General features: G+C 34.8%; 7 protein-coding genes, 1 long non-coding RNA gene, 8 other non-coding genes and 3 pseudogenes across 23 annotated transcripts in view; 3 read left to right on the top strand and 16 right to left on the bottom strand.

Moving 5' to 3' along the window:
• The window catches only part of LOC132621113 (ABC transporter B family member 9-like), a 7,177-nt gene extending 1,388 nt beyond the window's left edge, over positions 1-5,789 (bottom strand). For both annotated transcript variants that reach the window (XM_060335265.1, XM_060335266.1), the window contains exons 1-10: positions 5,270-5,789; positions 4,012-4,066; positions 3,020-3,195; positions 2,691-2,912; positions 2,373-2,611; positions 1,738-2,263; positions 1,365-1,638; positions 581-1,244; positions 248-476; positions 1-160 (exon numbers count right to left, since the gene is read on the bottom strand). The exon at positions 1-160 is cut by the window's left edge and continues 107 nt beyond it. In XM_060335265.1, the coding sequence (XP_060191248.1) occupies positions 1-160; positions 248-476; positions 581-1,244; positions 1,365-1,638; positions 1,738-2,263; positions 2,373-2,611; positions 2,691-2,912; positions 3,020-3,195; positions 4,012-4,066; positions 5,270-5,503 (2,779 nt within the window). In that variant the 5' untranslated portion in view covers positions 5,504-5,789. The remainder of the gene's footprint in view (positions 161-247; positions 477-580; positions 1,245-1,364; positions 1,639-1,737; positions 2,264-2,372; positions 2,612-2,690; positions 2,913-3,019; positions 3,196-4,011; positions 4,067-5,269) is intronic.
• A 2,211-nt stretch (positions 5,790-8,000) lies between these two features.
• On the bottom strand, positions 8,001-24,691 carry LOC132624985 (putative expansin-B2; annotated as a pseudogene).
• Positions 11,416-12,968, bottom strand: LOC132625219 (uncharacterized). Its single transcript, XR_009576699.1, has 3 exons — positions 12,620-12,968; positions 12,205-12,276; positions 11,416-11,524 (listed from the first exon to the last, which is right to left on the bottom strand). It is a non-coding gene; the product is annotated as an uncharacterized LOC132625219 (long non-coding RNA).
• A 6,665-nt stretch (positions 24,692-31,356) lies between the features above and the next one.
• LOC132622158 (ABC transporter B family member 9-like) lies at positions 31,357-37,260 on the bottom strand (annotated as a pseudogene).
• Positions 37,261-38,189: 929 nt separating this feature from the next.
• On the bottom strand, positions 38,190-44,894 carry LOC132622159 (SH3 domain-containing protein 3). The gene is made up of 10 exons (XM_060336700.1): positions 44,634-44,894; positions 43,580-43,702; positions 41,587-41,656; positions 41,209-41,354; positions 40,272-40,373; positions 39,968-40,165; positions 39,798-39,860; positions 39,606-39,710; positions 39,293-39,367; positions 38,190-38,673 (listed from the first exon to the last, which is right to left on the bottom strand). Exons 1-10 carry the CDS (start codon positions 44,691-44,693, stop codon positions 38,554-38,556), a joined length of 1,062 nt encoding a protein of 353 aa, XP_060192683.1. The 5' UTR covers positions 44,694-44,894; the 3' UTR covers positions 38,190-38,553.
• An 11,770-nt stretch (positions 44,895-56,664) lies between these two features.
• Positions 56,665-61,188, top strand: LOC132621468 (uncharacterized). The gene is made up of 4 exons (XM_060335745.1): positions 56,665-57,004; positions 57,483-58,483; positions 58,624-58,719; positions 60,789-61,188. The coding sequence occupies exons 1-3, from the start codon at positions 56,917-56,919 to the stop codon at positions 58,711-58,713; spliced, it is 1,179 nt and encodes a 392-aa protein (XP_060191728.1). The 5' UTR covers positions 56,665-56,916; the 3' UTR covers positions 58,714-58,719; positions 60,789-61,188.
• Positions 61,189-72,794: 11,606 nt separating this feature from the next.
• Positions 72,795-74,113, bottom strand: LOC132622179 (membrane protein PM19L-like). The gene is made up of 4 exons (XM_060336729.1): positions 73,880-74,113; positions 73,388-73,607; positions 73,214-73,259; positions 72,795-73,099 (listed from the first exon to the last, which is right to left on the bottom strand). The coding sequence occupies exons 1-4, from the start codon at positions 73,989-73,991 to the stop codon at positions 73,013-73,015; spliced, it is 465 nt and encodes a 154-aa protein (XP_060192712.1). The 5' UTR covers positions 73,992-74,113; the 3' UTR covers positions 72,795-73,012.
• Positions 74,114-75,494: 1,381 nt separating this feature from the next.
• LOC132623847 (pentatricopeptide repeat-containing protein At5g46460, mitochondrial) lies at positions 75,495-78,764 on the top strand. 2 transcript variants are annotated; one of them, XM_060338658.1, is made up of 3 exons: positions 75,495-78,160; positions 78,279-78,365; positions 78,491-78,764. In XM_060338658.1, the coding sequence occupies exon 1, from the start codon at positions 75,756-75,758 to the stop codon at positions 77,829-77,831; it is 2,076 nt and encodes a 691-aa protein (XP_060194641.1). In that variant the 5' UTR covers positions 75,495-75,755; the 3' UTR covers positions 77,832-78,160; positions 78,279-78,365; positions 78,491-78,764. The 2 variants fall into 2 exon arrangements, with proteins under 2 accessions (XP_060194641.1, XP_060194640.1); XM_060338657.1 differs by having other exon boundaries at positions 75,495-78,373.
• A 1,102-nt stretch (positions 78,765-79,866) lies between these two features.
• LOC132621556 (large ribosomal subunit protein eL32z-like) lies at positions 79,867-83,664 on the bottom strand (annotated as a pseudogene).
• On the bottom strand, positions 81,310-81,394 carry LOC132625362 (small nucleolar RNA Z196/R39/R59 family). The gene has a single exon (XR_009576798.1). It is a non-coding gene; the product is annotated as a small nucleolar RNA Z196/R39/R59 family (small nucleolar RNA).
• On the bottom strand, positions 81,497-81,577 carry LOC132625358 (small nucleolar RNA Z195/SNORD33/SNORD32 family). Its single transcript, XR_009576794.1, has one exon. It is a non-coding gene; the product is annotated as a small nucleolar RNA Z195/SNORD33/SNORD32 family (small nucleolar RNA).
• On the bottom strand, positions 81,664-81,754 carry LOC132625378 (small nucleolar RNA U31b). The gene has a single exon (XR_009576810.1). It is a non-coding gene; the product is annotated as a small nucleolar RNA U31b (small nucleolar RNA).
• LOC132625363 (small nucleolar RNA Z196/R39/R59 family) lies at positions 82,156-82,240 on the bottom strand. Its single transcript, XR_009576799.1, has one exon. It is a non-coding gene; the product is annotated as a small nucleolar RNA Z196/R39/R59 family (small nucleolar RNA).
• LOC132625359 (small nucleolar RNA Z195/SNORD33/SNORD32 family) lies at positions 82,341-82,421 on the bottom strand. The gene has a single exon (XR_009576795.1). It is a non-coding gene; the product is annotated as a small nucleolar RNA Z195/SNORD33/SNORD32 family (small nucleolar RNA).
• On the bottom strand, positions 82,509-82,599 carry LOC132625376 (small nucleolar RNA U31b). Its single transcript, XR_009576808.1, has one exon. It is a non-coding gene; the product is annotated as a small nucleolar RNA U31b (small nucleolar RNA).
• On the bottom strand, positions 82,868-82,946 carry LOC132625360 (small nucleolar RNA Z195/SNORD33/SNORD32 family). The gene has a single exon (XR_009576796.1). It is a non-coding gene; the product is annotated as a small nucleolar RNA Z195/SNORD33/SNORD32 family (small nucleolar RNA).
• Positions 83,043-83,134, bottom strand: LOC132625377 (small nucleolar RNA U31b). The gene has a single exon (XR_009576809.1). It is a non-coding gene; the product is annotated as a small nucleolar RNA U31b (small nucleolar RNA).
• A 7,388-nt stretch (positions 83,665-91,052) lies between the features above and the next one.
• LOC132621541 (uncharacterized) lies at positions 91,053-107,218 on the bottom strand. 3 transcript variants are annotated; one of them, XM_060335857.1, is made up of 11 exons: positions 107,097-107,218; positions 106,748-106,961; positions 104,299-104,435; positions 104,073-104,207; positions 103,521-103,631; positions 103,141-103,407; positions 100,088-100,287; positions 98,632-98,920; positions 93,982-94,092; positions 93,093-93,284; positions 91,053-91,598 (listed from the first exon to the last, which is right to left on the bottom strand). In XM_060335857.1, the coding sequence occupies exons 2-11, from the start codon at positions 106,944-106,946 to the stop codon at positions 91,254-91,256; spliced, it is 1,986 nt and encodes a 661-aa protein (XP_060191840.1). In that variant the 5' UTR covers positions 106,947-106,961; positions 107,097-107,218; the 3' UTR covers positions 91,053-91,253. The 3 variants fall into 3 exon arrangements, with proteins under 3 accessions (XP_060191840.1, XP_060191842.1, XP_060191841.1); XM_060335859.1 differs by lacking the exons at positions 104,073-104,207; positions 104,299-104,435; XM_060335858.1 differs by lacking the exons at positions 104,073-104,207; positions 104,299-104,435; positions 107,097-107,218 and having other exon boundaries at positions 106,748-106,993.
• A 32,521-nt stretch (positions 107,219-139,739) lies between these two features.
• LOC132625226 (protein MEI2-like 5) overlaps positions 139,740-144,179 on the top strand; it is a 7,910-nt gene continuing 3,470 nt past the window's right edge. For 2 of the 4 annotated variants that reach the window (XM_060340069.1, XM_060340067.1), the window contains exons 1-6: positions 139,741-139,895; positions 141,410-141,553; positions 141,648-142,117; positions 142,812-142,970; positions 143,106-143,222; positions 143,350-143,501. In XM_060340069.1, coding sequence (XP_060196052.1) covers positions 141,421-141,553; positions 141,648-142,117; positions 142,812-142,970; positions 143,106-143,222; positions 143,350-143,501 — 1,031 coding nt within the window. In that variant the 5' untranslated portion in view covers positions 139,741-139,895; positions 141,410-141,420. Of the gene's footprint in view, positions 139,896-139,923; positions 140,063-141,409; positions 141,554-141,647; positions 142,118-142,811; positions 142,971-143,105; positions 143,223-143,349; positions 143,502-144,179 lie in introns of those variants that run through there. The other 2 variants (XM_060340070.1, XM_060340068.1) reach the window with 2 other exon arrangements.

Below are 144,179 nucleotides of genomic sequence, written 5' to 3'. Positions count from 1 at the left end.
TAGCTCCACTAACAATTCCTATCTTTACTCCTTGCTTCATTGGACCTTCACATTTCTTTTGGTACATGTCCATCACTTTCTCCTCCGCACAGAATGATGCCACTGTTCTTATACTCCCAACAGCATCATTAGCTATTTGGCTAGCTTCTTCATACATTACCTGGAAAAATGACAATCAATTTTTAAATTAATTCAAGCGCCTTTAATAATGAAATTTATTTATAAGGATTAAGAAATAAGGGAAAACCTTGGCATCAGCACTAAAGCCTTTGTACATCTTGGTTTGGAGGAATCCTTGCACACCAATTAAAGGCAACACAAGAAGGATTATAATTGCTAAAATCCAATTAGCAGTGAAGGCTATCACAAGGCCGGCTACTACAGTTGCTATGTTTTGTACAATAAGTGCCAGTGCATCACCCATAAGAGTCCTGACTGTGGAAGCATCAGTTGATAATCTTGCACCCACTGCACCACTGCAGTGAAGAAAATATTTCAGTTTTTAGCCTATAACAACCTGTTAAGTACATAGTTAGAGGGGAGACGGCAGATTTCAGTACTTATTGATTTGTTAACAAACCTTGAATTTGCAGGGTCATCAAACCAGCTGATTTCTTGGTGGACTACTTTCGTAAATGTCAAAGAACGAATTCTCTCAATCAATTTCCCCCCTGCAACTCCGAATAAGTAATTCTGGAAAGGTACAACTAGCAAAGTCACCACACCGAGGCCAACATACATGGTTGCCCAGAATCTTGATTCCTTTCGCAGCTTATGTGGTGGGTAAAAGAATATTTTAATTGCTGTCGAGAGTAAGAGTCCGAATATGGGGAAAATCAGACCATGTACGATCGCAGCCAAAGATCCAAGTAGCAAATATGGAAGCTCAGGCTTGTTTAGTTCAGCAAGCCGCCTTATGGAAACTTTCTTTTTCTTCTCTAAGCTTCCGTTATCTTCTTTTTTCTTGTCCTCATCTCCTGTTTCCGCTTCGTGAATATCAATCAGCCCTGGAACAGGATAGTTCAGTGTGAAGGAATGTCTAGATGATCCATGGCTTGTTGATCGTTTCACTGCTGACAATCGCTGGCTTGATGACCTGCTCAGGTTATTATCCAAATCCGTGGTTAGATCCGCCTTATCAAAGTCCATATTTTTCATTTTCTCTTCTTCCTTATTCCCTCCCTGCATTCGCACAAGCTGAGAATATGCCCCATTTGGATCTTGTATCAACTCAGCATGCGTTCCTATTGTCGTGATGAGATACAAAAGAAATGCATATAGTTTAGTTATACCCAAAAAAAAAAAAAAAAAAAAAGAAAGATACACAAAAATATAGCCTGATAAATATTCTTTAGAATTATTACCTTGTTCTAGTAGTTTTCCAGCATTCACCACTGCTATAAGATCAGCATTCCTAATGGTTGTTAGACGATGAGCAACAACCACGGTTGTTCTATTCGCCATGACTTTCTCAAGTGCTTCTTGCACGATTCTCTCCGATTCAGCATCAAGTGCACTTGTAGCTTCATCAAGGAGAAGTATTTTTGGGTTCTTTAAAATAGCCCTTGCTATTGCCAATCTTTGTTTTTGTCCGCCGGATAGTTGTGTTCCGTGCTCACCTACCATAGTGTCAAGCCCCTATAGGACCCGCAATGAAAACGATGAATTTCCAATTCGTTTGCCTATTTAACAGCTAATTGTAAGTGTGAACATGGAATAAAGGGAAACATATATTACCTGTGGGAGTTTGTAAAGGAACTTGGCAGCATTAGCAAGTTCAATAGCTGTCCTAATCTCGTCTTCAGTAGCATTTTCTTTACCATAACTGATATTCTCTTTTATGGTTGTTGCAAACAGGATAGGTTCCTGACTTACTAATCCCATCTGCTGCCTCAGCCATTTGAGTTGAAATTTCTTCAAATTGACACCATCTATGAATACTTCTCCAGCTTCAGGATCATAAAATCTCTCCAGTAAACTGATGACCGTGGACTTCCCGCTACCACTTTGCCCAACCAAAGCAGCAGTTTTGCCATTAGGAACGACAAGTGAGAATCCGCTAAAGATTTGCACATCTGGCCTAGCTGGATACCTAAAGTACACATCTTTAAGCTCAATTTCACCTTTGATGTCTTCTAACACAACCCCGCTCGTGTCAGATGTGTCAATCAAAGGTTTCCTGTTGATTGTCTCAAACATTTTGTATGCTGCAGCCTGTCCTGCTGCAAATGCATTCAAAGATGGTGTTGTTTGGGCTAGAGACCTGCAAATTGATAACAGAACAAACAAAAGGATTGCACTCTTTAGCCTACACCAATTTTCCAACATAACAAATCTAATAAGATGCTTTAAATAGAGAATTATATCCTTACATTCCACCAGTCATAATAGCCATAATAACATTGATGACAACTCCACCGTTATAACCTTTCTCTATTATCAGTTTGGAACCATACCAAACGGCAAGTCCATAAGTAGAAAAAACAATGAGTAAGACCATGCCAAGTCCAACGCCTGAAACAAGCCCTTGTTGAACAGTAGAAGCACAGGCAATTTTTAGTTTGCTGTCATATTTATTTATCGCCAGCTTCTCACCGGTGAATGCTGCAACCTAAAGTTAACAATCATTAATATCAAATTTCCAAGTCTAGTACAAAATTATGTAGAAAGATTTATTTTTTAGGCCTTACTGTTCTGATTGCTCCTATTGTTTGCTCTACTACATTTCCAGCTTGCGCATAGGCAACTTGTCCCCGACTTGACATTTTAGACATGATCAATGCCATAGCTCCTCCAGCAATGACAAGAGCAGGTATGCAAGAAACCAAGACTATCGACAGAAGCCATCCCTTTATGAACGCGATTATGAAGCCTCCAACAAATGTTGAGAGGAACTGAATGAACTTCCCGACCTGGAATCATTCAACATAGGTTTGTTATGATTATTTTGCAAGAAAATATGAAAACTAAAACATTAGTCAGTTTGCAGTTGCATTTGTTATTAATTAAGGAAGTGCACCTTTTCACCTAAGGCATCTTGAATGAGAATAGTATCTCCAGACATTCTTCCAATGACCTCTCCAGTTGTTGTTTCAGTGTCAAAGAAGGCTATGTCTTGCCTCAATATTGTTTTTAAGTACAGTCCCCGAATTCGAGTCGCTTGTCTTTCTCCAGTAACCATCCAACATGACATTTCTGAAATGTCATAATAACGAGTTTATTCAATATTGAGTGCACAGGCTCTTTCCATTATTATAATAGTTCAAGAACTCAAATTTAGTTGTTTTCTGTTCTGGTTCATTTTACACATTCTTGATCCTTAGATTGAAGTCGGGTTTGAACCCTGGGAGTAGGCCTTTGCCACAGTGTGGGAGCCAAAGTTTTCATTTAAGGGATTTTAAATACTCCGTAAAGAAATAAACATGTCTAGAAACTAAGGAGATCCAACATCTACTCTATATATAAAATAATTTAAACCCTATATATACAGTCCGGCGAAAGGGGTTCATAACTCCGCCTGGGTACCAGACACCAGGCGGTGGGAAATCAAAACATCCTTTGATTGGTTGTACAATATTGGAAAATTATCTTTTCCTGGGAATTTTACGTACTGACCCAAATTCTCCCAAACATGGTGGGGTAATAACTGATTGAAAACTGTCCTTTTACTGCTTTTATGCCTTTATAAAACAAGCACGCAAAGGCACCGATATTCTTAGAGACATCCATTTAATAAACGTGAGTGGGGCATCTATATATGATGACTATGAGCTTTATTTGGATGAATATAATTTCCAGGTATAAAAATATTTATCTAAAAGTAACTTTTGGTATTTTAATATTCTAATTAGTTCAACATTTAGCATCTTCAGAAATATATAAATTTTACATCTCCTTCTTGATTCACCAATTATACTCATGTTACAACTGTATACATACTACTGTTTGTGGTGTATTAGTATATCCAAGGATTTTTTTACAAACACTGAAAAACAAGTTGTTTAAACTTACGTAAAAGGGATGCAATGCCAGCTCCAATAGCGAGGTAGACATAGTAAATGGAAACCTAGAAATAAAATTGAAAAAGAAAAAAGAAGTAGTTAATAAAAAGAGAAAAAGTAACACATTTTAGTCAAACGTTTTGGTTATTAGACCACTTAGGAATAGTGCTTCACAATGTTGATTGGACTGTGAGACAAGAAATCAGAGTGCATATAGGTATATGCTTTTGTTCTTTCCCAATTTTTCTAGTGGGATTTTAATTTGCAAAAGAAAAAAGAACAAAAACTAGAATTAAGCCAAGCAAATAAGCTAGGATTGCGATACATAGCAAAAACCAATTGAAAATCTACATGAGAAAATCATAATTATGTTTGCCACAAAGGAAAAGTTGAGTCTCAAATGCTATTTGGAGTAACTCAAAAATTGACACGTCTTATTATAAAAAGGCAAATTAGTAGATTTTAATTTGCAAAAGAAAAAAGAACAAAAACTAGAATTAAGCCAAGCAAATAAGCTAGGATTGCGATACATAGCAAAAACCAATTGAAAATCTACATGAGAAAATCATAATTATGTTTGCCACAAAGGAAAAGTTGAATCTCAAATGCTATTTGGAGTAACTCAAAAATTGACATGTCTTATTATAAAAAGGCAAATTTGTAGATGAGTGGCACCATTATGATTCTTATTATTCAGGTAAAGGTGAAATAAAAGAGTAAAAATATTTATCGTCACATATAATTTTTTTTTTTAAAATAACACTGGTGATATATATAAATTAGTGATTACAGCACAGGAACTATAAATTTCAAATTCATTTAAGATGTGCTGATTACAAGATAATCAATAGGATCAACTTTGTTAAATATGGTCATGATGTTAAATCGATTGCGCATTTGTGTAAACTCTCTTCAACGTGATTATAATATTGAAACTTATTTGTTCAATGAATCTACCCGTTCTCATTGTAATGTTGATACAATTGTTTAAGACAACAGACGAAAAGTTTTTACACCGTCTATATGCTTTCACATCAACCACCCCGCAAAATAAGAAAATAAAAGCTGTTTGTACTCTTTCTTGTTGTTGTAGAATGAGACCTTAGAAGGCAAGTTTTAGGTTTATGCTTGTAGTTGTAGTTAGAACGTCGCAACTTTTGATTGCATGAAACCAAGAAATTAATCAAACTCATGAATATCTCAAGAATAAATATATTCAACAGAAGAAACAATAATATATGATAATATTAAAAAGAAAATACGGGTACCTTTGAGATTTTGTGAACGACCTCTTCAGAATTAGAAGAACCAAAAGAATTAACAAGCTGGCCAAAAATAAGTGTCATCAATGGTTGAGTCAATCCATTGCCAATGGCTCCAATAGTTCCAATGATCATTAGGGCAACATCAAGCCTATCTGCAAAAGAAAATAATTTGTAGAATGGAACTTTCTGATCTTGATCACCTTTTTTCTCTAAATTTTCTCCACTATTATCGGCCATCTTCTTGAATCTTGAAGGGGATATAGAAAAGGATTAATATAATATTATCCTTTTCACTATCTCCCTTGTTCAATATATGAAAGTGTTGTGCACTTGTATTATATGTAGGGCTTTAATGGAGGGGTAAAAAATAAGTTTGAAGAATGAAATTCTTCAAAGGCAAGAAGAAAGAAGAAGAGGAGGAGATATTCATAAGAAAGTGGTTAAAAAAATAAAGTGATTAGTGGAAATCAAGATTTAAGAATATAATAATAAGTAGTTTCGTTAGGCAAAAACAATTGGATACTTTTTTATCTTAGGTTTCGATTTAGCGTATTTATAGCTGTAAACTTCTTCTTTTCGTTTTTTATTTTGCAAATATAACAAACAGCTATCTTTTTTCTTTTCCTTTTTTGGGTTGGCTGATCTGTTTATATTTTTCCCATTTGTAAAAAAGATATAATAATACTCTTCTAGAAACATTGACCGTATTATATAGTCAATAGGACAATTATCGCCACGAAAATTGAGTGGTAGCTTATTACTACTAGAATTCGAGTATTTCCTTGAAGTAGATGCATAATATTCTGCTTAGCTTAATTTACGAAAACTATAAACAATTAGGGTGCGTAACTACGTTATGTTTGGAGAAAATATAGGTATTATTGAATATTTTTTTTCATTTAGTGTTCATCTTTTATTTGTATTGCTAATTATATACTATCTTTTTTCCCTCTTTATACGAACATCTTCCAATTTTCATCTTCTAAAGGTGAAATCTGTTTAATCAAGGAAAACTCTGGAGATAAAAACTTATGGGGTGTTTACATCAAGTCAATGTATCTAGATCTATATGTCTTGTACATATATTTTTTAACAAGTGATGTGCATTTTTACATTAATTTAATGATTCATAAGTTTAATCATTTAGTTAGGTGTAAACACAAGGTGGAAATAAATATTTTTCAAGCTCTATAGATTCAATGTTTTAGTAAAATCTTTTTTGTTTTCCATTACTAGTATGCATGAAATTCTTGTCTCCGTTATCAATTTCACCAAAATAGAGTAGCTTACGCAATATTACAAGTATTTATTGAGGATTAAAGTAGTTGTGTCCTTACATAAGCGGCGAAAAAATTGACTAAAAGTTTCACACGATATGTCAATATAAAAAATTAAAAAAGGAAAAGATGGGAAATTAGGTATTAAAAATCAATAAAAAAAGTATTAAAATTGAATCAACTCAAAAAAAGGAAGAGGTTTATCGAAAAGAGAAAAGTGACAGAAGACAACGAAAAGAATGTGATGATGAGAAAGTCGAGACTCAAATAAGGAGAATGTGATCATTGTGGTTGTCCATCTACACAGAATTAATTGATTTTACGGAAAATGATTTTAAAAAAATGTCTAAAACGTATTTAAAATAGCTTATAAATATTCTTCGTTAATTTATTTTTTTTAGTTTAAAATTACTCCTGATACGTTTATGGGCACATCAAATATATCCCTGTAACTAATAGGCCGGGCATGGAAAAGCTTGGAGTCTTTAAAATAGTCACATGACATTTTCTCAGTTTGTCATGTGTGTTCCTTACAAATCACAAACAACAATAAAACTCACACGTGTATATCTTAAAAACCCCAACCCGCTTAAAGAGATGGGTGGGTTGTAATTTTGTTTTTAAGAAATACATGTGGCTAGCTAGAAAATGTTATGTGGCTATTTAAAGACCTAAATTTTGTCCATATTTGGTTAGTTTTGGGGGTATATTTTAACCTAAAAAGAATGTTAAAGGATATTTCTTAAGGATATTTTTAGACCAAAAAGTTAACAGATGTACTTGTTAGCCATTAATTATTATTTTTTCCCGCTCTCCGATAATTTTTTAATAGCTTTACTTAAATTTTCCAAAAGTGGCCTTTAGAATCAAAATAAAAGAGCCATTAATTACGTAAAACTTTATTTCCAAAATTTCATATGTGCATCACGTTTTCAAAGTTCATTTGTGTGCATTTATCAGAATTATATGGCTAATGCAAAATTCATCTTTTCACAGAATTAGTATGTTTTATTTCTTTTTTATTTTTTTCATTTTCCCCCTTTTTCTGTGATGAAATATCCTTATCTGGTTTCTCTCTTCTTCTTTTTTCAATGATTAATTATGTGACTCGTTGTTCGTTCTTTATTCATTCAATCCCTAAAAACATAGTCCGTTGTTATTTTATTAGTTCCGAAGCGTTCTTTATTAACTTTACATGTTTCAAAATTTTAAACTCGTTTGTCTGGCTCCCAAAGGTACTTTTGGAATGCCATTAAACTATCACTTGAACATGTTTCGTCACAAATAAATAAAAACAAGCTAAGGAAAGAAAAAGTAATATTTTAAACCCTGAGGAAAGTCTCTGAAGCTATCCATTTTATTAATAATCATACTTAACAGGAAAAAAAATGTGGTATTCAACTGTCTACGTTGAACCATCATGTTTTCTTTTTCCTTCATACTCTCACATAGTCACACTATAGTTTACTTGGGAAATTTACATTAGATCCGTAAACTTTTCTTGGTTGCCAACCAGCAGGAATAACATTTCGGGCAGTGACAGTCTTATTTGTTTGTGAAGTAAGTCTGAGTGTAAATGGAGCTGTATTTGGTTCTACGCCAACATTCCAAGTTGCCCCCAAACAATCGCGACATGGGTTTAAATGGAACTGTTCCTGTTTGGAGTTCAACTAAAGAAAGATCACCATCTCCATTTACTGCTTCAGTTGTAACTGCGAAGCAATTAGGGTTTGAGCCTTTGTCCACCTTGAACAAGATACTTGAGTTCAAATTGCATGCAATCCTGTAGGAAACCACATACAAAGAAATAAAAGATATTAAGACGTTAATTTTAGGTTTACACATTTTGGCAAGTCAGCGAAAAGTAATTACTTCCTTTGTCCCAATTTTTATATATATATATATATGATATAATTTGAATTTCGAAAGTCAAACTTCTTTATTTCAACTGTGCATTCAAACATACAATCTTTAGAGACCACATGAAAAGTACTATATGTCACAAGAATTAACAATTTAAAATATTAATTTTAAGGGCATACGAATAAATCATGCTCAATATTTTGTTTGACTTTCGAAAACTATCCATGTCAAATGAATTGGGACAGAGGGAGTACATTCTCTAGCCAAATATACACTATTATGTATCAAAAGTGTATATATATATATAGAGAGAACAACACATAAAGTAACAAATAAAAAATTGACCTCATTATTATAAATCAAGTTATTGAATATTTCGAATAAATCCCTAAATTTGAAACTCCCTGTTATCCAATAAAAACCTAAAATTCCTAATAATAAACCAAAATCTCCTACACGATTAGTTACAAATGCTTTTTGACAAGTATTTGCCGCAACAGGTCGTGTAAACCAAAATCCTATTAATAGATAGAAATATATGTATATATATATATATATATATATATATATATATATATATATATATATATATATATATATATATATATATATATATATATAACCAAATAAAATCACTATAACAATATCATATTATAAAAAGCAACTCAAATTATATTAATAAAACACATTTAAGATGAATATGGGGTCGTTGAACTTGACTTTGGACGATTGAAAGAGTCTTTGTGATAACTAATATTAGGCTATTATAAATTTAAATGAACCCGATATAATTTCATTGTAACAAGAAAGGAGAAAGAAATAAAATTATTGTCTTAAATAAATAGAAATAAAACTTCAAACACTTAATAAAAAGTTACAGTGAAGAAAGTACTAACCTGATGCGGGAATAGGGATGCTGATGAACATTAACGAGAAGAAACTTACAAAAAAGTAGGCAGGCAGCAATATTGTTATTGTACTTTTTTTTTTTTTTTTTTGTAGTTCTATTCTAATTGAAAAAAATAACTTAGGGTTTTAACTTCTAAATAACAGCCAGTTTTTTTAGGATTTTAAAGCTGCAAGGTTTAAGGCTTTTACTAAATAAACAATTGTTTACCGAATAATAACGCACTAGATAACCGGTGGTTCTTTAAGAATAAATGGAAGTGTTAAAAAAGATAGGGCTATGTGGGTTCGAACTCGCAACGTCTCACACGTTGGAGCAGCGCCTAACTACAAGCAGTGTCCCTTTAATATATTTTCGTTCTGTCTTCATTTTATTTATTATTTATATATGTATATCTAGTAAAAAAATTAGACGAAGCAGTGTCACGGGATTCGAGACACCCCTCGAGACAAGGTAAATCCGCCCCTAAATATATAATCAATTTCTCTTATTAATATTATGTACATCTGTGTTGCTGAGAAGAAAAATTAAAGAAAGTATAAAATCAATTTACTACTCCCTTTGTCCCATTTTATGTGAAGGAACAAAGGGAATAACTTTTTAGTGTTTGAGGAACAACACAACGTAACTCACCTTCGGTAAAAAAAGGGAACTCTTCCTGCATTATGCAATTGTGCAGCTTCACCAGACTTTGCCAATTTTCCAAAGGCAATTCCACTTAAATCGAAGTGAATTGGATCATTATTGCATGCTCTAGGGCACTCATCTGTAAGAGCTACAGTTATTGGTTTTCCTGAACAATGTGTATTTTGTTTTGGGGTGCACAACACCTAAAAAATTAAACAATACCGTTAATATGGAAATGTCATGCATTTATGCGTCAAAACTAACATATTCATGCACGTTCTTTCTATTTTGTTTAATAATTTCGTTTCCTTGTCATCTGATGTTAAATAGGGTATGTTCGAATTCAAGAAATTATAGATTCATAAGATCAGTGACTCGATCACAAATTATGTTAATGGGATTAGAACAGATCCTTATTTGAAATTTGAACCTATATTTTCTTTTATGTTAAGGAGATTCAAAATTTTATATATGTATAGAAAAGTTTTCCCTATTTCGTTATAGTATAACATTTTGAAAAAGGGGATTCAATTGAATCTCTTTCGTTCACCTGATAGCATGCACCACATCCAGCGCCTTGTTTAAAGAGAGCTTGATTTCCCGCCGTGATCATAGCATTATAGGGAGCTTTTGCCACGTCATCTTCTAGCCCACATGCTCAACCTAGAACAAAATAGTTAAGATAATATATGTTGTCAATCATTTATCTCTAGAATTAATAAAGAAATATGTAAAAATCAAGACTATATCAATCAAGCCATCTCAGTAAACATGTCTTCAAAATTATATTTTATTAAATTGTTTTTATATACAGGGAAAGGGGAAGAGAAAATGGGAAAGAGATTATAAAGTGGGGAATCAAACCTTCACCAATAAGACAAAAATTCAAGTAGTCAACCAACTAGACTACGAAGATTCCTCTACAAAATGGTATTTTAAATCCAAAGCAGAGTAGGTTACTTCAAAAATCTTTATGGGAAAAAATTAGAAAAAATGATATTTTCATGACGAGTCCGGAGCCTAAAGAGTATAAAAATACACGGTATAAACCAAAAAGGAGTAGTTAAAAATTTACTTACCAAAACGGGTATAACGTGGACTGGTCCACGTTATACCCCAATTTTTTTTTCAATTGTCAGATCTGATCACCAGAAATTTAAAAAAAAAAATTAAAAGGTATAACGTGGATCAGTCTGTCACGTCCCAAAATACCCCTTAGACGTGACTGGTACCCAGCACACACCACCAGCCAGGCGAACCAAATTTTCATATCTTAACCATAATTTCACAGCATTTAATAATTTAAATAAGTACACAAATAATATGATAATTAATTACGAATAACTAGTGTCTCGAAATATTAACCAAATACTTTTGTCCAAATCCCACACTAGACCATGGAGCATCTAAGAGAATTACAAAAGGCTTGGGTTTTTAAATTCAAAAAGAAGAAGAAAAAAAATTAATAAATAAATGGTAAAGACACTTTTGGTAGCCTCCACGAACAAAGCGGCGGCTCACTTCCACCAATAGATCAACTCTAGCAAACTCATGAGCTACTAGCTTCGTCGTCACCAATAGTATCTGCATGGACATGCAGGTAAGGAGTGAGCTATACGAAAATATAACCCAGTAAGATCCTCGACCCGCCACTTTAAATACCCCTGGAATAAGTGTTAGAAAATACAAACACACAACAAGCACAAAAATATTATGCGCATAAACATATCATTATATAATAGCAACCAAGATCCAAACCACTATTTATCAAATATATTATACATCTCAACACAATTTACACTACGAACCGTCATAAGTGGCAATTAAAGAATTAGTCAACACTATGAATCCACGGCAACATACACAATGTGCCAAATATGTCAGGAAGCATACACAATGCCCCAATATCATCAGAAAGCATACACAATGCTAAGGGAAGCATACACAATGCCCCAATATCATCAAGAAGCATACACAATGCTAAGGAAAGCATACACAATGCCCCAATATAATCAAGAAGCATACACAATGCTAACGGAAGCATACACAATGCCCCAATATCATGGCTCACAGCCGTATCACATTACGAAACAATTTATAAATAGAGTTTTAGAGTATTTGAAAATAAAATATATGCGGCTGGCCTTAAGAACCACCGATTCTGCCAAGCACACGCTTGCCCCAATACATGGACCAGGCAGACAAAACATATTTTTAAAACGGGTTTTGAAAAGCAAGTACCCAAAGCTTAAAGTCTCACTTACCTCAAATTCACAATTCAAGCACACTTCCCGATAAATCAAAACTGCGTTCTCGAGTCTCTGAATTGCCTCACACTACACAAAAACGGATTTAGAATGGTCAAAACCCATAGGGTAAACCACTTCTATATTTTTAGAGGCTTAAACGGTTAAAGTCAAATTTTAAAGGACGAAAATGCCCTCTGGTCAATGTGTTCAAAACCCAACAAGACATATGTTTTCAGGAAGGCCTTAACGAGAGGATTCCAATGATATTTAGAAATCTAAAATTCGACAATATTTGCCCTTTCAAATCAATGATTTGATTGAAAACCCCTAGAGCTAAACTTTCTCAATTCCTCAAAATATCTCATGTTTTCACCATAAAGATTCACCCATAATTATGTAACAAACTTAAATAAAAGATTAGAGTCATTACCTTGATGAGTTGGGTGGAAAATCTTTATTTTTCTCCTCTCCCTTCCTCTCTTTTTCTCCCTTTCTTCTACTGCGTTTTTTTTTTCCTCTTTTGCTTCTACGTTTTCTGCCTCTGCTACAGTGGCTTCTTTTTTTCTTTTTTAAGATCATTCTGCTCCTTTCTTTCAAATTGGGGCTTCAGCCCTTCCTTTAAATTTTTTTTCCTTTTCCTTTTTGGGCTTGGCCCACTAAATTCCTTCTATTTTATTTTCTTTTTAATTCCTTTTTAGCAAAAATTACCAAACAAACCCTTATTTAAAAAAATGATTTATTACATTCTCCACCACTTAAAATAACGTTCGTCCTCGAACGTGTTCAAGAACTTTTCGAAATTGTCAGGATATGAATACTCAGTACGCATGTCCCACTCATACTATCAAAGTGATCTTTCTTTGTAGATAGTCCTACTATAATACTTTGACCTCAAAATACTTCTTTGTCCATAGCTAACAAAGTCATATGTTCAAATATAGAATAACAACTTTATAAAAAACGCAATTCTCATTTACTGGCACTATTTCGATCTCAATAACATGGATCAGACCATTAATGTGCTCTCAGAACGTATTCGCATAATATAACGTGCACCTCTTGTAGCATAACAAGTCTCTTAGCTACGACCACAACCTGTTGCCCAAAATCTTATCAGCGATATGCTTGCACCCAACTTATCCTTCTTTCAGTATATCACATAATACCATTAGTGTCAAAAGAAACTTCCATGAACACACGATCACTAAATGAAAAAGCCTTTAACTGCTTTGAGTTGTATTTAAAGTGTTTTGCTTCAAATTGGCCTTATCCAAGGCATATCACACTAATTTTTTTTTTGTACATTAGCTTTACGTTCTCGAGTTCAAACTAATCAACTAGAGGACGACATCGATATTCTCATAAAGGCTCAAAAGACATGACTTGCACACTATACTTCCACTTAAGCAACCTTTCTCGAGCTCAATTGTCACACTTGTCTATTAGTAATAGATATTGAACCTTCCTTGAGAGTCAAATTTTCATCTGGCTCAACTTTTTTTTTTCCGGACTAAATCATGGCAATCATCGTGAACATATCATCTAAGTATGGACACGTGAAACACAAGATATGAACAACAGACAATCACAAAGCTAAAGCAAGTCCATATGCCACCAACCCGATTCGATCCAAAAGCCAACAAGAATCAACATTTACCTAGGACTTTGCTTACTCTGACTTATAGTGTTCAACCAACCTGATAGAGTAAGACTCCAACATCCACGTAAAATCTAAAATGACAAGATCTGATGCTGAATTAGTAAACTATTATCATACACGAGCTCGGTCAAAAGCAACTGATCATTAACCACTTATCGGGTAATATCCATCTGACTAGTGTTAAGACTGGGCACCCAAGGATGGCACAATCCAAGTGCCACAACCACGATCCTATGGCGAAACATATCCACCAATCTTACATACAGTAGAGCTGAAGCACCTCCAAGCACTCCTACATAGTGCTCTCACGTACAACAATGTTAGAAATACATCCTTATGCTTCTACATATCTCTCACATGTGCAGTGGTGTTGGAACACATCCATACACTCCTACATAACACTTTCACATATAGCGATGTTGGAACACATCCACATGCTCCTACATAAACGTTCCATGCACTGTTACTCTTGTCACACATGACAATATTGACATCTCATGCCATTGCACTATCTCTGACACATAACACCATATAAGCTAGTATGATATATAAAAAAAATATTTCAGCTTAAATCAGGTACACAATCTCGCTAAGTCAATCAATATCACCCAAACTACGATCACGATTTTCTGAATGAACATATAGACCAGCTACAAAGTCTACATTGATCTATTTTTACTTTCTATCGGAGACAACCATGCATCAGAAATTTCAAGTCTCTAACACTCGTATTTAATATATTAACGATTTAAACACAAGAACAATATTTATGTACCCCGAATAACTTTTGTCAACTTTCACTCTCTTCTTGCGGCCCCAATGCACATTTGTGATTCTAAAAAGTAATAAATATAATAAACGCTGTATCTTTTCGAGTACAAATCTCCTTAAGTCAACCACCATAGGTGTACACACATTCAACTCTTTAATTAGAATGTTCCCTTCTTTTTTTTCCACTATCAAGTAGCCTCGTCTTTAGAGACTATCAATAATCCCCAATAAGGTCAAGACTCTCGTATCGATCAACTGCGCATGTTCAAACAAAAACAACTGTAGCATAACACATGATAGAGCCTTAGTGTGTGTATTAAACTCAACCTTCCATCCTTTTACTAGACACCACAAGGCTCATAACGCCATGATGTAAAAATTAAACTTCACACTTTTAACCTCAGTTGTTTAATCAATATTATCCCGACATCTTTTTCAACCACAGCAGATGCTTCTATCGACTGAGAAGATATTCGCATATGTCATTAATGAACATAACAAATAGAGAGCTAAGGAACGTTTTTGAATACCCCAATCCTCTAGTGCATGACAATCACTAATGCATTCTCTATCCAAAAGATATCACCAGAAATTTACACTGACCAAAATAAGTCTTGGTACATGTCTTCAGATTATCCTACCCTTTCTCCTACTACTCAGCGTATCCTGATCACAAGTATATCTTAGAATAACATATAACACCCTGTAACTGAAGCCACATATCATGTAATTTAGGAAAAGACAAAAAGATACTTGCCTATCATATGATAAAAATTAAGTCATTTTTCTCTTAGTGATAAAAATCTGCATAGATTCAATGTTCTCCCCAACAAACAGAAATTAAGCACCTCCGGGCTCTATAATTGGTATAGTGACCTCTCAATCACGAAATCTTGTAACTTATAATTTACTTCCTTTGACTTTGCAGAGTCATTCTATAACTAAAAATAAAAAATATACCAGATTAATGACAGCATATCAATACCCAAGTTTTAGTCGACATCCCCATTATATGGTATAATTAGTAGGTTATCTGAAAGCATATTCAAAAACTTGTTAACCACTCACACTAACCCAATAGTTAGTTATTCAACTCTGATGCCCCGAGTTATAGTTAAATACGACCTATATCCTCCACTTATTATACAAAGAACTTTATCGACGAGGTTGCTTTATCTGCGGACATATCAAATGAATCCTTTAAACTCAATACAAACTCAATATTAGGCTCCACCGAAATGGAAAATGGAACGGTCTTTTTATGGCAATCAAAGCATAAGGCAAGACGAAGTCATTCAATCTGAATCAAAGATAACCTCAAGGTCAATAACGCCAAAAAAAATTTTTACAGCACAAAAACGTATCATGACTCTGAACTGTGCCCACACATGTTCGATAGACCGGTCAATAATATTAGACTCCCCCACTTAGATCGAATCACAAATGGTTCATAAATACTCAAGTTCTCTCAGTATCTTCCTTTACACTATCACGTCATTAACGTGTTTCTCATATTACTCAAGCTTGTGCTTTACCGAAAACAACGCATGTTAACAAAATTGTGTAAGCTGATTACTTTTCTCACGGATAGTCATGACGTTTTTCGTTACTCAAACTTCATTTATGGTTCATTTATTTTTTCTGATGCGTGATAGTCTTAACATTCCACGTCTTTCCCTTTGACAACTAATCAAGTCACTATACACTGAGTTTTATGCTAAATATCTTACTATGTTGTTTCATAAATTCTTATAAAGTCTTATTCTCACTCACAACTTGGAATTCATCCAGGGACTTACTCCACGAACAAGCTGTGCGTCTCGTAGTGCCATTATCATGCTCATACTTAATACACCACAATCACACTTATGACATCACCATTACGACATTACCAATACTAGAAAATCACTTTGAGAGACATTAATCTAGAACCATACAAACACTTTGCTCAAAATATCTTTCACCATAAAGGCCAACAACCTAGGCGTGGGTATGCCATTAAACTTCATACTTTCCCGCTACCCTCTTTCTCTTTACCGATAAGACTCATAATATAGAGTCATACCAACAACCCCAAATTTGAATAGTCGCTCTTACACAAAAAAAAGAAAAAAAAATTATATCATTTGACCACTTTTTTTTTTACTAGGGAACCCGCAATCGCTACCCTTCCATTCAACGATTTCTTAACGTTCAAAATTTTCACTAACTCCCGAACTTCTAAAAAATATTTGGCAAATTTTTCTTTGTAAACAAAACTATCTCAAAGTGTACACCCGGTCCAATCTCAACTACAATCAATGCACACAACATTCCACGTACTCAGTATCACTCTCAGTTGCACATATAACGTTAAAAAAACTTTCGAATTAATCGTGACATCTAGCAGAGGAGGATATGCATGTCCTAGCCGTCTGCGGAATAAGTGTTACAACAATTAGACTAGATTCAACTCAACGCACGAATAAGGAATGAAAGAAGGGAAACCATCCTAGATGTTCAGTAGCCTCAAGGTCATAAGTATGGGCGCCTACATACCCATGAACAAGACTCTACTAAACACTGCTCCATGGACCCGGCACTTAAAGCCTTCGCTCTGATACCAACTTTGTCATGTCCCAAAATACCCCTTAGACGTGACTGGCACCCAACACACACCACCAGCCAGGCAAACCAAATTTTCATATCTTAACCATAATTTCACAGCATTTAATAATTTAAATAAGTACCCAAATAATATGATAATTAATTACGAATAACTAGTGTCTCGAAATATTAACCAAATACTCTTGTCCAAATCCCACACTAGACCATGGAGCATCTAAGAGAATTACAAAAGGCTTGGGTTTTTAAATCCCAAAAGAAGAAGAAAAAAAATTAATAAATAAATGGTAAAGACACTTTTGGTAGCCTCCACGAACAAAGCGGCGGCTCACTTCCACCAATAGATCAACTCTAGCAAACTCATGAGCTACTAGCTTCGTCATCACCAATAGTATCTGCATGGACATGCAGGTAAGGAGTGAGCTATACGTAAATATAACCCAGTAAGATCCTCGACCCGCCACTTTAAATACCCCTGGAATAAGTGTTAGAAAATACAAACACACAACAAGCACAAAAATATTATGCGCATAAACATATCATTATATAATAGCAACCAAGGTCCAAACTACTGTTTATCAAATATATTATACATCTCAACACAATTTACACTACGAACCGTCATAAGTGGCAATTAAAGAATTAGTCAACACTATGAATCCACAGTAACATACACAATGTGCCAAATATGTCAGGAAGCATACACAATGCCCCAATATCATCAGAAAGCATACACAATGCTAAGGGAAGCATACACAATGCCCCAATATCATCAAGAAGCATACACAATGCTAAGGGAAGCATACACAATGCCCCAATATCATCAAGAAGCATACACAATGCTAAGGGAAGCATACACAATGCCCCAATATAATCAAGAAGCATACACAATGCTAACGGAAGCATACACAATGCCCCAATATCATGGCTCACAGCCGTATCACATTACGAAACAATTTATAAATAGAGTTTTAGAGTATTTGAAAATAAAATATATGCGGCTGGCCTTAAGAACCACCGATTCTGCCAAGCACACGCTTGCCCCAACACATGGACCAGGCAGATAAAACATATTTTTAAAACGGGTTTTGAAAAGCAAGTACCGCTTAAAGTCTCACTTACCTCAAATTCACAATTCAAGCACACTTCCCGATAAATCAAAACTGCGTTCTCGAGTCTCTGAATTGCCTCACACTACACAAAAACGGATTTAGAATGGTCAAAACCCATAGGGTAAACCACTTCTATATTTTTAGAGGCTTAAACGATTAAAGTCAATTTTTAAAGGACGAAAACGCCCTCTGGTCAATGTGTTCAAAACCCAACAAGACATATGTTTTCGGGAAGGCCTTAACGAGAGGATTCCAACGATATTTGGAAATCTAAAATCCGACAATATTTGCCCTTTCAAATCAATGATTTGATTGAAAAATCCTAGAGCTAAACATTCTCAATTCCTCAAAATATCCCCATGTTTTCACCATAAAGATTCACCCATAATTATGTAACAAACTTAAATAAAAGATTAGAGTCATTACCTTGATGAGTTGGGTGAAAAATATTTATTTTTCTCCTCTCCCTTCCTCTCTTTTTCTCCCTTTCTTCTACTGCGTTTTTTTTCCTCTTTTGCTTCTACGTTTTCTGCCTCTACTACAGTGGCTTCTTTTTTTCCTTTTTAAGATCATTCTGCTCCTTTCTTTCAAATTGGGGCTTCAGCCCTTCCTTTAAATTTTTTTTCCTTTTCCTTTTTGGGCTTGGCCCACTAAATTCCTTCTATTTTATTTTCTTTTTAATTCCTTTTTAGCAAAAATTACCAAACAAACCCTTATTTAAAAAATGATTTATTACACAGTCCACGTTTTACAATATATATTTGTAAAGCGTGGTACTGTCCACGACTCACTCACATTCGTTGCCCTAAAAGTTTCAGCTCTTTCTCCTCTGCCTCTGCCTCTTCCTCCATTTTTGAAGTCATAGAACCTCTCCATCTCATTCTCCTTTTCCTTCTCCTCCATTTATTTTCTTTTTAAACCTAGCATTATAGTCTAATTTTTGGAGCAACTTCTTCATCTTTATCTTTTGCTGCTATTTAAATTAAGGTGTTTTTTCTAACTCATATAATATTGTATATTTATAGTAGATGTAGATATCTGTTTGTATTATATATCTTAATTGTTATTTTTTATTTGTGTTATTTTAATACGTATAAGATATATGTTTGTGTTATTTGTGTTATTTGTGTTATTTTAATTTGAACTTAAGATATGATTGTTAGAAGCATTATTATATAAAAGGTCTGATTTGTTTAGTAGCACTTTCGAAGAAATTTGTTGTTATGTTACTGTTATTTTTGTGGATTGTTATATAAAAGATCTGAATAACTAATTGTTTTTCATTGTACCTTTAATGTGATATTTATATAGCCAGAAAAGTGAAACTTAATTGATGCCTCGGTAGCCCAAAAAAAATATACTTAAAATGTCATGATAATGCTTTATTATATGGGACCTAAGTCTAAGTAGGTGGACAATTATTTTGTCTATACCTTATAGGTATTAATGTGGTCCACTATCAGTGGTTTCTAAATAAGGCGTATGGAAGTTGGCTTAATCTAACCAGTGCATATTTGTTCTGCTAAAATTGGAATAATATATATTTTTTTAATAGTAAGTTACTCCAAATAGCTTGATCTGGACTTTATTTTTTTTTTAATCTAAGGTATGAAGTTTCCACGGGTATGCGTACATCCGGGGCCACAAGTGTACGATGTGTTAACACTCCAGGAGAAGCATCGATCACAGGCTGTGTGGAATGGTGCCTTGAGAGGACCGACCGGATGCCTGTTTCCTCGCCGCGCGGATACCGAATTTTGGAAGCACATGAGGCGTCATCCTTTTCATCCTCGCATCCTTGACTACTTTGGCCTGTGTGTATTTAGGGGAGTAGTAGAGGTAGGATGTGTATCATATGATTGGGCAGTCATCACTGCACTTATAGAGAGATGGCGTCCTGAGACGCACACCTTTCATCTGCGTACAGGTGCGGCGACCATCACATTACAAGATATTGAGCTCATGTTTGGCTTGGTTGTTGATGGTAATCCCTTGAATGATCTTAATGCTAGAAATATAGGTATTGTTGGGTGGCAACAATTGATCCATGAGCTTACTGGTTGGGCACTCGGTCTAGATTGTTTTAATGGTGTTAGTAGGTTAGAAGTAAATAAATTAATTGAATATATTAGAGGCTTAGATGACATTACAGATCAGACCCCAGAAATTGATTTGCAACAGCGGGTTAGGTTGTACTTGCTATGGCTTTGTGGCGGCACGATATTTCCGGATAAGTCCGGTTACTTACTTAATTTAGACTATTTGCTTGACATGCGTGACCTTAGAGAAATGAGTAGACAAGCTTGGGGAGCAGCTGCATTGTCATATTTGTATACTTGTTTATGCCGCCCTTCGTTGAAGAAAGCCAAGGATGTGTGTGGATTCATTTCCTTATTGCAGGTACGTGACCTTTAAAATTATATAATTTTATTTGGTTTCCCTATTTGATAGTTATAAGGTTTTTATATATTTATTTTAAATTTTTAATATAGGTTTGGGCTTGGGAGCGAATTATACCGATGCAGCCACCACTCAGGGCCCTTCAGCCACACACGACTCTTGCACGAAAGTGGACTCATCGTAAAGCTCGCGAAAATGAGGCACGTGTTGTGCTACCCATATGTAGGGATGTATTGGACAACCTAACAGATGGTCAGGTATTTTATCATAATTATGGTTGTTAATGGCGTTTTGATATGATAGTTACGCTTATGTGTAATTTATTTATTTTATTATCATTTAATTTTATGTTCTTTCTATCGTAGTTTGTGTGGCAGCCTTATTCAGAGGCCATCATTAATGGACTCCATGAGTGGTGTCGGTATGGCCAAGTTATTTGGATGGCGCAGGTTCCCCTTATTTGTGGGATCTACCGAGAGTGGCACATGGTAGACCGCGTTCTCAGACAGTTCGGTAGGAAGCAACATATTCCGGGACCATGTGCTGAGATTGATCCTTTTCATTACAAACGTGACAAGCGGTATGCTATAACAGTGAAGGATCAACAAAATTTTACACAAACGGACTTTTTGTGGGAAAATCGTCGACAAAGGGTAATTCTGGCCGAGTATAAAACTCAAGACCTAGGGTCATTATCAGAGTATTTTTGTTGGTATCGACGTCACTCGCGCACTTTCATAGGAAATCCTGCGCATAAAGTGGATAGAGGATACCAACACATGGCAGGCAGGCATGAGGCACTGGTACGTACATTACATTCCATTAGATGTTTGATGTCTTTATATGTGTCTTAGACCACTATCAAATCTTGCATTTTTTTTATTTTTTTTTTTAGGCTTTAGGACATCAAGAATCGTACAAGTTGGTTCAGCAAACTATCCAAGATCCAACCAAGTCTAATGAAGTGGAGGAAATAGCAGAGATGTTTAGCCACATTAATACAGAGTCCATGGTTGTTGCCTCTTTGGGGACGATGTTGAGTTTCGCTCCCAATTATACACCACCGGCAGAGTATGTTGAGCCGCCTACTATGCAAGTGCCTCGTCATCAATGTCCTGATGTACCAAGACCTACGGCGCGTGGTAGAGGACGCCAATCAGGTAACAGACGGGGTCGAGGTCCCATGGATCACCAGTTGGTTGATGAGGAAGAGGTTCGTTTTTATCAAGTTATGCCCAGCTCAACGATGCCTGCAGCTGATAATGCATATTACCCAATAATAGATTTTATGTCCAGCTCATCGACGTCTGCTCCCGAGGTTCAATCACCAGCGGTAATCAGAAGTGAGGGGCTTTTTCAGGCATGTGATCGGAAGTGGAGGCCTTTTCAGGCATTCGCATCGTCTGAGCCTATTAGCCTCGCAGTTATGGCCCAACAGTTTGGTGTTCAGACAAGCAGGAAATGAAAGGCGCAGTGAGACAATATTGTCTCAAAGAAAAGAAAGAGTTCATTTGTGATCAGTCCAAAGGTAAATTTTAGATGGTTATTTACAAGCGTCATATATTGGGATGTGAGTGGATGATCCGTTTTAAAGAAATTTCAAGTGGTATGTGGAAGGCAAGCAAAGCGGTTCTCCACCACAGTTGTCTCACGGATGATTACAGAAAGGATCATTCTAGTTTGAACAGTCACCTAATTGCTACTGCGTTGATACCATATATTATGGTCGATCTATACATCAGTATTAAGTCAGTTCAGCAAAAAATAAAAGGATTGCATACGTTTACTCCTAGTTATAGAAAAGCACAAAAGGGGCGTAAGAAAGCTATTGAAATGGTATTTAGTGATTTTGAAACCTCTTTCAAGACATTGCCCCGATACATGGTTGCCTTAAAATATTTCAATCCGGGGATCGTTGTTGAGTGGGAGCACCAATCAACTACAATGCAAGGTGAACACATCTTCAAGTTTCTGTTCTGGGCTTATAAACCAAGCATCGATGGATTCAAAAGTTGCAGGCCTGTCATCTCAATAGACGGTACACATCTGTACGGTAAGTATGAGATGAAACTGCTAATTGTTGTTGGAATTGATGCGAACAATAACATTTTTCCACTTGCATATGCTATTGTTGCACGTGAGGGCTTTGAGTCCTGGAAGTGGTTCCTTGTGTTGTTGTGGAGACATATTGTTCGTAAGAGACAAGGAATTGGATTTGTTTCTGACCGTCATCAGGGCATCTTGCAATGTGTCCAAACACATGATTGGTTACAACCACTATCCACACACCATAGGTTTTGCGTTCGGCATTTGAAAAGAAACTTCAATAAAAAGTTCCTCAGCAGTGACCTTGAGAAGCTAACGTGGTTGGCGGTTATAGAGCGCCAGAAGAAGAAGTATAAAATGAGGATGGAAAAAATTAAAATAATGTCACCTCCAGCGCATCTGTGGTTAAAAGCTCTTCCGGGGGAGAAATGGACATTGCATAAGGACAACGGTCATAGGTGGGGGGGCTATGACAACGAATGTCTCCGAGTCTTACAACGGTTTATTGAAGAAAGCTCGTGGATTGCCCGTTACTGCCATGATCCATTATACGTTTAAAAATCTTGTTGATCGATTTCTTGAGAGAAGCACCCTTGCTGATTTGTTGATTGCGGATAAAAAGTTTTGGTCGCGCGCTGTTGAAAAGAAGTTTGACGAATACTGGAAGAGGTCCCTAAAGCATACTGGCATGCAGCAATACAATACAACTGAAGGGGTTTTTGAGATTCTGACATTTGCACACGAAGGTAAGGGCGGAAATATCCATAAAGTCTCTGTTGAAGGGAAAAAGTGTTCGTGTGGGAAGTGGGGAAACTACCATATGCCATGTTCACATGCAATTAAATTTTGTGATATCCGCGGAATTCAACCAAAGACCTATGTTAGCAAGTACTACAGTTGCAGGTTTTACAAGCAAACGTACAGTGGAAATTTTTCACCGTTGGGTGATGAGGCATATTGGCCACCTTCTCCCTTCAGTTTAATTGCAAACACTGAATACGAGCGAACTTCAGGAGCGCGGACTACAACTAGAAGGAGGAATGAAATGGATATAGCTCCTGCTCGCATGGCTAGAAAGTGTAGTACGTGCAAGCAAACAGGTCATAACAAGAATCGCTGCCCCGACAGAAATCAGTAGTTGTTCTTGCTTGTTGGTTTTTATGTTTTTTCTTAAGTTGTACGATTGTTGTTTCCTCATGTAATCTTCCAAGAATATATAACATGTCTTGTGCCATTTAATAGTTAGTATGTAATTTAACATTTACTACTCAGTTAATGTGTGACGTTTATTTAACTTATATTTTATTTTTTATTTTTTATTTCTGTTCGCATATATAACACATATTTAATTATCGCATGTGTTAAAATATTTATTTGATTTAATACTGAAATTAACTATTTAAAAATTAAAAAAATCAATAATTTTTTTTTATTAAAAACACAACCGAATATGATTTAAATAGAGGCAACGTCTTATAAAGTATTTGTAAAACGTTGGGGGAAAATTAATGAAGGTATAACGTGGACTGATCCACGTTATAAAAATAATTTTGTATAACGTGGACTGATCCACGTTATACCTTTTAATTTATTTTTTTTAAATTTTCCGGTGATCAGATATGACAATTGAAAAAAAAATTGGGGTATAACGTGGACCAGTCCACGTTATACCCGTTTTGGTATGTAAATTTTTGGCTATCCCCTTTTAATTTATACCGTGTATTTTTATACCCTTTAGGCTCCGGACTCTTTTCAAGACATTACCATTTCCAGGACTAGTAGGATTTGTATAATAAGTTGCAACGGCTGGTGAATAAGCATCTAGTTGGCAAGAAGAAAATGTAACCAAATGTGAGCAAAAAGCTACAGTGATCCAAAGTAAAAGACACCGAGAAAGATTTGCAGCCATGACCTACTAATTATCTTTGATAAGTAATACTCTACTAATATTGCTTGCTAATTGCTTATGCATTGCCATGATAATAGGTAGTACTATTTATAGTAAAAGATGAATATTGGTTAGTTAAGGATATTAATTGGATTCTAATTTATGGTGATTGAAGATTTTCAATATTTCATGATTCTCCTCTCTTTAACTCTTTGACCCGTTTGCGTCTACAAGCACGTAATAACAATTTATACTGAATGCATAACAACTAACCATAAAAAGAATTGGACTTTGGAGTGAGGGTGCAGTGGATGCGTGGTATAACATAGAAACAAATATTTATGAATAAGAAAATTAATATATTAGCGATTTTGGCTCCTCTCCATTACACCTTCTGTCAATTTCCTCAAGTACATATTTAGATGAGTGACACTTGTTATATTTAAAATTTTAGAGTGTAGATCAAATTAATTTAACAAGCATCTTAACCATAGTTAAAGAATAAATTTTAGGAAACAATCTCTATCTTCCACAAATTTTGGCTCCTCATTTAATATCATTATTTTCACATGTTGGTAAAAACTTATTCACACCGGGTGTTTACACCAAACCACTGGATGCATACCATGTGTATGAATATACATAACATCATTTAACCATGGTTAGTTAATGTACATATTCACTCCACTAAATTACTTAACTACAGTAAGTTACATTGATTTGGTGTAAACACCTGGTCCAGGAAAGTATTTACCATATATGTTTTACATCTTCATCAATATCATTGCCCTAATCTAGAGTTAAGAATACTCTCCGTTTTTTTTTAAAAAAAAATTATCTGACCAAATATAACCAAAGATCAAAGGTATAATGAGATCACGCATGGATAAAGAAACAGCACAATAACTAAGGAAAAAAAAAAGGACTAACTTCATCTTTAAACAGAAAATATTCTAAACATTTTACAAATACTACTACTCTACAATATCTTCTTTTCTCTCGCTTTTTCTTTCATTTCTGGCGTAATCTTATCGCCAAATATTGATTGTTTTACTCAACATAAGTTAGATTTTTATATTTTTCTGTCAAAGGTAGTTTACACGATTTCAACGAAAAAATAAATAAAAAGGATAGCATTTCTGTCACGACCCAACCCCGTGGGCCGTGACTAGTTCCCGAATTGGGCACCCGAACACAATCACAAATCCGAGTGGCAAACAGATAACTTATACCGACAAAATATCAAACACTGCCTCAGATTATATCAAACCCATCCAGGCATATAACAGAAGCCGACAAGGCGGTGTTTCATATTTATGAGATTTTCAAAGAAAATTTCGGCAGAGTTTCCTTTGTTTTTCAGACTATCCAAAATAACCCTGTACACAGCAAATACCAACAAAGGCCACACAGGGCCAACAGAACAACATATACATGTGCGAGCCGACAAGGCTGCCATAACGAATAGAGTCATGCAAACACATCCGTACAGAAGTAGGCACACACACCCACAAATACGTCTACAGACCTCTAAACAGACAAACCGAATCATATGGCGGGACAGGGCCCCGCCGTGCCCCTGAACAAATACATATATACATAGCGAACGAATATATATACCAAAATGTGTGCTCTGAAATGAGAAGAGCACTCCAAACAGCAGAAGAGGGTGTCCTAAATGGGTAGATCACCAAACTGTGCGTCTGTACCTGCGGGCATGAAACGCAGCCCCCCGAAGAAAGGGGGTCAGTACGAAATATGTACTGAGTATGCAAAGCAGAAAATACAGAAACAAATCTGAGGCATAAACGAAATAGTAGTACAGAACATAAGTATAAATCCAACATATCAAAATTTGTTTACTTTCAAAAATATGTAAGTCATGCGTAGGGTACAGAAGAATATGGTCGCCCGCCCGTCGATGGCGCCATAACACAGCATAACACCAGAATGTTTCAAATCTCCGTATCCCCGTCACATATCACAACATAACGCCATACACAGCATAACACCAAATATAGGTGGAACCCGACCCTCTTTTGCGAGTAGCTCGGTGAACCATAAACACAGCATAACTCCGGAGTATATCAAAGTGCGCACGATAACAGAACCGGCCCGGGAACCGGCGAAAGATATAACAGAACGCACGAGCAGAGTCATGAGTAACCATATGCATAAAATCATTATCATAGACTCAAATATAAGTAAATGACCATACTTGAAATTCGAAATGATAATCATACCAAATTCTTTCAAAAGTCGTCTGAATTACATAAAGGAAAGTCGCGGGACCCACGGACGGGTATTAACCCGAGCCGGGCCCGCCTATGGAAAACATACTTATCATACGCCATACAAACTTCTACGAACATATCAAAGCAATCCGAGCCTTTCTGTGAAAGATATGGCGTTCAAAAAAATTTTGAAATTCCTTAAAGTGAAATCTTTTTATGCAAAGTTCGGAAAGCGATTATTTCAAAGACATAATGGTTCATATTTCATCAAATCATACATAAGAGTGCCAAGGGATACATAAGGGTCATAACATGCTCGGATTTCGAATCTTAGAATTTTCCTCAAGGCTTATAATCTAGCCTATTGAAAACTAAGGCATGCCAAAAGAAAGAAGGGTTGCGCTTTACATACCTCGTACGCACTCCAAGCTAGCCAATATAAAGCTAATCCCAATCTACGCCTCGGGCTCCCCAAGGTCTACAAATATGCCAACGAATATCCAATATTAACCATAGGCACTTAAGCAATTCATTTCAAACTAACACTAAATTCTACAGAAAATTCGGCAGCATTTCCCCTGTAAATAGGCCAACCCGAGAATTTAACTCGCTCAAAATCAACAACAACAACCACAATAACCAACCTAGCAACTCCAATAACCAATCCGAAAGACAATATTACATTAATACTCTCTTTTTCATCATTCGACAACTTTCCAAATATTCAATTCAACGGCTTACCTTCAAGCCAACATCAACGCCTATACATTCAAATACTAACCCAAACCCATACTAACAACATTCAAGAACATTCTAAGCAATTCACATAATATTTCCAACGATCCAACAATTTCTCCAAATTGGGCCGAAAACAGCCCCAAAAACCGAGAGCAGCCCCTTTACCACATTCCTCATTTTTAAGTCATGATTTGTATCAACAATCCACACTATAACGATATAATTTTCACAAATATACGAATTACATCAAACGCACAATAAGTCTCAAATCAGCCCACACAATTTCAACAAGAACAACAACATATCAAAACAGCCCCCAACTATAACATAACGATATTCTTACTAACTCGATTGACTTTCCTTGAACTTTCTTAACTCATTCTTTCTTGTCTTAATTAAAATAGCACAGACTCTTACGGGGTGTAACAATTTCATCTTAAAATAATTCAAAAAGTATAATTGAAGTGATGATATTAATAAGGAGCCAAAATTTGTGGAAGATGAGATTTTTTTCCCAAAACATAATCTTTAACTATGGTTAAGATGCTTGTTAAATTAATTTAATCTAGGCCTTTAAAATTCAAATATGATAAGTGTCACTCATCTAAATATGTACTTGAGGAAATGGAGAGAAGGTGTAATGGAGAGGAGCCAAATCCAAATTCTATATCGGGTGCATGCAATCTTGACATTTATGTATTGCATCAAACACTAACATACCTCAAGTATCACATTTTTTTGAGTTTTCTTAGAGTATATTTATTTAGCTGATTAACTAACTACTCTATTTTATATCCACAACGTTCTAATTTAAAAAAAAAAAAAAAAAAATCACAACCAAAAGGTCGAGAAAATGATTAGTCGCGTTTAGACATCCCTATGTTTTTCTCCTTTACCATTAAAAAATGATTAGTAGCGTTTAGACATCTCCTTTAGAAAATGATTAGTCGCGTTTAGACAACCAAAAGGTCGAGGAACTTTTAGCATGTCACCAAAGTCCAACCCCCTTGATGGTTAAGACAAACAATATGTAGACAACAAGAATTTTCAGTCTGCATTATATTACTCAGCGTATTTAACATATTAATCAAATGTAAAATATCTAACCATTCAGTAAATCAAAAAACAAGCCACCTATCTAAAAATAATTTGATTCAAACTTTATCATTAACCCTAAAAGGACCAATTAATGGTGGAAAATCTTAATAGGAGAAGGTCATTATAAATCAAAAGATTATACATATAGGACAAAAGAAATATCAGCAACGAATTTTATTTACAAACGTAAAATTGTTCATTCACAATATTTACTAGTAATACGGATCATATAACCCCAATAGACTATACACCTCGATTACATAAACAAATAACCGAAAAAGAAAAAAGGGAGAAATATTAGTACTTAATATAAGGGAGAATCTCTCCTTTTTGTCGTCCTCAGAAACTTTGATTGGGGCCCTCATAGGTGAAATTTCAAATTTATCCCAAAGTTTACCTTTAATTTTCTCGGATGCTTATTGATCTTATCTTAAAAGGACAACCTCATGTTGTGAAGACTTGTACAACAAGCTATGTAAATGGTACCCTCTACTTGGTCTTATCTCATATCATTACCATTAGCTTAATTATAAATAAACACGTGTATTAGAATTTTTTTCTTTATCCTATAAATGCATGTTAGTATATCATAGTTTTTTCCTCTCTGGTGAACGTGTAATGTGAGATCGAGAAAGCTGAGGATATGCCAGAGTTTATTATATTTTGTTTTGGTATATGTTGAGGGGGCTTTGCATTCCTCCCGCAGCCAGTGGCGGATCAAAGATTTTCACTCAAGGGGTTCGAAAAAAAATAACAAAAGTTAAATATATAAAATAATGTTGCTCCTTGGAATCAAACCTAGGACACTAGAGACAATTTTGAATACTCTGAACCACTTGAGCTAACCTTTTACATTTGTTCAGGGTATTCAAAAGTTAATATATGTACATAAACACAGAAAATCTACCATATATATGTTGTGTAATATTTTGCCCCATCCTCTAGATCAGCCCCTGTTTGTTGCAAAGGTTGATAATCCTCAAAATTAAAGATATTCTTAATGGAACAAACTCCTAAATCCTTCTAGCACATTTGCTAGAACACATTGGATATGCTGAAAGCAACCTTAAGACTGAATAAGCCTTCAAATGTTTAACTTGGGTTTAAGTTCCCAAGCATATCAAATTTCTTGCTGCTTGCTCCATTTGATTACTTATTGTTTTATATGGAACTCTTATCATATGTGCTCATCAGTTACAATGCAAGATGTTTGACCCTAGCTTGTTGATTTTCTTACTTCCTTTAAAGAAGTCATTTTTCTCATTTTTAAGGAACTTATTTTTCTACAGAAAATATTTTTCCAAAATTTTTGACCAGCCAAACATGAAAAAATTGAAAAACATTTTCTGAAAATGTAAATCCCCAAAGTTTTACTTCTTTAGTGAATGTCGAATATTGTATCCATTTATATTGCTAATTCTCCTTCCAAACTTCCTTCATCATAAATAATTTGTTCTTTAAGAATTATTCAATTATGTGACTAAGAAACGTCAATAGTTATAAAGACTTACTGACAAATGACGTGCCACTAGATTAAATAAATTATACAATAGAAAAATGTTCATAAGTTATATTTTTTTAATTAAGTTAACTAATTTATATCATGAATTTGGGCCCGGACTTAGCACGGGCCTGTTAAACTAGTTTATGAATAAGGGGGGGAAAAAGACAAAAAGAGACCTAATCTAAGTCTTGGTCACATGGTGAAGAAAGTAATCTTGATTTTCAGTAATCAGGCTGAAGTCATATGCAATGCTACTAAGGATGTATAAACTCCATCTTTTATATCCATAAGAACATCATGTCTTCCTTTCCCAATAATGACTGCATTCTTCATAACAGCAATGATACTGCATATTTGATGCTTAGATGACGTTGTTTGGTTTGAAGATTCGTTGGGTTGTAACGCTAGGGGAACAGAGGAAATGGTGACGAGAACAATAGAATTCGCCCCTAAAGGTGTAACTTTTTCTAACAGCAATGATATCAGCCCCTTTGATTGTGGTTAAGCGACTAGTTACAACCACGGGGCCCTATTTACCATTATTCTATCCAATGTTTCCTATACTATACGCTCTGATTCTTCATCTAATGCGCTTGTTGCCTCGTCTAGCAAAAGGATCTTTGGATCCTTCAAACTATTCCAAGAAACAACCGTTCCAAGTTTAAATTATGTCCAATTATTTTAAGTTTAAGCTGAAATAGCATTATCATTCATCCTTTTGAGGTTGCACTAAAATTCCTTTTACTTTAGATGCATATCTCACAAACATGTTTAACAACAATACATATGTGATTTTAAAATATTTTTACTAATTGACATGGGATGTACGTGCGGCGCATGTAGAAGCTAGTTTTATTGAATAAACTTTAGACCTCTTATTAAGATTTGGGTTTGGGCTACCAATTCCATTAAGTCACCCCTATATGCAATTACTTCAATTCCTTAGAGTATACTTATTCAGCTGATTAACTAACTATTGTGAATGAATAATTTTACATGTAGGACAAAAGAAATATCAGCAAAGAATTTTATTTACAAACGTAAAATTGTTCATTCACAATATTTGTATAGTAATACGGATCATATAACCCCAATGGACAATACACCTCGATTACATAAACAAATAACTGAAAAAGAAAAAAGGGAGAAGTCTGTATAAGGGGAGGAAAAGAGACCTTATCTAAGTCTTAGTCTCATGGTGAAGAAAGTAATCTTGATTTTCAGTAATCAGGCTGAAGTCATATGCAATGCTACTAAGGATGCATAAACTCCCATCTTTTATATCCGTAAGACCATCATGTCTTCCTTTCTCTACAATGACTCCATTCTTCATAACAGCAATGATATCAGCCCCCTTGATTGTGGTTAAGAGGTGAGCTACAACCATGGTGGTCCTATTTACCATTATTCGATCCAATGCTTCCTGTACTATACGCTCTGATTCTGCATCTAATGCGCTTGTTGCCTCGTCTAGTAAAAGGATCTTTGGATCGTTCAATATTGCTCTTGCAATAGCAATTCTTTGCTTTTGTCCACCTGATAATTGTATCCCTCTTTCCCCAACCGATGTATCATATCCTTGAGGCAATGAGGATATAAAGTTGTGTGCATTTGCTGATTTTGCTGCTTGAATGATCTCGTCTTCTGTTGCATTCCCTTGTCTGCTGTAGGCAATGTTTTCACGAATAGTTTCGTTAAACAATATTGGTTCTTGACTGACCAGGCCCATTTGTTGCCTTAGCCAACTTAGCTTGAATTGTCTGATTTCCACACCATCCAAATATATCTCTCCTGATTCAGGATTATAGAACCTCTCTATTAGGCTGATGACAGTTGATTTCCCGCTTCCACTCTCTCCCACTAGAGCAACAGTCTACAAAGAGGCGAACAATAAAAGTTTAAGCCAGTCTAACAAAAGATGAAGTACGTTAGAATGTAGAGGGAGTACTTGAAAGTACCTTTCCAGAAGGGATGGTTAGGCATAAATCCTTGAAGATTTGGGCATCTGGGCAAGTAGCATACCTGTAACTCACATGCTGAAATTCAATATCTCCATGAATAATAGCTAGAGTAGTGCCAACATCAGAACTAGAGTCAATCTTGGGTTTTCTATCAAGAATGTCAACTATAGAAATTATAGAATCTTTAGCTTTGTTAACATTTGGAGCCATCGCAATATTATGAGTAACTCCACCAGCCGATAATGTCAATGCAAAGAAAACCTGCAAAGTTAAAGTTCTCATTTCAAAAATTAAGACAGACAGGCAAGAGAGTGAGAGAGAGAGAGAGAATCATGTAAAAACTCGGTCGAATGCCGCTAATCTATGTTCAATAAGGACAGATCCTATGAAGAAACAGAAGCCACCAGTACAGTAAAGTGTAAAAGAACCAAAACCTAAGCTTGCTCCAATAACAATACCAATCTTTACTCCTTTCTTCATTGGGCCTTCACATTTCTTCTGGTACATGTCCATCACTTTTTTTTCTGCACAGAATGATGCAACTGTTGTAATACTGCCAACTGCATCATTTGCTATCTGACTAGCGTCTTCATACATCACCTGGAAAAATGAGCAAAACCTTTTTTTAATAAAGTTCAACCACCTTATGAAAGTGTAATTATGAAAAATAAAACTAACAAAAACCTTTGCATCAGCACTATAACCTTCATACAACTTCGTCTGGAAGAATCCTTGCACACCAGTTAAGGGTAACACAAGAAGGATTATAATTGCCAGAATCCAATTAGCAGTGAAGGCTATCACAAGGCCGCCTAATGCAGTTGCCATGTTTTGTACAATAAGTGCCAGTGCATCACCCACAAGGGTCCTGACTGTAGAGGCATCAGTTGATAACCTTGCACCCACTGCACCGCTGCATTCAATAAACTTCCACTTTTTAGCATATGTCATACTGTTGAGCTGGGGGGAAATGGGAGGGGGGGGGGGGGGGGGGGGTTGGGGATTGAATGACTGTTGACTTGTTGACAGACCTTGAATTTGCAGGGTCATCGAACCAGCAGATTTCTTGGTGGACAACTTTCTTAAATGTCAAAGAACGGATTCTCTTGATCAATTTCCCCCCTGCAACTCCAAATAAATAGTTCTGGAAAGGTATAACTAGCAAAGTTACCACACCGAGGCCAACAAACATGAGTCCCCATAATCTTGATTCATTTCGCAACTTCTGTGGAGGATTAAAGAAGGATTTAATGGCTGCTGAGAGCAAGAGCCCGGATAAGGGCAAAAATAGGCCATGAATATTGCAGCCAATAATCCAAGTAGTACATATGGAAGCTCAGGTTTGTTAAGTTCAGCCAGCCGCCTCAGAGGAACTTTCTTTCGATTCTCTAGGCTTTGCTCGTCATCTTTTTTCTTATCCGCGTCTCCTATTTCAGCTTCATGAAGGTCAATCATCCCCCGAAAAGGATAGCTGAGTGTGAAGGAATGTCTAGATGATCCATGGCTTGTTGATCGCTTCACTGCTGACAATTGCTGGCTTGATGACCTGCTCAAGTTATTGTCCAAATCCATGGTTATATTTACCTTGGCAGAATCCATATTTTTCATAATCAGGTTGTCTTCTTCATCGCCTCCCTTGCCTCCCTGCATTCTCATAAGCTGGGAATATGCCCCATTTGGATCTTGCATCAACTTATCGGGCTTTCCTATTTTCATTATGAGAGTAAAAGATGCTTATACTTATCCAGAAAAGTGACGCCTGATGAACCTCTTTCTCTTTTTTGAATTATTACCTTGCTCTAGTAGTTTGCCAGCGTGTAGTACAGCTATAAGATCAGCATTCCTGATGGTTGTTAGACGATGAGCAACAAGAATAGTTGTTCTTTCCGTCATGACTCTGACAAGTGCTTTTTGGACGATTCGCTCTGATTCATCATCAAGTGCACTTGTAGCTTCATCCAGGAGAAGTATTTTTGGGTTCTTCAGAATAGCCCTTGCTATTGCCAGTCTTTGCTTTTGTCCACCAGGTAGTTGTGTTACCTACCATAGTGTCTAGCCCCTATAGATCCCCGAAACAAGAAAAGGATGAATCATCCTACATAAAATAATTCAAGTTGGTCCTTTGCGTATTAGCAGCTTACAGAAAGCGCAGACATGGATATTAAGGAAAAAAATATTACCTGGGGTAGTTTGTCAATGAAATTAGCAGCATTAGCAAGCTCAATATCTGCACTAATCTCCTCTTCAGTAGCATTTTCTTTACCATAACTGATATTTTTCTTTATGGTAGTTGCAAACAGGATAGGCTCCTAGCTTACTAATCCCATCTGTTGCCTTAGCCATTTGAGTTGATATTTCTTCAAACTGGTACTTCTCCAGCTTCAGGATCATAGAATCTCTCCAGTAAACTGATAATAGTGGACTTCCCGCTTCCACTTTGCCCAACCAAAGCTACAGTTTTTCCACTAGGAATGACAAGTGAGAATCCACTAAAGATTTGCACATCTAGCCTGGCTGGGTACCTAAAATACACATCTTTAAGCTCGATTTCACCCTCAATCTCTTCCAACACAATCCCCCTCGAGTCAGATGTGTCAATCAAAGGTTTCCTGTTGATTGTCTCAAACATTTTGTATGCTGCCGCCTGTCCTGCTGCAAATGCATTCAATGATGGTGTTGTTTGGCCTGGTGACCTGCAAATAGATAAGAGAACAAGCGAAAGGTTTGCACTTCATAGCCTACACCAATTATTCAATAGACAAATCTAAGATGCTTTTAACGGACAGAATTTTACACTTACATTCCACCAATCATTATAGCCATGAGAACATTGATGACATCTCCACCATGATAACCTTTCTCTATTATCAGCTTAGAACCATACCAAATGGCAAGTCCATAAGTAGAGAAAAGAACGAGTAAGACTGTGCCAAGTCCAACCCCGGAAACAAGCCCTTGTCGGACAGTAAAAGCATAGGCAATTTTCAGTGTGTTGTCATACTTATTTATCGCCAGCTTCTCTCCATTGAATGCTGCAACCTAAAGTTATTTAGCTTTTAGATTAGAATTAACAAGTCAAATACAAAATTATTTAGAAACATATTGGATTGTCCTATGAGGCTTTACTGTTCTGATTGCTCCGACAGTTTGCTCAACTAGATTTCCAGCTTGTGCATAGGCAATTTGTCCGCGACTTGACATTTTGGACATTATTAATGCCATGGCTCCTCCAGAAATGACAAGGGCAGGTATGCAAGAAACCAAGACAAGTGAGAGAAGCCATCCCTTTGTGAAGGCGACTATGAAGCCTCCAACGAATGCCGAGAGAAATTGAATGAACTTCCCAACCTGCATTGGTTCAACAAAAGATTTTTACAGTTATTTTCTGTTGGGTTCCAAGAAAAAAAAATTGGGCACAGCTAAAACAGCAATGAACTACAGTAGTAGCAATGTGGCATTAGTTAGTACAGAACAGCACCTTATCTCCCAAGGCATCTTGACTGAGAATAGTATCTCCAGACATTCTTCCAATGACCTCTCCAGTTGTTGTTTCAGTGTCAAAGAAGGCAATGTCTTGCCTCAATATTATCTTCAAATATAATCCCCGAATGCGATTCGCTTGTCTCTCTCCAGTAACCATCCAACATGACATCTCTGCAATGTTACAGGGGCAAGATTTCAATATTGAGTGCACGGGTTCTTTCATCAATTAGAATACCCAAGAATTTAAATGATAACACCAAAACCAAGTAGCGTACACTTACGTAAAAAGGAAGCAATGCCTGAACCAATAGCGAGGTATACATAGTAAATTGCAACCTGGAGATAGAATCAAATTATCTAATTTAATATAAATATCGAGTGCAAATTGCTAGTATTTATCGAGAAAATGGTATGATGAAAAGCCAAAAGTCAAACTTCATGTCTTCAATCCCACCCCAACCTCCCATCAAAAGAGGAAAACAGGAACTTTATTTGCTGCTCTTTGTTTTGTCTATTGAAACATTGTGCATGTCAACTTTGATTGCAGGCATAAAATCGAGAGATGAATCAAACTGATGTAAAACCCCGAAGATGTAAAAACTCATGACTATTTCAACACTGGGAAACTCAACAAGAAAAGAGAATATTCTAAAATAGCTCATGAATATCTCAAGAGTAAAACAAAAAGATATCTCAACAAAAAGAAAAAGTCAGAAGAAAATAAGTTTTATGCATGTTTTATGGATTAATGATATATTGTGTAAAAAAAATTACTTGATGTATACAATAAGAGGTAACCACTTCATGTCAACCTTAATACGGTATAATCTTAGTAGAATTAAAGCAGTGTAAGAAAATTTTATACTGTAAATGCATATAACTTAAACTAAAGGAAAGTGAGTACCTTTGAGACATTACGAAGAACCTCATCAGAAGATGAAGCACCACCAAAAGAATTTACAATTTGGCCAAAAATGATTGACATCAAAGGTTGAGTTAATCCTTCGCCAATAGCTCCAAAGGTTCCAATGATCATTAGTGCAACATCGACCCTATCTGCAAAGAAAAATAATTTGTAGAATGGCACTTTCTGATCTTCATATCCTTTAATTCTCGATGCTTCTTCTAATTTTTCTCCATTATCATCCATTTCTTGAATCTATGCAATAGAGTTGTGCACTTCAAATGAGTTCTTTAAAGACAAAACGCAACGAAAGAAATTAAAGAACAAGCAAAGTGATAGTAATACATAGTAGAAGCTAAAAAACAAAAAGAGATGCACTTTAATTTCAACTTAATTTTCCGCTAGTAATGAAGGTATGATACGTGCATATGTATTTAATCGTAAGTTTTACACTCACATTTGACTAGGATATATAAATCACATACTTTTAGCTAGTAGCATGTGGCCTCCCATTTTTGCCGCCCACATATTCATATGGTTGCATGTTGATATAAAATTTAAAATTTTAAAATGATCTCTTCTACGAGTATATTATAGTACTGTCAAAAGCCTAAATTCAATAAAATATTAGTAATTTAATGACAGAAAGCAGCAAGGCCTCCTGTAGCCTCCGGTGCATATGATGAATAGCCAAGAAATTAAACAACAATGTCAATATGAGCTAATATTAAAAATTCTACATTTACATTCTGGAATTCCATTATGTAATTGGTATTGCAGTTGAATATTTTATCTATGATTACATTATGTTCTGGACTATATATATGATGATTATTATGGAAATATTATTGAAACATGTTCTATTGAATTAGTTTATAAGGGGTTATAGCACAAGTTTTGGTTGGAAACAATATGATCCCTTCAATTTTAATTAGAGGTTTCTAGTTTGAGCGAAAACATGTGGTATATATCAAATTTCACCCTATGGTTGGTACTTGTTACCAATTATTTTTCGCCCCTTTATCCAACTAACTTAACCAAAAATAGTTGGACACTGAAATCAGTATTATTTTCTTTCTAAAATGCAACCCTGAAGTTACAACTATGTGCATCTGAATAAATAAAACTAGGCATAATACATAAACAGACCCGTAAACTTGGCCTCAGCTGGTAAGTATGCCCTCCAATTTTAGGTGTGCACAAGTAGGCACCTCAACTTGTACAAAATTGAACATATAAACACAAATACTGACGTGGCACATAAATTTTGAAGGGCCACGTCAGTGCCAAGTCGATGGCACGTCAGCATTTGTGTTTACATGTTCAACTTTATACTAGTTGAGGTGCCTACTTGTACACACCTAAAATTGGAGGGCATACTTGTCAACTGAAGCCAAGTTAAAGAGCCTATTTATGTACCATGCCATAAAACTAGATCCGCTGAATGCTGTCTGTGGACCTCTTATTTCATGTTCGATGTCACTGAAAGCATTTGCTGCATTTGTTCTGTGCAATGCATATATATATATATATGTGTGTGTGTGTGTGTGCGTGTGTGATTTTTACCATTTGTTTAGTGTTCTGTTGACCTCAGTAATAAATAAAAAATGTTTCTTTCATAATTCACAATTTCACAACTATCTTCTTCAAAAACAAAATTACACAGCCCCTTTTTCGTTCCCAGGTAGAGGGGAAGGATACTAACTCGCTGTATTTCAGCTATCATCCAATCAGCTATGCCCGCGGAAAAAACAAAGGGGGGAAAGGAAAAGACCAAAAGAATAATCTTTTCTATCCAGTATATCCCTGAAGGAACTGATATGAATATATTACACACTTAACTCTATGCTCTTGCATGAACAAATGGATGAACTGGGAACAGATTAACAAATAGCAGCAGCCAAAAACACCATGTCTCAGTAAACTTCAGTCAAATACCAGCAGCAAGAAAAGACGAAGTCTCAGTAAACTTCAGTTGCTCCATTAGAAGTAGGTACTCTTTGTCGTTTCTCCACGTACTCAGATGGAAACCAACCTGCCTTGCCCTGACATTCTCCTTCTGACCACCCTGATTGAGTCACCTGAACGTAACATTAAATTGGAAAAGAGAGGCACTCTTCAATTCAACATCGATATAAAGGTTAGAAGAATTAACCACGGTTTCTTCTATTGGACTCTACAGTGTTTCATTGAACATATCGTGTACATCTATGAAAGATCATAGTTTTATTGCCTCTACAAGTTTTGAGAAGAACAATAAAAATGACACATGGAACATGAGAGTTACGGGTGTGTCATTTTCCTAGTTCATTTATAGAGTATTCTTTATTTTGTTCACTTTTTTCTAACTTTTACTTCCTTTCTATTTTCTTTTTGGTGGAGATGGCCAATTTAAAGTGGGAAGGACCGCAAGAGGGGGCAGGTTTAAAGTGGAAAGTTGGGCATATATTAAATTCATTTCTCAGATAAATTGGGAGATAGAACTTTATAAGGAAGACTAGTGAGTAGTGACAGCAGCCATCTTTACTGGTATATAAGAAAAGGCTTAGGACTTTAAAGGGGCTTTTAAGATATAGAAAAGGAATGATGCTCCAGTAGATATACATGTGAGTTTATGTCAAACTTCAAGCAATATGTTATTATCTTAAGAGAGAGGGTCCAAAAGAATAAGGGGCAGAATTTTAGAATAATATAAACAACCTTACGAACAACAACATAATCACCCACAGACAAGCTTAGCTCCTTTTCTGATTCAGCTTCAAAAGAATGAATAGCCTGTGTGACAGAGACACAAAATTATTACCATGCTTCATTAAATACTTAAAACTCACTAATAAAACGGTAAGAACTACACTGATAAGAGTGTCTCAGAGCCACACAGTTTAAAAGGGCTCAGACCAGCAATACATGCTCATTCTCAATCAGCTTTTCCTCATAGGTTTCTTTCAAATTGTATAATAAATAAATCATTCTGCGATTAAGATTATGACACCTGTTGTTAAGCAGAGGTTACCTCAGCCAAAAAGTATTTTGTTTTCTCAGGCACGTGGGTCGGAGGGTTTACAGGAAGTGTGGCTACAGGAGGAGCAGCCTCTTTTCGCTGTTTTTCAGAAACTATCTGTACAGATTGCAAATTGTCAAGTAAGAAAAAATTAGCTAGGTGTAAAGCATACCTCTGGAGAAATAAGAAAGGAAAAACACTCACCTCAGCTTCAATATTACCCAAAATAACAGCAACTCTCTCATGATAAAGCTTTTCTGCTTCAACCTGCAGATGATTATACTCACTTTCACCAGTTTGAAAATGGTTGACCATGCAAAACAATAAGTATCAACTCCATGAGAAGCAAACATGCACCAGCATACAATACATACCATTGCGACAAGCCTCTGAAATGTAAGCCTCTCCTGCTGTGATTCCACAGCAGCTAATGCTGCAGCTGCTTCTTTACCTAGTACTGCCATGTTGGCTTTCATTTCTTGCATTTTAGCTTCTGCTGCATGCAGCTTTGCCACATTCTCTGGGATGGGAGCTTCCCTCACCCGAGCTTGTCTTCTAGAAACTTCGGCTGCCTGCTTACTTTGTATTCAATAATAAGGATGTGATGACAGCGCAAAATAGTACGATAAGACATTTATCATTACAGTCTTTAGGAACAGGATGAATCGTTACAGTAACCTGTATCTCTGCCTCTTGCCTCATTTTACTGTAGCGCTGAGCAAGATGACGAGCATCCTCTAAGGGAGAACCAGCTACCATAGCTCTCAATGGTTCTAGTACCTGGAAATAGAAAAGCCCATTATAGTCTGCTACCGTAAAGCTCCACTATGAAGTATTGCACGCAGGTATACAGTACAAAGTTTCATGTCTCATCAACTAAATGTGCAGTATCTTAAAAAGGAATAAGCCAGTTACCCTAAATGTAGGTTCAGGACATAACACCAGTTAAAGCCTTGAAAGAGCTAACTTCATCACAAATAACAGAAACAAAAGTGAAAAGGAAGGTACTGAAATATTTGCCAAAATTATGTTTTATGTGACAAAAAAGGCCAGTACCATGATTCTTTAGATATGTTGTTTACCCTTCTTTTTGGTTGGGGAAGAGGATATTACTTTTTCCTTTTGCAACTGAAGCATGTGCTAACAGAAAATCATCCAGAAACCAGTAAAGCGAAAATCTCCAAGAACAAGAAGGGGACAGGGAAGTGACGTCTTTCTTGCCACGTGTGCCAAGGAGAAAACTGGAGAGGAAAATGATTATCATTTAGTTTTTCAAGGGAACTGTTTCAGCAATTTCTTTATGCATTTGTCACTTGCTACCAGCACCAGAATCTAAGACTGTCATCATTGGTTTCTTTGTCTTCACAGTTCCATGAGAAGTCTTTCCCACAAAATATAGCAATAAGCCTATTTGTGTGAGGACAGCATGATCTTAGGCTAAGCTGGGACTATGATCCAGCAATCCACCGACTTTTAGGCCTAGAGGAAAACCTTTTATCTAGCTCATGTAACTCTAACAAACAAATAAGACACTATATCTTGCTTCTAATTAGTTTTCTTTGACATACACCTGATAATCTTTCATACTTCATATTACATGCACGTTTTTACCGACCTGACTAAAGAACAGTTTGTTTAGATCTTCAACCTCCTTCTCTGCATGCTTACGAGCATCACCATAAATAGAAGCAGCCTTCGCTAACACCTCGTCATTGGGATTTTCGACTCCATATTTGCAGCAATCTTCTGATAATTTAGTTCCTGGCTACCATAAACTTCCACCAAATAAGCTGAAATATAAACACTAAAAAGCAAAAAGAAAAAAACATGTCTCGATCCCACAAAATGGGAGAGAGAAGGATAAGAATCTTTTAGAAGTAGCAGCAGACACACTCATTAGTTTATCCAACGCGGCCAGGGAACCATGACTACAACAAAGTTCCATTTGCAGGTAAATCTATATATAGAGAAAATAGGCCTTCAAAAGTTTTACCTGCTTCTACATGCTTGTATCCTATAGCTGTAAATGTTTCAGCTGCCTTAACAATCTCTTTCTGGAAATCCTGCAAAATGATATAAACAGAGATACTAACTTCAGACAGAAAAAGAAACGCAAAGTGAGTTCAGATCAGAATTAAGCAGTGAATTTCCAAGTCCTGGATCCACAACTACAAAAGACAAGATGTAGGAATGAAATGATCTCCGCTAGCATGACATTTATCTTGTTCATACATTCACATTGTCTTGTGCATTCAGCAAAGCACCTTGGAAGGTAAAACAACATATTGTCCACCACCAACAACAACAAAAGCAAGACACAAATGGCAAGCCAAGTGTGTATAGAAGTATCTTAAAATAGGTCATGCGCAAAAAGAATTAGAAAAATGAATGCATGTGGACAAGCCATGCTGAATAGCTCGAGTTGATACAACAAGCAAGCTCGGCATCATTATGCTCAACTAGCCTAAGAAGAAGATTAAGTGCATCTTAACAAGCCAAGAATAAATTATAGTAGTCGGAGAAGAAGAAGACGAAAATGACTAACCAAGTGTGCTAAGAATATCTTAAAATAGGTCAGAGTCAAGCTAATTCATAAAAGTGAATGCATATCAATGAGCCGAGCTAAACGACATTATGATCAGCTCAGCTAGGTCAAATCTCAGCCTTAGCCGGCAAAAATGTAAGCCAACTAAGAATCACAGCAGAGAGGACCATTTAGTTCAGAATCTTCAGACCATGTAGCACTGAAGCGGATATCAAACAAATAATTACTTGAACATAACACTTAGCACCTAGCTTTCACTCGTGGACCCCAACCACACCCTCAGTTATTTTTCTCGAGTGGCTTAGATTTTTATGTTTGGTTTTGTGCTGTATTTAGTCAATGCCGATCTTGTTCATCTTTTTATAGATCAAAGAATCTTAGTAACCACCCAAGACGGTGTCAAAATTATATACATATGGGAATGTTTCCCAACCGCAGTCATCTATCAAGTTAGCCCAACTAACTGTACTTTAGCGGTGTTTTGCCTTTAAAGACTATACGTGTGGACAAAGATAGTCCTATTCGAAGAATTAAGCTGAATTGTTCTTTGTCTATTCAACTCTGGTGTAAAGAGAACTATATAGATGATGCAGAATCAACGATAGATTTTTTTAATTCCTTGTAAGAAACAAGGTTGCCTGTAATCTTTATCCTACAACATGGTAAGTAGTTATTCTTATTTCTATAATTTGTAGGTAAATACACTACCATTAGATACGAAATATTTCACAGTGTACTACAGAACAATATGAAACATTATCAAATGACGTAACTAAATTTAATAGATCTAGACATGCTGTGAAGCTGAATATATTCTCTGAACTTTCAACATAACAAAACCATCTATATTCGGACTATAAGAAAAACATCTCCAAAACTATCTATATTCGGACTCAAGAATCTTCACGTCCCATTTGCATCCCTTCAAAATATATGGAAGCTTCCTCCCCTCAACTCCTTATTAATAATAGAAAATGAAGAAACAACTAAGTTTTTCTTGACTTCCCATTACATCGTTACATAGCAACAACTATTACCAAGCCAAATGCACAAAAATAGCGATCTCGCTTCAAATTTCGGCGTCTTCCTTTTGTAAGTCAGACCTTAACTAAAGCCCAAATAAGGCTCTACCTCCCAGTAAAAGAATTCTTTTTAGCTAAATCACTCACCTTTTTGGATTGTCAACTATTAGCAAGAAGCAGGAAGAGCAAAGCGAAGGCCTTTGATAACGACTAAATCTTTAAAGTAGCTAATACATGCTAAAAGAATATATGAGCAGTTGTTTTCTGCCAGTAATTAAATTGCAGTCAGGAATATAATGTAGTAAATTTCACAGTTAGAAAGTAAATGACTGAACATCAAATGTTCCAATATACCATATCGAGAAAAAACTGTAGTCACCAAACAGGCTTTTATTTACATTATGTGACAGAATCCTTACCCTTTTTTCACGGGTAGACTTATACAACTTGTCCAGTTGGTGATGTAATTGCATCTCTACCTCATCAATGACGATAACATCTGAACCTTCATAACCAGTTGCACTGAACTGCTTGATGACTGCCTGAAGTTTAAGAATCGATATAACTAGCAAGTAAGAATCAATATATGACACTATAAAAGTAACACTTACTGTGAAAAGAAACAATTTGTCCCATATCTCAAAAGTCAATTACTCAATTGAATTCTTGAGAAAGTGGGGGTTTTCTGTTTTCATCATTGTTGCTTTTATACTTTCTTTTTCTGTTTTACTAGTAACATTTCAGTCTTAGGATACAGGATAACTTTTCCTCCTTCATCTTTCAGACAAATGAAGATGCTATTACGACACAGGTTTGGCAGAACACAGTACCTTTGGCTCAAACCAGTAGTTGTCTTAAAAAATAATTTAATATATACAAAGTATAACTTTAGAGCCCAGTAACTTCCAGGGCTACAATACAGAACCCCATAAACTTCAAATCCTGGATCCGCATAAGCTGCTTTGCACCATTTTGTATTACCATACCAATTTCAAACCACAAAGTAAGCACATTTTAGTCAGTTAGAGACCAAAAGAAAACGGGAGAACAAAATCTGAAAATGCACCTTTTCACAACACACACATTCAATTCAAGATAAACTGAAAAGAAAAATCTAACAAGCATAGAAATTCATAAAGCTTAATATCTTCTCTCACTCTCTTCAAAACTTCACTTCTTTATCATTTCCTTAGAAGTGAATTACTGTTATACAATGATTCTCCAGAATTCAAGTATTCATTCGCACATTAAACTCATAAACTCAATTTGGTAATGAAGAAGAAAAGATGATGAATCCAAATTGACTTTACAATTACACAAATTAGCTTGTATCAACCCAAAATTGAAATTTTTCCCATTTTACAGTTCTAGTAGATGAATCACTATAAATTAAGATTACCCAAAAGAAGAAACACGTAAAGGATACATTTTTTTGGTGCCCCAAACAAGAAAATTGGATCAAGAAAGATGGACCTGCTGTTGTTTGGCGACTTGTTCTCTTAGCTTGCTAGCTTGTTTCCTTAAAGCATCCATGGTTTTGCAATTTTTGGATTAGATTTGTTGCTTCCTATATATGATCTGACAAAGGTCTTCTACTACTGCTCTTCAATGAAAGAGAGCTGTTTTTAGCTTTGATTCTTGAAAGTTGAAAGCAGCTTTAATTGAATTGCATTTCTTTTACTCTTTTCTTTTTAACAAGTCCATAAAAGATAGAGTTAGAATTTGATGCAATCAGGTCACATAAGAAAAATGATAAATTTTAATAGTATTAATAACAAGCAAAAAATAAACATGTTAAATTAAATGAAGGTATAAAAGTTAAACTATCAATATATGTATATAATTTAAATCTGTGAAAAAAATATGTATTCTCTATTTCAGTTTATGTGAAAATTTTCTTGGCATTCTCTTTTTTAAAAGAAATTCGCACCTACTATATTTAGAAACTATTAAACTCTAAATTTTTTATTTTTATAATAACACAAATAATATATTAAAAAAAATGAACAACAAAATACCCGCTGTAATTCTATAAATGGGGTCTATAAGGTTAGAATTTACACAAACCTATCCTTATTTCACCTCATGAAATTAGAGAAGTTGTTTTCAAAAGATCCTCATCTCAAATTATCATAAAATACCAAAAATTCAAAGATAATTCTTTCTTTCTTAAAAGGTTGAATTGGGTTTCAAAAAGGCTCTTATAAGGTATGTCATCCATTTATTTTTTTTGGCACGAATTGTCCTTCAAAGGCGCTGGTCTTTAATTTTTAACTTTTACTTAAAAAAATGATCGAAAATATCTCGAGATTCTGAATTCGAATTCCCGCTCAGTAAAAAGAATATAATTTCGCCAAGCAAAGGTTCGTGAAAATTATGCCTTAAAGCAGAAGTTTGCCTTGAGAAATTTTGCAAGACAAAATTTTATTTTATTTTTTATAACTCTGCTTGAATTCTACAAAAATTAGCCCGAATAGGCTTATTTTTGCTACGAAATTATGCGTTGCGAATTTTTTTATTTTTTTTACTGACCTGAGGTTCGAACTCAAAACTTTGAGATATTTTAGACAAAAGAAAAAAATTAAAGAGCAGCAATTTGAGGGCCAAAAGTTAAAGACCACCCCCGAACAAGGACAATCGTGTGAATTGCCCATGTTCAGGTCCAAAGCCACCAATGGACCAAAATTTTCCAAACCTTGTACATATAACATACGTTATGATTTGGTTCCCATAACCAGCTGATGGCCCAAGCCTAATTTTTTACGGGCAATTCGCAGAATTGCCTTTTTTTGGGGTGATATTTAAATTTTGCCCCTCATATTTGTGGTCTTTAAATTTTGCTCTTCGGCTAAAATCCATAGGTTCCGGGTTCGAACTTCCGCTCAGTCAAAAATTTTAAAAAAAAATGCAAAGTAGAGTTTAAATTTCGCTATGCCCCCTCCGGCAGACTTTTAGTCATGTTTAACTAAAAGTCTGCCGGAGGGGGCAGACTTTGCCTTGAAGCATATATATGTATTTTTTTTTAACTTTTCAAGGTAAACTTTTAGTAATGCCTTAACTAAAAGTGTGTCCCATAAAACATAACTAAAAGTATGTCCCATAAGGCGTAAGTTTTCCTTAAGGCATAACTAAAAGTTTGCCTTATAAGGCAAAGTTTAAATTTTGTTATGCCCCCTCCGGCAGACTTTTAGTTGTGTTTAACTAAAAGTCTGCTCCCTCCGGCAGACTTTGCCTTGAAGCATTTATATATATATATATATATATATATATATATATATATATATATATATATATTTTACTTTTCAAGGTAAACTTTTAGTTATGCCTTAACTAAAAAGTGTGCCCCAAAAACATAACTAAAAGTATGCTCATAAGGCGGAACTTTTCCTTAAGGCATAACTTAAACTTTGCCTTATAAGGCAAAGTCTATGCCTTAAGAAAAGTTCTTGCCTTATGGGGCATAATTTTGTTATGCCTTAACTAAAATTCTGCCCCATAAGGCATAACTAAACTATGTCTTAGGAAAAATTCTGCCTTATGAGACAGACTTTTAGTTATGCCGGATCCGGCATAACTTTAACTTTTCCTTAAAGATTGTATGCTGGATCCGGCATACACTCCCCAGTCCTGCCTGGCGAAATTATTTTTTTATTTTATGCCTGAGCGGGGATTCGAACCCAGAATTTCATGTATTCGCCCACCTTTCCAAGCAAAGGGCAAAACTTAAAGACCACAAATATGAGGGGCAAAATTTAAAGACCACAAATTTGAAGGGCAAAATTTAAAGACCACCCAAAAGAAGGGCAATCCGCGCAAAAAAATGATTTTTAAAGACCTCTTGCACGCCATATCATGGCCCAAGCCAGCTTATTGAGAAGAGATGCGAAAGATTCAAGAGATTCATATTTTAGCATGGTTAAAAAAATAAAAATTGCATAAATGGCCAAGGTATCATCTCATTTGCATACGTTAAATCCAATTATAATCTTCCCTCATGCTTTGCAGTACTCATCCAAATGCGTCCTATCGCAGACTACACGCATGATCAAACAACACTCGTGTTTCATCATTACTATTATAGAAGCTGTGCAAGAAATTACTCATCTAACTTGCACCTATATGTTTTGGCCTTTTGGTTCATATTGTTGATCAAGAACAGGTTGGGCTTGGAACAAAGGGAAAAGGGGAAAATGTAAGAAGATGCATCTGAATTCCATCAATTTTATGTCCGATTGAGGCAGTTAATAATTGAATCACTTACCAATGTCAATAGTTGATGATTACATAATTTGAAAAATGTCTGCTAATACGATGATTGATTTAATCAATGTGTTCGGAAAAAAGATACATGTAGGGGTCATGCTATATAAGTTCAAACAACAATTGGCATTCAAACAAATCCTACACGAAGCTAGTCTTTTTAGAAGGGTAAACATGTAATTTCATTGTGTTTTGCGTCAGACGCAATATTCGTACTTCATATGTTTTCTTTTACGTGACATTATTAAACATATACCCATTTTTTTAAAAAGAAAAGTTTATTTGTAACTTGAAGTTTTAAATATGTCATGACATTTTTGTGGCTAAAAAGCATGTCATCAATAGTAATATGAGAAATTTAAAGTCAAAGTATTTACTCGAAGTATTTCAACAACAATAACGTACCCAATATAGTCTCACAATTGCGGTCTGAAAAGAATGGGATGTGCGTAGACCAAACCTCTACCTTTGTGAGGTAGAGAGGTTGTTTCTGGCAGACTACCAGCTCAAGAAAATCATTTTTCATAAATGATTTGAAAGAAATGCAAGAGTAAATAGATATGATGGAAATATTGAAAAAAGCAAAGTGCCGACATTATAAATATTAAAGATAACCAAAGTAAAAGAAATAAAATCGAAGCATAAGATAATAATAGCATAATAGTAATAATAGTGGTAAGGGTTATATGCTCCAGGCTATAGAACCCTGCAAGGGCAAACGCTCTATTACTTACTAGCTGTCTACCCTAATCCTCGACCTCCATGCTCTGCTATACCTCGATGAGCTAAAGATATGTCTGGGGCATCACCTCTCCCCAGTTCTTCCTTGATCTACTTATACCTCTCCTCAAATATATCACCATCAACCTCTGGCATCTCATTACTGAGGTATCAGTGTTCCTAAAAAGATGAATTATTATTTTTAAGCAATTTTAAGAAAAGAAAAAAATCACATGGAATGTAACATAAGTTTTCTTTAGTTAATGGAAATTAAAAAAAAAAAAAACACTAAACACTGCAAAATAAAAATAAAGAAGCTAGGATTTCATTTCTCTTGGACAGATAAATTGGGGTTGTTGAATCGCTAGATTTGTCTTCTGGTCAAATATAGTAAAGAAAGTAATCAAAGTCATATGACAAAGAGTCCCAACTTGCTTATTTAATTCGAACTTCTCCTGCCACATATTTTTCCCACCTGTATCCTTAGCCATGAAGAATAATTTATATTTATAATTATCAATAAATGCCACCTTCTTCAATTTTTAGCATTTGTGTTTGATATACCTATGCACTCTGAAAGGGACTCCTCCCTTTGTTATCAATCAAGATCCACATTTCCATTAATTTGCCACATAACGTATTTATACTTTGTCCCTCCACCGAACCCCCCGACTCAGTGCCAGATTCACGTTGGTCCAAAGATGATCAATTGAATCATCTTCATCAGAAAATTATAGTAAATTTTTTCTCTCACACACACACATATATATAAGGTTTAATGCATATGCGGTCTTCTAAACTTACCCTTTTTTTTCATTTTGACACCTCAATTAAATGTTATTCCTATTAAACCTCTGAACTTGACTTCAAATGTGTCTATCAAACACAATCCGACTTACATAGCATCTCACATGATGTATCCTTGAAATTTAAGCTAATGTATGTATGGAATTTGACAATGTTGATAAAGATAATGCTATGTTGATGATGTATTCATATGTGAATTCTTGATTCTCTTTATAAAATATATTTTGATTTTCAGTTATTTTTAGTTTTAATTTCAAGTTATTGTGATTTGTAGGGTCTTGTGCCAACCATACTTGAATAAAAAAAATGAAACTTACCATATATGTTATGTAAGTCAGATTGTGTTTGATAGACATACTTGAGGCCAAGTTTAGGGGTTCAATAGGAACAACACTTAGTTAAAGTGTCAAAATGAAAAAGGAACAAGTTAGGGGGGTGCATATGCATTAAGCCTATATATAACTAAGGGGCTGGGGTTAGTGAACCTTCGGAGGCAGATGTAGTATTGCAGCACCGAGTTCATTTGAACCCGCTATTTTCAACGCATAACAAAAATTTATATTTAAGAAATTCACTAAAAATAAATAGTAAATGAAACCGTGCATTATTTTAAAATAACAATGGATTCAACTTTAAGAAACTTAAAAATTGAATTCATAAAATTTAAATTCCAAATATGCCTCACCGAAAGGTGGTATTTAATTTTGTCTTTTGGTCATTGTGATTTTATAGAAAGCAAGATTTGCCTAGCTAGTTCAGAAAAGAAAAGAAAAAAGAAGAAAATAAAGACTCGGGTGAATTTGAATCTAAATTTGATTCATTCTGAGATTTTTGATTCCGATTCGAGGAAATGTCTGTTACACTTAATTTTTATGTTTGAAATTTGCGGCCATTAGCCCATTAGATCTAACCACGTGACAAAACAGGGAGGAAAGTGGGGGAAAAGGACATCTTCCCGATTTGAAAATGGACACAGATGGTGTATGTGTCCCTTTGAAATTTTGTAAAGTTTGAGTTTTTTAACCTTTTAAAAAAGTCCCCCTTTTGTTTGAATTATTTTTACAATATATTACTATATTATATAAGAGCAAATGTGAGGACTTTTGTAGTCCTCACAATAATTTCTCAAATTTTTAAAAACTTTTTAATTAATTACTTTTAGATCCTAATCTTATTTATTTAAGTCATTTTTTTTGTTTTTTGTTTTTAAGGTCTACTTTTCAAAAGCTATCGAACCTGGGGACTTTTGTAGTCCTCATAATAATTTCCAATTTTTTTTAAAACTTTTTAATTAATTACTTTTAGGTCCTAATCTTATTTATTTAAGTCAATTTTTTTGTTTTTTGTTTTTAAGGTCTACTTTTCAAAAGTTATTGAACCTTCTACCTTATTTTTCATGTTCTTTGGTTTTCTGGTTGGTGCTCGATATCCGCATTTGAGCCCAATTAATCTAGATAATTTGCACTGTATCGCGCCTATTCGGGGGGAGCGCTTCCTCCAAAGATTTTTTTCATATCCATGTTCGAACCCCTAATCCCTAATTAAGAGAGGAGCAGTTTCATCCGCTTCACAAGTTAAATTATGTATTTGTCTTAAAAGTTCATTAACTATGTATAAATTATTTATTTAGAACTAAATAACTTCAGAAAATTAGGATACATAAGTTATAAATGTCAAATTCTGGCTCCACATTTGATTTGAAGTAAATAATTTCATCAAAATGGAAGTTAAAATATTAAAGGAGTGGAATGAAAATTTTGCTTTCATATAACTACCCACTGGTGGGACTACAATAGGTATATGGTGGTTGTTGTTGTTGTTGTTGTTGTACACTTGTACTAACACAAATTATATTTCTTTAGTTAAAATATCTACTTTTATATCTTGAGTTTAGGCTCGGGCTTAGCACGGGCCTCACATAACTAGTATATATATATATATATTACAGAAGCAATTCAAACAAACAGAGCACAAACACACAATTGACTATGCACTTTTTATAATCATTCAACATAGTTGTTAAAGTCACAAAACCTAACATTGCTAGTAATTCTATAGTAGTACTATATAGGGAAAAGGATCAAAAATATCTCTCTACTTTGAAAAAAGGCTAAAAAAAGTTACAAAACCTAACATTACTTATCCATTTTTCTAATCTAAAAAAAAGGTGGATTTCATATCTATCATTTCGATAAGATGAACTGAATAATTTGTCACCATTTATGGATAATGAAAATGTCATTCCACAAGAATTGATCCACTATACAATCAATGCCTTAAATAAGAAAATTATTTTTTCTATAATGTTCAGATTCTTATCGCTTAGAAAAACGAAGTGACATCTCTTTTTGAGAGACGATCTCTCTATTTTTTGTTTTATTATATAATCCCTAAATTTATGTAGTAAAAAACCCATAAAGTTAACATATCGTCAAGTCATTTCTATTAAATAATGATATCAGACCCTTAGCTTCAACATTGACAAGCTTATTATCTCATTTTTTATCCTAAAAAAGTAAAATTAAAAAACAATAATTTTATTTTGTCTCACTATTTGGATGGACAATCTCAACAGTAATAGACACAAAATCAATTATTCTGACTATTCATATTTTTTAATAAAATACTTAGCCATTACATGTTAAAAATCGAGCTCGAAGCACTCACCTAACCAACAAAGCAAGAGTCGATGTGGTTGCAGATCAAGATTAGGAGCCTGTTTGGATGGGCTTAAAATAAGCAACTTATAAGCTGGAAACAGCTTATAAGCCAAAAAAAAAAAAAAATTGGGTAGGCTAACTTATTTTTTTTTTACTTATAAGTTGTTTTCAGCTTATAAACTGCTTTAGATAAGCTAAACCAAACGGACCCAATTATTTTTTTGAGCTTATTTTATGCACAAAATGACTTTAAACTGGCCAGTCAAACACTCAAAAAAACTAAAAACAGCTTATAAGTAACTTATAAACCAATCCAAATGGGCTCTAGATCGCTATAAAAAGAGTCCTACAAAAATGAATATTTTACCTAGGGAAGCGTTCATATTTATGTTGGGTTTTTGGTCATACGACACAGTGGCTTATGTGCGACTTATGGTCCACGCAACTCTAGTACTAGAATGGTTCTATGATTTTGTTATTATAATCAAGATTCAGTTAGTAAATCTAAATATTTAAAAGAATGTAGCTGGTTAATCTATATGTTAACCATTGGCAGGTCGACTAAACATATAAGTACTAGCAAGGATCTCGTACAAATAAATACTATTCCTCGAGTTTACTCTTTGATCAATTTGTTGGAGTTTGATATGGTCAACTTTTAACATTTCATTGCGACATGCCGACATATCATAGAATACCAAAAAATGGAGGAATGATTTTTTAAGACAGATTATAATTTTAATTTAAAAATATAAGTTACAGAAATTTTATGTGTTTTATTATCAAATTGTTGTATTATAATTTTTCAATTTGTTGTGAATATTGGCATGTACTTTAAAAAAAAAAACTTGTAAAAATAATAAAATCAATCTTACCTCGAATATTTGGGCAATATTAACACAAATTTAACTCTTAATGATTCCATGACACGTGACACTTTTTAGTAGTACGTTAACTACTATACATATTAAATGAAAGCGAAAGTGTACTAAGAGTTAACCCAATGAGAACCCACAAAATGTATGGTTGTCAAATTGGCCACCATTATTTGTCCCAATCTATTGTCTCTTTTTGCCACACAAAAGTCTTCTTCATTTCTCTTGTTTTTACATCTAATTTTATTTCTAGCACTCTCTTCTTCTTGTTTTTTTTTTTTGGGAATCAATTTTCACTTAATTGTCACCATATATGCCTTTCGTTGTTTATCCAAATGTCATCTTAAATTTTTTTTAAGGGGCCACTCTATCCTTTGAGAAATGGAGAATGTTTTTTTTTTTCCTTCCAGTTACATATTTTTCGTTTTTTAGACTCGTAAAAGAAGAAGAAAAGTACATTTCTCTTGTTTTGAAATCAGAAAACTTACCACCACAATTCTCGAATTTTGTTTATCATCATACGGTAGCTTTGATATTGTATTAATAATAATATTTCATGCATTGATGAGTTAAATCAAATTCAGATTCATTAAAAAGAATATCAAAATCGTCTATGAAAGAAGCATTAGATACATTGAGTTTTGTCAACACTTATACCATCTATTTTGCACCCATAGTTTTTTCTTTCTTACCATTGCAGTTAGGGGTGGGCATGACACGGTATTTGAAATTTCGGTTCGGTAATTTCGAGCGGTATTTAAAAATACTATACCATTATCATACCAAATTAATTCGGTATGGTTCGGTATTTTTAAGTTCGATTTCGGTATTTTGGGTACGGTAATTCGGTAACCATAGTTTGTTCACTACGACTTTCATATATACATATAATAAAGAATTATGACTTCGGCTATTCAAGAAACGTCTCAATTATATTATACTAACGCCTTACACGCGTAAAAATATTCAAAAGAAAGAACAAGCAATGCCCTTCGTTAATCAATTACACAAAAAGGACATTTCAGTCAAGATATATATACTTCGGTACACAAAAAGAGCATTTCGATCAATTATATCATACTAACATCTTACACATGTAAAAATATTAGAAGGAAAGTACAAGCAATTCCAACGTCTAAACAATTAATTTGTAGTAATTCTAATTATATATTTTTAATATATATATATATATATATATATATATGAATTGTATATGTAGTTATATGGAATACTTCGATATGGTATTTTGGTATTTTCACTATCAATACCGAATACCGTATCAAATACCAAGCTTTTCAAAAATGCATACCAAATACCATATCAAATATCATAATATTGAAACCATGGTATCAAAAATTTCAATTTTGATATGATAATCGATATATACCGTACCGTGCCCACCCTTAATTGCAGTCATAGTTCACGTGGTGTCACATTATATACTACTATTAATAAGTGACAATGTAAATATTTTGTCATCCATAGTTCCCTTAGAACTGTTTGGTTGTGAGTTTTCCAACCAAAAAAGGTTGTACTTACTATTTATCTCTTTACATACCAAAGCATGATCAAGAAACTTCCTAAGTCATTTTGGGTAATACATGGCTGCTTGAGCCTATAAATATTCTACACGTGGTTTTGTCTTTTTCCCTTATTCTAATTTGCACTCATTCACTTTTTGAGACCATTTCGCTGGCCTTTATAATTTGGTCTCACGCGGACCCCGTGGCAGTTTCTATTGCATTTACCATCATTCTTTCACTTGGGCCTTGGTAATTAATTTTATTATAGTAGCTTTTTGTTATTTTTTTCCTTTATCTTAAAATATTTATCACATTTCATTTTTTGATAGTCAAATTATATAAGCTTTAACAAATATTTTAAGAATCTTTACATTGTGTTGATAGGAAAATTGCAATTTATAGTTTTTTTCTGTATAATTTTTTAATATCTAAATTTTAATTTTAAAAGATTGAATTAATCTAACTCAATTTAGCTCGAAACTAATCAAATTGCTTTATTTTGGGATGTAGAGAATATATTATTTATCCATATACGTGCTGGTAAAATCTTGACAGCTTTGGAGCCAAATTTTCGTTTACACTGAGTAATTAATTAGGTATTATAATATCTTTTATCCTTAAACTTCCTGTATCTTAGCTTCTTTTTAGTGAGCTCATATATGCTTATACAGATCTGTGCTAAAATCATTTGAAATATAATTTTAAAATCTTTTACTTTATTATTATTTACTAATTGTAGGATCACTAGGTTAATTTGCATAAATATTCTAAGCTAAGGTTATAAATATTGTAGTATAGATTTGAAGTTATTGGAATTTTTTTCTTGTGTTAGATGATTCTAGAAGATAAAAACATGAGTTTTGGTAATACAGGTAAAATAAAACACATTATCAAAATCTTAAATGAATTCAAAATAATCACCAAAATGAGTTTGAAGCTGGGTGGAGCTAGAGTGCCGGTGATGATTTCGATCGAATCCGGTAGCTTTGGTTCACAAACTTTGTATTTGTCTATAGGTTATTAGTACCAAATAAATTAAAAAATTTAAATTCAGCACCCATAAACTCCAAATCATGGCGTTGCATCTGAATTCAAGTATAAAATTTAACTAATAATTAACAATGAAAGTTAAAACAAGTAATTGCACGGTTTGCCCTTTAAATGGGATGATCTTTGATTTTTGCTCTTCAAATGGGCTGATCTTTAATTTTCGTCCTTCAAAATCAAACTTATATCTATAGGAGCATAAATTCTTTAAAGACGCTCACATAACTTATAGATATGACATAAGTTCAATTTTGAAAGGCAAAAATTAAAAATCACCTATTTGAAGAGCAAAAACTAAAGACAGTCCATTTAAAGGGGACCCAAGTTAAAATATTAAAAATTTGATCTCGGGCTTACCACGGGCCTCATAAAACTAGTTATGGTAAAAGGATGAGAAATTTTTGAAAATTAGAAAACTAATTTATTCCCCTAAAAAAAGGAAACAAAACGCAACAACTTTAGGTAAAGATCACATGAACGAGCATGTTCGATTTGAAAAGCGTACGATTGTTGATTGGAAACTATAGCTTTATCAAGTACTTCTGGATCCAAATTTTGTCATCTTTCATTTAAAAAGTACTACCACGTTAATAAATAATAAATAGGAAAAAAAAAAAACTTTGAATTTTTTTCATGTGTCATAGAATAATAAGTAAACTTTTTCTTCTTTAGTGTAACTCAATGACAATGTGTAATTAAGTCTCAAACTTAGAGCAAGTTATATTGATGATTTTAAACTTGCTTTGCATGTAATTATATGTGAATAAGGTTGTGATTGAAAATAAGTTGTTAGAGCAAATTGAGAATAAGAAAGAAAGAAAGGATCTAATGCAAACAATCCAATACAAATTGACGGAATTCGCATAGCGTACAAACTCAATCGATCTTCATAAAGAATAAAGATTTAACAAGACACAGTTACCTCGTGATACTGAAAACAAAATTATTGATAACCTTCATAAAAAATAAAAATTTAACAAGACACGATTACCTCGTAATACTAAAAACAAATTATTACACCGCGTCAAGTCTATATTCTCGTGACAAATCTCACCAAATTTTGAGAAACGAAAATAAGCAGTGACATTTAAGTTTCTTTTTATGTGTTTTATCTTGGTATAAACTAAACTTTAGCAATTTACCATCGGGTTTTGGAAATTATACTAAGAGTATACCAATTTAAAATAATTTGCAAAAATAAGACAATGATAGAATGAAACTCTTAAAATATTTAGTAATACACCACAAGAGAAAATTATGACATAACAATAACGTATTTAGTATAATTTTACAAGTAAGATTTGGGAAGGATAGTGTCTACGCAAACCTTACTCTTACCATATGCGGTAAAGAGGTTGTTTATATAATCTCTTAGTCAAAAATCATGACATAAGAATGGATAAATTGTCATAACAAGATTTGAAAACTGAAAAAGAAAAGATAATAACCCATATTACATTGAATCCAGACGAGAAAAGACAAAACAAATTCAGAAAGACGAATAAAAAAGAAAGAAAAAAACTAGAATATTTGTGTCATAAAATTTAAAAAGCTGATCTGTCTATAACCAAAAAAAATACAGTACACTAGAGGCTCACACAAAGTGACGCTTCATTTGATTTCCAAATTAACACAGGGGACCCAATCCCCATCCACAATCTGCTAGTCTTCTCTACTGTAGTGTTGGTACCTATTTCAAAATCCTCACTTTCCCTAATACCACCATAAAACGAAGCTAACCTACCACTACTACTACAGAGAAACACACACACACACACACACAAAAAGATTCCTCAATTCATTTTTCTCAAGGACAAACTAAAATCCCATTTTCTTTTTTTTTTTTTGCAAATCATAAACCAACATGCCATCAGGTGCCAAGAAACGAAAAGCTGCTAAGAAAAAGAAGCAGTTACAAGCAAAAGAACCCTCTCTTCTTTCTCATTCTCATGGTACTTACTTCAACCCTTTTTAACGACTTGTGCTAGTTTTTGCTGTTCTTGTTTTATATTTTTTATGCTTTGTTAATTAATCTTGGACATACCCATGTGGGTTTTTTTCCTTTTTCAATCTTCAAGAACTTTAAAGATTGTGATCTGTCATCCAATTGGGTTTTGTGGGTCTGCTTTACTTTATCCTGTTGTGTTTTTATTTTTTTTATCCATATCCGTATGTTTCTTGATTGAACTTTAGTTAGTTATTGGTTTTTTCTTCTTGTGTGTGTATATAGATGATTATATAGTGTGTTTGTTTCATAATTGTTTTTTGTGGGAGCATTCATGACCCACCAACCCCATGTTACTTTCATTATTGCTTACTTTTTAGTTGTTAATCTTGATTTATGAGTCATAAAAGCTGATGGGGTTTGCTAACTTGTGACATGTTTCTTCATTTGGTATTGAATTGAATGTTTGTGGATATCTATGGCAGGTGAGGAAGATTTGAAACATGATGATAAAGAGAGTGATAGTGAGGGTGGTGGTTCCCCTTCATCACAAGATAACCAGAATCATCAAAACCAGTTCACTGAAGGGGAGGTAGAAAAGGGGTATAAGCAATTGGATGGTTCACACGATCGGTCGATCCATGAGAATGAATTCAATGGGGTGAAAAATGAAGGCGCGGAAGTGGAGATCGTCGGAAATGAAGATGGAGGTCTTGTTCAGGTTGAAAGGGAATTGAAAGTTAAAGGTGAATCTGAGAGCCAGAAGATAAATGTCGAATATGTTGAACCCGCTGTTGAGTCTGAAACAGGAGGGTTGCGAAGGAGTTCCAGTAGCAGCAGCAGTAGTAGCAACAGCTCAGTAGAAAAACATGCTGTTGCTGATAAGAATGATAGTGTGGTTGATGGTGCTCCAGCTGTTGAATTAGTTAAAGATAATGAATCTTTGCCTGATAAGGTTGATATTGTGGTAGAGAGTGCTCCAGTTGTTGAATTAGTGAAAGAAAATGAATCTTTGCCTGATACACAAGTTGCTGATAGCCTTGTGGGAACAGCATCTACATCCAATTTGGATAAGGCTGCAATATCAGAAGACGTAGTTCAAGTGACAACAAGTGCTTCAAATGCTGATAATTTGACGGCATCTACCGTTGAACCTGTGGTGAAGGGAAAAGGGGAAGAAAATCTGTGTGTTGTGGATGAGAAAGGTACAGCTTCAGATACTGTTGTGGAAAATTGCGAGGAAAATTTGGGTGCTGTAGTTGACAAAGCCACAGTTCCAGAAGTTCTGGTGGAAACAGCATCAGAGAAAAGAGATGAAGCAGCTAGTGCAGTATCGAATGGTCATGCTTTAGCAAATACAGATGCAAAGGCTTCTGCCACCCCAGAAAATGAAGCCAAAATAGAGGCACCCCACAATGCTCCTAAAATTGATGCCGGTGTTTGTGCAGATAATGTGAAAGACTCTCCAGCTCTCCACGAGCATCAGGTTATTTATTTTTCTGCTTAGGTTATTTATTGTCCTCTTAAGTTGCATGATTCATTTAGTAGAGAATGCTCCCAATAACATCTGGCAGCTCCTGTTTACGCGGTAAATCTTGTAAATTTATTCTATTTTCATTTTTACAGTTAACTGCATTGCCTCCACGACCAGTGCAGACAACTTCCTGGAAGAGTTGCTGCGGCTTGTTTGAGTTGTTTGCTGGATCAAATAGATAAATTGAGGTTAGATATCAGCCTTCTTCTTCTTTTTTTTGTTTTTTTCAACCATATACTTTTTACCTGGCTTTCGTTTGCAAGAAGAACAAAAATGTATACAGCTATTTTCTATGAGCAAGTGTCTGAATGATCGTTGTGTTGCTAAAAAGAAATCAAGGTTGATCTGCTATGTTGTCATTTAGGATTGTTTTCTTCAAGTTCTGGTGTACCAAACAAATCTCTTTCTTCAAGAGTGTTGGTTGTTGTCCTTATATTGCAGTTTTCATCAATGTTTTTAAATTTTTTCTTATTTATGTCACCTATCACATATGTAAGACTTGAAGTAAATGCTGAACTAATGGGTTTGATTTGTTTTTTCATAATATATATTAGAATGCAAATGGTTTCACTTCATGTTCCTACAGAATAACTAGTCAACTAATAAGGTTCTCAAGATATCCTACAAACCTTTTTGATGTATTCTTTTAAGTGTGTCAAAGTTCTGGAATGGCCATGACATGAGAGATCATCATGTTCTCTTCACGTGTTGATCATTCTCTTTTCTTTTTCTAGAGGCTGGGGGATCATTTTAGATATATTTTTGTAGGGTCTGCTAAAGTCTTTTTGTCTGTTTCGACATGTATATGTTGGTAGAAATTGTAGAGAACTTCTACTGTTGGAAACCCCAAGTTTTTTTAATATTGGAATTGAATGATTATATGGAGCAAATGGATAGTGAGGAATCATCTAAGCCATCCCACCCAGTTTGGGATTGAGGGATTGTTGTTGTTGAGTATCGTAGTAGGCTTTGATTTTTATTACTCTCTATCCCATTTTATATGACGCTCTTTCCTTTCCGGTCTGTCCAAAAGAGAATGACCCCTTTTTATATTTATCAACAATTTAACTGTATACTTTCCATTTTTTCTTAATGAGATAGTTTATTGCCAGACAAATGTCTATAGCTTGTTTAGACTAAAGGTTCAATAGTCTTTTTCTCTCTGTTAAATTCCGTGGCCAGTCAAACAACATGACATATAATAGGACGGAGGGAGTAGAACTTGTGGGCTTAGCGGGATTGGCAAGAAAGTGTAGGCAAAAACCCATACGGTTCAGCAGAACAGTTCACTAAAGTCTCTCTCAGTGAAATCTTAGACGACGCACATCTTGCTTAGTTAGTGTTTGAACCTTGGGTACAAATGGGGTGAAATTCACTTTCGGTATGAAGTGAAATCTAAGAGATGGCTTGAAGGAGTACAATGGTGAATTATGTAGTCATAAAGTTTGCAAAATGGGATACCTTCTAGAAGCTGGTATAAAAATAGTTTACGGTTATAAAGGTCACGAGCAAGGGTAGATTTTTGGATTAAATGTGAGGAAACGTTCAATTTATTTGATCAAATAGCTATAAGGATCACCAGGTTAGAGTAATTTAAGATATCAGGCAGAATGCACCAACGACCTTTGTATAATTCACATATAGTGATTTCCGGTAGCAGTTTCAGGTGTTGGCTGGTTAATATTCCAGCAATCAGCATATTGAGGCCTTTATGAAGCAACAACCCACTTTGTCACAAAAGGTTATGAACTGCCACTATTAGCTGAGAGTCTGAGACAATGAAGTAATGTCAAGTATGATATCCTGTTTCTCTTTTTTGCATGACGAGACCAAAAACTAATAATCTGGAGAGTTGTGTGAAAAATTACTCGAATTTTAAGAATGTCATCAAGAAATATAGCAAACGATCTTTCAGCTACCCGTTACTCTGAGGAAAATGGTATGGGTAGCTAACTAGATAATGGCAACTGGTGAGGCTGAGCATCACGAGAATAAAAAAAGAATATACATGTACTTGTGACATCCTTCGTGAAGTTCTTTGTTCTAGACTCCTTGCATAAGGATATTGGGAGTTACTGTTCTGATGTTTTCTATTTTTGTGAATGTATTTTTCCACTCATACTGTAACACCTGATAAATGTCCGATTGAGTTTACTCTCTCAATTATATCTGGCAATTACAGATCTGTATCTCTTAATATAGCATCGATATTCGTGGTCTTATTATAATTCTGATTAAATGCCTTTTTATGATGCAGAATAAGAGCATGAAGCTGGTTGAATGGAGTAGCAACAGTTGGAGTTATAAAAGTTAATGACTGCCGTCATGTTCTTGAACAGCGTTTATGCAAGGGGCCTTGTTATAGAAATTTGAATGTTCAGTAATCCTAGTTTAGTTCGAAAAAGCAGCTCAGAACTTCTCGTCTCTTAGCTGCTTTCCTGGTATTTTGCAGTGCTTAGTTTCTTTTCTTGTATGTTCTATTGGTGTGATGTACCTGCTCCTCAGGGAGTTTGAAGAGCCTCTTTTATGTTTTTCCATTGCACAGGATACTTGGAATTGTTATTCATCAAAACTTCACCGGCATATACTTATATCCTTGGGGTTTGCTCATAGGCTTCGAAGTTTTGTTATTAATACACTCCTCCTACTTTTCTTCACTAAGTTTGACATCGGTGATGGTTATTTTTCTGTTTCCTAATCTAGTGATCCTAACCTTGCTGCCAAATAGTAGTGTAATATACAGCATTTTAAGAGGCAGTTTTAGGATTCGCCCTTGGACGAGGCACTGGCAAAACGCTCTGGGGCTCACGTGCGAGGGTTAGTTCCTGTGAGGTTTACGTCTTAAGCGCCCGACTGTACGCCCTAAACACGCGTAACGCCCAACGTTCGGGGCTCGCTTAACAGTTCTTATATAAATTATATGTTAAATTCCTTAATTTTTTTAACAAATCAATGATACTTAATAGTTTTTCATCTATATAAATAAAAAGATTGTGTGTAACTCAAATAATAAGTCGTAGTATTGCATATTTATTGTTTGAGAACTTTTAAAAATACATAGTCAATTTGTACATTTTCGCTTGTCATTGGCCTTTTGTCCTATGTATCAAAATTATCATATTTTATTATTTCGCTATTTGAAAGTAATTTTAATTTTATTCATGAAGAAGTTGCGTTTTAATTATAATACTGATAAAGTTTATTGATATAAAATGAACAGTATGATAGTAATATTGTTTTTAAAAATTGTGATTTTTTCATTGTTTGAAAGTTAAGATGTTAGAGTTGATTTGTATTCCATAATAACTTTTATTTCGTTGTATTGTTTATACTTGTAAAATTATGTTATATACAACAACAACAATAACAACATACCCAGTGAAATCCCACAATGTGGGGTCTGGGGAGGGTAAAGTGTACGCAGACCATACCCCTATCTCGGAAGATAGGGATAAGCTCCCGCTATGCGCAGGGTCCGGGAAAGAGCCGGGCCATAAGGGTCTATTGTACGCAGTCTTACCTTGCATTTCTGCAAGAGGCTGTTTCCACGGCTTGTAAAATTATGTTATATATAATTACAAATTGTAAGCAGAGGTGGCTAGAGGGTGAGCCTAGTAAAGCTTTTGCTTTAGGCCCCCAAACTTTTGAGGCCCCAAAAACTTTTATGGATGAATTTTATGATTTAAGTTTCTCTTAGATAATATTGAAGATTGTAAAAAGAATTACAAAATATATATAACAAAACATATTTTTCTTTGATTTTCAAAAGCCGTTTATTGGTTAAAAAAAAACTATGTTTTAAGAGCAATATTTTAAAACTTTGAACTAAACTACTCAAATCTTTATATTATTACATAAAAAATTTACAATAACATGTCTTTAAAGCACATGGCTAATATCTTATTGACTTGAATTGATCCTTACTAGTATAAATACTAATGTTACTGTATGAAGTAAAAGACAACAATTATGAAAAACAAAACAAAAAAAAAAGGCAACACTAAATTTTTTGTATATGTGCTTATACTTAAGGCCTCATATTTAAATTTAGCTTTATTGTGAGGATCAAGAGCATATATATCATTCATTTACAGTTTTTTTTTTGTGTGTGTAATTTTACTTATGTAAAAATATTTATTGTAATTACATTATTTTATGAAATATTAAAAATTAAATATCCATGGGCTTACGCCTCGCTGAGGCAAATGTAAAACGCCTTGTCTTACGCCCTCGCCTTTTAACACTAGTAATATATTTTGGTGTGGTCCTTCGGATTGTGAAAATCTGTGCTAGTTGATGCAGACAGTCCTTATATGCTACACAATCTTTTGCTTAGATTTGAATTACTCCATGGAGTTTAGGTGCCGCAATAACTATGCTTTGAATGGTACCGCTAGTTTAGATTTAAGGTTTGTTTTGACTATCTGTGGCTGAGGAGGATGGATCTGGGAGCTGATCTGAGGCGATTGTGTGATGTATACACCGACCCCATTTCCTTCCTTACTCTAGCCAACTCAAAATGAAAAAAAAAAAAAAAAAAAAAGCACAGTCACCTGTTCCAGCCTTTGAACAATGTCTTGTTAAATCCCAATGAAAACAACCAACGGTTGTAGAGGAGGGGAAAAGTGTAATTAAGAGAATTAAGAGGTGTAATTAAGAGAGTTAAGTTAACAGAGTGAGTTTTTTATTTTTTGTATATAGCACATTAATTTTAAAATGAGGAAAAACTTCTAAAAAAAAAAAGATAAATCAATCGGGTTGGTTAAACGGGTGGTTTTCTAAAAGAATCGGGTATTTAAAATTGCGTGTTGGTTATCTAATTCTGAGCTTGACACATATCTTTCCATTAAAATTGAGGTCACATTTGTGCCAAAGTATAATGAGAGGGGTATTTGGACCGAAAGTATAACAACAAGGATATATTTGGACCGAAAGTATAACAAGGGGTATATTTGACCTTTTTCCGATAGTACAGGGTTATATTTGACCCTTTTCTGTTTTATATTTTAATTCTAGAAAAGGAAAAAAAAAAGAAATTTATTCAAGAAAAAAAAATTCTTACCAGAAAGTATTACGTAAAGAGGTTATCGTTTCCATTCAATATGTGAAGGAGGTGTTGTTTCCCAACCCTTAAATGTTAGGCGGGTAAAGTGAAATGCACTTATTTTATTCGGTACAAGTGGTTTTACATATTAATTTATGGCTACATGCATTAGAGATTTATGTACTTGCCTTTTCAAAAGAATAATTTATCATAACTTTTTTACTAAATACATCGACTATTTATTATTAATTTTAATACCTCAAATATATAACTTTGCTTATTTTCAGCACTAAAAATTTTCAGCTATTTATCATCAATTAATCCAAAGGTCCCAAACGGGCTCTTGAAGGGATACTAAAAAAAACATTATACTGTTCCGCTGGCCATCAATTTTGATATTAAAGAAATATAAGAAAGATAATTATTGAGGTTGAGGAAAAGTATTATCGTCCCTTTAATTTAAGGGGAAATTTCATAAATATATAATTGGGAAAAGGATACTGTATGTCCAACGGCCCAAAGTAATGTCACATTTGGCCAACATTTGGACCTAATACCCCCAGGAGTCCGGTCGGCCCAAATTAATGCCAAAAATGGCCGGTCGGTCCAAAATAATGCTAAGGCTGGCCGGCCCAACAGCCCAGGTGCTTAAAAAAAAACAAAGACTTTTTGTGGCGACTAAGCCGCCACAAAAACGTCGCCACTAAAGGGTTGCTGCACCATATATACATATGTTGGAATTATATATACACTTTACATACAAGAATTATACAATTTATATACATATGCTAGAATTAATCATACATTTATTATACACAAATTATACGTTAATTATACATTTATTAAACACATATTATAAAATAATGATATGATATTTATTTTTAACATATACTATAGTGATACATATTATATACCACAATGATATGGTTTCTATAATACATTTTTTATACGTATGGTACACTTTTTATACAAGACTGATACACTTTATATACACATGCTGGAATTATATATACACTTTCTATAGAAAAAATGATACATATTATATACAAAAATGATACAATTTTCTATTCTATATGTGAGGACCCACACCCCTTGCGATGTGATGACCCCTGGCACATGGGCCCATGAACATGCTGCAGCTCAATTGGTAAGAGTCGATTCCCTCAGGGGAATGTAAAGGTGACTGCAAGGTCGCGGGTTCGATACCAGCCGCTGCAGCGTATATCGAACTGGCTAAGCCTCAATTGGTAAGAGTCGATTCCCTCAGGGGAATGTAAAGGTGACTGCAAGGTCGCGGGTTCGATACCAGCCGCTGCAGCGTATATCGAACTGGCTAAGCACCCTCTCACGCACAATACCTGAGTATGTCATGTCATGTACGCATGTTCATGGGGTCAGATACCCAGGGGTTTCACAGTATGGTTAGCGCCCAGCTGTGGGTCCTCACAAAAAAGGCGACTTTTTGTCGAGGATCCGACCCCCTTGCGAGTCGGGTTGCCCCCTCTGCTGACATGCATCTGCGCATGGACTACTGGGTCATTGTATGTGAAAGGGTGCTTAGCCAGTTCGCACACTCTGCAGAGCTTCGAACCCGCGACCTTGCAGTCACTTTTGTCCTCCCTAAGGAGACGCCTCTTACCAGTTGAGCTGCAGCTTAATTGGTGAAAGTCGTCTCCTTCGGGAGGACAAAAGGCTTGAGGTCACGGGTTCGAAGCGCTGCAGCGCGTAGCGAACTGGTGTGATTTCCTGTCCATACAATACCTGAGTATGTCATGACAAGTCATGGTGTCCAGTTGTAAGGGGCTGGCACAAGGGTTCACAGTATGGCCAAGGCCCAGCTGTGGGTCCTCACAAAAAAGGCGACTTTTTGTCGAGGATCCGACCCCCTTGCGAGTCGGGTTGCCCCCTCTGCTGACATGCATCTGCGCATGGACTACTGGGTCATTGTATGTGAAAGGGTGCTTAGCCAGTTCGCACACTCTGCAGAGCTTCGAACCCGTGACCTTGCAGTCACTTTTGTCCTCCCTAAGGAGACGCCTCTTACCAGTTGAGCTGCAGCTCAATTGGTAAGAGGCGTCTCCTTAGGGAGGACAAAAGTGACTACAAGGTCGCGGGTTCGAAGCGCTGCAGCGCGTAGCGAACTGGTGTGATTTCCTGTCCATACAATACCTGAGTACGTCATGACAAGTCATGGTGTCCAGTTGTAAGGGGCTGGCACAAGGGTTCACAGTATGGCCAAGGCCCAGCTGTGGGTCCTCACACTATACAAGGCAGTTGCACTGTGCTAATACACATTATATACACAAATGATACATATTATATATAAAAATGATACATGCCTGAGTGATTCATATTTTATACAGTTTCTATACATTACAGATAGGTACTGATACATATTTTATACATAAATGACACATATTATATATAAAAATCGCCTCAAATATTTTTATGTTTGGGATTTTATTTGAAAATTGTCTTATTTAAGTTTTGGCTAATGGATGAGATTAGTTTAGTGGGTATAATTTGGGTTTGAGAAAAATTGGGCTAGAGGGTGGGATTATTTATGGCCGACCTGCCATATATGTCCTTTCCCCTATATAATTTGCTCACTTACATTGCAAAAAAATAGCCCAAGACTACATTGCAAGGCTTTGGCCCAAAAACACCTTTATATAGTGTTATACACTTATATACAAAAGACAAGTATATTATGTATATAGTTGTTTGAAGGTGTATAATGTGTAGGTATATACACTAAAAAATTTAATTATACAGTATTATACAAGAAATATACGCACTTATACATATTTATACAGAATTATACAATATTGTATAAGTGGGTATAAACATAGATCTAGACTGGGTTTGAATAAGACTTAGACATATTTATACACCTATATACATAAGTATACAAGACAAATACATTTTGTATATAGGTGTAAACAAATGTATAATAGTGTATAAGAGGGGTGTATACACCCATATACACTATTATACAATATTATACGCCCACTAGCCTGCGCCTATCGGTTTCTCCATTGCCGACCTCAACCACCTCCAGCTACCCCACCGCCGGTAATTTCATCTCCGCCACCTACACTCCACCACCGGCTAGACCTTCAGGGATAGATCTAGGTCTAGCAAATTAGGTTTCAATTTTTTTCTCTTTCTCTAGATCTAAAACGCCGCGAGGTTCCGACATCAATGACTACACTCAGAGCAACAAGTTTCTGGCGATGGTATTTTGGTTGTTTGTGTGTTTGATTTCTCCAGCAACAGCGACGGATGTGCAGATGTGGGGGAGCGGCGCGGCATAGAGAGAGCGAGAGAGAGGAGGCAGAGAGAGAAGGCTAAGAGAGAGGGAGAAGGTTGAGTCATTTTTTGTAAGATTTAAAAATATGGGTCAATTTTGATAGCATTGTTACCCTAATTGATATACAACTTAAATTAACTGTTAATATAATTTTGAATATAAGATCGTTAAGTTTAACGGAAAAGAAAAAATAGAATATTCCGTGGAAAATTATTATATGAGAATAATAAATCTTATGTTACAAATTTAATTGAGAAATTAGAATAGAAAATGAATAAAGATAGTGAGTGTGTGTGTGTATTTAATCTAATTAATCTTTACAATTAGAGAGTAATAATAAAGTGGCAATTTAAATCTAACCAAAATACTACTCTACTATGTTTTTCGTAGAATGTACGAATACAACATGAATATGAAATTCATGAACGGATGTAATTATGTCGGTATGTCATAATCAGTTTCAACTTTATTTGCCAATCTTCCAAATCCTTGGTCGGCAATCCTAAAGTTTTCTTTGTGTATAATAATTAATTGCATTGAATCTTCCTCCCATCCCCCAACCCAATAGTTCTCTAAGTGTAAACACAAATTTTCTAAATAATGAAAACAAATTAAGGCTCCACGAGTTTCTAGTCAAAGTTGAAAATCCAGATATTGCTGCGACAGTGAACTCAAGAAAGAATATTTGATTAATTATCCGTGAAAAAGAAGTATTTTAAAGTATGTCCTTTTGTTCAAAATTTTAATCTAAGTCAGGATAACGAGTGTTTAGGAGCAGTGAGCAAATGTTTCATGAGTAATTATTGAAAAATATGTCCAAAGGTTATGTCCCAATTGATCTCGTATATGAATTTTCTTTCTCTATTCTATTGTCGAGAATGTTAGGATTTGAATCCCAAATCCGACCTTTGTAAGCAGGTTCCCAGGAAAAATTGGAGGGTCACAGCTGGACCACTTAAATACCAACCTCCTTAGACAGAACCTACTTACGCCGTGATGTAAGCGAAGAATAAATAGCACACACAGATTTATAGTGGTTCACCCTCAATGTGAGAGCTACGTCCACGTTGCTGCTGCAGATCTTATTAAAGAAGAAATATTACAAGTGTTTATAACACTCAACCTCACAACCCCAATCCCAATTACACTCAAGAATTTTACCACAGAAAATTCTCTCAAAGACCTTCTCTTACTTAGGCCTTTCACTAAGAGTATTTCTCTTAGATTTTTCTCTCTCTTTGGGATGTGTTTAGCAAATGATCTTGATGATGTCTTACAAATTAACCATAAGCTACCTATTTATAGGAATGAATTTCCTATGATGAGGTAAGCGCTTACATCACGACTATCATGAGGTAAGCGCTTACATCACGACTAAGATGAGGTAAGCGCTTACATCACGACTATGTGAGACCCAACAGAGACGAGATGAAGATGACCATAATTTCGAGTATCTATGTTGCCTTTTAGAAATAAAAATAACTAGGATAAATATCTAAAATATCTATGTTACATTAAAAGCATGAACTCCAAAATTTAAAAGTTAAATTACTAAAATACTCTTCTTAAAAAACCTAAATACCTTATTTCAGTTTTAAAAAAAAAAAAAAACATATTACCCCAAACCCAGACTAGATACGAACCAATGTGCCCCTTCAGAGGAAAAAGCCTGTCTTCTTTTTCCCAAGTTCGATTAATTGCTCCCGCTTCAAGATTAATGGGTTTACATTTCCTTTTCGGTAAAAGTTGCATGCCAAATTTCGTCTATGTTTTCTTTTCATGTATTCAAGTTTCCACCCAATCATATACGTACTTTGACACTTTAATTTTGCATATGTTTGTTCTTCAATCTTTACTTTCTACAAGAGATGGTGAGAAGTATAAATTATGATGACTTTAGTTTAGTTTCAGTTGACCAATCACCAAAGCAAGAAAAGTGCAAATGAATTACTGTTACAGGTAAAATTTAATTCAAACAATTATATCCATCAAGGGATTTTCCATGACATGGAAGCATATCCGTTGAAACAAAACAGTGCGTGGTATTTTTAATAGCAATAACAGGGAGTGCATAAATTTCAGTATGGCAATGTGTGAGGAAAGTTTTCTTATAGATCACAAAAAGCCCTTCTCGTGATACATCGTGGAAGTCACTTCCCAGTAGAACATTTGCATACATATAGAAAGGCACAATGTTTGGCCTTTCATGTTTGCTATGTTATTAATTTCAGGAGATCTTTGGTGTGTCATTTTTGATGTGTCTTGGTAATTCAGGAGATACGTTATTGCTCTTCAACATCAGCCAACAAGTTTTGACTTGGATGGCGGGAGCCACATCATCAAAACAATGAATTAAGAAGAAACCAACAACAAAAATACGTTCGACTTCTTATCCCGTCTTTTTATTTGTTAATTATCCACCTTTTGTGATTTGGTGACTTTGATTTCTAAAATGGTTATCATAGATTTGTTTGGGATGACCTCCTAATATATATTGTGTTTTATGTGAATGTTATAATACATATAACATAAGTTTGAAAGTTACAGTGGTTATTCTTCCGCTAAAATGCAAATTACTTGACGTACATAGACGTTACACGTATGAAATCAGTGGAAGTTAGTTTCCAGCAGTGGCATGATATAAATATACCATTTGAAAGAATCGTGTATTGGCTTTTAGAGACCAGATGAAATAAAATGTGAGACTTTTACTTAAAACATTATTATGGCTTTCATTAAAAATTGAAGACATAAATTTGATATCTCTTGTGATGAGGAAAATACTATATTTAATTTTGAATTCTTTGGGTTCCATATTGATGCTTATTGCAATATAATACGTTAACTGTTACTATTTTGGATGTTCTCATTAAGGCTAGCATATGCATGTCACCTTGTGAATTACAAACTATGTTAAATTGTGCTCCTATATATACTCTTCTGTATAAATTATATATATTGAAATTTATATATATGCTTATACATAAAATGTGGGGGTCGACTATATTTTCTGCAAATTATTTAGAACCATAAAGCTTTGTGTCAAAAAATGATTACTGATTAACTTTATGTGTCTCGTGTTATAGTAGAGCCAAACAACAACTTAAAAAGTCACTATAACAACTTCAGTGTAAGTATATGGGTGATAGATCTTTTGACGTATGATATTTGGCATTGTTTCTTTAGAAGAAACATATGTCCTTTAGTCAACATCCTGCTTATAGGGAGGTTTCCAGAGCTAGAGCTACGTAGTATAGATGGTAGGCGTTCATCAAAACTCAATAACTTTGGTTTAAACTTTATATTTGCCTAAACGTTCATTTAATTTGTATTAACTATAAATTTAGAACCCAATAACTCAAAAGGGCTAGCTAGAATCCAAAACCTGCCACTAAAAGTTTGATGCGGTAAAGGAGTTACTATCCGACTTAAATATTTATTTGCAAAGTTTAGTGTTTGTTTAGAACGAACTCTCAAAATTCTGTTTGTTTGAAATAGACTTTTATTTGAAAATTCGTACTTATTCCTTACAAAACTAATATTACATCCAATGTAAGTGTATTTTGTACCTAACTTCTAATAGGTTACTTGGATTACTTAGTCACACAATTGTAATACTTCTGCTTTTTACTAATAAGAATTAATTCTTGAACTTATCAATACTTATGATTGTACGCTATGAGAGTGCAGAATTAGGTCCATCGATTAAAACCTGATCTTGTTTGCGTAACTGCGAGCCGAATTTTATTTTTTCTAATTAAAATAGTGATATACAAAGATGATTCACTTCAGAATTTGATTGTCATCTTGAACTCAGTTCTGATTTAAGTTAACGAAATTACCCTTATCTAAGTTGAGTGCAAATAACTTATTTGGAGTCGACGTTGTTTACCCCGAATTTGGTAAATCAATTGAATTTGTACGCGGGTATAGGATATGTGTTTGAATCTCGATATATTTGATGGATACAAGATTCGTATGGTTAAGATGTGAAGAAAACGACGATGCTTAGAGGACCACTGTGGATTTATACATCTACTAACATATAAGTATTATTTGTTTGAACAAGTAATAGAGATGAACACAATGATTCCGGACCAAAATCTAATATTGAGAGAGAGATTTGTATATATCTTCTAGTACAAAAATGTTGTTGATCTCAGGGAGCCAGCCCCTACAAAGGAGAGGGATGTGTTATATTTATAGTGTGATCTCCATGGGTCTCATATGATGTGAGCTAATAAAATAATATCAACAAGGACAGCTCTGCACGGATTTGGTGGGATTAGACTGACGGCGCCGTCTGACACACGCATAGTTGGTAGCCGACCATGATGTGACACCACTGATGCGCTTCAGCAACGGTCATAACGGACCAACGGATACACGGGCAAACGGCTGTCCGGATCAACGGTGATGAACCCTCAGGAAGAGTCTCCGAACCATCGGTGGCATAGAGACCGGGCCAAAACGGACTAACGGCCAGGATTTCCCGGACCAACGGCCACAATCAGTTCGGACCAACGGCCACGATCAATTCGGCTATGGAGGAACCGGACCAGATGACGATATTCCCTCTTTTCCTTCGATCTCTGGTCTTACCAGTTCTAACATATGTCCGATTTTTACCGTATACAGACGTTGTTAATTTGAAGCAGTTTCCTCCGTTCTCCCAATGTAATACAAATATGCATATTCTCGCCCAATAATTTTCATATTGTTTTGTATCTTAAGAGACAGAAAATTTTAGTGACAACACTAATCTTTGGCAACTCTTTGCAGGCATTTATGAATTATTTCCGTACGTATTACGTGATTCTTATTATTAATTTTGATTTCATACTTTTCATATGTATGTAGTTAGCATGTTAGTAATATAGAAACCATCTATTGAAGAAGGACTGAGTAGAAAAGAGATATAATCGTTGCAATTCAAAAAGTAACAGTGCTTCGTGATAAATAATGTATATTTTTTTTCCATGTAGCAAAATTTCAGTTATGATATTACAATTGCATTACAAGTCATGACTTGTAAAGTTTACAGGACTTTTAAATATGTTGCTTTCAGATATAGAGTTAACGCACTTTTCTAATGATTTCTTTTGTAGCATATTTGTTCCCCGGGAAATGTTCTTATTGTTTGCTTACTAAATTGCACACTTTTTAGTTTTTACTTGCAATATTGATATTAATATTAGTTGACTAAACCATATTTCGGATAACTTGACATACATGTGCAAAGCACGTGCCGAAAAACTAGTATATATATATATAAGTAATAGACCTTTGGAAAGGAATAGTGGTTGCACATTTCTTTTGGTATATATGTTCTACTCTATATCCCCGATTATCAGTTCGGGCTTCACCTATATATATATATATATATATATATATATGTGTGTGTGGGGCCTTGAAAAGCACTTGTCTGCCGGCATGGTCAAACTCAACCAACTTGTTTCTTGAATCTTATTTTAATTTTTATTATGTAATTTCATTTGACTTTTATTAACAAATTCAACTTTCTTATATCGGAGAAAATACAAAAATACATTTAATTGAACCATCCACCCCACTTAAGTGTCATTGTGAAGGCTTCACAGTCAACAGGTTTTGGAAATGGACATACTTTGACTTTTCCATTATGTGCGTACTATTCTTATTGATTTGCTAATCACTTTTTTTTTCTTTCTAATTACAACCACGAACCATTCATATTGGGGTCCATTAAGTGGGGTAGATTTAGATGAAAGATGAATATGACCAATAGTAAATGCCATGAAAGTGGCCTTCTTTTTCGAAGGAAATTTTCATAATTATGGAGATATGTAATATCATAACTGAAGGGTAATATTTGTGTCATCATTTTTTTTCTTGATAATCTCCATTTTTCTTCTGGTAAAAGCCAATGAAGGGTAATATTTGTGTTATCATTTATTTGCTTGTTACAATTTTAATACTGAAGATAGTTAAAGATACAAACAGCCATGCTCTGGCCAACTTTGTCTACACAATAATGAATTAAAACAACGAAATTGGCAAAACAAAAAAGAACCCTGAAATAAAAAAGGAAACAACAAACTCAATCCACACACTTCAGACGATACAATTCATTTTCCGAGTTGATTTATCTCCTTGAATAAGCACCATGAATGGCAACTATGTATACCAGTTGAGTAAATGATAGAATTATCAAGAATGCCTCCATCGTTCTCTGCAAGATAATCCAAAAATTACAAAGGAGTTAATGTCAACAGTTTTCTTAAATTTGTATAGATTAATTAACTTTGTATACAGTTGAAGGTGCCATTTAATTAGAGTAACTCACCAATTTGGCATTCCTGTAGTTGAGTTCAATTTCTTTCCAAGCAAAGCTGCATGGATGACAAGTTCATTACTTTACTGATATGTAGAACAGTAAATACAAAGAACCAATACGAAACGTTAAGAAACTAATTCAGATTCAGATCTTCGTTAAGTGAACATAGATCTGAGGCCTTACCCCATGGCAAGGAGTGTAAGACTCCAGGCAATAGTAGCAGCAGAAGCAGCAGCTGGTAAGCTATCGATGTTCCATCGGCCAATATGGTCAACTCCAGAGAGAACAGATGCAACTCCCACCACACCTGCTATCAAAGAAAATACAACAAAGAATCCAGTGGCAGCATTCCCCATTGGGAAGTAAATTGGAGAGAAATGTGCTGGAAGTTCAAATCCTTGACCTGTAAAAAATCACACACACCATGATCAGTTTCAACAGAGAGACATCACTTAGTAAAGAAGATTAAACTTATATACACTGACAATGTAAAAGTGTTTTTATTCTATTAACGCACGTAATTTAACATGCTACCTATTTTATTTTCTAAGTAACTAGTTCCACTTATCATGAACAGTTACCTATAAATATCTTTTATGTAATATGATAGTTTAAAAAATAAATATGATAGTTTAAAAATCTAGCGAACCTACGAATTTCAAACGAGATACTTACCAATGATGAAACCATGATCAATGGCAAAGTTCATAGCCCAGCCAGCAATGCCTAAAACAACAGCATACATGCAGAAATTAAGGACCAAAAGCAAAGATGCAACAGGTTTCATTGTTGGTTCTTGAAATGGATATGTTAAACCCTCTTTTTGATGAAAATCGAACAAGGGTTTTGTGAAAGGGATTTAGGATAAAAAGATTATGCTGTACAAATGCATGTGATCTCTGCAAGTTCTTTGGGGTCTTTATAAATGCTTTAATCTAAGAAGGTTTTGGTTCTTTTCTTCTAAGGCTGTTTGTTCTAAAGGGCTTTGTGGGGTTGTAAAGGCCATTACTTCATAATCAAGGCAAGGAAGCAAAAACCAAGATTCTTTCTCAGCTAAATATATTTTTTTAGTATTCCTTTTGAGGTTGTACATTCTTTGATTGATCAAAAGGAAATTCTTTGATTTAGGATTTTATATTTGATTCTCTAGTTCTTTCTAGGAGGAAGTTAAAGTGATATTCCTTGCCAATAGAGCTTCTTTCATAAGTATAGATTGACAGTACCCTTTTTGTCATGGATAATTTTTTGGCTTAGTTTAGAACAATTGGTTTATGCCATTTCAAGAGCCACGAACAAAGAATTTTTACACAACTATGTTTGAAACACAAAAGGGGCTATGTAAAATAACAAAAATTGGCCCCTTATGTTTGGGTTGGTCCAAAATAATCTCTTAAAGATACTCATGAATAATTTTAGTCTTTTAAGTTTGTCAAAAGTGAGCATCTTGATTTTCGTCAAACATTTAACAATCTATGTCTATTATATTTAATGAGTGAGTGGGGGAGCTTTTCTTGGAAATGGGAAGATCTAGGATAGGTGGCCAATCTCCCGGAGAGAGCGATGTGCATAGACCAGGTGAATTGGGATGCAGTTTCGTAGACTCGTCAGGCCTGATAGATGATTGTATCACAACCATATGTGACACTCTAGCGCCATATGACTCCGTCATAGAAGCCGGACCTTACCTTTCCTTTGACTAACGGGTCCTCAAAACTTTATGATTTCGTGTCGAACCTAGTTTCCATCTTTAAACATCTCGTTCGTGCTGCGAAAAGAAAAAGAAAAGGATAGAGTTTGATAAATATTTGCGGTGATAAAAAGTGTTCATTTTTGACAAATTTAAAAGACCCAAACTGTTCAAGAGTATATTTAAGTAACTACTTTGAACCTATACTTGAGGGACCATTATTATCATTTTCCGTAGAGGCGTTCAGTGTGATTTAAGGTTTAGGGTAATTAATCCAAGTTTAGTGTAATTTATATTTAGTATAGAAGTGTTTAGTGTAATTTATCAGCCCAGTTTTTTTTTTCCCTCTCTTCCTTGGGGCGACCATTGAAGCCTTTAGGGCTCGTTTGGTAAGAAGAACAAGGATAACTAACATTGGCATTAAATTTGAAATGAATTTATTCCATATTTGGTTGGGATAAAACCGCAATGTAACTAATCCCGACATTAATTATTTCGGGATTATAGCGTTATTTTTATCCTTGTGGGAGGCAGTGGCGGAGCCAAATATAGCCGAGGGTGTTCATCCGAACCCCCTCAGCGGAAAAAAAATACTGTTTTTACAAGGTTAAAATTATTTTTTATGTATATATAGTAGACGTTGAACCTCTTAGGCTTCTTCCTATGTTTACGTTTTTATATTTTGAACCCCATCGACGGAAATTCTGGCTCCGCCACCGGTGGGAGGGCGGGATAACGATTCCGGGATAACTAATCCTAGATAACTTGTTCCCTAAACAAACGACCCCTTAATGTTTAAAATACCGTTAAAGCCATGTAGTGAACTTTTCCCACTGGCTTCTTCACTTCTTCTCATGCCTAAACATGTTGTTTCTCATTGCTATATCTCAACCAATTAAAATTCATTCAAGACTTTTAATTGGTTTAGCAAGATTTTTCAGAGTAGCTAACCCCACTTGCTATTCTATTCTATCTGAACACTTAAAGAACCAACGAATTAACGAAGCTAAAGAGCTTTTCGAAAGAATCCCATCACCAAATATCTATTTATGCACCAAAATGATAGCTGGATATGCTGAAAATCTAAGGTTGAATGAGGCACTGAACCTGTTTGACAAAATGCCTGTTAAAGATACAGTTATGTGGAACTTGATGATCAAAGGGTGTGTAGAATGTGGTGATATAGAGATGGGGTTGAATCTTTTTGAGGAGATGAACCAAAGAAATGTGATTTCTTACACGACGATGATAAACGGGTTTTTGAAGTTTGGGAAAGTTGAAGAGGCTAAGAGTTTGTTTTGGGAAATGCCACAAAAGGATGTGGCTGCTTGGAATGCTATGGTTTATGGGTATTTTGAGAATGGGAGAGTGGAAGAGGCTGTTAAGTTGTTTGAGGTGATGCCTTATAGGAATGTGATCTCGTGGACGTCAGTTATTAGTGGGCTTGATCAGCATGGGAGGAGTGATGAGGCTCTATTGATTTTTAAGAAGATGTTGGATTTCTTCGTTGAGCCGAATTCTAGTACTTTTGCTTCTGTTATTACAGCTTGTGCTAATGCAAGGGATTTATGTCTAGGTAGTGAAATTCATGCCTGTGTTGTGAAGATTGGTTATTTGTATGATACTTATGTTACTGCTTCATTAATCACATTATATGCTAATTGCATGCATGTGGATGATTCTTCTAAGATATTCAGCGAGAGGTTGCACAAAAACGTTGTTGTGTGGACGTCTCTTTTGACAGGGTATGGCTTGAATTATAAGCACGAAGAAGCATTGAAAGTGTTTGGGGATATGATTAGGATTGGTCTACTTCCCAATCAGTCTTCCTTTACTAGTGCCCTAAATTCGTCTTGTGAAATGGAGTCTATTGATCTTGGCAGAGAGATTCATGGTGTAGCAGTCAAACTCGGATTGAACACTGATGCCTTTGTTGGCAATTCATTAGTAGTATTGTATTCAAAATGTGGAAATATAAACGATGGACTCATTGTATTCAAGGAAATTCCTGGAAAAAACATTGTTTCGTGGAACTCAATCATCGTTGGATGTGCACAACATGGATGTGGAAATTGGGCACTCACATTGTTTGCCCAGCTGGTACGTTCAAGGGTTGATATGGATGATATTACATTTGCTGGGTTACTTGCTGCTTGTAGCCATTCTGGCATGCTAGAGAAAGGAAGACGCTTATTTCAGTATATCCCTCACTACTCATCCATTGAAGTGACACTTGAGCATTATAGTTGTATGATAGATATCCTTTGCAGAAGTGGGAAGTTAATTGAGGCAGAGGATTTGGTGAAAAGCATGCCCATGAGACCAAATTTGTCAATATGGTTAGCTTTGCTTAGTGGTTGTAAGAAGCATTTAAACTTAGAACTGGCCGAAAGAGCTGCAGAGAATGTTTTTCATCTTGACCCAAATTGTAGTGCTGCTTATGTTTTATTATCTAACATTTATGCCTTTTCTGGTAGATGGAGTGATGTTGCAAAAATTAGAGGAAATATGAAAAGAAGAGGAAACAGAAAACAACCAGGATGCAGTTGGGTTAATCAGAAGGGAATCCGGCATACATTTCTTTCTGGCGACACTTCACATCCTCTAAGTGATAGGATATATGAAAAGCTGGAATGGTTGACGGAAAAGTTGAAGGAGTATGGTTATGTCCCTGATCAAAGGTATGCATTGCATGATGTAGAGGATGAACAGAAGGAAGTTCTGCTGTCATATCATAGTGAGAGGCTTGCTATTTGCTTCGCATTAATTACAACACATGGTAGTACTATAACAGTTATGAAGAACCTGCGTGTCTGTGGGGACTGCCATTCTGCCATCAAGCTCATAGCAAAAATTGTTGAACGTGAAATCATCGTAAGAGATTCTAGCCGATTTCATCACTTCAGGGACGGCTTTTGTTCTTGTTCAGATTATTGGTAGCATTATCCTTTTGATTATCATTCTGGGAATGGTTAGTGAAGCCTTGTAATTGGTTCACCAGAAGCAGGACCACATTATTATAGGGAGCTTCTAGAGTTAGGATTGTCTGACCAACATTCTGTGATGCCCCAATATAATAGGGTCCTTCCTTGTAGCAAGGATAGGTAACTTTCTCTTGATTACCCATGTAGAGATCAGGCATTAGTATCCACTGCTTCAAATGTTTAGCAGCTGATCTGGAATCCATGTCTAGATGTTTCTGATACTGTCCTATGATTGACAAATATATCTGAAGTCAAGGCAACCACTGCACATAAATAAAGCTCAAGGTACCTGGTGGCCTATCATGCCAATCTTGTAGCTTTACTATTCTTGGAGTTGAGAATTATTTGTCAGCAGCTGGTACTTAATTGCACAGTACTTGATGAAGTTTCCTGTGATGTTTAGCTAGGATCAGCAAATCGAGACCCCTGGTCTATTCTGCATTAATCAACATAGGAGGATTCCACCAACAGACCTTCCAACAACAATCAGGTAGAGAGGTATATGTTATCAATGGAGCTTTAATCATAGAAATCCTGTTTTTCTTTTTTGGGTATAACTAGACAGTTGTCAAATATAGAGCGTGCCAATAATGTTCCTACCTTCGGTGCAAACAGGAAGTACTTTAATCTACACTCGTGAGAAATTTTATTACAAGTTTTGGAAAAGATAGCTGATTGTTTCCTGCCTCAGCCTTAAATATACTTGAATTATACATGCATGGCTGCTGACACAAGGATACTCTCCCTTAAAGTATTGGAGCTGTTATTTACTTAGCATTGAATCAAGGGGCTTGGGCCATCAGCATTGCATAGCTGATGTTGTCTTCATGTTCTTTCATGCTGCAACTGCTGAAGCTTGAAATGCTTCCAATTTCCCCATCAACCTCAGGTATTTATTTGATTAGCACACTTTCCCCAGTTCTACTGATTGAAAGTTCTATTTGCAGTGGTATTTTTTTGTTTTCTTTTTGGTGTAAAGAGGATTTGATTAGTGATGCAAAATCTCTGTTAGACATACTTGAATTCATGCTGATTTGATGTGAAGGTGAATCTTTCTGTAAATACTCAAGCACAATTCATGTTGCATTTATAATACTTACCCTTTTCGCAGAAAAAAATTCCTCTGAACAATGAACTCCTTCTTATACATCACGGTCTAGCACTCACGATGTGGAACCCTTACAAGATGATATCAAGGCAAAGGAGTGCTATAGGAGATCAAGAATGAAGGCTACAGTTTTGCAATTAACAATCAACCATTTATGTAATAGTTTAAGCCGCTACTATAAATAGCTAATTCCAGGGTTTAGTTTGAGGAGTCTAGATTTGACGAATGAGTATGTTACTTCCTGGTGAGTGACTGGGGAATATCCCTCCTATCTCTTTAGTGAATCCATTTGGATTCCCTTACTGTGGAATCATGTATGAGTTCTTCCCTTTCTCCCTTGCATCAAAACTAATGATTACATTTAAACTGCAAAATGTACAGTTCGATGTTCCTAGTGTAGTGTAAAAGATTTTCTGATTTTGACATAATAGCTCTCGCTTGGTCTCTTCATTACCTCAAGAGAATTCTTATTAGGCAAACTTACCTAAATGTACCACTTTGGCATGGCGGAGGCATACACTGTCTATACACTTCGGCTGTATAGGTAGTATCGGCTGTGTAAACTAAATGGCCGAATTGAATGACTGTATTTCCTGTTGTTATAAAGCCTTCCAATTGTGCTCAACACAGACGAAACCAAGAAATGCTTTTTAGGGGTAACTGATTTGTTGGAGGGATTTAGGCTGTTAATAAGGAGTTTAATTACAAAAGATAGAATAATGTTGAAGGAAATTTGGAGAGGTGCACCTGAGCATTTAGAAGTTTTCACAGCCAAGCGGAGCAGAGTATACTCTTTTACCTCTCTCAATTTAACTTGAATAAAATGTCTGAAGAGTACAGGGAGGTTACATGCGGTATGGAAAAAAATGCAAGTATATGTAGATAATCACTAACACTCTGTTTACATCAAACATTTCTTTCCTATACATTTGCCCCTCAAACGAAATCTAGGTTTAAATCAATTGATTCATTGTAAACATGAGTGCAACTTTTTACAGAATATATAAGGCATAATAAAAACATATCCCATACGTTTATCCTTCTGTAAAAAGATGTGGGATAAACATATTTTTTTCCTAGATATATATTCAAGGTATAATGAGTATGGCAAACACCTAATGAAATTATACAGTACATCAAAACTGAGTAATATTTCCAAAAACATTCTGCTGACAACGCTAAATAAAACCAAAAAGCTCATTCATCCTCCTGGCTACGCAACCTAGCAATCTTGTTAGTCACTGCAACATCAAGTTGGGCTGCTCTCTCAACAATATCCTTTCTCTTCCTTGTTGATACGTTATGTGCAATTTCTGCACAGTAAGTCCTGTGAATAATAAGACAAGTTGAAGGTGAGATGATGAAAACATAAACAAGATGAAATAGGGCAAACAATAGAAAAGGAGTGTGAGTTCATTACCTATTGTGCATCAATAAAATATCAAGCTCACTTGCATTGTGCACAACAAACTTCTTAAAGCCGTTTGGAAGATAGTGACGAGTCTTCTTGTCAGAACCATAGCCGATATTGGGCATCAAGACACATCCCTTGAACTTCCTTCTAACTCTGGAGTCAATACCCTTTGGTCTGCGCGCCAGTTTGTCTATTATAATAAATTGAAAAACCATTTTCAACTAGTAACCATTGCGCATGTGAATCAAAGTGCATTCTGCTAGTGTCTAGCAAAGCGTAAATACAAATTGTCCAAAAGCTGTATCAGTTATAAAGATCAACCTTAACTATAATGAGAAAGATTCATCAAACAGAGCATCTAAACTATTAAGGCGAGAGATCTTTTTCATAAACGAAATGTAAGCAGGGTTAGAAGTAACAGAAAGCTTATTCATAAAGAAGCAAACTGTGTCGCAAAATCTGCTCTACAGATTAGTTTCTGCCCGTAAAACGAAACACCCAGCTACGAAGTAGAGTCTGGACATTAGATACCATAGGCAACAAATAATTTGAAGTAAAATTGAAGAAAAATTACTGCAAGAGTTTGTTCTAGATCCTTTCTCAGGGAAAAGATGGTGGTATTTTTATACTAATCACTGATCAATCAACAATCCAATGAAAAAAGGTTCACCAATCACAAGGAGTTATGAGGTCTTTTTAAGAGAAGACATGAAAGCAGGGTTATAGTAACGGAAAGCTTATTGATAAAGAAGCATCGGTGTCGCAAGACCTGCTCTTTAGTTTAGTTTTTGCCCGTAAAACGAAACACCCAGCAACAAAGTAAAGTCTGGACATTAGATACCATAGGCAAGAAATAATTTATTGGAAAACTTGCAAACTAAGGAGAAATACTGGAAAAAAAATTGTTTTGGATGCAATCTCAGCCGAAAGATGGTGATATTTTTATATTCATCACTAGTCAATCAGCAATTTTGGGAAAAAATCATCATTGATTGCATCAGTGCATAACCAATTTTAAAAAATTCTAAACCAGATCGGAAAACACCATAAAAATGAAAATGGAGAAAACCCAAAACCTTAAAGAAGCATGAGATGTGATATAAGATCAGATGGTAGTGCATGTATTTGAATTCATCATTGAACTCTACAGAATAGGTGGATAAGCATCATCACACCTTATATGCATATCTCAAAAAACAGGCTTAGCCTCAAAAACAAAAGATAAAAACCAAATTAATACAAAATTTTAACATTATTGTTTAGCAAGAATCAGATATAATGTGTCAGTCACCATCTTGCAAATCCAATACTTTGGATGCAACTTAAGACTGGGGCGACAATAATTGTCATCATTTTCCCTTTCCAACACAAAAAAATAAACACAACATAAACAAATTTTTGTTCTAACATTCAACTAGTCTTTCTAGCTATTATTACTTAACAATAAGAGTAAGATCAAGCCAAAACTAAAATGGGCTGTTTACAATAACAAAATAACACCTTTACAGTAATAAAGCCATCACGTCTTTTTAATAAAAGAGATGTGAGCAGGGTTAAAGTAACAGAAAGCTTATTGATAAAGAAGCCAACTGTGTCGCAAGGTCTGCTCTGTAGTTTAGTTTCTGCCCGTAAAAATGAAACACCCAGCGACAGAGTAAAGTCTGGACATTAGATACCATAGGCAGAATGTAATTTAAAGGTAAATTGAAGGAAATAATTAAAAACAAAAGGGAAAACACTGCACGAATTTGTTCTAGATGCAATCTCAGCCGAAAGATGGTGATCTTTTTAAATTAATCACTACTCAATCAGCAATTTGGGGAAAAAATCATCATTGACTGCATCACAGTGTCTAAACACTTCTAGAACTTATACCAAATCAAAAACAACATACAAATGAAAATAAGGAAACCTCAAAACCTTAAAGAAGAATGAGATATGCTATAAGATCAGATGGTAGTGCATGTATTTGAAATCATCACTGAACTCTACAGAATAGGTGGATACATATCATCACACCTTATAGACATATCTCCACAAACAAGCTTAGCAGCATTAATAAAAGCTAAAACCAAAAAAAAAATCAAATTTTTAACATTATTGTTTAGAAAGAATCAGATATTATGAGTCAATCACCACCTTGCAAATCCAATATTTTGGATGCAAATTAAGACTGGGGCGACAATAACTATCATCATTTTCCATTTCCAACACACACACAAAAACAAAAAAAAGAGCAAGCAAGGCAAATAAATTTGTATCCTACTGTTCGAAGAGTATACTCTTATAGTTGAACAATAAGAGTCAGAACAAGCTAAAACTAAAAAGGGTTGTTTACAATAAGAAAATGATGTCTGGAGAGATTTTGTTACACCTCAAAAACCAATCTTTTATCATGTGATTTCAAGATTAGATTAACCAAATCATAAACTCAACAAAAAGCAAAAATCTTAAAAGGATGACAAATGCTATAAGATCAGATGGTAGTGCATGTTTATGAATTCATCATTGAACTCTACAGTTAGGTGGATAAACATATCACATCTTATAAGCATATCTTCCACAAAAAAATCTAAACACCAACAGAAAAAAAAGGGATAAAACCAAACAAATATAAAAAAAAAATTAACATTGTTGTTTAGTAAGAATCAGATATTATGTGTCAATCACCACCTTGCAAATCCAATAATTTGGATGCAAATTAAGACTGGGGCGACAATAAATAATCATCATTTCCCCTTTTCCAACACAAAAAAAAAAACAGCCACAACAAACAAAGTGAACAAAATGTTATCTTAATGCAACCCATAAAAATGAGATCTTTTCACTATTTTTTGAACAAAAAGATTCAGATCAAAGCTAAAACAATATTACTGAACAAATAAAACTCAAATAGAACTAAATACAAAAATGGGGTTCTAAAAAAATTCCAAAACAATACCTTGACAGTAATTCTCCTATCACTCTGATGTCTCTTGAATTGCTTCACCCTTTTCTTGATTACTTTCTTTTTAAGTAGAGCAACTGCCATTTTACCTTAGATTTTACAATACACAGTTAACAACAAACATTAAAAAATTATATACATTGAAATAGATATATAAAGGAAAAGAGGCTCACTATGAACTAGGGTTTCTTCAGATAAGCTGGGCCTTATGGAGTAGTATTATAGTAGGGTTTATATAGGAAACAGTTGGGCATTTGCTAGGGTTTACAGCAGTCAAGCATAAAAAACAATCTACGGCTGTAAAGTTCCTTGATGGAACTGTACGGTCCTGATTGATCTAAGGATAATATGGTCTAATGCCTCATTATCATATTACAGTTTCAGTCCAATTAGAATACTTAAATAAGACTTTTAAATAAGGGAAAAAGGGTCAAATATACCCTTCTATTTTAGTTTATTTGTTAATTTTGCCCTCCGTTTGTTAAAATAATCAAATATACCCCTCTCGTTAATAGTTGGGACCAAATATACCCCTACCGTTAGTAAAGTTTCAAAAATACCCCTCATTTATAACATATTTCCACATAAACAAGTCTAGTCATTGGAATTGGGTGACATGGACGCCACATGGCAATTAACTTATTTTATATGGTGCCTACGTGTCAATTTTAAAAAAAACAATCTGGAAAAATGATTTTTTTAAAACAAATCTGTTACAAATGTCTTTTATTAAAAATCTGATTTTTTTTATTAAAAATCGAGAAAATGATTTTTTTAAAATCAGTTTTTCAGATTTTTTAAAATTAATCCAGATTTTTAAAAAAATAGGACACTTTTTTATTAAAAAAAAAAAGGCTTTACAGTTTTTCAGATTTAAAAAAATATATATTTTCCAGATTTTTTTTAACTAAAATTCCAATTTTCGAGAATATATTTAAACAAAATGGGTATTATTAAAATAAAAAAAGGTTTCAGATTTTTAATAAAAGCCACTTTTTTCATATTTGTTTTAAAAAAAAAAAAATTCTAGATTGTTTTTAAAAAAATTACCACATAGACATCACATAGAATAAGTAAAATGTCATGTGGTGTCTATGCCACCCAATTTCAATGACTAAACTTGCTTACGTGCGAATATAGTAGTACATTCTCATTTAGTGACGATGATCTTAAAGTTTAACCAAATTTGTTGCTTGCAAAATTAAATATAATACGTATTCCTAAATCTTGGAATATAGTAGCTCATAGATTAGCTAGTTTTTTTTATATATATTTCTCTTGCACACTTGTAGAATATTTTTCCGAGCGGCATTATAAATAGTACATACTAATGTAGCGTATCGGCATGCACTCAACCAGACAAACAATTATTCCTGAATTCCAAACATAATTAGGTTTTGCAATATAAATCCTCTATAAATCATTAATTTTATTCGAGGTCATTTTATTGTTTAGGTTTCATTTGTACAACTTTTCGTTAATCTATATATAATATAAAGCTAGGCATAGACAAGGTGATGTGACACCTCTGTATGGCTTTCATTAGTATTTATCTTTTTTCTCCTATTTTTGACATTTTTTCTATCATTTTCCTCATTGCCTATATTTAAAGTCCATGTAAAGACAATAAATAAAAAAGAATTATAGTAAATAAATGGGGAAAAAATAAAGAGTCATAGTATGGGCGGCAGTTACCCACGAAATGGATAATTAGTGAAGGTAATAATGACATATAGTAAATGATAGTGAGCAGTCTAGCATATATTCATCTTGTAACAAATAATTCTTTTCCTATAATCTCCGTTCTTCCTTTCTTCCATCTATGTCTTTCGTAATTTCTTTCAAAAATTTCAGCATTCTTAATATGCGATTTATTTTTTCTTTTCTACTTTCTTAATTATTGATAGATTTTGTGTTTTAGATTTGTTATTATGTTTTTGAGAACATATACAACATAGCATGAAATGTTGTTGTCTTTTTATAAATATAAAAAGAGAGAAAATTTACTGGTAACAATTTTGTGTCAAAATCGATATTGATTTTTTCATTTTTTGCAAAAAATGGTTTAAGCTTATTTGTATATCTGATTTAAAGATAATATTGCAGGGACTGTTTTGGAGCAAATTAAGCTTATGGAGAAGGGATGGAGAGGGTGTGGCACCTACAAAGAACCAAACTTCACTGGTAATTATATATTAAATCTGTCGCTTTTCTCTTTCAGAGTTGTGCTTACAAAAAGTTTGTATTTGTGCATATTTAGTGAAACCATTTTTCGTTAGATTCGTGGAACTTTTAGTAAAGTTTAACATCTTGATGCACTTATATTATTATTTTTAGTCTTGATAGATTTTATTAGTTTTTTTGGTAGAAACAAATAATTTAAGTTATAGTTGTTTTTCTTATCAACAAAAAGAAAATTCATTTTTTTACCGTAAAGTTACATTTCTATATTTGTAAGAAAAAATATCTTACACAGTTATTCTTAATCTTTTTTACTCTTGTCTTATTTCAATGTTAAACATCTGTTTTCTTGCTTCCATAGTAGAACGTATCTTTTGCGACAGTTAATGTTACATGAGTGGCAAAGATTGAAGCCTTTTTAAACTTATATAGAGGTAAGAAGAATTGACAAGTGAGAGAAGATATATAATTTCAGGAATTTTACAGAAAATTGAGAGGACGATTAGATGAAATTGATGGGAGGAAAGAAAGAAAGAAACAAACAGAAAACGGAAAAATAAAGCGAGAATCACATTTTTCTTTTTTCTTTTTTTGTGTTTTTTCCTGGACCCCCTATTTTTTGCGTTTTATCTCAGTCATTTCTTTTGTTGTTTCGTTTTTTTCTTCTTCTATTTATTTCAAGTATTTATTGGAGAGAAAATTGGAAACAAATTCTACTTTATTATTAGCAAAAGACAATTCTTACTAAGACAACATACTAAGAGAAAGACCGTATCAGAAGAAGAAAAAATTGAACGATATTTTAGATGTGCATCTTCCGGATTTTTACACTACAATTAATGTCTTTTTTCGTTATCTTTTATTTTTTGTTCTTCTTATTCAAGTTCACCTATAATTTTAAGTGAGTTATTTTATACTTTTTGTTTTTTCACTGACATTTATTTCAAATAAGTTTATATAGGATGTTAAAAGTTTATAAAACGATGTAGATTCGTAATTATTAATTTTCTTTATTAAAATCACGATATTAATATTTAATTATATTTTTTACAACCGCGCGAAGCGCGGATAGATGTACTAGTCATTTATATGTAGTAAAATTATTGTCCAAGGGTGTTGATAAGTGATTCATGCTGGAAGTATCCCTCTCGCCATAACAATCTTAGTTCTAATGACTAAGGGGTGTCCACGAGAAATCGGAAAATTGAATCACACCGAAAATTATACTGAATCAAAGAAAAATCGAGATTTTTTCAGTTAGATTGGATTTTCTTTTTTAATTTTAAAAACTAGCAAATATCGATTTTGTTTTGGTTTTGAACAAACAATAACCAGTAAGTCGAACCAAACCAACTATATAAATAACTATTTAACACTTATAATTACACATATGTATGCAATTTTTATATAATACTACTTTTAAATTTTTATGGTACATATTTAATCTTATGCACTCTTGTTGTCTAGTTCTTTGCCTTTACAATAATTAGTTTTTTGACCTTTAAAGTACTTTAGTTTGATTTATAACTTTATTTTGACAACTCCAATTTTCTTTTCATGTTAAGATAATAATTGAATCCATAATCCTTTGATTTTCTATTATTATTTGTTTTTTCTTGAAATTCGATTTCCATATGATTTTGTGGTAGTCCCTTTTTTTTTTCCAAACTGCTTTGTCATGACTTCTTTACTTCCGTTATTTCTTTTTTGGATTGCTTTGGTTTGCTTTTTGTAAGTCGAGGGTCTATCGCAAACAGCCTCTTTACCTCCCAAAGTAGGATAAGTTTTGCGCACGCTCTACCCTCCCGAGACCCACTTATGGGATTACACCGGGTATGTTGTTGTTGTTAGTCAATTCAATTATCATCGAGATATCTCGATAGTGTTATGTCGGAATATAGTAGTTAGAACATTTGTTTAACAATGTATGCACATATTTATAAAAGGGAAAAAGACATGCAATGGGCAACAGGCCAAAGTAATCCCACATTTGGGCCTAATACAGTGAACTGGCCTGCTGGCCGACCCACACTATTCACAAGCGCTGGCCGGCCCAGCAGCCCAAAAGCCTTTAAAAAAAAAAATAGACTTTCTGTGGCGAATTTAGTCGCAACTAAAAGTCCGCTGCAACAAAAAAATGACTATTGTGGCGACCTAAAAATCAACTTCTTCTTTTTTTTTTTTAAGTGGCAATTAAAAAAGTCTCCACTAAAGGTTAAAATTCATATTGAGCCTTCAACAAATGTTTCAAACCATGTATAATATGTGCATACTTATATAGTGATTGAACTTTCAAAAAATATTTCAAAACATGTATAATATGTGTATATTTATACGTTGATTGAGCCTTCAAGAAATATCTCAAAACATGTATAATAATACTTATGATACATTTTCTATGCATATGCAGTAGGGATACATAATCTATACAACAATGATACATTTTCTATACATATACAGTAGGGATACATATTCTATACAATAATGAAACATTTTGTATACGTATGATACGTTTTTTATACTTATGATACATTTTCTATCATTTTCGATACATATGTGAATCGTTAGTGTATAATCAATGTACAATGTACATACTAGTGTATAGACACATATTATGTATGGAATATGTATAATATGTGAATCATTAGTGTATAATCAATGTATAATGTACATACTAATGCATAATATATGTATGATTAGTGAGTATACGTTGATGATACATTTATTATACATAAATTACACAATAATTATAAAAACCTATGATGCATTTTTTATACATATACGGTAAGGATACATATTCTATACAACAATGATATATTTTTTTATACGTGTGATGCATTTTCTATACATAGTTGATCTTCAGTGGCTTTTACTCCAAAAAAAAATGATCTTTAAAATAGTCCTCTTTTTTTTTCACAGTGGACTTTTAGTGGCGACTAAAATCGCCACAAAAGGTCGCGTTGGCTACACTTTGGGTTTGGAAAAACATGGGCCATCGGGTGGGAATAGTTCATTTTTTGCGCGGATTGCCCTTCTTTTGGGGTGGTCTTTAAATTTTGCCCCTCATATTTGTGGTCTTTAAATTATGCTCCTCATATTGCTGGTCTTTAATTTTTGTCCTTCGCATTGCAACCCTGAGCGTTCACGCAGAAATCATGAGGTTCTGAGTTCGAACCCCCGCTCAAGCATAAATTAAAAAAAAAACATTTTTTTGCGCGAATTGCCCTTCTTTTGGGATGGTCTTTAAATTTTGCCCTTCAAATTTGTGATCTTTAAATTTTGCCCCTCATATTTGTGGTCTTTAAGTTTTGCCCTTTGCTTGAAAAGGTGGGCGAATACATGAAGTTCTGGGTTCGAACCCCCGCTCAGGCATAAAATAAAAAAATAATTTCGCCAGGCAGGACTGGGGGAGTGTATGCCGGATCCAGCATTCAATATTTAAGGAAAAGCTAAAGTTATGCCAGATCCGGCATAACTAAAAGTCTGCCCCATAAGGCAGAATTTTTCCTCAGACATAGTTTAGTTATGCCTTATGGGGCAGAATTTTAGTTAAGGCATAACAAAATTATGCCCTATAAGGCAAGAACTTTTCTTAAGGCATAGACTTTGCCTTATAAGGCAAAGTTTAAGTTATGCCTTAAGGAAAAGTTCCACCTTATGGGCATACTTTTAGTTATGTCTTTGGGGCACACTTTTTAGTTAAGGCATAACTAAAAGTTTACCTTGAAAAGTAAAAAAATAAATATATATATATATATATATATATATATATATATATATATATATATATATATATATGCTTCAAGGCAAAGTCTGCCGGAGGGGGCAGACTTTTAGTTAAACACAACTAAAAGTCTGCCCCCTCTGGCAGACTTCTAGTTAAACACAACTAAAAGTCTGCCGGAGGGGGCATAACAAAATTTAAACTTTGCCTTATAAGACAAACTTTTAGTTATGCCTTAAGGAAAACTTACGCCTTATGGGGCATACTATTAATTATGTTTTATGGGGCACACTTTTAGTTAAGGCATTACTAAAAGTTTACCTTGAAAAGTTAAAAAAAAATACGTAGATATGCTTCAAGGCAAAGTCTGCCCCCTCCGGCAGACTTTTAGTTAAACATTACTAAAAGTGTGTCGGAGGGGGCATATCGAAATTTAAACTCTGCTTTGCAATTTTTTTTTAAATTTTTGACTGGGCGGAGGTTCGAACCCGGAACCTATGGGTTTTAGCCGAAGGGCAAAATTTAAAGACCATAAATATGAGGGGCAAAATTTAAATACCACACCAAAAAAGAATTGCAAGGCAAGGTTTGGGTCGCGTATATGCCGGACCCGGCATACACTTGTTAAGGAATTACCAAAGTTATGTCGGACCCGGCATACTCATGCCTTATGGGCAGACTTTGCATAAGTACGCCGAGTCCGGCATAACTTTGGTAATTCCTTAACAAGTTTATGTCGAATCCGGCATACTTATGGACAAACTTTTAATGGGCAAATTTTTAGTTAAGCCTTAACTAAAAGTCTTTTCCTAGTTATGGCTTATGAGGCAGACTTTTAGTTAAGGCACAACTAAAAGTATGCCCCATAAGACATAACTATAAGTATAACCCATAGGGCGGAACTTTTCCTTAAGACATAACTAAAAATTTGCCTTATAAGACAAAATCTATGTCTTAAGGAAAAGTTATGCCTTATGGGCATACTTTTAGTTATGTCTTAACTAAAAATCTGCCCCATAAGGCATAACTAGGAAAAAATATTTAGTTAAGGCTTAACTAAAAGTTTGCCCATAAGTATGCCGGACCCGGCATAAACTTGTCAAGGAATTACCAAAGTTATGCTGGACCCGGCATACTTATGCCAAGTCTACCCACAAGGCATAATTATGCCGGGTCCAACATAACTTTGGTAATTCCTTAACAAGTGTATGCCGGTGGGGGCATAGCGAAATTTAAACTCTGCCTTGCGAATTTTTTTAAAATTTTTGACTGAGTGGGAGTTCGAACCAGGAACCTATGAATTTTAGGCGAAGGGCAAAATTTAAAGATTTCAAATATGAGGGGTAAAATTTAAAGACCACCCCAAAAGAAGGGCAATTTTGCGAATTGCCCGGAATAGTTTGGGCTGGATGGCCCTTTATGTCCTTTTCCCTTTATAAAACGACCGGCCAAAAACCAACAAAACCAAATCAATGAAAAATCGACCAAACCGAACCATGAACACCCATAGTAATGAGAGTCTTCCATAAAAAGTTCCCTTAATTGATTTCACCATTTTGCTGTGCTACCATACATTCCCCTACTTGTTTGTGTTGATTATATCTTTTATGATTTCGCCTTCGCTTCTGCTAGTAATTGTCAAACCTGTCAACCAGTTCTTCAAGTCCAACCATATAAACTAATGCAATTACAAAGAATCAATAAACAGCAAATGAGCAAAACTAGCCATCATCACCATTGATGATAAGCCTACTGAATGCTTGTTGATGGAGAATTGGGTAAAAAGTGACGCTAAATAACATATGACTAATGATGCTGACAAGTCCCATAGTACAAAGCCTCATTATCTGGAAATAAGTAACATAACCTTTTCAACCTTCCTTTGCAATAATCTCAGCTACTTTAGCATGTGTGCTATTTTAAGAACAAAGATACTTGTGTTATTAAAAGATCTATGTTTCTGGGGCTAAGTTGGAGTCATATACATGTTTACAAATATCGATATCATGCAGTAATATCTACCAGACAAACCTTACTAGGAGGACAAGCATTCAAGCAACTATAAATTGAAGAATGGAATTCATATGAGTTGGGTGAGGAGGGGATGACATCAACCCATTCTTTTTCTACCATCTCCACATACTGATTTGGCTTTAAAATGGCTTCAAACTGAAGTTTGTCTGTCTTCTTAGTCAACTTCTTTGCAAACTCAATGGAAAATACGATGTTGAAGTGTTCTTCCAAGTAGCCAGCATTCCCGAAGACTTGGATCCCCGCATTGGCTTCACGTGAATTAGTAAAACCAAGTAGCATCTCCCCATTTATGAATTCTTGATTGCTAGAACAGACCTGTATTGCATTGCAAGTCAATTAGTAACACAGATTCATAGCAGTGAAAAGCCACTGATAACACCAATTAAAACAAGACGCTGACAATGGATTTATCAGAATCCTTGTACTATCTCCATCTACTTCTTTTTTTTTAAAAAAAACTTTTGGATGTGTGTGTTGGGGGAGGGTGGGGGGGTGAGCATCTTCAGATCCATCATAGTGCTGCTTTGGACCTGTTTGAAGCACTGTTCCAATTCCCAAGACATGGCACTTAGGAAGGAAGCTTATCGTTAGAACCAGAATATGATTTCATTATTTCAAAAATTCGTATCTTTACACGAAAGAAAATTTTAAAGAAAAGTGCCAAAGTTCCAAAAAGAGAATGCTGAAATACGGCGGAAATGGCAGCAAATGGCGAATATCATGACACCATATGCAGGTTTTCCTCCAATTTTTCCCTTTTCATGTCCGTAACTTAGTTGTCCAGCCACAGAAAGTCAACAACTTTAGTTGCTGGCCCACTTCTCCCTCGACACACTTCCTCTCTACTGTCTAGTACAATAACCTGCATATTCAAAGTCATTGCCAGTTCCACCCTAATCTTATCACTTCCAATGTCTTCGCGAACAAATGTGTACAACAGTACTAACTAGTCCCATCACTAAGTTAGTTAGGTATGGCATCCTCTGTCCTAGGCAATAATAGCATCCTATCCACACAACTACACCACCCACTCTCCTCACCCTCCTAACAACTAAATACTACTAAATCTCCATAACCATTTGTCATCTATGACACCGACACAAAGAGCTAGCTTTGTTATATGACATTCAACAATATATCTGTGAGTGGATAAGGTAACTGCTCTGAGGACTTGATATTTTTCAAAGAAATGAAGTGTTGCCTCTTCAAACTAAAGACTTTTTGGTTGCACGTGAATCTAAGTGCTTAAAGATGTGGAATCGGATCTTAACAGAGGGTTTCCTTATAATAGCTCAAAGACATATCCTACCGGTTCACATTTTTATTTAAACGATGTTGGATTCAACAAAAAAGACATTCAGTGGAGTAAAGAAATACAGATTCTAAGTTATAATTGCCGCCTTCAGAAAATTTTCTGCTAAATAAAATCCAGGTCACTGCAATAACTCCCCACAACGACCCAAGAAAACAAAGAGATAGGGAATTAAAAAATAAAGGCTGATGCTTGAATTGCTTCTACACATCAATTCAATTGCTGCAGATGAAAAATATTTCAGGACAAAGTGCTATCAGTTTCATCGATTGACTTAAAGCTGGAGTACACAGGAATATAAGGAGTGTATATTTGCAGCCCTTCTCCAGAATCACAAGATAGATTTTTCTGAGCAATACAAGAGTACAACCAATTCTCTATGTTTTTTTCATGCATGCCGAATAAACAATAGAAACTTAGACAGATCTATAAGGACAAGAAAAAGGAGTCATGCTATTTAACACGCCAATTGCAGTTAGGCAGAAGTCAACACTCACCTGAATATACTCCACGCCCATCACATGTAAAAGCTCTACTAGGTTCTGTGATGAGAGCAAAGTAACAATTCCTGCAGATCCAGCTGGCCTTTGGAGTATCTCCCACGGTGATTTCATCAAAATTTTATGTTTGTTTTCTTCTTCCTGTGGAGCGCTGACAACAGGGAGCTTCTCTTCTTCCAAGAACCAAACCTATGAATGTTTCAAATGATGTGAAAACTAAGAAACTGCACGAAGCTAGGCCTATTATCATGTCAATAATGATTATAAAATTTTCTTCCTGTGAAAGAGAAAATGGACATACTTTACAGCAAACAACAAAAAAGTAATGCGAATAAAATCGTAGCAGAACAGTTTTTAAATACTCTTATCTCAGAAATCGTTCCGGCCAACCATAATTCACGATATCCAGAAGTTGAACAAATACCTGATAGGAGAAGCCCGTCCACTTTTTCATAGAGATAATAGTTTCAAGTCTGGCTATAAGCATGTAATTCAACTTCCCTTAACGGAAGTAAATGAGAAGGCTTTGGCCTTTGCTTTATTTGGCCCAGGGTAGGAATTTCTAGAATCAGAATATGGAACATCATTAGGCCATTAAGGCATTAACAAAACTTTTTTGAAACAACTGAGGTTCATCTATATGACTTTTAGTATAGCCGCATCAATAAATGAAAAAGTTTCAGTACACAACAATTAAGTGGCTCATCTCAACATTCAGAAATTGATTGAGGCAATCAAAGTGCTAATTTTCTCCGCTAAAATTGTGTATTAGTAGAAATTTTTCCTAATACGATGGTAGAACGATTTAAGCTCCTTATAGATAATTATGACCAAACTTTCTATCTGTCATGTAACTAATTGCATAGCCAAATTACATGCATCTAACCTTCTCAGAGTCGAAAGAGAAGTAGTCATGATCCATGAACAATTGTTTGACATATTCAATAGATTCAGCAGAACACACCAATATAAGAGGTACAGAGGGCCGGTCCTCCATCTGCAATTGCCAAGAAATTTATCAAAACATGACGCAAAGCAACTCTCTCCAGCAAGACAAGTGATTTCCCTTTTTCATGAGAATATCTAAAACTAAAGTAAATGGACCTGTAATCAATCAGCTAAAATGTGAATTAAATTTGCATGTATACAAGTAAGTCTAGGAAAAAATTCATAATATTATGTTGATTTGGTATTAATGACTAAGATTGAGATGTTGATTTGATATTGATGATTAAGATTGATAGCTTAATTTTAGGAATATATTGTATTGATGTGAATGATTAGGAATTGATTGTGTAATATTGTCTTTCCTTATTTAGTCTTAGAACTCATGTATAAGTACCCATTCTTATGGATTGTATATTCATTTAGAAATACAAGAAGCCCTTTCTTCTTGCTAAAAATCTTCATGGTATCAGAGCCATTGCTGCCTTTTTGAGGTGAGTTTTCTCCCTCGCAGCACTAGGGTTCCGTGTTTTATCAAAGAGGTCGAGTTTTTTTCTCTCTTTGTGGCTGTCCGCACAAAAAACTCCTCCCGTTCAGTTCGTTTCTTGATTATTTTTCTCTGTTGGGTCGCTGGAACATTCTGAGCCTATCCCTATCAGTTTTGATTTTTTTCCGATCACCGGAATTAGGATTCCGGCGTGGCAGCCAACTTTCCGGCGATTTTTTTCTGGATTTTTTTTTCCAGTTCTCGGGTCATAGGCCTATTCTAACCCTTCCCATCCAGATAATATGGGTGACACTACTTCTGGAGAGACTTTGTCTCAAGATGAAGTTCAATATCTTCGCCGTCTTCTGAACAAACTTGGCTCTTCTAATGTTGCTAGCCCCAATTATGTGCAGTCAGGTATTGCTTTTAATGCTCAGCTTAATTGTTGGATTATTGATTCTGGTGCGAATAGACACATGACAAGCTCTTCTAAAGGCCTTCAAAATTACTCTCCTAGTCCCAAAGGAGATTATGTCAGAATAGCCAATGGCTCCCTAACCCCTGTCTCTGGAACAGGTTCAATCTTTTGTACTCCTGATATTACCTTATCATCCATTCTTCATGTGCCTGATTTTCCTATTAACCTATTATCTGTTAGCGCTATCACCAAAGAACTAAACTGTAGTGTCAGATTCTTTCCTGATTATTGTGTTTTTGAAGACCTTCATACAGGGAAGAAGATTGGCAGTGGTAGATTGCATGATGGCTTATATTTGATAGATGGAACTCGAGACTCTGGTCAGGCCTTTTTTTGTAGGAAATAAGGATGTCAACCGAGAAATAATACAGTGGCATAGACGGTTGGGACACCCATCTTTTTTTGCTTTAAAAAAGTTATACCCTGGTTTATTTTCTAGAACCGAGTTTGAATCTTTGTCTTGTGATGCATGTGAATATGCCAAACACACTAAAAACTCTTATCCTCTGAGTGACAATAAAAGCACAATTCCCTTTTCGACTATTCATTCTGATGTCTGGGGTCCTACTCAAACACTTTCTTTGTCTGGTAGTCGATGGTTTGTTACTTTTATCGATTGTTGCACTAGAATGACATGGGTATATCTGTTAAAAGCCAAAAGTGAAGTTTTCTCCTGTTTTAAGTCATTTCATAAGATGATTTGTACTCAGTTTGAGGCTAAGATAAAGATATTTCGAACTGACAATGGCACAGAATACATGGATAAAACTTTTGGAGCTTACTTGGAGTCTTTTAGGATAATGCATCAAACTAGTTGTCCTTATACTAGTGCACAAAATGGGGTTGCTGAAAGAAAAAATAGGCATTTGTTAGAAGTAGCAAGATCCCTTTTGTTTACTATGAATCTGCCGAAGCCTTACTGGGGGGATGCCATTCTAGTAGCTGCCTACCTTATCAATAGAATGCCACTTAAAACTCCTAATTTCCGGAGTCCTTTAGAAGCTTTAAAGGGTAAAAATGACTATACTGTTCCTCCAAAGATATTTGGGTGTGTTTGCTTTGTTCACGCTAGGAACTCTGGGAAACTTGAACCTAGAGCTCTTAAATGTGTTTTTATTGGGTATTCTCCAACACAGAAAGGGTACAAATGTTATCACCCTCCTTCTAGGAGATTCTTTGTCAGTATGGATGTTACCTTTCGGGAATCTGAGCCCTATTTCAGTATTACACCATCACCTCTTCAGGGGGAGAATTATAAGGAAGAAGAGATGGTTTTTCCTAGTTCTATTGTTGAAACTACTGCCACAAGGGAAAGTGAAATTGGAGAAAGAATTCAGGGGGAGACTATTGAAACTACTGCCATAAGAGAAAGTGAAAGAATTCAGGGGGAGACTGTTGGGCGTTTGGATAGGCCTGATTTGATTACTTACTCAAGGAGAAATAGAGCAGAAGAAGCCATCATGCAACCTGCCGAAGCCGAACCTTCTTCTTCTGGTGAATTATCTATACTTCCTAATGAGTTAGATTTGCCTATTGCTCACAGGAAAGGAGTCAGATCTTGCACTCAACACCCTTTATCTAACTTTGTTTCCTATAATTCTTTATCGCCCTCCTATAGAGCCTTTTCCTTGTCTATTTCTTCTGTGTCTATTCCCCAGAATTGGAGGGAAGCTTTTGCAGATTCTAAGTGGAAGCAAGCTATGATGGAAGAAATGAAGGCCTTATCAAAGAATGAGACTTGGGAACTTGTCGCATCACCACCAGACAAGAAGTTGGTTGGTTGCAAATGGGTCTTCACTGTAAAACATAAAGTTGATGGTTCCATTGAAAGGTTCAAAGCAAGATTGGTGGCTAAAGGATTCACTCAGACTTTTGGAGTGGATTATCAAGAGACATTTGCTCATGTTGCACAAATGAATACTATTAGAATTCTTCTATCTTGTGCAGCTAATCTTGACTGGGACTTGCAACAGTTTGATGTGAAGAATGCATTTCTTCATGGAGACTTAGAAGAAGAGGTGTACATGGAGATTCCTCCTGGTTTTGGTACTGAACAAAGTCAAGGAAAGGTATGCAGACTGAAGAAAGCCTTGTACGGATTGAAGCAATCTCCTAGAGCTTGGTTTGACAGATTCTATAAAGCAATGATCTCCTTTGGTTACCAACAAAGCAATGCGGATCACACCCTCTTTATACGACATTTAAAGGGTAAACTCACTCTTCTCATAGTTTATGTTGATGACATAGTAATGACAGGAGATGACAAAGAGGAGATGACCCGATTGAAGAAGTTGTTGGCACAGGAATTTGAGATCAAGGATCTAGGAAAATTGCAGTACTTCTTGGGAATTGAAGTTGCTAGATCAAAAAGAGGAATCTTTATTTCTCAAAGAAAGTATATTCTGGATCTCTTGAAAGAAACATGTATGACAGGTTGCAAACCAGCAGAATCACCCATTGAAAGCAATCACAAACTACAAAGCGGAGTTGGAAAGTCAGTTGATAAAGAGAGATATCAGAGGCTAGTTGGAAGACTCATTTATCTCTCTCACACTAGACCAGACATAGCCTATTCAGTCAGCCTAGTGAGTCAATTTATGCATGATCCTCGAGATTCTCATATGCAAGCTGTCTTTCACATCTTGCGGTATCTGAAGTCTACTCCAGGAAAAGGTCTACTTTACTCCAGACATGGTCACCTCCAAATAGAAGCCTTTACCGATGCAGATTAGGCTGGGTCTTTAGATGACAGAAGGTCTACATCCGGTTACTGTACACTCGTAAGAGGAAACTTGGTCACTTGGAGAAGCAAGAAGCAAAGTGTAGTTGCTAGATCAAGTGCGGAGGCAGAATATAGAGCCATGGCCCAGGGTGTTTGCGAACTTTTGTGGTTACAAAAGTTACTAGAAGAATTGAGATTGTCTGAAAAAAGGAAACTTTCCTTGTATTGTGACAACAAGGCTGCAATCAGTATAGCTCGAAATCCAGTCCAGCATGACCGAACAAAGCACGTTGAAATTGATCGACACTTCATCAAAGAAAAAGTCACAGGTGGTGTCTTAAGTTTATTCCACGTGTCATCAGAAAAACAACTAGCTGATGTGTTTACTAAAGGCCTCAACAAACGGACTTTTCATACACTGGTTTGCAAGTTGGGCATGTGCGACATCTTTGCACCAACTTGAGGAGGAGTGTTGATTTGGTATTAATGACTAAGATTGAGATGTTGATTTGATATTGATGATTAAGATTGATAGCTTAATTTTAGGAATATATTGTATTGATGTGAATGATTAGGAATTGATTGTGTAATATTGTCTTTCCTTATTTAGTCTTAGAACTCATGTATAAGTACCCATTCTTATGGATTGTATATTCATTCAGAAATACAAGAAGCCCTTTCTTCTTGCTAAAAATCTTCATATTACATTCCCCAAACTTTATCAGAATCATCTAATAACAATAGTAATGCATGTGTAATCTTCTTTCAAGCAATTGGCTGCAGGGAATGAAGTGACAACTACACGGTATATATACTTCAATCCTGATGGGCATATAGGAAATAGAAGTTCAATTTACAAAAAAAAAAATGCCGTCTCTTGTTCTACTACTGAAGGAAGGACTACCTTGAGCAGTCTGTGGCTGTTATCTAACAATGCCTTGACATGCAGATAAGCAATATCCTCATTATTATGAGAGCCAGCAGGTTCAGGAATAGAAGACGTTCCAAGCAAATTGCTTTCTCCCAAAGCTAAAACAATGGCAACCTTGCCAGAAGATATGAGGCAGTGACCCTGCTCTTGAACTTTAGAACCAATGCTGGAGTGTTCGACATTGTCTTTAGAAAAGAATTCTTTTGATAGTTTTAATGTATTGTTTACTTGTAAAGCATTAACAAAATCTGGAAAGCTCCATCTGCAGCAAGGAAAAAGTTTCAAAATGTCAAAAGGCAAATAGTAATTCACCAACCCGACCCCCCCACCCACCCTCAATCCCCAAAAATAAAGGAATAAGAATGAGTTCGATCATGAAAAAACTTGTAAGAAAAATTGTTTGATCAACAAAACTTAACCAGCCACACAATAGGACATGTTGATAAAGCCAATTTCTTGAAAACCATTAGCCACTGGTGTTGATTTTGAACTAAAAATTGAGCAATCTTGAGTTTTATGCCAGTGGCAGTAGCTACAACTACACTGAGCATTGGATTAACTATGCCCAACAACAACAACAACAATCAGTGTACTCCCACAAGTGGGGAAGAACAAACTATACCCAAAAGGCTGAAAAATATTACTGCAGTAAACAAATGGACAAATCTTTACCGGCATACTTAGTCATTTAATATCGTCAGTACACATTGATTGATTGGGGAAAGGGTGTGAGCATTAGGGGTAAAAAGGGAGAGAGCTCACTTCTAGAACTACATAATAGCACATCCTAGTTCACACATTACATGGCAGGCAGGGTTAAATTATTAAAATATCCCCAAATTGACTAGAAAATCATAAAAGTCAAGTAATATGTGGACCAGTACTGTGGCGTCAACAAACATGCCGTAACCTTCTCATTGACAACCCCTTCTAAGAAGTCAAGTTGTATCCACCATCATTTATTGCCTATTCTTCTTTTTTATTGCCCATTCTTCTTTACTGGATATAATCCGTAGCACGACTCGTAATACTACAAAACAGTGCTAATTACATTTCTGAAAAGATCTATCAAATTAAATAATCCAGGATTCATTTATCTCTAGTTTTACGCTGGCTACCACAAACCGTAGATAAGATAGGGTCTAAAAAAGAATCCTAACTTTTCCCAATGCCTTTGTACTTAATTAACATTTGGAATATGGGATCTCAGTTTCATTTATTTCTAGTTTTAGGTCGGCTACCACAAACTGTGGAAAAGATAGGGTCTCAAAAAGAATCCTAACTTTTTCCAATGCCTTTGTACTTAACATTTAGAATATGGGATATCAGTGTAAAAGAACGGTTAGCCTACTTAAAGCGTAGCGTGTATGACATTCACTTTGGCAGGTCAAAAAACCTATTAATGCCAAAAGACAGTAAATGACAGCACCTCTTATATGGAATCTTTTTATTCTGCAATGCATGCTGAAGCAACGTGGAATTTACATCAACTATCTGGTTTGCGAGGAAGCTCTTTTGGTTTTTCTCTCCATATCTGAAACCATGAAAAATATGATCTTGTTCCATTTCATGCAATATTTTCTTGGCTGCTATAAGGCGTTTCTGAAACTTCTTTCTCTCTTTCCATTCCTGAAAAAGCAGAAGATGAGTAGGCCAAACACGCTAGATCTTCAATACTATAGAAGAAGCACCTATAAGAATCACAGAGGAGCATCGGAGAGAAAAGCAATTTTAGAGGCATTACATAATGACCAGCAATCATCTGGAGCAGTTAAGTATGAACTCTCCATCAAGAATTACTTAATCATTGAGCTCCGCTAAGAAAACTTATGAAATCTATTAATTATAATAACTGCACTACATTGCTTATGAGGAGAAGTGGGTAACCATTTATTTAAGATGTTAAAGAATTTATCATTGTGCATAAATCAAATTCACCTCGTTGTTATCTCACCATTGTGGCGTCAACGACTATTCATGATGTGAATAAGCAACCACCATCTTCTAACAAGCGGCTACGAACTTTCCTTTATACGGATAGAGTTATTTGCAGACGATTGTTAATTGATTAATGAGCAAGTGAGTCAACAAAAAATTGAAAAAATGGAAAAATACTCCATTAAGTAAGAGTTTTAGGATAAGTAGAACTAATACTAGATATATGCACCACAAGTTTAACCTCCATAATAAGAATGACGGTGAAGTGAAATTAAATGTAATTGTTGGTACCTAAGTGCAGAAAATTTGAGATATTTAAGCTTCGCCTCAAAAGAAAAGGACATGATAGATGAAGATGTAACACATGAATTAGAATAGGATGACTGAAATGAAGGAGAGATATGGAATTCCGTGCAACTACAAAGTACCTAACAAAGTTTTATTAAACGGCAGTAAGGCCAGCAATGTTATACTGGAGTAAATCTTGGGTCTCTATGGTCTTGATCAAAAGATGTTGGGCCGCCAAGGTCTAAATATTCATAGGATGAATGTCGTAGAAATGAAAATGTTGAGGTGAATGTGCCTTCAAAAAATGTTGGGCAAGATTTGAAATGATTACATCTGACAGAGGATGCAAGCAACACAAATAGGATAAAAAAAGAGGTCACTTATTGGCAAGATTGGTCTGAGTTTTTGGGGAAAACAAGCATTATCCTGTGTAACGGAAGAAAAGTTTTCTTCTGGCAAGACATACGTATAGGCCACACTCATCTAAAAATACAATACCCTCGGTTTTTCAACTTGGTTCAGTATCCTGAAGCTACTATAGCAGAATCCAGGGACGGTGAAGTATGGAGCATCAGATTCAGAAGAAATTTCAATGACTGGGAATTGGTGACAGTTGCCTGAATTTGACAGTACAACTGTGAGTTTCCAGGGACTTCCCTATGAAATGGATAGATTAAAACAGGATGAACAAAGTGGAGGCTTCTATACTATCTGAGTGTCCAGTAACATTACAGAGCTCACAAGAGAGGAGCAACAGATCTGGCCATGGCCATGGAAACAGATATGGAGGTCAAAGGCTCCATATAAAGTAGTAAGCTTCACATAGTAGCTAAAAGTGCAGTCTTGGCTCAGGACAACTTACAGAAAAGAGGATCCATACTTTGCAGTAGATGTTATCTTTGTGGAACAAAGGCAGAAACAACTGTAGTCATCTGTTTCTTCGCTGCCCAGTCATTGATCAAATTTGGCAACTGTATATTTTTTTGGGTGTCACATGGATCATCCATCATGCCTGGTAATACTGTTGATCTTTTGAGAAGCTGGAGTAGCAGTACCAGCTTGCACATGGTGGACAATATGGAAAGAAAGGAACAAAATGTGTTTTGAGGGCAGCTATAATTCCTTACATAAATCTAAGGCAAATTGTCATTCTTTTGGTTAATTACTTCCAAAACTGAAGGTATTGTATCTGGTCTGCCCCTGGAAGAGGTGTGTCGCAAGACAAGGATGGCAAATGGGCAAAAGGGATACTAGAGAAGGTCAAAGCGCCGAGAAGCAGTGTTATCAAAAGCGAAAAGCGCAAAAAAGCTCTAAGGTCAGCTGGGGCTTTAAGCGCGAAGCGCAATAAAGCGTGGGCTTTAATGCAAAAAAGCGCAATGGTGCAAAAATACAAATATATATATATATATATATATATATATATATATATATATATATATATATATATATATGTTTAGTCCAAGATTAATAATAATAAGCATGAATAACAAATATATGGACAAAGAAATTGTAAAAATATTACGATAAAGTGAAATATCAATCATTTAGTGTCACCTCCTCCAGAGAGGCTCATTGGCAAGGAAAAGTATGTCTTAGATCCTTGATGACGACACTGAAGCGCACATAAAGCGAGGCGAAGCGCTCAACATGTTTTGAGCCTCGCTTCAGGGCTTAAGTGCGCTTAAAGTGAGCCTTTGATAACACTGCCGAGAAGAAGACAAAGAAATGAAGTTGATAGAGGTTAAACTTATGACTGCTTCACACACATCTGTAATTGGTCAAATTCGTAATGTAAACCACGCAAGAGTAACTTGCAACCAACAATGAATATGGAAGAACCCAATCAGAGTCAGAGGCAGATCCAGGATTTGAAATTTATGGGTTCAGACTCGTAATTCTACCATCTCCATCAAACTTACTGGGTTCAGAATTTGTTATATGTACATGTTTAGTGAACTTTTTACCATATATACATAACCTAGGGAAAAACCTAAATGAACCCCTAGCTTACTAACTGGATATGCCCCTGATCAGAGTACTTTAGAAAAGCTGACTATAAGTTCTTTGAAAATGACAATGTGATTCTAAAATGGTTGGGACAGCGCTCTGTGAGATGTTACTTCTCTAGAAAAGATAAATAGAATTTCATTTAAAACAAATGGTGATTTATGACATCACAGTGACAGCTCTCTGCAACAGCGTGTGACCTATATGATAAATTCTGGCAAAATGGGAGAAATTAGAAAAGTAACTCACGAGCTGTCGCCTCTCTTTCTTGGACCTCTCATCAGCACGGATGTTTAACTCTAAAAGACCCTTTGGAGGTGTAATCAGCATTTCCCTTTTACTCAAATCGACATTTGGAACAATTGCTTCAACGAAGGGGACCCATACAAGAGGACCAGATGCACCTCCTTCCAACCGTGGTTTTGCATTTCGATCTGGTAGAAGCTCAACATGTAGGAGATCACTAGCTCCATTGTCGAAAACATTAATAACAGTTCCTACCAGTTCTCTGGTTTCCTGGAGCACACAAATATTAGAAGATTCCCTTTAAGTGCCACTCAGCTCCAAAAGAAATTAAACTAAATAAACCTGTACTTTTTTATGAAACTCAGAAGCCGTGGAACACAAACCTTTAGAAAAACTCTCATCCCAACAAGGTCACGGGTGTAAAATTCACCTTCCTCCAGGACTGGTCTATCTTCATCCTTCACCAGTAAGGCCGACCCCACAAGCTTTTGAGCCTGAGGAAAATCGAGAAAACAAGATATATCAAACTTTCATGCCCTAGGATAAAGACCAAGTCCATTTCCAAAATATCCCTCAGAAAATACATAAAACTGGCATGAGAGTTGTAGTAAAGGTTCCATATAGGCTAAGTGAAAATGGCCTTTTGTTTACAACAGATGAGCCAAATATTTTCAACTCGGTAACAAAGTCATATAAAATTCTTCAACCTTTGTACATGACACCGCCACTTTGTCGTAATGAATTACTGTGATAGTAACATGCATGATTAAATTGATTCATCATAAAGGAAAGATAAGGCCATTATAATCAAAAGACATATTTACTGCTTCCATAGTATATGAGGTCATATGAGGTAAAACAAAATAGTGTGGGTCGTGGAAACAATAGTGTGGGTCGTGGAAACCCAATGTAGTGCATAATTACACTTAGTTCACCTCCTCTATTGAGTCAATCTCATGGAATTTAAGTATCCAACTCTTCTGTCCTGGATGACCTCTTCCTTCCATTAGTTCGATTTCATGAACCATATCTCTCCCTGCAACTTGCTGCCTCAACCATCGCCTTCCTGGCTGAATTAAGAGTGAATTAATGAAAAGGATATTTTCAAGCATCCCAAAAAGGAGGATCCAGTCCTGCTGTTAAGTTTCTGATGCTTTCTACCTTGGAAAATCGCAATTCAGGGAAATCAGTCGTAGCTTTTACCCGAACCTCTCCTTGAAGCCCATGAACACTATATATGTACCCAGTTTCAACAAATAATCCCTCTGTCTTACTAGCCTCTAAGATCTTCTCAGTAGCTGAAATACAACAAACATAAAAGGGTGCTCAACTTGAGAACCGAGTGATTTTGTAGAAACTATTCAAAACACTTTCTGTGAATGAGGACTATTGTGATACTCTAGCCTAATTTAGATGCGTGACAATGCAGGCACTGAACTCTGGAAATGATAACTAATTTCACATGAATTGGTATATCATGATGAGCAACAGAATTTAAGCAGACAGCATACATTACAATGAGCTGATATCGTTCTTGGAAACTGAATGTCATATATAAATATTTCCACATTATGTGTTAGACTGGAGCCAGGGAACTTTTAATTGGACTTTTGAACGGTTTACAAATTCAAAGATTGCCTCGCACTTGCTTAAGGTTAAGGGTGTAGAATTACAACAATCACAACATATCATACTTAAGATAAGCACAAATATACAAAATATACTTAAAGGCGATACAACTAATGATTAACTGGTGTGTCATATGAAGGAAATAGGCCAAGCGAAACTTCAACAACAACATCACACCTAGTGAAATCCCACCATGTGGGGTCTGGGGAGGGTAAAGTGTACGTAGATCTTAACTCTACCTCGGAAGGTAGAGAGGCTGTTTCTGAAAGACCCTCGGCTCAAGAAAAAGTTAGACAAAGTTAGACAAGCAAAACTTCATAGATAAATAAATAACAACATAAAATTCAAGGTTTTGCTCAATGCCAGAACTTTTATTAAGCCTAGTGTCTTGTGATGGGTCCTGGTCATTGTACCTTGTTTGGGATAGGCTAAAAGCATGAATGTGTCTTGAGTTACCACTCATCTATACTCAATCTACCAAAAGAACAAATATTCATCTCCTACCGTACTTCTGCATCTCCTCACCTTAGATAATGATACTCTCACTTTTGCTCTTGGGTGTGTATTCTAAAACAATTGCAAATACAAGATTAAGTACCAAAAAATGAAGCCAGAAGTGTGTCCCCTCGGGACAAAGCCGCATAATATACGAGTTGGCAAGACACTTTACTTCCCGACATAAATAGCTAACTTAAAAAAGAAAAATAGCTGACCCAAAAAATCAATTGATAACAGACAAATGTATGTTACTTGAATCTGATAATCTGTTGATAACATTAACTTTTTTTGAAAGTGGTAAAAACTTGTATTAACAGTAAACAGCTATGAAAGGAGCTGAGTTGTGATCTTTACATACAAAAGAATAAGGCGGCACCTTAATTCGCCAAAAATCATGAAATTATGATTAACTTAACTACATATAACTTAGGTTTAATTATCTGAAGATGCTACTGCTTCAAACCAGAACCAACAAATAGACAAACAACAAAACAAACTTATGAAAAGAAAAGCAAGGAAGACGAGAAATGTAGAACATAAGCTAAACTCAGGACATGTCCGATGTTTTAAGTTTCAAATGCCATACTATGTACCTAAAATTTCAGATTAAGCAGCATGTATTCAGCAGAGAATACTACAACTACTACTACTACTTGTTAATACCCCATGAAGGTAAGGTCTATTGAGACAACCTCTCTACCACTCAAAGGTAGGGGTAAGGTCTCCGTACATCTTACCCTCCCCAAACCCAACTTTGTAGGATTACACTGGATACATTATTGTTGTTACTACGTGTTAATACAAACTGATTGGGGTCAGCCATATTAACCCTCAACATTCATTCCATCACGGACCCGTTTCATTCCAATATTCAATAATTTATCTTTGGAACAAATTAGGGGTTCTCTCAAAATTAGGGATTCTCTAAACCTCAGGCTTATTGCTGTATTGACATACAATCTCTAAACAAACCAAAAGGATCTTGCCAAGCTGACCGGACACCACGTTACCAGAAACTAATACTGATGATAATTCAAAGGAACATAAATTCCATAAAAACAATGTCTAACATCTTGAACACTAAACAACAACATACCAAGTATAATCCCACCACGTGGGGTCTGGGGAGGGTAGAGTGTACGCAGTCCTTACCCCTACCTTGTGAAGGTAAGGAGGTTGTTTCAGATAGACCCTCGGCTCAAGAAGAGATGAAAAGGCAGCAGTAATAATAGGCAGTAACAGCAACAAGATAATAAGATAAACGGAGTGAAAGAATCAATCAGGTTGTACTAGAGATTCCAAGAATAGGCAAACGTAAAAAGATACTATACTATTCCAGAATTCTGTCGAAAAGAAGTGAGTAACAGCTGATAATACTAAATAAACAGAAACCCAATTAAAGGTGAGAAAAAAAATCATAGAAACCATTAGTGGAAGCTCAAAAATCAAGAAAGACTGAAACTTTAATGAAAACAAGAATTACCAGTGCAGTGAAGCAAAGGAAGAGTGCTTTGGTGAAAATGGAAAATCTTGAATCTTGATTGAGCAGGAAAAGAAGATAAGTTTTCCAAGAAACCATTGCTTTGATTTCGAAAAGGAAGTGTTAGTCTTTGAGTACAGCAAATACCAACTGGAGAAGAGACAGTGTTTGAGGAACAGGAAAGAGCAGAGCAGCCTTGCATGTTTTCTTGCCTTCACTGATAACACAAGTGGAGAAAGAAGAGCGTATTAAAATTTGAATGAAAAAGAACTACAGGGAAAAATCTGCAAGATAGAATCTTTGTACAACACTTTCTGCAGAGAGTACATGTCTTTATTAAACTTTTACTAACAGCAATATGGGAAACAGAGAGAACTTTAAACAACTAAAAGATCAGCCTTTGAAGTCCGGGCATTCGACGGCTACAGTTAACTTTGTCCGTCAAGGCTAAAACATATAGAAAGAAATTAATTTGCGTATGTGTGCTAAAATTTGAACCTGAAATAGTATGGTGCTCTCAACTTACTTCATTGATCACTGAGTAGCCATTTGGCCATAAAAATTATTCACTTTTTTCTGAATTTTTTTTTCACTTTTTTTACTTTGGGCTTTGGCCATAAATATTCGGAATACAACTTATACCAAAAATAAGAAAAACTTGTTTTTCAAAATTTTTTCACTTTTTTACAACTATATTTCACCAAAAACTACAATTTTAAAAATTATGGTCAAGCACAACTCCAACTCCAACTCTAACTTTAAAAATTCTAAAAAAAGTAAATTATTTTGATATTTATGGACAACCGGCACCTAAGTTACACCCTTGAGTGTGTTTTTGAAGTTTGATTACATGAAAAAACACGAGATGATTGATGAATTTGTTCTTTCTGGATTTTTCTTTTGTTTTGGATTTGCAAGTCTACTAGTCATGATGTCTTCAAGAAATTTAAGTGGCAAACACATTTTTTGGTTGGACAAGAGTTTAACATAAATCGGTAAACAATTTAAATCGAGATTATAATGATTCAATTGAAATTATTTAATGAATATATTTTTATTGGTGTATATTGGTTTATTGGACTACAACAATATATCAGTGTAATCTCATAAGTGGAATTTGGGAAAGTAGAACGTATCCAAATCTTATCCCTACCTTTTTGGGTAGATAGGTTGTTTTTGAAAGACCCTCGATTCAAAAGAGAAGTGAGCGATGCGACATTATAACCAGAGACGGATCTAGGATTTGAAGGTGACGGGTGTCATAATTTTCTTCAATGTACATCTTATTAGGAACGTGTATTTAGGTCCGGTCCATCTCTTTTTAGTTTATTCGGGTCAACTTAATAGGCTTTTTTTTTATTTGCAAATATGAAAATTACATCTCAAAAATCAAGAAACGAACATAATTAGCATTTTAAACAAGGAATCACACTCATTAACACCTATTAACAACAGAAGTAAAATCAATATTTTTACTAAGGGACTTGCATCTCTTATGTATATTAAAAAATGAATTTGTACAAATAAAATAACATCTTCAATAAGGAAATTACACCAATCAAAATAAGAAAAAAAAAACTCTTCAATAGGTAAATACTCCCCATAAGTAAATGTAGAATTAGATAAACTACAAGTTCTCAAAAATAAATCATAAATTTCATGTTTTTTCTAAACAGTGCTTGCGAAATTTCCATCACAATTTAAGTAGTAAAAGTGATTTAAATTGAATTTACCAATTATAGAATAGCATAAATTTTTATAATACGCTCCCTCCGTCCATTTTTATTTGTCCATTATACTAAAACATGTGTCCACTTTTACTTGTAAGTTATATAGTTTGAAAAATCAAGACATAATTTACCATTTTATACCTATTATACCCTTGTTATTAAGTACTCCAATTCCTTTCTCATTTTATTTATTGCTTATTAAAAGTGTCCCGAATCAAATATAAACAAGTAAACATGGACGGAGGGAGTAATAAATAAAAGAAATTATTTTTTAAAAAATGAATTTTTATCTCAATCCAAAATTCCCCGTGAGACCCAAGTTTTTCGATTTAAATACTCACAGATTTGAGATTAAGAGAAATGCTTAATTTAAGGGATTTTGGAGTTTCTATTTGTGTGTTCTCGCTAGAGATCACAGATAAAGTAATAAAAAAAAGGAAAGACAATATAAATAATAAAAAGTTGAAAGACAATATAAATAATAAATAGATAAATAGAAAATTGGAAGGGCCGAAAAGTGAATTACTGGTACAAAGGAAGTAAAAAGCGCAAAGAAAAATGAGAGTCGGAAAATGTTCAAGATAGCTTCAAACTTGTGTCTACCAGCTGTGACACATTTGTCTAATTTACGACTGGGGGTGACAGGATCAAATATTTAACCTAATTTAAGCAAATTATAACATAAGTATATAAGACATTAAGACAGCAAGATATAAAATAACTGCAACAAAAGATAGTAATACACATTAAAGCATAGGAGACTACATGATAATTGAGTACTACTGCTAAAAGGAAAATTATGTTATAAAATGAAGCTAAAAGAGTCACAATATTAAAGGATGAAAACCATAGAAATAGAATAACAAAAGAGGAGAGATTTTTACTATTCTTCCAAAATGTGTTACAAGTGTATTTCATATGAAAACTTATGCCTCTATTTATAGTGCTACATATGCATTCAATATATGAGAAAATGGAGGAACCATTAAGATGGTGGAGGAAAATTGAGGAACCATTAAGATGGTGGAGGAAAATTGAGGAACCATTAAGATGGTGGAGGAGAAGCATTATTGTCACGACCCAGCCCCGTGGGCCGCGACTGGTGCCCTAATTGGACACCCAAACCCATTCGCTCACCAAATCAACATATCAAAAATTTATTCAAATTTAGCATACGTCTTTTGAAACAGATACTGAAAACAAATATCATCTTAAGCGGTCGCCCGTACAGAAACATCATATCAAATCCGGAAAGTTGGCGGAATACACATCGCCCAGATATACAAACATATATAAACATATGGGCCGTTTTGGCCATAATATCAAACGGGACCGCTTAAGGCACAAGTCACAGACATAATCGAACAAACACGACCCATGACCCACATATATGACTACAGGCCTCTACAAACCATAACAGAAACATATGACGGAACAGGGCCCCGCCGTACCCAAATAGCCATATATACAGAACATGTATAACAGAAGATATGTACCAAAAATATGAGCTCCAGATCAAAAGGAGTACTCCAAATAGCAGAATAAGTATCCTACACTGGCGGGTCACCTGAATGAACATCTATACCTGCGGGCATGAAACGCAGCCCTCGAAGAAAGGGGGTCAGTACGAAATATGTACTGAGTATGTAAAGCATGAAGTACAGTAATCCGAATCATAACTGATCATAACTGAAGCATAAGGTACAGAAGGGAATACCGAATCAGTATATCAAAACCGGTACGGAAATCATATGTATAAGTAATGCAAATCAAAATCATGCATAAGGCTCAGGAATGTGGTCACCACTCCGACGCTGGTGCCACAACACAGCATAACTCCAGAAGGTTTCAAATCTCCGTACAATCCCGTACATAACACATCATCACAACAAATCATAAGCCATATCACAGCATAACTCCATAAACGGAACCCGGCCCTATGGCGTGGTCTCGGGAACCGTAACACAGCATACTGCCGAATATATCATAGCGCGCACGATCACAAAACCGGCCCGGGATCCGGCGAACGATATCATAGTAGTAGGCACGAGCAGAGTAGTGCGGAAACCATATGCATATAAATAAATAAATTTCAAAACTTGATGAACAAATATATTTACGGCATCCGAAGGCTCAGAAATCAGTTTCTGGTCAATCGGAGTTAGTATACAGAAGTTACAAACTTTTGAAGTACAGAACTTGCTAAAGGCATTTTAGAAGCTTTTTTCGGAAATTCAAGTGACATTCATATTAGGGGAACTTTCAAATAACATTATGGGTCAAATCAAATAGAGACTTTAGGACCATATCTACGTATCAAAATATTCATAAAAGACTTTAGTCATATCGATTCTCTTTCGAACAACATTCGGAAACATAACAACTAGAATCTTCGAACATCATAAATACGTATCAAACCATATGGAATAGCTTATCTAAGTCAAAGATATTAGCCATCCTAGTGGCCCTAAGAATAGGATTTTCTTTAGAAGCATACATATACGTTATTTGTTCATTTCATAAAGGTCATGCCAAAAGAAAGAAAGGTAGGCTTTACATACCGTTTGTCGTCTGTACCAATTCAATAATTTAAACTCGTCTCGATTGACACTTTAACCTATAACAATGGTAGCATGTCCGTCAAATTGGTGGTTGCTAGTAAACGATAACTCGTTCTTGTATAAAAACAAGTGGGCAGCACTTCCACTACTTGCATACATCCACAACTCACATACGAGGTCAACAACATCAATAACAAGACACAACTCAAGGACATAACAAAATCAGCCCCATATGCACTACATACACCATTGCTATCATTCTTTCTCTTTACATCCATGGAGTACAACAACCACAGCAACAAAGTGATTAATACACTAATTCCTTATGTTTATCCTGCCCCTTTAACAATGTTAGACCAGCCATCAAGAACAGCCCATACTCCAGCAAATATACTACATATATTGTACATAATCATAACTATAATCCCTGCATTTCGACTCAACAAGAGCAGCCACGAAAATTACAACAAACAGCCCCCAAAATGTCACTACAAAACAGCCATGAAATTCATCACAAAACAGCCACGAAATTCATTACAAAACAGCCCCAAAACAGCCCTTAGTTACCACATAACAATGACCGATAATCTCACGAACATCTAAGAATATACCAAGCAGATCGACACACTTCGCATACGATATTTTATACGCTTCTTTCCTCCAAGTTTGATGATTCACATCAGCAACAACATCAACCTCTATATGCAAGAAAACTATCGTAACATTACAACAAGTTCTAAAACAGCCCCATCCATTATAACGTCACAATACAATTCTAAACTATCCTTAGTTCTCCAATTCCTCAAGAACAACCCCTAACTACAATTTAACCATAACAATGACAACCTCAAATAGCCATATAATCACATGAGATTTTCCACCAAAAACCTTATCAAAACAGCCCACAACAACAACATAACGATGCCCGAAATTCTAACGAACACCTACAATACACCAAGCAGCCCATATACACTTCTCATGCCTTATTTCATGCAATCTTTTCAGCAAATTTCAGGGAAATACAACAGCAGTCACACGACACCACATCATCTATTCATATGCAAGTAAACCACATTATTATATCTATAATTCTTACAACAACCCACAACAATTTTAACTCCAACTCTAACCATTAAATTCCTTCATTCTCATCACATAATCCATGATCACAACAACCAAAATATTAATTCAAATCAGTCCAGCAAATTTCAATTAAAAACAGCCCCTATGGCATTCAACAACATTTCAACAACATTCCAACATTCGTACAATTCGTGTTACCAAGTTACAACTATGTTTCAACATCAAGATACATAATTTCGTGGCTTCAACCATGCTTCAACATCAAGATACATAATTTCATGATTTTCTTTCATTTCTACTCACCATAAGACGTTCAAACCATCCACAACACATGCAAATTCATCCTAAAACATATAGAAAATGATCAACTCTTACCTTAGCAAATTGGCTCCTTAATTTGCTGAATTTAATGGCTTCAATTAAAGACCACTTTTGCTGCTCTCAAGGACCAAATTCACGTTCCCATAGACCTCCATTTGATTTAAAACACCATGGAAAATTAATTTGAATCAAGCTTGATGAACTTGTATTTTTTTCCACCATAGTCGTGCACTCCCTCTCTATCTCTAGGGTTTTTACTACTTTGTTGAAGATGGAAAATGAACTCTTATTCAGCAGATTTTTCCTTATATAGGCAGCCCCTAAGAGTGACAAGTGTCCCACTCAAGGCTTGAGCCAATTAAATTTGGCCACATGTCTTGGTGGGGCCCACTTAGTGCACTAGTGACTTGTTTAATGAATAATTAAATTTTAATCCCCACTTAATAATCTAATCATGGTAAATTAATCCCAACTTTCCATTAATATTTTTACACTAAGTAAAATTCATAAACAATTCATTTTCTAATAGAGACCGGAAATTAAAGATTTTTCTGTTTCGTACCCGAAAATGATCCCGTCTTTAACTTGAGTCGATTCTCTTGCGAATAACTCGACGTATAAAAATACGGGATATAACAATTATATTTGTGTATTGGACATCTATAATATATTTCATAACACTCCCCCTTGGATATCCATAGATGATGTGCATCGTTAAAAACCTTATTGGGAAAAACCCTGTGGGAAAAAGCCTCAATGAGGGAAAAAGAGTACACATATCTAGTAATACGCTTTGAGAGTTGCCTCATTAAAAACCTTACCAAGAAAACCCAATGGGAAAAAACTTGGTTAAGGAAAAAAGAGTACAACACGTATTTCACTCCCCCTGACGAAGACCAATATTCAGATGTCGGAGTCTTCGCATTCCAATCTTGAATATCATTTTCTCAAGAGTTGAAGTTGGCAAAGATTTGGTGAACAAATCTGCAGGATTGTCACTTGAACGAATTTGTTGCACATCAAGATCACCATTCTTCTGGAGATCATGTGTGAAAAATAACTTTGGTGAAATGTGCTTCATTCTATCTCCTTTTATAAATCCTCCTTTTAATTGAGCTATGCACGCAGCATTATCTTCATATAATACTATGGGTATTTTTGTATCACACTTCAAGCCACATCTTTCTCTGATGAAATGTATCACTGATCTCAACCACACACATTCTCTACTTGCTTCATGAATAGCTATTATCTCAGCATGATTCGAAGAAGTAGCAACAATGGACTGCTTTGTGGATCGCCATGAGATAGCAGTACCTCCGCATGTAAATAGATAGCCTGTTTGAGATCGAGCTTTATGTAGATCAGATAAATAACTTGCATCTGCATAACCAACAAGATCTGTACTAGCTTTATTAGTATAAAACAGACCCATATCGCTAGTTCCCTTCAGATATCGCAATATATGCTTAACTCCGTTCCAATTTCTTCGTGTAGGAGAAGAGCTATATCTTGCTAGCAAATTAACAGAGAACGCTATGTCAGGTCTTGTAGAGTTAGCAAGATACATAAGTGCACCAATTGCACTAAGATATGGTACTTCAGGACCAAGAAGCTCTTCATTTTCTTCTTGAGGTCGGAACGGATCATTACTCACTTCAAGTGAGCGAACAACCATTGGAGTACTTAAAGGATGCGCATTGTCCATGTAAAATCGTTTTAAAACCTTTTCGGTATAAGCAGATTGATAGATAAAGATCCCATCTGTCAAATGTTCAATCTGCAAACCAAGACAAAGTTTTGCTTTTCCCAGATCTTTCATCTCAAATTATTTCTTTAAATATTCAATCGCCTTTTGAAGCTCTTCTGGAGTTCCAATTAGGTTTATGTCATCAACATAAACAGCGATTATAACGAACTCTGATTTTGTTTTCTTAATAAAAACACATGGACAAATGACATCATTTATATAACCTTCTTTTACCAAGTATTCACTGAAGCGATTGTACCACATGCGCCCTGATTGTTTTAGACCATACAACGATCTTTGTAATCTGATTGAATACATCTCCCGAGACTTTGAGTTAATTGCTTCAGGCATTTTAAATCCTTTAGGGATTTTCATATAGACTTCATTATCAAGTGAGCCATAAAGGTAAGCTGTAACCACATCCATCAGATGTATTTCAAGGTTTTCATGTACAGCTAAACTGATGAGATATCGAAATGTTATGCCATCCATAACGGGTGAATATGTTTCTTCATAGTCGATACCGGGTCATTGAGAGAATCCTTGTGCAACAAGGCGTGCCTTGTATCTCACAATTTCATTTATCTCATTCCTTTTTCGCACAAAAACCCATTTATGGCCAATTGGTTTTACACCATTAGGCGTTTGGACTACAGGTCCAAAAACCTCACATTTGGCATGTGAATTCAATTCTAATTGAACTGCCTCTTGCCATTTTGGCCAATCATATCTTCATCGACATTCTTCGACAGATTGGGGTTCCTGATCGTCAATGTCTTTCATAATATTTATGCAACATTATATGCAAAAACATTATCCACCATAATCTTCGATCGATTCAAATTTATCCCATCACCAGAAGAACTCAATGATAGTTCTTTATTTACTTGAGTCTCGGGTTCCCTAATATCTTCAGGAGCATCAGGATTAGTCAGATCTTGAATATCTTCATGATATTCTTTCATAGTGTCATTTTGATCATTTTTCGTGTTTCTTTTTCTAGGATTTTTATCCTTAGAACCCAATGGCCTACCACGCTTCAAGCGTGTATGAGATTCAGAGGCTATGACACTAGTAGATTGTCCCTTTGGGACATCAATTCAGATAGGCACATTCTCTGCAGGGATATGTGACTTAGTTATCCTTTTCAAATCAGTAAATGCGTCTGGCATTTGATTTGCTATTTTTTGCAAGTGAACGATCTTCTGGATTTCCTGTTCACATATGGGGGCACGTGGATCAAAATGAGATAGCGATGGAACTTTCCACGCAATTTCTCTTTTGATTTCTTTTTTCTCTCCCCCTAATTGTGAGAAATTTGTTTCATCAAATCGACAATCTGCAAATCGGGCAGTGAATAAATCTCCCGTCAATGGCTCAAGATAGCGAATAATAGAGGGTGATTCAAACCCAACATATATCCCTAACCTTCTTTGGGGGCCCATCTTAGTACGCTGTGGTGGTGCTACAGGCACATATACAGCTGTCACGACCCAGCTCCGTGGGCCGCGACTGATGTCCTATTTGGACACCCCAAACAGACTTACATACTGACTCGTCATATTTTTATCTAACTCAGACTTTCATATTAATCATCTCAAACAGATTGAAAGCAAATATTATCATATCATAGTCAGAAGGGGCGGCAGAATACACATCGCCGAACAGATATACACATATACAAACATACGGGCCATTATGGCCGCCATAACAGACGGGACCGCATTAAGACGTAGATCATAGACAAACAAACACACACACATGACCCATTACCCACATATATGACTACAGGCCTCTACAAATCGAAACAGAAGCGTATGACGGGACAGGGCCCCGCCGTACCCCAAATAATCGAACATACAAAAGCATATACATAACAAAAGATATGTACCAATATAGGGGCTCCGGATCAAAAGGAGCACTCTGTAATAGCATAATGTGTGGCCTACACTGGCAGATCACGAACCTCTGTACCTGCGGGCATGAAACGCAGCCCCCCCGAAGAAAGGGGGTCAGTACGAAAGATGTACTGAGTATGTAAAGCATAAAGTACAGAAATCCAAACCATAACTGAAGTGAAGGGTACAGAGAGAAAATACCAGATCAATATATCAAAACCTGTACTGAAGACATATGTACATAATGCAAACAGAAATCATGCATAAGGCTCAGGAACGTGGTCACCACTCCGACGCTGGTGCCACAACACAGCATAACTCCAGAAGGTTTCAAATCTCCGTACAACCCTGTACATAACACATCATCACAACATATCATAAGTCATATCACAGCATAACTCCAGAAATGGAACCCGGCCCTATGGCGAGGTCTCGGGAACCGTAACACAGCATACTGTCGAATATATCATAGTGCACACGATCACAAAACCGGCCCGGGAACCGGCGAACGATATCATAGTCATAGGCACGAGCAGAGTAGTGCGGAAACCATATGCATACACACAATTTAATTCCAAGGCTCGACAAATAAGTACACATATATGTATATATATATATATATATATATATATATATATATATATATATATATATTTATTGAGGTTAGAAGGTTCAAAATAAGTATCGAGTCTGTCAGAATTAGTATACAAAATATGAGCCTTTAAATTTACAAAACTTTCGAAAAATACTTCATAAGCCATTTTCTGAAAATTTAGAGTCGTTCACATTTAGGAATTTTCAAATAACTTATGGAGCAAATCAAACGGAGCCTTAAATTCATAGACAAAAGCCCTCTTTTTATATCATACCAAAATAGCTCAAGTAAGGCAAACGAAGAAAATCTCGGGGCTAGCGGGCCCACCTCGGGTCAAGTCGAGGTGGCGGATGTAAATTACGAACATTAGACTCTATGGAGTCATCCAAGGAAGTTTCAAGGAGATTCGGTTACGCTTATGAATTTTACGAATGTTTGATCACTTTTACAACTAAACATAAGAATTGTAATTCAATTACATTGAATGAATAGTACCCAAAATCTAGCTCGGGTTTCTAAGAACAGAATTATCCCCGAGGCTCAAATCTCAACCTAGTATTACTAGGACATGCCAAAAGAAGAAAATGGATAGCTTTACATACCTTTTCCGCCTCCTATACGTCTCCAAAATCAAGTCTCAAGTTCGCCAAAATCTACAATTTGGTCACATTTACCAATTGTGAGTTATAGCTTCTAAGAATTCAACTTAAATTCATATTTGTCTACCGAAATTTCGGCAGCATTTCCCCTATAAATTCAACATCCCCGAGACTTAGCTCGGCCATAATCTCAACAACAACAACCACAACAATAACAACAATCATCAAAATCACAACAAAACGCATTCTAACATAATTTTTCTTCCTTTCTACATAAGGCAACAATTTCCATTGCAACTTCACACCATCCAACTAATATCAACATTTTCCATATTCATTAACTACTCAAGATTACTCAAACATATTTCAATAGTATTTCAAACAATACTCAAGGATTCAATTAATCCCGCCAACTCCATATCCCATCCGAACTTCTACAAATACAACGGAACTACCAAATTGCATTGTTTTCTTCCAAATTCATCAACAACTACCAAAGTTCACATTTAGCATCTTACTTTCATAATTGCATAAAAATTACGTAAAAATCACATAATCTCTCATAACAACCTACAACCAATTTCAACAAGAACAACAACATATCAAAACAGCCCCCAACTATAACATAACGATGCCCGAAATTCTAACGAACGCTTACAATACACCAAGCAGCCCATATACACTCCTTTTACCTTATTTCATGCAATCTTTCCAGCAAATTTCAGGGAAATACCACAACAGCCACACGACACCACATCATCTATTCATATGCAAGTAAACCACATTATTATCTTTATAATTCTTACAACAACCCACAACAAATTTAACTCCAACTCTAACCATTAAATTCCTTCATTCTCATCACATAATCCATGATAATAACAACAATACTCATATGAACATAATCATACCCTCAATCCTTTCAATTCAGCAAGGATAACAACATGTCCATAAAACAACACAACTTTAAATTTAACCATTTAATTTCCTCCATAATGCTACTAAAATCAATTCATCATTCTTACTCAAAATACCCCCCTTACACGGCTCAATTTATAATTCAACATCAACATACATAACCTTTTACTTTTAAAACATAATTCACAACGATAATAACAACAACCACAATCAAACCAATTTCTAACTTAAACAACTTCAATTCTGTCCATTTCAACACCAACACTTAATCATGCAATTTTCTTACTTCCAATTCCACTTCATACAATTTTAATTTTTTCATTACCACACCATTAATCCAACTATACCATAAAGTGAGAAGATCTTACCTTAATTTAATCGGAGCAAATTCTATACTCGCTTGCACCAATTGCACCGCCTCTTCTTTCTTCAATTTAAATCCTAACTTACCGCTTCCTTTGGGACATTTAAATCACCTTGGAGATTTAATCAAATTTTTTTTTTAACAAGGCTGGCCGTGAACAGTGGCGGCCGTGAACAGTGCGCCGCCGTGAATAGTGGCGGTGTGAACAGTGGCGCGTGAACAGTGCAGCCGTGACTCTCTCTCTCTCTCTTTAAGTTTGAGAGCTTCTCTCACTAACTCTATTTTGATGGATGAATTTTGTGAATGAATGGTGTATAATGAGTCATCTTATGGCTATATATATGTAGCCCATAACATTGACACATGTCCCACTAATTTACTTGGTTAACTTTAATTAATCAATAAGTGCCACTTAATAACTTAATCATAGTTAAATAAATCCCTAATCTCCATTAATATTTTCATACTAGTTGAAACTTATAAACACTCGTGCACTAATTAAAATTGAGAATTAAAAGTTTCTATTACATATCCCAAAATAATCCCGTCCTTAACTTATGTCGATTAACTTATGAATAACTTGACGTATAAAAATACGGGGTATAACAACAGCACAGCCAAAGATTCGGAGATGAGCAATATTTGGTTCATGACCAAATACTAATTGTGACGAGGAGTATTTATTATAATGAGTCGGCCTGAGACGAATAAGAGATGCTGCATGTAAGATAGCATATCCCCAGACGGTAGTGGGCAACCGTGTTTTCATAAGCAGTGGTCTTGCTATCAATTGTAGTCGTTTAATAAATGACTCAGCAAGGCCATTTTGGGTATGAACATGTGCTACAGGATGTTCAACTTTTATCCCAACTGATAAACAATAATCATCAAAAGATTGAGACGTAAATTCTCCAGCATTATCGAGGCGTATAGCCGTAATGGGATAATCTGGACATTGTGCCCTTAAGCGTATTATTTGTGCCAATAATTTCGCAAACGCCAGGTTGCGAGAAGATAAGAGGCACACATGAGACCATCTTGAAGATGCGTCTATTAGGACCATAAAATATCTGAATGACCCACAAGGTGGATGAATAGGTCCACATATATCCCCATGTATACGTTCTAGAAAAGCAGGGGATTCAATGTCAACTTTCATTAGTGATGGCTTATCTATCAACTTACCCTGATAACAAGCAGCACATGAAAATTCACCACTTTCAAGAATCTTCAGGTTCTTAAGTGGATGCCCATTTGAATTTTCAATAATTCGTCTCATCATTATTGATCCAGGGTGACCTATTCGGTCATGCCAAAGCACAAAAGTACTTGAATCATTAAACTTTTGGTTTACGATCGAGTGTGCTTCAATTGTACTAATTTTTGCATAATACAGACCAGAAGACAAAGTTGGCAATTTCTCTAAAACATATTTCTGGCCGGAGACATTCTTTGTAATGGCAAGATATTCATCATTTATTTCGTTTAATGCCTCAGCGTGATATCCATTACGACGGATATCTTTGAAACTTAACAAGTTTCTTGGGGATTTAGAAGAGAATAATGCATCTTCTATAACAAGTTTCGTCCCCTTAGTCAGAAATATAGTAGCTCTTCCGGAGCCTTCAATCAATTTCGAATTGCCAGAAATTGTATTAATATTTCCCCTTTTTCTACGCAAGTGAGAAAAGTATTTCTCATCTTTGAATATGGCATGCGTTGTTACACTATCAATCACACAAATATCTTCATGATTGGTCATTGATCCAAATAAAATTTGAGGAATTTCCATAGATTCTTCAAAATGAAATAATAGATAAGTGAATATCGAAGTAGATATTATGATTAGACAAAGCATTACACACATTTTATTATATAAACATGGAAACATAACCACATACAAATGACACGTATGAAATATCTAAGTTTTTACAGATCCATCACCGATCAAATGATCTATTTTCCCTTCAGGGAGTTCAAAGAAATCTGCCACATCTAGATGCATGGGCTCAACATTATCTTCAGAAATAAAATTTGCTTCGGCATCCTTTTCTGCCCTTTTGAGAGAGGCTTGATACAAATCAACTAGGTGTTTTGGCGTACGACAGGTACGTGACCAGTGCCCCTTTCCTCCACATCGGAAGCATTTATTTTCTGAATTTTTCTTTTGCACAGTTTTATGCTTTTCATCCTTCCTTTTACACTGCTGGTGGTGAAGGATATTATTTGGTGCAAGACGAGAATCATGATTAAAATTCCTTCCTCGACCACGACCATGACCACGACTGGGGCCACAACCTCTTTCACGCCTAGAATGACGAAAATTTGCCTCATTCACTTCAGGGAATGGGGCAGTATCAGTGGGTCGGCTTTCATGATTTTTTATTAATAATTCATTATGTTGTTCAACCACTAAAAGATGTGATATTAAATCAGAATATTTCTTGAATTTCATCTCTCGGCATTGCTGCTGCAGGAGCATACTCGAGGCAGGAAAAGTGGAGAATGTTTTCTCCAGCATATCATGATCAGTAATATTTTCACCACATAATTTTAAATGAGAAATAATTTTAAACATGGTGGAATTATATGCCTTAATAGATTTAAAATCTTGTAGCCTTAAATTGAGTCAATCAAAACGTGCTTGTGGAAGTATGACCATCTTCAGGTGGTCATATCTATCTTTTAAATTATTCCACAGAGTAAGAGGATCTTTAACAGTGAGATATTCCATTTTCAAGTCCTCATCAAGATGATGGCGGAGGAATATCATAGCCTTGGCACGGTCTTGGTTTGATGCCTCATTTTTATCTTTGATGGTGTCTGCCAGACCCATCGCATTAAGGTGAATTTCGGCGTCAAGAATCCAAGACATATAGGTATTGCCGGATATATCTAAAGCTACAAATTCACGTTTGGTAAGATTTGCCATTAGTAAAGAAAGATAGAAAATCAATACCTTCGAGGCTTTAAAGTATTTGCTCGGAACGGCAGAGTCTCGTGCTGATAACGTGTTATAAAATGAAGCTAAAAGAGTCACAATATTAAAGGATGAAAACCATAGAAATAGAATGACAAAAGAGGAGAGATTTTTACTATTATTCCAAAATGTGTTACAAGTGTATTTCATATGAAAACTCATGCCTCTATTTATAGTGCTACATATGCATTCAATATATGAGAAAATGGAGGAACCATTAAGATGGTGGAGGAAAATGGAGGAACCATTAAGATGGTGGAGGAAAATGGAGGAACCATTAAGATGGTGGAGGAAAATGGAGGAACCATTAAGATGGTGGAGGGGAAGCATTATATTTGTGTATTGGACATCCATAATATATTTCATAACAAATTGGACTAAATATAGGATATACAACACGTGTTTAGATTTATTATTACAGTATGTTCAATTTTAACCTTTGATTTTCCCAAGAAGAGCCTCGGAGAAGGACGTCTTTATCATCTGATGTTATAGCCAAAGAGTAGTAATCTCGAAATTATTATCCCAAATTGAGAGTTATAAAGTATTACTATAGTTATTGCTGGGATCGAAATAAACAGGTCATCATGCGGAAGTTAGTAATTGCAAACTTTTAACGACGATAAATCAAACAACAAAAAGAACTATAATAAAATAAGCATTATTTATATTTATACTATATTAGAAGCATGAGTTGGGGGTGGTTTCGTCGTCCACCTCCAACTCATGTAAAAAAAAAAAAAAAAAGTGGACCCCATACTAAAAAATCAAGCAATATAAAAATAAAAAATAAAAAGTAGACCCCACCACCTCCAAACTCATGTAAAAAATAAAAGTAGACCCCATACTAAAAAAATCAAGCAATATAAAAAATAAAAAAAAAGTGAACCCCATATTAAAAAAACAAGCAATATAAAAAAAAAATGTGCACCCCATATTAAAAAATCAAACAATATTCATATAATTCCCAAAGTATCCCCATTAAGTCAATAATGATGAATTCATTGCCAAATGCATATCAACCTATTAGTAGGAGCAAATGAAATTATTGTATAGCAAAAATATGGACCCCATATTATTGTTTTTCTTCAAAAGGTTAGGTAGCCAAATCATACAATTTCCTTTCTTTTCTTATATTAGCCTGACATCTAATCTAGATATTTAACTGTTGTATTTGCTATTCCGCCATGTCATTTATTTGTTATGTTTACTAAAATAAATATACTTAAAATATTTATATTTTAAAATAAGATAGAATTTAATTACTTTTTCATTTTTATTCTTACTCTAATAAATATGAAAAGAGATTAATGTCGTAAAAGAAAAAATAATATTAAATGGAGATCAAATAATAAATAAGGTAAATTAGTCAAATTCTAATTCTAATTGATGTTTCCTTAAAAAAAACGTGCAAAAGACAACATGACAAGTAAAATGAGCTAAACCAAGAATATTCACCAAAAATTAAAAAATAGTAGTTCTTCGTTTAAATAGAAAATCAAATTTCTACTTTGTTTCGTTTTAAACATGTAAAATTAATTTAATAATTTGAATTAGAATTATCCAAATCAAAATTTGATAAAAAATAATAAATATTGTTTAGGTCCAATCTACATACATTAACGATAGAATATTTTACACCTTTAAATTAATCGAATTAAAATTCAAAGTGTCACGCCCCGAACCATGGCCTGGGCGAAACACAACACTCAGTGCCTTATTGCATGTGACCTAGCGAACCACATGGCTTGCTGAATCATCATGGGGCATAACATGAGCGGAATTTAACGTGAATGCATGATGAACCTTTATAAAATGTGATAAGTCATACTACTTAATCAAAATACTTGTTTAAACATGAATGAGCCAAAATGGCTATACGACTCCGAAAGTGTGACATGACATAACTGACTTGTCTAGTCTATGAAACCTCTAACATAAGTCTGAAGATGGAAAACATACTCGCTGGGATAAGGCCCCCAGCATACCTTAGATGCATAGCTAATCACAAAATAAAGCTGGTACGAATGTTGTCCTACTGAGCAGATGCGTCATCCTGTAAATTAGTACCTGCATCGTGAAATGCAGGCCCCCGGGCAATAAAAAGGGCCGTCAGCACATCGAATGTACTGGTTTATAAAGCAACTGAATGAAATAACACGGGATATGAAATAACATGATAGGAACTGAAACTGAAACCCTGTACAAAAACGTGAGCATGAATATATATATATATATAACATGAGTAAAACATAGTAAGTAGGGTGAGCATTTCATAAATCGACATGTGATATCACCACGTGGGTACGTGGAGTCTGGTACCTCGTCGGACCAGCAGAGCCCCCATACCTTGCCAGGGTATAAGGTGGTAACGTACCTGATGGATCCATTCAGCGAAAATTAAGGCATCGTCCTAACTGGGCGGAGCGATCCTTGTCCTATGGTGACTACGTAGTTTCAGGCTATCTGAGCCTTCTCGGTAATTCGTGCAACTCCCAAAAACATGAACATGATATAATTGGCTAAGAAGCCCATGATTTTCGTGAATTAACTTGTACTTGACTTGTAATCATGATTTCACGAAATAACTTGTAAACATGGTTTCATGAAATAGCTTGTATTTAGCATGTATGTATCTTGTATCATGGCATGAAAGTAATTATATAATATAGTTGCATGAAAACTTGTAGACATGTAGGATATTCATGAAATAATCATTCTTAGTTAAAAACATGCATGCAAGAACCCATGGAATACAAGATATGGGTTTTCATAGATTACGGACAGATTCTCAATAATCATATGGAGTTATTAAGAACACAATGATAAAATAATAACAATTCATACATAATCTATTCATGGACATGGACCTAGGGTTGTCATGAACATGGTGTAGAAACCCTAGTTTTAGACGAGAATAATAATTTATGGATTATGAGGCGTGGGGAAGAACAATGATGTTCCCACCCATAGATAGTAACTCTACATACCTGGTAATGCTCCAAACTTGAATTAAAGATTTTAACTTTGAAGAAGATTTTCAAAATCTTGAATTCTTGAACTTTGAGATGGGTTTTCTTGAAAACCCTAGTTTAGGAACAATGATTTCTTGCTTAGATTATTAGAGTATGTTAGAATTGAGTTGGAAGGGTTTGGATTGACTTACCTTGATGTTTTGGATTGTTGCTAGGGCTTGGAATTGTGAATAATGAAATAAGAGAACTCAAGGCTTGAATTTATACAAAAGTGAGGCGGAAGTTATATGGACATATTATACTGTCCGTATAATATGACCATATTTTATCATGGCTGAAAACAGAATGTCGATTTGAAGTTTCATGAAGTACAGACGAGATGCGGTCCGTATAAAATTATATGGGCCGTATAACAAGTTCGTATAACATGACCAGTGAACAGACTGCTATGTAATCCTTCAGTTAAATGGCCATAACTTTTTGTACAGATGTCCCCTTGACCCCCATAATATACCGTTGAAAAGGTATTTCAAAGGGATACAACTTTCAAGAAGGAAGTTTTCACAAATTCCTAACGCAAGTACCCGAAAACAGGACATAAGTACAGACTGTCCTAGACTTAGACGAATTTAGAAGGCCTTAAGAATTTCACTTTTTGGTTTAACTTCAAAATGACTGTTTATCACCTGAGTTCATCCCAAATAGATTCGTATAGCTAAAATATCACCTTTATACTAGATTCATACATTCATACCTAATTCGGATTTACGGGTTGTTACACAAAGTATCAACTGATGCTTAAATATTGTTATTCTTTTGTCTCAAAGAGAGAAAAATAGTTTCCTTTTAAACAAGTCTTTTCTTTTAAAAAGTATCAATAAATTTTTGTAAACTTTGTATTCGTTGCAAACACTAATATAATAAAGTTTTGGATACGGAGCACAAACTACAGTGTTATATTAATCGCGTTTTGAACATACTCATAAAAACAATGCAAACTTATATATGTTTATTAGCAATATAAAATATATATATTATCACTATCCAAACACAACTACATATACATAGATACACTATAATCTAAAGTGTTAGGCCTACGCCATCTAGTATTCTTATATGGTTTGGCTGGTTGACCTACATACGAGAAGACTAATAAGAAAACATAAAAACTATTGGGAGAATAATCTCCCCCTAAATTAGACTCTTTAAAAGACTACGTTGTGGATGTTATTGTGTTGTTTATGACAATAACAAACATTATGTTTATAGAAGTTCAAAAATTCTCCTCCGAGAAATAGGATAGATATAGTAGAGTTCTTTTCCACGAATAAATTCCTTTTAAGGTAAAACACAATTATGGTAGAATCCAAATAAGGTAGGAAATTCAGGGCAAACCTTAACAAATCTCCCCTTGGCCTGAATTTTCGGCAAAATAATGTAGATTCTGCATATTCATATAATTTTCATCACTGCTGCTTGTCATGGTTAAAAATAAGGTTAAAAATATTATGGGTTAAAAATAGGTTTAAAAATATTTTGCTTTATTTTTAAAGATGTAGCATCTGGAATGTTGAAAATATGGTTGGAATTTTTTCTGCACATGTAGCTGGACAAAATCTTCATTATCGTGAACTTGGTCTGCAGCTTGATTTGTATCTGTCTTGAATCCGTCTTCGAACTCGTTGAACCATTAATTGAATCATTGGCTCTAATACCACTTGTTGAGATCGAAATAAACAGGGCGTCATGCAGTAGCTAGTAATTGCAAATCTTTAACGACGATAAATCAGACAACAAAAAGAATTATACTAAATTTTAATAAGCATAATATTCTTATATGGTTTGGCCGATTGACTCACACATGCGAAGACTAATAAGAAAACATAAAAACTATTGGGAGAATAATCTCTCCTAAACTAGACTCTTTAAACGACTACATCGTGGATGCTATTGTATTGTTTATGAGAAGAATAAACATTTTATTTATAGAAGTCCAAACTTCTCTTCCAAGAAATAGAATGGATATAATAGAGTTCTTTTCCATAAATAAAACTTTTTTCCACCAAAAAATTATTTTTGAAGTAAAACACAATTATGATAGAATCTAAATAAGTTATTGTATACGGTAAAAATCGGACATATGTTAGAACCGGTAAGACCAGAGATCGAAGGAAAAGAGGGAAGATCATCATCTGGTCCGATTTCTCCATAACTGAATTGATCGTGGCCGTTGGACCATTTGACCGGGGCCGTTGGTCCGAATTGATCGTGACCGCTGGTCCGGTTGATCATAGTCGTTGGTCCGAATCGATCGTGGCCGCTGGTCCGTTTGATCGTGGCCGTTAGTCCGGGAAATCGTGGCCGTTAGTCCGGCAGATCCTGGCCGTTAGTTCGTTTTGGTCATGGCCGTTGATCCGGGAGATCCGTTACGCGGTTGCCACGCGTCGATAGTGTCCTGCCATGCTCAACTGCCAATCGTACGGGTGTCAGACCGTACGGCCAACCTAATCCAACTCAGAGCTTTTTCATCATTATTTTATTGTTCATGTTGTATGAAGCCCATAGGGCACTACTATAAATAAGGGGCATTGTCCCCCTCTTAAGGGGTTGGCTTTATCATATCAAGAACACTTTGTAATAGAAAACTATATATAAGAATCTCTCTCATATCAGATTTCGGTCCATATTTGCTGTGCTTTATCTCTTACGTTTTCTAAATCAAATAACACTCATTTGCTAGTAGATACTCGAGTCTAGAGCAAACCACCGATTATCATTGCTCTCTTCATATCATACCCATATATATATCTTTCTCTTATCAAGAAGATTAAGACTTAACCACATATCTTATACCCACTCACAAATTTAATTGATTATCCAAATTCGGGGTAAACAGTTATAGGAAATTCCTGGCACACCTAACAGTTATCATTTAAAAAAGAAAATCTAGATTGCTAATCTCATAATTTAACCAAACGCAAACTAAAATGATTTTATATTTCGTTTCAAAATTATTATCCTTTTTCCGCAAAACAACGACTCATAAATATATAATCTTTGTTGACATGTACTACTCTCTCATGTCCTATTAGTCTGATTCGGCATAGTGGATTGTGGTGCAGTGAATGGGGTTGTTCGTCTTTTAACTAGAGGTCTCGGGTTCGAGTTATGAGTATGGAAAAATTCTTGGTAGGAAGCACTTTTCTCGAATGGGCTCTACGCGGCGAGAATTCAGATTTAATCAGGCTCCAATGTGGGTACGGGACATCGGGTGGAAAAAAAAAAAAAAGATACTTTTTGTTTAATAGTTGTATGAGTTTTGGAAAAGAGTTTTTGCATAAAAAGAAATATAGAAATAGTATTTCAATAAAATGCTAACAAAGAAAAAGAGTTTTACAGTTCTTGCAAAAAATTTGAGACAATTTTTTTTTGGCAAAAACTAGAATATTCTTTTGGCTTTCGTGAAGAGCGAGCACAGATTAAACTTTTTTTGTTTTGTAAAAGCTCATTTCCAAAATTAGAAGTGACATTTAAATAATGAGTCAAGTTGGATAGTGAAACAGAGGAAGTTTCATTATAGAGCCCGTTTGGATTGGCTTATAAGTTGGCTTATAAGCTGTTTTTAGCTTTTTTGAGTGTTTGGCTGACCAGCTTAAAGTCATTTTGTATTTAAAATAAGCTCAAAAAAATAATTGAGTCAATTTGACTTAACTTATCTAAAGCAGCTTATAAGCTGAAAACAACTTATAAGCCAAAAAAAATAAGTTGGGCTACCCCAACTTATTTTTTTTGACTTATAAGCTGTTTTCAGCTTAAAGCCATAAGCCCATCCAAACAGGCTCATAGAAATGTAGCAACTGCTTATAATATATGCCAAAAATGAGGTATTTACTTTCTCTCTGCGTCAAATCATTTATCTTCGTTCTGTATTCTCCAGGTCATTTTTAGGGATAAGTACTAATATAATGTCTGTCTATAATTATAATCTTTGATAGTTGATACACTAGAATAGATTAAGACACCACATTTGGAAAATAAATGATTGAGTTATACTTTATGGTCAGTATCATAAAAAAGCTCTGGATTTGCTTAGTATTCTTTAGGAAAATAACTAGTTTTCAAATTTTGACATGAAAATTTGAATTATTGGGTTGACAATACACATTGTTTTTCAGCTTCAAAACATAGTGAAATTTTAAGGTTAAAAAACAAAAAAAAACAGACATCATCATCAATTTGATGAAACTAGACTAGTACCATTCCAAGATTCCAGTTAGCATAAAAGCATATTCTTCTGTACTTATCACCCTAAACTTTGTTCTTATTCGTCAAATAAATAAATATCCACGGAATGATCTACTTTCATTTATATAACAGTAGTTAAGTATTTAGAAACTTTTTCTTCTTCTGAAAAAGAGAAATTTCAATTGTTTTCTTAAATATTTGTAACTTTTAGGTGACGTTCGATGTCCTTTGATCCATTACAATTTTGATAAGAGAAAGGTTATAAGAGTTTGCATAAATTGCATTTCAAATTTTAGGTGGTGAAAATTAGTCCAATCCTTTAACTTGAGAGTGGGTTCACTTTGATGTAATTGAATTATTTTAATTAATTCCAGTACTACAAACTAAGGTTGTCTCCAACCTTGCGGTTCTTGACTTCATAAAAGGGGAATATTTTTACCCATGTTCTATTAAACTTTCCATGAAGTTCTGGAGCACAGTATATATTTTCATTAGTTAAATATAAGTACTCCCTCCGTCTCAATTATTTATCAATTTTTTTACGGAAAAGGGCCAAAATTATCCCTGAACTTTGAAAAATAGTTCATTTATACCATTCGTTATACTTTAGGGTCAATTATACACTTACAGTTATACTATGGGGTCAATTATACCCTTATGACTAACGGCTGCCACGTGGCATCATCCCAACCCTTCAAAATTATTTTACCCTCAGATAATTTTTTACCCACTAAAATAACTCAACAATTTTTTTTCCAGCAAAAATAATACGAAATTATTTTTATTTTTTTTCCTGGAAAAAATATCCGTATTATTTTTGCTCGAAAAAAAAAATCTGGTCGGGTTGAGTTATTTTAGTGGGTAAAAAATTATTTGAGGATAAAATAATTTTGAAGGGTTGGGATGATGCCACGTGGCAGCCGTTAGTCATAAGGGTATAATTAACCTCATAGTATAACTGTAAGGGTATAATTGGCCCTAAAGTATAACGAAGGGTATAAATGAACTATTTTTCAAAGTTCAGGGGTAATTTTGACCCTTTTCCGATTTTTTTATACGCCCCTTAAAAAATATTAATCAGGAAGGAGTTTTAACTACTTTATGTCTAAGTTATAATCTCTCTATTGAACGTTTATTCTATTTATGTGTGTTATCGCCATTAATGATAAAATTCTACTAAGGATAAAATGTGAGACATTAGTTAATTTTACCTTAAATTCTAAACTAATAAAAAATTTGATACAATTATTTTTAACGATCACGATAAATAATTTGAGACGGACTGAATAACATTACTTGTAATTAGAGGTGTACAAAGTAAACCGACAAACCGCACAAAACCGATAAACCGAGTCAAACCGAGAAAAAAACCAGACTAGTAGTCTGGTTTGACTTGGTTTGGTGTTGAAAAAAAAATCCGACCATAATTGGTTTGGTTTAGCTAAAAAAAAGTTAAACAGAACCAAACCAACCTGACATTACATGTTTCAATTTTTAAAATATTTTATACATAAAAATATTTATTTGTAATGTAATTTATAAATATTTTTTAAATTTTTGCGTGATTTTTTATCTATTATCATAATATTCAAGCTTGAACTTAGAATTTTGAATGCCAATAAGTTTTATATCCTATGGATATTAGTAACTCATATAAAGTCCAAATCAAAACCAACTCAACACTAATACTAACAAAAGAAATTCAATTTACCACTAGGAATGACAATAGTGTTGGATATCTATTCTTTATTTTTGCATAATTGGTTTAGAAAGTGAAAATACAACTTAAGTTTTTTTCTTGTCATGTAATTAATATTTATTAGTCGTACTTATTTTAGCATGACTTAGTATTTTTAGACTATGGTCATTTTCTTTATGGCTTATTAGTTAGCAATATTTATTTTAACTGATTTTACTATCTTTTGTTGAATATTTTAATACAATGTCATCACTCTTCTCACATTTTATGTTATTTTCTTATGAAACACCTTAATTATATAGTTGTATCTTATTAGGACTAAAGAAATATTTGAAGTAAAAGTTATATATTTGTATCAAGACTATTCCGAAAAAAAACCCAAAAAATCCGAGAAAACTCGAGGTTGAAAAATCCAAATTTTATTAGTTTAATTTGGTGTATAAATTTAAAAATTCGACACAATCAATTTAATTTAATGTTTAAAAAATTCAAAACTAACCCGATCCAGGTACATTCTTGTAATCATCTGTTTAGTAGTACAACTTACAGGAATGGGGTCACGCAAAGTAACTTTCAACTTCAATGAGATGATGTGAACAGTTTCAATTTGTCTTTTATGGGTTGTTTGGTTGTGGTATTTGAGTAAATAATCGCAACATAAACCCGTCATGAGATAAGTGTTTAATTGGTTGTATACGAAAAAAATATTTTCTGCATAATTAATGCATCATCTTAGTTGACAGTATTAAATAGTACCTCTGTTAATTATCCAAAAAATTATATAAATTATTTTATGTAAAATAAAATGTGAATATAAGAACACATAAACTAGCAATGCGAGATTAAATTATTTAAATATAAGTAATTAATTCATGTACAATTTACATAGTTAAAATTATTTTTTATGTATATTTAGTAGATAAAGAACCCCCTTCAACTTATTCGTGTGTACACTTCTATAAATTTTAAATCTCTTAGTGAAAATTCTAATTCCCTCATTGCATATCTGCATTATTAATCACAACATAATATTCATTATTAAAAGCGATAAATAATATGATTTCTATATGTCACGACGAAGTGGTGAATACAAACTTATAATCAGGACATAAAGCCTTAAAAGACCAAATATTTGCTTTTGCTTTAGTAAAAAAACATTAATATAAATTTTATATTTTCAAGGGAACTTTTCTTGAGATGACTTCTTTACTTAAAATTTTAAATGATACTCCCTCTGGATAAAAAAAAATATCCATTTAGTTTTTTTTCTTGAATTTTAAAAAGAATCCACTTATTAAATTAAGAAACAAATAATTTTATCTTTTCAGATTTGTCATCAAATTTTAGTGTCTATTTAATTAGGGATAGCTTAGTCAATTTACATATTTTTTCTTGGAGTAAGTAATTTCTTAAGGATGTATAAATAGTTAAGTGGATTTTTTTTTTTTATCCGGAGGGAGTACCAACTTCTTAAAAACTTAATCTTATGACAAACGAGGAATTTTTATGTAAGGTATGCATGTGTTCGCCGTATTTTATGCAAACTCGGAATATATTCACATTATAAATTGTGATTAATTAATTAATTACGTACAAATCCGTCAACGACACATGGGACTTGTTTCCTACTTTTTTACTCAAAATTTGATTTGATAATTTACGTCTGACCTAGGAAATAGGTGTGTGTGGTTTGGCGGGACTGATAAGACATTAATTATGCACGTCAACCCGCCGTCATCTTATCCTGTTTGATTGAAAAGACCATTATAAATTAATTGCCCAATAGTTTACATGTATAAATACTACTTCTATTTCCTTCACCCGCAAGAGTTGGGTGAGGTGTTTTCATACCGAAGATTTGAAATTGGTTCTCCTCACCAGCAGTTTTTCCAATCAGAGCTTGTCGTATTAGATTTGTCTAATGCGCATATTTTCTATGTGATTTGTGAGCTATTACACAGTGAGCAAGTTATACTGTACGCACCCACAAGATAGTGGCTACGGGTTTACCTAGTATTCCAATAATACTTCCTTCGTCTTATATTAGTTGTCAATTACTAACAATATTTGTCATCTTACAAATTTAAGAAGATTAATTTTGTGATTAATTTTATCCTATTTCCTTAATATTAAGTGTTCTTCCAGTAATCAATATTAATTACACAACATAGAAATTATAAATTTGAAGAGTTAAACCAAGTGATTATTGGTTAATATTATGATTATCTGATACCAATAAGATTAACTTAGCCTTGTTATTTAGTAGAGTGCACACTTTTTGAAGAGATATAAAGGTAAATTAGTAAAAACTAAAAAAGTATTACTTTTTATTTGCTATTTCTTGAGGGGGCTTACAAAAGATAAATGTGACAACTAATATGAGATGGGGGTAATATAAATACCACATGTATGGAATGCAGATTTTCGTTGGTTGTCTATTTTGTTTCTCTTGTAATTTATGGACCTTTTAAATCATCATATAATTTTTTTTTTAATTTAGCTAAAAATGTTATACCGTGGTCCAAAATTTTATAAAATTTAAACAATAATTTAATATTTTATCTATAAAATTGAGCAATATATAAGCAAACATAAACACATGAGTCTAATGTTGTTTGAAAGTAATCTATGCACAACTTTTAAAATAGAATGAAAATCTAAATGGTGGTCTAGAAATAGGGACATTTGCGTAATCAACCTATGAAATGGAAAACATTTATCTGGATTCCCTTCATACACCCAAAAAAACAAAAATTAAATTTACACTTGTCAAGTGTTAAATTAGATATAATAATAACAACGATTATTAGATAAATTTCTACTATTATAGAAAGTGGGTTTGGTCGTCAACCCACTATTCTATAATAGTAATTATAAAAAAAAAAGTGAGGTCTACGTGAAGAATTAAGAGACAATTGCAAAACAAAAACAAAAACAAAAAATACATTTACATAATGATAATAAGTTCGGAAAATGGTAAAGGTACGCTTAGAGAAAATTTAAAGAAGAGAAATTCAGGAAAAAATAAATAACGATTTAAATTGAATACAAAAACTGCTAAAGAAGTCATAAAACCAAAAGATTTAAAACTTATACCCCAAACATACATCTCACACAAATAATGAGGAATAACATCAAGAAGACAAAATATAATCGGTCAAGAAACGTATACACATATTTTCTTAAAATGATTTAAAAATTTAAGACTACAACAGATGCTAACACATGAAAGCGCTTTTCAGTGTTGTTGAGTAGAAAGAGATGATGGCATGAAACTCGGTGGGAGAAGGTGTATTTCAATTTTTTCAATTGGAGAACCAAACCAAGAAAGTCATAAATGGGAGAAGCGGACTACGTAAAATAATTTATTGATATTTTCAATTAATTGAATTATAATACTTTCTATAATAAAAATTCCATAATTATATTACTAAAAGATACTCTCTCTGTCCTAATTTATGTGATATAGTTTGACTAGACACGAAGTTTAAAAAAAGGAAAGACCTTTGAAACTTGTGGTCTAAAACAAGTCATAGATATTTGTGTAGATTTAAATCATTTCATTAAAAGTAAAAGGTAAAGTTTCAAATTAAATGATTTATAAACATAAAAATATATCATTCTTTTTAAGACAGACTAAAAAAAAAAATGTGATACTATTTTGGAAAATTTACCTGTCATAGCTATCTCTAAGACTTATTTATGAATAATAACTACCTTATTTTTTTATTTAATTTTTGTAGCTTTATTTTTTCAAAATTACATTTCATAACTAATCCAGTAACTTTTGAAATACATGTACCTCTTTATTATCCCTCACTGCACATTTAAGATTTATCATTTTCTCCAAACCCTAAAAAAATTCTCTCTCCTCTTTCCCTTTCCCCTCACTGTCGCCTCGGCTCCGACATCTCCTTAGCGCAACCGCAGCTAAGGCTGCTCTTGCCGTCGGTGATGCCAGAAAAAAAAATCTCTCTCCTCTTGCCATCGGTTGAGATCGAGCTCCCTTCAAACAAGTTGATCGGATTTGGAATAATGAACATCACAACCGTAAAGCTTAAGCTTTTGTGATTGCACAATATATATCTGATTCAATGATCTAGTAGAAGTTGATTTCAATTCCCTACTTTTCTTGGAGTTATTACCAACATGTAAATGCGACTCAAATCTGTTGGAACTCAACTACTCCTGCAAATGCACCAAATGACAACTATTCCTCAATCTCAATCTTGTTAATATTTTTTTTTCCTTCTCGTTAAGATATGCATATGCTCAAGTTACAATCTTTTCAAGTAAGTATGACACTCTGAGATATAATAATGCGAAGAAGGTGTTTGATGAAATGCCTCAAAGATATATTGTTGCCTCTACTGTTACAATATCATATTATCTTGATCATGGGTTGGTGAATAAGGCAATGGATGAATTTCGTCTGGTTTCTACCAAGGATAATGTTGGCTGGACAGCTATGATTGATGGTGGTTAGAAATAGTGAAATGAAACAGTTGTATATTTCGTTGTATTTCAATGTATTTCTAATTTATGAAACAATTTCTGATATATTTCATTGTATTCCATTGTACATACACATACTACAATTTTATATTTCTTAAACAATCAACCATATTTCATTGTATTTCAGTGTATATTTTTCTGTATTTGGAAGTATTTCTAAAAGTTTGGAATAGAGTAATTTGGAGAGAGAAACGTGGGTTGTTATGGAACTTCAACAGTTATGTGTCATATATGGTTGATTTAATTTGACTTACCATTTAAAATGAAATAAGAGAATCTATTCCATAAATACAGCCTATTTTTACTCTGCCAGATTTTGTATTTCAGTGTATTTCAAAAAATGCGAACTCTCCCAAATTTTGTATTTCCGTGTATTTTCCTGTATTTCAAAAACGCGAAATACAACCAAATACAACAAAAACTAGCTACGATTTGTAAATATAGAAAAAGTAGCTATAAATTGTTAGAAGCTATTAAAAGGTAGCTGTTTATATAAGTTTCACTACTATTTTTTGTGTTGGGCCCGTGCTATCACGGGCTTTCATCATCTAGTTATATATATGAAACACACTCAAACCATGCTTTCTCGTCTACTATACGCTATACATTTTATTTTCTATATTCAAATATTAATGTTGCCATCAATAATTATAAAACAAAAAATATTTAGGGAATTATTTAAGTGTTAGAATAATATCTATATTAAATTATATTAAGTATTCGAGTATTTTGAGTCAAACAAATATTAGAGACATTAATAAATAAAAAGAATTAATATAATACACACTAAAGAGAGTATTATATTAGTAGAATGTATGTTTTTATTTTTTATTTTTTACAATTTGAATTTAAAAATTAGAATAAATTAATGAAAGCTATATAAATCAGGAATATATGTTTAAACCATATCCTAATCAATAATGATATTCAAGTTGAACATCTAATCAAAACCTCGTGTCAAAAAAATTACTATTTTCCATTTAAAAAAGGAAAAAAGCGACAAGTTGGACAACCATAAAAGAGGAGGAATATATTTAAATTGTTTAGGTAAGACAAAGGTAGTTTCGTACATATAGCATAACAAATGATAAAACGATCTTTTCGCATAGACAAACGACAAATTTGACTATTTTTCCTTGAAAAAAAATCATGTATGGTTAGTCTTTATATCCAATCTCTAAATCTAATCCAAAACCTAAAGTCAAAAACAGAATAAACCCCCATATAAATTTTAACAAAAAAAATCTTTCTTTTTTCACTTTACTAGTTCTGTGAGGCTTGTGCTAAGTCCGAGCCCAAATTCAATATATAAAAGTAGATATTTTAATTAAAGAAATATAATCTATGTTAGTAATATTTAAATCTCATATAAGTATATTTCTAATATATAAAGCAAAACTTTCATTTCACTTCTTTAATATTTTAACTTTCATTTTGATGAAATTATTTACTTATTTTGTTCATTAATAATCTATACATAGTTAATGAACTTTTAAGACAAATACAAAATTTGTGCAGCCGATGGGGCTGCTCATCCCTTAATTAGGGGTTACGGGGTCGAGCTTGGGTATGAAAAAAATCTTTGGAGGGAGCGCTTTCCCCGTATAGGCGCTACACAATGCGAATTATCTGGATTAATCGAGCTCAAATGCGGATACCGGACACCGGATAGAAAATCAAAAAACAGGAGAAATGACGTAGGAGGCTCGACAGTTTTCGAAAAGTTGACCTTAAGAACAAAAAGTAAATTTGATTTTAAAAAATAAGATTAGGATCTAGGAGTAATTAATTGAAAAGTTTGACATTTTATTAGAAACTTTTGTGAGGTCTACAAAAGCCTCTGAGTTGTCCCTTATATATAATAGTAATATTTATTTTGAACTAAGTATAAAAATTATAAATATTGCTCTATAATATAAAATTGAGGGAGTAAAGAGCAAAAAAAAAAACCACAAAAATTTATTACAATATAAATATACAAATTAAAGAGGCAGTCGAATGAATTTAGGAAAAATAATTGGTGTTAAAAATTGGGAATAACCAACCAAAATGCAACAACTAGAACACACTTGGTGCAACATGAATGGTCAATAAAAAATGTGAGGACTACAAAACTTGCATATTCTCCCTTATATATAAGTACTAGTTATGGAAGGCCCGTGCTAAACCCGGGCCCAAACTCAAAATATAAAAATATAATCTTTTATTAAATAAGTATAACTTGCTATTTCTCGTGTCCCAATTTATGTGATACACGTTCTTTTTTAGTCTGTACAAAAAAGAATGATACATTTCTATATTTAGAAATAATCTAACTTAAAACTTTTCCTTTAAAGAAATGATTTACAGCCACTCAAATATTTATGATTTGTTTTAGGCCACAAGCTTCAAAAGTCATTATGTTCTTTCTTAAATTATATGCCTAATCAAACTATATCACATAAATTGGGACGGAGGGAGTACATTTTTCTACCAGATAACTAATTTAATGTATTTGCAGGTTAATGATATCTTATTAATAAGTTTTATAATTATTAAAGTTTTTTCATCACACAATTAGATGATTTTCAATGAAAACTTAATTTATGAGGAAGAAAGTTAAGTAGAAAAATTAGCAAATCTCAAAGTGACATAAGTGATTCGATATCCTAAACTAAGATGATAAAGTAGGATAATAACAACTTGCAAAAATCATAAATCGCAAAATATTTTCATATTTTTGTGAATTTTTGAGCTTATGATGTTATTTATAGATATAAATAAATATTTTTTGATACTTATTAAATTATGCACTCATTATTTTGTGTTAAGGGTTTATGCTGGTTAAATGTGATTTTTAACCTTAGTTTTAGAATAAATAGTTTTTTAAATTATACCTGAAAATCATTTTAGTACAATTTTTTTTAAACACATGAGCTCGGTAAAGTATAAATATAATATAACAAAAATGCCTACATGTAAGTAAACAAATTTTAAGAAATTCTCAAATTCAATAATGCAAGTATAAAGTAAAAGAAATGCCTACATGTAAGAAACTACAACCAACGAACCAATAACAAGAGGGAAAAAAAGTTGGAGGATAACAAGCAACAAAAGAAAAAGGAAAACCGAGAGAGCGATAAGAAGCAAGAATATCTAGCGAAGAATTCATTGTTTTTTTAGGATAATAGATAACATCAATAGTAGAACGGAAAAGGGCCTAAAATACCCTCGAACTATTGAAAATGGAGCAAAAATACCCTCCATCCACCTTTCAGCCCCCAAATACCCTTATCATCTATCTATTGGGTCTAAAATACCCTTATCACCACCTATTGGGTCTAAAATACCCTTATCACTAACATAATCTTTTCATTAAACACGTATCATTTTTCTATTGGTTGGATTATAAAATTAATTAAACTAATTAACTTTTGCAATATTGACCAGATAGTGCCCCCACCCCCCGACCCGACCCCCCCCCCGTGAAAAAAAAAATTTGAAAACAAAGTTGACTTTTTTTTTTTGCACCCCACCCCGCACCCTACCCCTCCCCCGCACCCCTACCCCCCCCCCCCCAACGCAAAAAAAAATAATGGGAGGGGAGGGGGGCGTAGGGTGCAGGGTTTGGGGGGTGGGGGGAGGGGAAGGGTGCGGGGTGGAAAAAAAAGTCAACTTTTTTTTTCAGCTGGGAGGGGGGGGGGGGAGGTGTAGGGTGCAAAAAAAATATTGTTACGCTTCTCAACTTCCTAGTAAAAAGCACAAGTACTGTGAAATGTCTTGATAAATTAAAATGTCTAATGTAATTGAGTTACCAAAAAAAAAATATCTCACCCTAAAATACATGGTATATTTTCAACCAAAAATCTAAAAGGCACAAGTGTAGATATTTTTTTTGCACCCCACCCCGCACCCTACACCTCCCCCGCACCCCCCCACCCCCCAAAAATCTAAAAGGCACAAGTTGACTTTTTTTCCACCCCGCACCCTCCCCTCCCAGCTAAAAAACAAAAACGTTTTTTTTCAAAAATATTAATTTTTTTTTGCATCGGGGGGGGGGGGGGGTAGGGGTGCGGGGTGGGGTGCAAAAAAAAATGTCAACTTTTTTTTCAAAAAAAAAAATAAAATTCACCGGGGGGGGTCGGGGGGGGGGGGGGGTAGGGGGTGGGGGGCACTTGAGTTATCTGGTCAATTAGTTTAATTAATTTTATAATCCAACCAATAAAAAAATGCCACGTGTTTGACCAGAATATTCTGTTAGCAATAAGGGTATTTTAGACCCAATAGGTGGATGGTAAGGGTATTTGGGGGCTGAAAGGTGGATGGAGGGTATTTTTGCTCCATTTTCAATAGTTCGAGGGTATTTTAGGCCCTTTTCCGATAGTAGAAAGTGAAAGAAGAAATAAGGTAGGCATTCGACAGCTTTTAAACAGTATACCATAAGAATAAAAAGTAAAATTGACGTAGGGATCTAGTAGCTCAGTTGGTTGGCTACCTGAACTTTCACCTCGTTGGCGAGGGTTTGAATCCCTACATTATAATCCCCTCTCGAATTTCCCCTCCCCCTACCCATTTTTTGTGAGGACTACAAAAACTCTTAGTTCTCCCTTATATACGGTAGTAATATGGACACCAGATCACATTTAAATACAATTAAATTAAGTTGAATTAAATACTATCCAACTCTTTTTTCCAATATTTTTTTATACACAACTGCAATAACTCTCTCAACACCCCACCCCCCTGTTCTACCCCACCCCCAACCCCGATTGTCCGCAATCATTCTCTTTCTTCTTCACTTTTCTTTCCTCCAATCATCTTGTTCAAATTCTTTATTTACTATTTATATAACTATATATATCTGCACTTTGAAGTGTGAAAACAGAAAAAGAAAAAAAAAAAAAAAAAAAGAAAGACATTTCTCTTTCTTCACGTCTCGGTATGTACTTTTATTTTTCTTTCTTTTCTCCATTTGGTATTTTGTTCGATCGTGTTCCACTTTTTGTGGGTTTTGGTTCTTGATTATTTTTTGCCTTTTTCTTTTATTTGAAGTGGTTGCTTATGTACCTTTCTGCTATTGTCTTGTGGGTTTTAACTGTTCTTGAGGTACTTCCCTTTCTTTTATTTTCCTTTTTTTTTTTGGTTGGTTTTGACACAATTTTTGCTAATCTTTTTTGGGTTAGTCTTGAAATTTGAAGCTTGTGAACCCCTTTTCTTGAATTGGTTGTTTGCTTAGCCTAGTAGGTTTTAACTTGTGCATGTTTTTTTTTTTTTTTGAGTAACTAAAAGCCTACAATTCTTGATGATTCTCTCTCTTTGTTGTTGTTGTTGTTGTTGTTGTTGTGTGTGATTATGTTGGTTTTTGAGAAAGTTTGGAACTTTGACTTATTTAGGTGGTTTTGTAATGGTGTAAAGAAACGATCTTTTGTCTCATATAATGGAATTACCTCTTTTATCTTTGTTTTGTTGGCAGTTATTTATTTGTTTACTTTTAATCTCCAAAGATAGAGCTTTTGATGAAGTGGTTGTGTTTGTTTTGTCTTGAGATGAATGAAGTTGTCCATTAGCTGATGCTGGTGTTTTTGTTTAGATGTTGGTTTATGTTCTTTTCTTTGATTGTTTGTTGGTCAACTCTTATCACTCAATTATGTTGGAAGATATTTAGTACAGATTGGAAAGAAAAGATGTTTGCTGAGTAACCTAGTCCCTATCTTGGCCTGCTTTAGTCGTTACCAAGGTGAAAACAAGGAGTTTTAGATTTCTTAGGAATTGAAAGTTGCTTTTGGAAAAAAGGTTAGTTCTTTAATTAGAGTTGGTGTCTTTGGGGGCATCCTGTGTGTCTAGGATTTTGAGGAGAGGCAACTTGTACCAAGTGGAAATAATTGACTGATTGGTGTGGTTGTGGACCCGAAGATGACTATCTTCTGTTTGCAAGTGTACAGCTTTACCCATAAGTTTAAGAAGTTGAAAGCTTAAACAGTGGCCAGAGAGGTTTAAAATTTTAATTATACAGTTATCTTATGCTGTCTATTAGAGCTGGTAAAGAGCACTCACTGCTGTATCAATTAGCTCTCTGGTTTCTTTAGCTAATGTGTATATGAATGTAAACTATGGAAACCTCCGATTAATCAGAAAGAAATTAAATTTTGCAGAATAAAATCACATAGCAAATGTGAAGGTGATAGGGGAGACTCAACGCCAGATTTTCCTTGAGATCATGTAATAATGACAATACCACTTTAGTACGTACACTAGTTCATAGTAGGTAGCTTGTGTGCACTTGATCTTAGCTGGATTGCTTACCGATTTGTTAAGCTGGTTTTTTCTAGCTTGTGTTTTAAAAGTAAAATGCAGCATCGTGTGACGAAGCGTTTTCAAATGTGCAATAGTCAGTGGAGATTCTCCAGGAATGATATGTATTTATTAATTGGCCCAAATTATGCTGCATTACAGATCCTCTGAAGATGCCGATGATAAGTGTATCTAAAGAAAAGGGAAGAACACCATGGGAGATTTGTCCAGGATCTGATTCCATCCATGTCTCTAGTGATGCTTCTCTTTTTTCAAGCTCAGTGCCTGTACTTCTTCACAATAAGCGTATGAAACGATTAGTCTTTCACTCATACTGCATTTGCCCATTTTGTTTAAGAAAATCTCACATCTTCTTAATCTCTTTGAAATTCTGATGTAGTGGCATTGAGTGATGGTGAACTGGGTCATCAATCCGTTGATGATACATCACCCAGCTTGAAGAAAATTCGCCCGGATGTAGAGGTTGATGAGCTGCTGGATGATGGTGAAAATCGTGCAATTGGAAGCTTGCTTCCTGATGACGAGGATGAGCTTTTAGCTGGGATAATGGATGGGTTTGACCCTAGTCGGTTTCCCAATCACACAGATGACTTGGAAGAGTATGATCTTTTTGGAAGTGGAGGAGGCTTAGAGTTGGAATCTGATGGTCAGGAACACTTAAACCTGGGTATATCAAGAGTAAGTCTGGCCGATTCAGTTGGCAGCAACGGAGCTGCTATTTATGGACTTTCAAGTGGTGGGGGAGCGGTTACCGGAGAACATCCACTTGGAGAGCACCCTTCTAGAACATTATTTGTCCGCAACATAAATAGCAATGTCGAGGATTCTGAGCTAAGAACTCTCTTTGAGGTTAGTTACACTCATATCTTACAGTGTATAGCTATGTTCTTTGTAATTTCATGTGACCCTCTCCTCCGGTTTGTCAGTGCTATGTCCTAATGAGTTCCCTGGACTTGTAGTATTGCTTTGTCTAGTTAGGGATGGGTTTTGCTTGTCAGTTTTGTAATTGGTCTAGAACCATATTACTTGTCCGTACTCTTTTTTCGAATTGCTGGATGAATATTTCTGTAGAAAGATTTCTTTTTTTGTAGATAATACTCGAGGTTGTCTTTTGCAATTTCTGGAGGCTTCATCCTGATTCTAAAGCTTTTGTCTTTCTTTAATCTTTGTCAGTTGAACTGCCTAAGGTTCTACTTTTTCCTGTTGGTACAACAAGATGATCTACTTTTTGTGAGTTTCTCTTGTAGTGATAGTATACCATAGTCGAGTAAATTCACTGGGTAGATGTGTTCATGAGATGCTTCAATTTGGTGTGGAAACCTGTTATCTTATTATTGTATAAGCCCCATATTAATTTTGGCATGGAAAATGTCAAAGCGCTGGCCTTGGTGTGTTTGCAATATCGCATTTGAGTCTACTGGTTGCTTGACAGACAAGAAATGTCTTGTAAAGTTTCTGATTTATAAGGTGTTTTTATTCCCCTTATAATCCTTTTTTCAGTTTTTAACGTCCTTCTCTTTTTCTTTTCCCCCCTTCTAATTAGCAATATGGTGATATCCGGACTCTCTATACTGCGTGTAAGCATAGGGGCTTTGTCATGATATCATACTTCGATATTCGTGCTGCTCGAACTGCAATGCGAGCATTGCAAAATAAGCCACTGCGAAGGAGAAAACTAGACATACATTTCTCAATCCCCAAGGTGCTTCTTCGTCTGCTGCTTTTAGTGGTTACAGAATTACATTATATGCTATATATTTATTTCCTTTCCTGACTAACCTCCTCTCCTTCTCCTATTACTCTTCTTCTCTCTGGCCCCTCAATGTTTATATATCAGGACAACCCATCAGACAAAGATGTAAATCAAGGAACTCTTGTGGTTTTTAATCTAGATCCATCAGTATCAAATGATGACCTCCGCCAGATATTTGGGGCTTATGGCGAGATCAAAGAGGTCAGATACTCAATAGTCAAACTGGTTATTTCCCATTTAACTCCATCTATTCATTTTCCCTTGTGTGCTTCCTCAAGGAGCTAGTTGATATTAATTATATGTGACATCCCATTTTCTCGCATCGCAGATAAGGGAAACACCACACAAAAGGCACCACAAGTTTATTGAATATTACGATGTTAGAGCTGCAGAAGCTGCTCTTAGGTCCTTAAATAGGAGTGACATAGCTGGAAAGCGCATAAAGCTTGAACCAAGCCGCCCTGGAGGAGCTCGTCGAAAGTGAGTAATCCACATTTTCTTTTTTCTTGATAAACAAGAAAAACTAGCGTTTTCGAAGCTTATAGTAGTCCTTTTTTTTGTTCATGAGCTTCGCTAACATTTTGCTGTTACAGCATCTCGAACAACTTAGTTACATTTGATTTAAACCTTCCCTCCTGCTCCATTATTGCAAGTGTCTGGCTGTTTATTTTGTTTTTCCTTCTTTTTGCTTTCTATCCCTTTTGCTGAATTAGATTACAGGATGATGATCAGACCAGCAAGCTCTCCCAATCTTTGCCCACCCTCACTAAAGGAAAAGGGAAAAGGAAATAACGTAAGCCCTCAATTGATGAGGGAAGCAATGAAGATACCGTATCACTTAAGTAGTATGCCATTGGGGCATTGGTTTTGTCATGGGATTAGTCATTTGCATTACCTGCATCTGAGTGGCGCACACTATACAAATCTCCTGCTGTGTGTATACCTTTTCCAGGCGTCCCGCAGTTATGATTGAGCAGGAACGACTTGAGAGGCTTACCTCATGTTTGAAAGGATACAATTGGAAAAAGTGGTTAGACCCAATGGAATCCATTAGAACTCTAGGATTCTGATAAATCTTTCTGAGCTGTTTGAGGTCTGGATACTACTGTAAGAAATGCTATGTCAACTAACTCCTTCATGGAGTAGCACCTGTGATAT

This window comes from Lycium barbarum, chromosome 12 (assembly GCF_019175385.1).
Source record: "Lycium barbarum isolate Lr01 chromosome 12, ASM1917538v2, whole genome shotgun sequence".
Taxonomy (NCBI): Eukaryota; Viridiplantae; Streptophyta; class Magnoliopsida; order Solanales; family Solanaceae; genus Lycium; species Lycium barbarum.
This window is presented reverse-complemented; position numbering and strand designations above follow the sequence as displayed.

Coding starts and splice junctions, on each gene's coding strand:
- LOC132622159 (XM_060336700.1), bottom strand. CDS start 44,693: ATGGATGCTTTAAGGAAACAAGCTAGCAAGCTAAGAGAACAAGTCGCC. Junction 43,703..44,633: donor AAGTCGCCAAACAACAGCAG/GTCCATCTTTCT, acceptor CTTAAACTTCAG/GCAGTCATCAAGCAGTTCAG. Junction 41,657..43,579: donor AGTCTACCCGTGAAAAAAGG/GTAAGGATTCTG, acceptor ATCATTTTGCAG/GATTTCCAGAAAGAGATTGT.
- LOC132621468 (XM_060335745.1), top strand. CDS start 56,917: ATGCCATCAGGTGCCAAGAAACGAAAAGCTGCTAAGAAAAAGAAGCAG. Junction 57,005..57,482: donor TCTTCTTTCTCATTCTCATG/GTACTTACTTCA, acceptor TATCTATGGCAG/GTGAGGAAGATTTGAAACAT. Junction 58,484..58,623: donor CAGCTCTCCACGAGCATCAG/GTTATTTATTTT, acceptor TCATTTTTACAG/TTAACTGCATTGCCTCCACG.
- LOC132622179 (XM_060336729.1), bottom strand. CDS start 73,991: ATGAAACCTGTTGCATCTTTGCTTTTGGTCCTTAATTTCTGCATGTAT. Junction 73,608..73,879: donor TGATCATGGTTTCATCATTG/GTAAGTATCTCG, acceptor GATTTTTTACAG/GTCAAGGATTTGAACTTCCA. Junction 73,260..73,387: donor CTTACACTCCTTGCCATGGG/GTAAGGCCTCAG, acceptor TCATCCATGCAG/CTTTGCTTGGAAAGAAATTG.
- LOC132623847 (XM_060338658.1), top strand. CDS start 75,756: ATGTTGTTTCTCATTGCTATATCTCAACCAATTAAAATTCATTCAAGA.
- LOC132621541 (XM_060335857.1), bottom strand. CDS start 106,946: ATGCAAGGCTGCTCTGCTCTTTCCTGTTCCTCAAACACTGTCTCTTCT. Junction 103,408..103,520: donor GGATGAGAGTTTTTCTAAAG/GTTTGTGTTCCA, acceptor TGTGTGCTCCAG/GAAACCAGAGAACTGGTAGG. Junction 100,288..103,140: donor AGAAAGAGAGGCGACAGCTC/GTGAGTTACTTT, acceptor CTGCTTTTTCAG/GAATGGAAAGAGAGAAAGAA.